The sequence below is a fragment of the Schistosoma mansoni genome, chromosome 1 (genome assembly GCF_000237925.1).
Source record: "Schistosoma mansoni strain Puerto Rico chromosome 1, complete genome".
In the NCBI taxonomy this organism is placed as follows: domain Eukaryota; kingdom Metazoa; phylum Platyhelminthes; class Trematoda; order Strigeidida; family Schistosomatidae; genus Schistosoma; species Schistosoma mansoni.
The window spans coordinates 64,664,310-64,808,488 of NC_031495.1; the positions used below are offsets into that span (position 1 = coordinate 64,664,310).

General features: G+C 36.3%; 3 protein-coding genes and 1 non-coding gene across 4 annotated transcripts in view; all 4 read right to left on the reverse strand.

Annotated features, from left to right (window-relative positions):
- Smp_122550 (putative gtp binding protein) overlaps positions 1–19,459 on the reverse strand; it is a gene marked incomplete at its 3' end in the record, with an annotated part of 26,382 nt that extends 6,923 nt beyond the window's left edge. Inside the window, exons 1-6 of the mRNA XM_018795205.1 lie at positions 19,074–19,459; positions 16,798–17,106; positions 8,192–8,496; positions 4,228–4,657; positions 2,073–2,229; positions 1,426–1,919 (exon numbers count right to left, since the gene is read on the reverse strand). Coding sequence (XP_018649541.1) covers positions 1,426–1,919; positions 2,073–2,229; positions 4,228–4,657; positions 8,192–8,496; positions 16,798–17,106; positions 19,074–19,385 — 2,007 coding nt within the window. The 5' untranslated portion in view covers positions 19,386–19,459. The remainder of the gene's footprint in view (positions 1–1,425; positions 1,920–2,072; positions 2,230–4,227; positions 4,658–8,191; positions 8,497–16,797; positions 17,107–19,073) is intronic.
- Positions 19,460–24,566: 5,107 nt separating this feature from the next.
- Smp_000910 (similar to cancer susceptibility candidate 1) lies at positions 24,567–83,965 on the reverse strand (the record flags this gene model as incomplete). The annotated part of the gene is made up of 12 exons (XM_018795206.1): positions 24,567–24,704; positions 25,176–25,277; positions 26,649–26,804; positions 28,753–29,235; positions 33,171–33,368; positions 35,706–35,895; positions 40,625–40,709; positions 43,844–44,047; positions 45,462–45,555; positions 49,998–50,078; positions 50,119–50,188; positions 83,904–83,965. 12 exons carry the CDS (start codon positions 83,963–83,965, stop codon positions 24,567–24,569), a joined length of 1,863 nt encoding a protein of 620 aa, XP_018649542.1.
- Positions 28,195–28,266, reverse strand: Smp_tRNA_00868_Pseudo_TTG.1.1. The gene has a single exon. It is a non-coding gene (tRNA).
- A 40,967-nt stretch (positions 83,966–124,932) lies between the features above and the next one.
- Smp_000900 (putative g-protein coupled receptor fragment) lies at positions 124,933–127,789 on the reverse strand (the record flags this gene model as incomplete). The annotated part of the gene is made up of 2 exons (XM_018795207.1): positions 124,933–124,982; positions 127,036–127,789. 2 exons carry the CDS (start codon positions 127,787–127,789, stop codon positions 124,933–124,935), a joined length of 804 nt encoding a protein of 267 aa, XP_018649543.1.
- Positions 127,790–144,179: the final 16,390 nt, after the last annotated feature.

Here is a 144,179-nt window from a genome sequence, read left to right on the forward strand (position 1 = left end):
GGAAACACTGGACGGCCGTTTCGTCCTATTATGGGACTCCTCAGCAGTGCGCATCCACGATCCCACACCCATGAGATTCGAACCCAGGACCTACCAGTCTCGCGACAGAGCACTTAACCGATAGACCACTGAGTCGGCATCCAACGGTGTTAACGTCTAACTTCAACCCAGATATAGAGTTTCCTGTCCACTATATGTATTATTTAAAATAAACAGTACATTTGATAAATTTGAATTTATTGACCTGATAGTAGTTATTTATTGTCTGTTTTCGACTTCGTTATGGTTGTATTAAGGTGGTAAGTTGACAGAATATGTACAAAGTTAAGTAGGATCTAAGATAAACTTATGTAAATTACTACAGTTGACAATAATTAATCAGTAGTTTCATGTATGTATACAGTTCAAAAAACTACTTCAACTAAAAATTAAAACTAAATTACTGAGTTGTGCATATCGCTCCTTCCTAACAGTAATCAAAATGGTATGAATTCTGCATGAACTCAAAATACCATATTACACATTAGCGCAGTGAGATGAAGTTAACAAAGTGAGTAGCAAAGTTAGCGGTTGGAGGTAATCGACATGAAACCTTGTATCTACGATTTTATTTACATTTTAATCACACCGGAGGTCTTTTGCGGCATGAATAGCTCAGTGATAACAAAGCTGGGTGACACGGGATCGGATATGCCAGGGAACATCAGTTCCCTCAAGATTACAGGTATACCTTGTTGCCGAGTTTCGAATAGCACAAAACTTAGGTATAGAGTTTCCTGTCCACTACCTAAAAACACATTACATCTCAGCATAGTGCAAGCGGTGTCAAGTTACTTAGATTAGTGACCACATTGCAACACGATCAGTAAAAATTCAATCAGCGCTAAGAACTTGGCATACATGAAATTGGTCATTACTCAGTCATCAATCAGTAGCAAGGTAGTTGAAATAATAGCATCATCAATTATAGTAAAAAAGAATGAACACTGAAGGATACAGATCTAAAAGAAGATATGTATAGGGGAGTAATAAAACTCAATATGTAGAGGAAGATAAAGAGTGATTACTATTGTGTCACTGCTACTAATTCTGGATTATGTCACTCAACATCTAAACAACCACTGATGATGCAAAATCTTCCCAAACAGATGGTACATATTTACCAATACAGATGAGTTCAATGGTTATTGATTTTATTGATGTTATGTCTGTTGACCTATGTGGAACTCAATATTTTAAGCATCCGCCTGCCAATCAGGACAGAGGTTGATAGAGAATCCTGATGGGCGGCCTATGCTCCGCCACGAGGGGTAACAGGGATAAGTAAATGAGTATCAACCAGTTACTTTAGGTTCTATGTTATCTATCTCGAACAAGAAAAACAAAAAACAAATGATTTATCAATCGGAATAATCATTTACAAACCTCATTATTATTCATTATATAATCTTTCAAGTTGTTCTGTTGTATTTCTTCTTCATGTTTACATTGATATATCCTTTCTAGTACAACACCAGTTTGACAAACACATCCAGCATAAATACTTACACGTTGTCCAATTGATGGAATTGGTGTTAAAATTACCGGTGGATTACCTAATTTAAAAGATACTATAGGTAGACGACGAATTAATTTCAATTTAACTGTCCATACTACAGTGAAATTAATATAATGTTTAGATTTTAATTGTTCATTCCAAATAAATTCAAATGATGATGATGATGATAGCGGAGAAGAATCGATGGTACATGGTAATAACCCCGGTGATGGTGTTGTAAACGATGAATATGTAGTTGATAACATTGGATAAGTGAGAAGAATCATTCCACGACGTAATTTTATTGGTGAATAAAATTGATAAATATCTGACGGTGATGATAGACTGTTGACATTCTTCTTATTATTCTGTGGAATATTCTCTTCATTTCCAGTACAGTTATCATTATCATCATTACAAACATTGTCATCATTATCATTATTATTACTACCGAATAATGAAAATGATTTTTTATGATCATTCATTGTTCTGTAAGAAGATGATGTTAATGATAATGAAGTGGATGATGATATACTATGTAAGATGTTTTGACGTTGTTTATCATTCATACTATTCCATGATTTTGGTAAAAAATATACTTCCATTGATGCTGATTGTCCAGCGTATACAATATCATGTACTTGACGATTATGCATTAAACTAACAATTTGAACTGGATAGAAATCACCAAACTACAAAAAATAAACAAAAGGAGACAATTTTACGTCAAAAAGATACAATAAAAGAGCCCTATTTGTCAGTTATAACCAATGTAAAACCTGGTAGCCCCCAAATGCCCTGGTACGGTCGAGAGTGGGGAGAGTCCGCTCTCCCTCTCCAAATGCTCTCACATGGCCACGTACATACAACCATTGCCAGGGAAGTCCTACTCACTGCCTTCTCACAGTGACATTACTGTTGTTTACGAAATTGAGAGGACGGAAAGCGAATGTCCGACACTTTAACCGGGTTGCTGGACACGGAAGGTCCACCTAGGGGAGTAAGAAAACCCTGATTCCAAACCAATGGTGCACATGGACTGGCTCCAGTATCCTGAGGGAACAAATGACATATGAATCAATGGTTGGTCACCGGCCACCATGAAACTGCATCTCCTTACGATGCTCCATTTCCTTGTGGATTAGACCTTTAGGTCAAAGGCTCCTGGTGTGGCCCCCTAAGAAAATCACCTGTTTCAGTTTGGGCATCTGGGCAGTATGACAGCCCTCACACAAATCAAATGAGATTTGTGTGGCACATATGTATCTGGCGCTTCTTTGTACCAATATTTATGTGTTTAAATAAATAAATAAAAAAACCTGGTACATATGTGAATTGGTTCAAGTTAACACACTAAATCAACAAAGAGAGATGAAATTATTAAGATGAGTACTAGAGAAATAGTGTCAGTGATTAAGTACAGAAGATATCATTCTAGAAGAAATAATAAAATAGTTTCGAAATTCTGGACACAAAGGAAGACAAATAGTGAATGAATTTGAGTCATCTCAACCAACTTATCCAACTATGGGTGGCAACTATTGCATGGGGATTAGACTAACATGACTCAGACCGACGTTCAATGATTTCATAGATTGATGATACATTTTAGTTTGAGCATCTTTAGCTTTCTTCCAATCTATTGATACACCAGCCAACATCGCCCGTCGAAATGGACAGTGGTTGGACATAAGTAACATATGCTCCAGCTTCCTCAGTCCATGAAGATTCACCGAATTGGTAGTCTTATTTAATACTTAGAATTTAATTTCAGTACCAATCAATTCGTAGTCTCAGTACACACGACCGATGATTCGAAGGTATCCTATTATTAAATACTGTTAAGTTATGGATATCCTCTATTTTTAAAGGTTATGCTTCACAAGCATTAAGTAGAACACGACAAACTGCTGAGCAGTATACATATCCTTTGATTAATAGACAGATATCTTGCCTATGCTATAGGTGGCAACAAGTTGGTAAAAGTCAATCCACCAGAATTGACGAGACTTCCAAGAAATATTCAACTACTTTAGTCTCTATGATTAATCTGAGGGATAGCGTAGACAAGTCTCTCTGAAGTAAAATTTTGTATTCACAAAGTCATATTATCTCATTAAATTATACAATTTAATAATTATGAATAACAAATTATTATAGCTGAAAGCATGAGTCAATTGAAGCTAGATCACCAGGGAAAACATGGAAACACTGGACGACCATTTCGTCCTATTGTGGGACTCCTCAGTAGTGCGCATCCACGACCTCGCCTCGCGAGCGAGATCCGAACCCAGGACCTACCAGTCTCGCGCCAGAGCACTTAACCGATAGACCACTGAGCCGACATCCCATGGTGTTTATGTCTAACTCCAACCAATCCACGAAGTTGAGCAACCATTCACCAATTGTCTTCAGTGAGTTGATATCTCACAACAGATCTGGTTCGAACTCCACTAGTCACTGCTTCTCACTAGAACTCCTCGATTTACCTCTCGAAGTCAGTCACTAGTGAACATATGATGAGGAGCACTGCTCAGGAGTTCCACAATAGGACGAAACGGTCATCCAGTTTTCCCTAGTGATCTAGCTTCAATTGACTCACGCTTTCAACTATGGAAAATACTAAATCTTCATAATAAAAAAACCCCCTTCTGATAACAAATTAATTCATTATAATTGTATAAGTTTACTTGATCTGGTCCAAGCCATAAAATTTGATTATTTAATAATTGACCAAGTTGTACACGTCCAACTATAACTGGATTAGAAACACCAGGTATTTGTGTATATACTTGATTAATCCAAAATAATGTTCCATTAAAATCACGATATGTTTTAATGATTTTCATTTGTTCATGAATTTTACTAAACATTAATTGAATATGATTTTCATTGGAGAATTTATTGAATTCTATAGATTGTTGTCGTTGTTGTTGTTCTGGACTTCGACTATCAGTTGTCAATGATGATGATGAGGATGATATAGACAATGCTGGCAGTGGTGATTGATTTAAACAACTTAGACGACTTAAAAAATGCATTAAGTTATCAATACCTTGACCAGTAACAGATGAAACAGGAAAAAATGGTGGCATAAAATGATCATCATTGAAATCCCCCCTGTTAAAGAATATAATAAGAATGATAATAATACATTTTTATTATTAGTATAGAGAGTTTATGGAGATTGTAATATTTTCGAAGTTGAAGTCATGAACTGATCTTAGATAAACCACCGTTGAGAATATAGAAGTACTGCACGGCCGTCCCGTCCAAATATGGGACTCCTCAGCAGTGTATAACCACGACCCTGCATGCTGGAATGGGACTCAAGACCTTTAGTCTCGCATGCGAACACCTAACCATACTACAGCCGTTTAGAGGTTGTGTTCTTGGGTCCCATTCCAGCGTGCACGACCGTGAGTGTACGCTGCAGAGGAGTCCCATATTTGGACGGAACGGCCGTGCAGTGTTTTCATGTTTTCAATGGTGGTCTATCTAGGATCAGTTCGCGATTTTAACTATGAAAATACTATATTTGTAAATATCTAAATGAGTAATAAAGATGAGTTTCTGACGTTTCGTGACATGGTGTAAGCTACTTCTTTAGAGAACAAATAACACTAACTTCGACTATTTCTCCTCTGTGAAATCAACTTACACTAAGCAGCTGAATGTCCGAAATTCAATTTTCTATCCATTGGGATATTAGAAGAAAATTATAATTTTGCTAATATAAACAATCAATCCAATATTACATTTGTTTGAAATTTGAAGTACGAAATGACCGTTATCTTAGGATATAAATAACGATAAAGAATGGGTGCGAATACTACGCATCAGTTAATTTCGGGTCTTTTCAACCATTGATTACGATCATTGTGTAAATCTACATTCGAAAGCCTATACATCTATAGAGATGGTTTAGTGTAAAAACTAATCAGTTCATAGATTGATATCATTTCTTTATTTGACTCTTCCTAGCTTTTTAATAAAACTTGAACCATCTTGTTATTCAACATTGGAAATCAGTCAGTCAGCTACAACGTAGGACCAGGCACACATATGCATCGATCCAAGTTGCCATACCTCGTTAGCACAACAAGATGAACACTGGATTTATAGAAGTAGTTCATTTAGTGGTGGTAGTATATAAAGGTTGTATATAAGGATATAGTATAGGAAGGAAAAAAGTTATGAAGCAATTTTAATCTCATGGTTTAAGGGAAGGTAAAGAGTGTATACACCTGCGTCATTGTGATCGATTCTCAGCCATGTCACCCACAGTCTCCAACCATTGGTTATGATAGTCACATGGACCTCAACCAAGTAGTCTGCATCTACCAACATCGCTCAGACTAGAAGTTAGTGACCTCAAGCACTGATGCCACGTTTTGGTTTGGCCACACCTAACTTCTTCCCAACCATCACCAATACTAGTTAGCATAGCGCGTCGTGGTAATCGGTGTTCAGGCATACGTAACACGTGGCCCAACCATCTCAGTCGACGAAGATTCATGACCTCATCAACTGATTTACCATCATTCCCTAATACCCTGCGTCGAACCTCACTATTACTTACCTGGTGATCCCAGAAGATGCGAGCAATATTTCTGAGACATTTGTTATCAAATACTAGTAACTTACGAGTATCTTCTACTCTTAATGACCACGTTTCACAGCCATAAAGTAGAACAGAGCGAACTGCTGCGCAGTATACTCGTCCCTTAATTGATAGACGGATATCTCGTCTTCGCCATAGGTGATGTAAGTTGGCAAAATCCAAACGAGCTTTTTGAATCCGTGCTGAGATTTTATCAGACACCAACCCATTAGGGCTGATTAGACTTTCAAGATACGTGAGGTTGTTGACGCATTCGACTAATTCACTCCCTATCCTTAGTTCAGGTGTTGATGCAGGCCAGTTCTGAAGCAGCAATTCGCATTTCGAGGGTGAGAAATGCATTCCAAACATCCTGGCATTGCTACTCAGTGCTAACAGAAGATTCTACATTTTATCAGCGTCTTCAATACTGTAAATAGTAGTAAGCAATTAGAGTAAGATATATGAAACACTCTTTTATAGAGATGTAACTATTTGTTAATTATTTGACTGATGTACAGTATTCCAACAAGTTTCTTTTAATATGAAAAAAATAAAACCAACTATTCAGTTTGATAAATCATGTCATTTTAAAAAATAACAACAACAACAAACGATCTATTTGTAGTTTCTTTTCTTTGATCCATGTGATTTAGATAAAGTGAAGATTATAATGAGAGAAAAAAAGAAGGTCAAAGAAATAGAGAGTGAAGAAATAGAAATATGAAAAAGTGTATATTTAATGAATAAACTATTATTCTACATAGCTGTGTGTTGTTGTAAGCAGAGATGGATAGTGGCTAGCAGTGGAATCCAGGACACGTCAGCTGGATGTACCTGCATCTCAGAGTTGATGTTCACTGTGGGACTTGAACCCAGTATCTTTCTCTTCAAACGCCATCACGTTATCCACTCAGCTACTGAGTCCTGATAGCCACTTGCTTGTGTGATGGGGTGAAGTTTAAATTCACTTAGTATTGTTTGTTTGAATCTTCCCAAATAAGATGAAACGCGCGTCCTGGATTACATTGCTAGCCACTATCCATCTCTGCTTATAATGCTTGTGAATTAAGGCTATATCGAGGCAACACACATATTATGAATATATGCCAATTAGAGACTGACCAGTTGCAGTCCTAAAACATCAATGGGAAGATTCAAACAAACAATACTAAGTGTGTGTTGTTGTATTTGTAAAAGTAAAAGTGACCAAAGATAAAGAATATAACTTGAGAAGAATTTACAGAATGACCATCAAGTAGTGTACACGTACTTACTGTCCAATAGTCAATGAATTCATGTACTGATATTGTACCTCAATTTGTTCGCCCTTAAGCTTCCTTCTAATCTACTTTTACACCATTATTATAATAAATACGTTGCATGATGTAAAACTACATACAAATTGTATAATCTTTACAATCCTTTCTTTAAACAGAAGGGGGTTTGTGGAAATTTTTATAATTTTATAGATGAGATCATGAGTCAATTGTAGCTAGACCACCATGGAAAACCTGGAAGCACTGGACGGCCGTTTCGTCCTATTATGGGACTCCTTAGCAGTGCGCATCCACGATCCCGCCTCGCGAGCGGGACTCGAACCCACGACCTATCAGTCTCGCGCCAGCGCACTTAACCGATAGACCACTGAGGCGGCCGGCATCCAACGGTGTTAATGTCTAACCTCAACCAATCCACGAAATTGCGCGATCATCTTTCATTGTACTGAAGTAGATACCTGTCTCTACCTGACATGGATTCTTTAACTGATGGTTGTTGTCAAGGTTTTATGGTTTTCCTAACGAAAAAAACAAATCATGAGTGAATACAATTATTTTGAAAACAAAAAGTACTTTATAGGTATTTTACATAGTACAGCTTAAAGTACAAAAACTGACATTTTAACAACGACAAAAAAACACAACTTTTTAAAAATGGCATAGTTGAATTACCTAATTGAATTCAATTGACAATGATTTAAAACGGAATTCGTTCGTGATGTCAATGGTGATGATGATGCTGCTGCTGATGATGATGGTAAACCATAAGACCATGCATTTTGAATTTGTTTAAATTGATATACTAATTGACGATAAATTGTTTGAATACGTTTAATTTGTTCTATTCCATTAGATAATTGATCAATTTTAGTTAATACAATAATCATTGGTAAATTTAATGAATAAATTAATTGTATATGATCTAATCCTATACTACTTAAACCAATAGTTGCAGAGATGACTAAAATCCCTATAATTGGTTGATTACAAGCAATACCAGCTAATGTTGTACGTTGATATTTTGAATGTCCAGCTAAATCAAGTAATGTTAACAAGTTGGATGACATTCGAACAATCTTGAAAAAACAAAACAAAAGATATGAAAAGTTTATGTTTTGTTCACTCAGATAAATGTTTGTCATATGTAGAGGTTTGCTTCTTACTATGCCGCGTACTACTACTGGACTACTTGAACGATCGAACCCGCAATGTCGCAAGAGAGAAGGCAGAAGACTAGTAAGTAGGAACGTTTATTCCCCAAAACAGTGTCAAAGTATAGTACAGAAATCTCATGTATTTATAGTTTTTGACTGAGAGTAAATCATCATTTCGGACAGCCAATAGGCACATAGGGGGTCATTCTTATTCATCCAATGGGGAAGCTACACGTTGACATTCTAGAATACTCCCCCCCTAGCAGTGATTGGATGGAATGTCTTCGGCTCTTTCTGGGCTTCTTAAGGCTTCCTAGAGTTTACCAACGAGCCATCCTTACATGTTAGAAGTTGAATAAGAAACAATTGACAGTTCTAATATCCAACATATCTAGTTAACTCAAATTATGTAGCCTCCCCTCTCTTTTCATCATCTCAAGAAGCATTTAAAACTATCTAACACCAAGGGTTTGATAGTGTAGTGGTTATTGTGTTTACTTTACACACGGAATGTCCACGTGTTGAACCAAGATTTCAACAGTAGTGGGTGAGTGTTCGAAATGTTTGGGATTTAGCCATCAAGGCTCAAACCCCATTCCGCTTACTTTGGTTCGGGTAGCCAGGTAGTTTCATTGGTTCTCACGCTTAGAGTGTGGCTTGAAGATTAGCACACAAAGCTATAACTGGTAAATAAATTGACGAAAAACAAAGTTGGACAAAGTTATGTTATACAGACGTCCAAGTCTGATACTGATTTACATGCTTATTATATGGGTATCAAAACAAGTAACTTGAGTGAAGAAACAAGAGTGAGCATTTATTGGCCAACTGAATCGAAATCGTGTGCGCAACTCAATTAAAAGCGTAAATACATGTCCCCCATAAAGACATATTTTCAACAAATAGCACATGTCTATTCCCTCAGAAAGTTAAGCCATATCTTGATCAATAACGTGCCTGTCAGCGTCTTTCACTTATCATTTGTCCTATGTTTGATTGTCTCGGGGCATCAAGCAATCTGGATACAAAAATCTAACTTATACATTTCCCACTACATTTTTGACTGCTTACAGTTCAAAAAAGAAAATTAGTGAACATAAGGTGGATTTCACGCAAATATTTTGAATCGGTTGATGAGACAGTGAATCTTCATTGAGTGAGGTAGCGGCTAGAAGACGTGTTACGTAAGCCCAAGCAAAGACTACCTGATTGGGGTCTGCACGATAATTGCTATCATCACTGATCGGAGACGTTGATTGATATGGCTGAGAACGGGTTAAAGTGATGCAGATACATTCAGTCTTTGTTATATCTTACATCAAGAGGTTCAAATTTAATGCAAGTCTTTCTTTTTAAATAAAATTATCTATGCCTAGTCTTTTCAATTGCTATTGATACCATTACTACTTTGGTATTTGCCTTAAAGATGTCATTTCATTATGTGGTAACTTAAACTGATGAGAATGTGTATAAGGTTTAATGTTCCTTATAACTAACCAACTGAATAGACTACGAAAATTGTCTGAATTGAAAAATGATTTAGAGACTACAAGAGTCAGTTTGACGTCTTTTTGTAATTGTCACAAAACGAATTCTATCGATGATTACGAGCTAGCATTTTCACTGAATATGCTAAGGCGATATATATATATATATATATATATATATATATATAATTCTTCTTTGCAGAGATAATTAATACTAATTTATTCAAATTAATTAAGATGGACTTTGTAGATGTGTTATTTTTCAAACAGTTCGGTAAGAATGGATATCGTCTGGTCCTATTATGGGACTCTTCAGTAGTGCGCATCCACGATCCCACCTCGCAAGATCCGAACCCAGGACCTACCAGTCTCGCGCCAGAGCACTTAACCGATAGACCACTGAGCCGGCATCCAACGGTGTTTATGTCTAACTTCAACTGATCCACGAAGTAGAGCAAGCGTTCACCAATTGTCTTCAGTGAGTTGATATCTCACAACAGACCTGATTTGAACTCCACTGGTTACTGCTTCTCACTAGAACTCCTGGATTTACCTCTCGAAGTCAATCACTAGTGAGCATATCATTATTATTACTATTATTATCAGACTGGTAGGTCCTGGGTTCGAATCTCGTGAGTGCGGGATCGTGGATGTGCACTGCTGAGGAGTCCCACAATAGGACGAAACGCCGTCCAGTGTTTCCAGGTTTTCCATGGTAGTCTAGCTTCAATTGACTCACGCTTTCAACTATGAAAATACTAAGTCTCCACAAAACCCCTTCTGATAAAAATGGATATCTACACGAAATATTGAGGAATCACAGTTCAAGTACAACTCATGACAATGTGGTAGCAGGGAATAAGTAAAAGATACGAAACATCTCATTTGATGAAGGTTTATAGCTTCATCAATTAATTTTCCAATACACTACATCTAAATTCAGTTTTTGTATTCAGCAAAGATGATCAACTAATCTAAGATATATACGATAAAATGCTTGGAACATACATTTGCTTTCAATATTCGAAGGTAATGTTTTTGATCTATAAAGCAATACAGAGTGAATTGTTGTACACTAGATTTGCTCTATAAAAAGTAAACGACTATTTTTGTATCTGTGCTAAGATTTAGTTAAATTTTGACGCACCAAAGCATATCAAACGCTCAAGATAAGCTTTGTCAGTATATCCGATTAATTTGCTTTATATGAGATGATACTATACAAGAACACGGGCAGCGTCACTGATGAACACGGTGGATCTGATGCAGATGTGAGGGAGAGGATCGGAAAAGCAAAAGCAGCATATTTACAACTAAAGAACATCTGGAACTCAAAACAATTGTCAAACAACACCAAGATCAGAATTTTTAATACAAATGTCAAGACAGTTCTACTGTATAGAGCGGAGACATGGAGAACTACGAAAACCATCATCCAGAAGATATAGGTGTTTATTAACAGTTGTCTACGCAAGATACTTCGAATCCGTTGGTCAGACACTATCACCAACAAGCTACTGTGGGAGAGAACAAAGCAGATTCCAACGGAGGAAGAAATCAGGAAGAAGCGGTGGAAGTGGATAGGACACACTTTGAGGAAATCACCCAACTGCGTCACAAGACAAGCCCTCACACGGAATCCTGAAGGCCAAAGGAAAAGAGGAAGACGAAAGAACACATTACGCCGAGAAATAGAGACAGACATTAGAAGAGTGAACAAAAACTGGATAGAACTAGAAAGGAAGGCGCATGACAGAGTGAGTGGGTTGGAGAATGCTGGTCGTCGGCCCATGCTCCATTGGGAGTAACAGGCTTAAGTAAGTAAGTACGTAAGTATACAAGAACACAAATCAATTTTTAAAGCAACATATTACATTTAGGTGATATATGGATTTTGAAAATTTCCACATTTTCACTTGTGTTTAGAAGATTTACGATTTTGTAGGTATTTATCAAACAGGATTACATCATTTGCACACTTAATGAGAGAGGTGTTTTATAAGTAAAAGATCAAACTCCTAAACATTAACCAAATAAAGTATTATTTGTAGCTGAATATCGATCAGTCAGTCAGTCACAACGTAGAAATCCGTACGTACGTACATAAGTTTGCCATACCACATTAGCACAGAGATCCAGTTGTCGATTCAAATCCTATAGTGCTATCATCTCACGAATTTCAACCAGGTAGTCTACACCTACCAGCATGGCTCAGTCCACTTGTAAGTGACTTCATGGATTTGTGCCATGTTTTGGTCTGGCCGCACCTAGCTTTCTTCCAACCTACTCCTACACTATAAAACATTGCACGTCGGTGGTTGGGCATACGTAATACGAATCCCAGCCATCTCAACTGATGAAGTTTTACTACTTCATCAATCGATTTGCCTTATTTACAGGTTGATAATCGTTTATGAATAAAATAACCGTTACAGATAATCTTGTGACAAGATAAAAACAAATAGCGAGAATAAACAACCATAAACTTATGCGACCAGTTGCAGTGAACTGAACCTGATATCTCATAACCTATGTAATGTACCAATATCATTTGATTCATATTTATTAATCTTATTATGGGGCGTAAAAACTATACATATTGTAAATAACGTATTAGTTTCTGAAGCAATATGTATTGGGTTCGAGTCTGTGTGAATATCAAAACCGAGAATACAATTAAATCTTACTAACAAGTCCCAAAACAGGACATAACATATATCTTGGATTACATCGCTAGTCACAATCTATACAATTTGAAATTCTTCATACAATAACCATATAGCGGTAATCAGCTCAAGATGGTCATATACCAACATAGACTGATCAGTATTCAGTTCTGAATATGAACACTCAGACAACACCTGTGCTGCCTATTGATTTCACTGTTTTCTTGAGAAATAAAAGCGCTCTTGAAAGTCTTGTCTTTTCATGGTTGGGTGTTTTGATGTGCTGGTGAAGTGAATCAAGAACCATCGAATAAGGAAATTATCTTATTCGAGTGAGTGAAATCAGTACTACAACTAATGGTATAGTTGGATTCCAAACATAATCATACATAAAAATAAATGTGAGTCAAAACCTAGTACTTGGTAAATGGGTTACGTAAAACTACAATGAATCCATCAATTTGCAACGAAGGTAGTTAATGAGTTTAAACCACAAATGATGGATTTATTTTTCATTCATTAAAAGATTTTGGCCATTTAGAAATTATTAGCATAGGGGGGGGGATTTGTGGAACTTTCACAGTTTGATTTAGGAACTGATGCCAGTTCTGGAATTCTAGTGTGGTGTGGGTTACTTATATCCACATTAGTAATATATAACGGTGGTCGAGCATTGAATGTATTTCAGTAGAAGATAGATAACGAAAGAACGGGAACGAAACGCAATGGGCATAAAAATGCATGAACAATAATAATCAATGACGATGGACTGATATTCGCAGAAGGAATGGTCAAGAGAGACAATTGATTGATAATTTGCAAATTAACTATTTACTATATAGTTCTCATATTTTACTGAGATATTCTGTAATTTTGTGCCTAAATAAATCCGATTGTCCCCACTCGTTTTCTTGTTCACTATGCTGGTGATAAGCCGTGACCAGTGCAGTTTAACCGTGTCGAGTGTGGGACGGTTATCTCCCGCAGGCAATTAATAAAGATTAAGTGATAATAATAAGATTTCCGACCATATAATTTGTTTTTATGAGTTGAAAAACAGTTAAATATAATTTAAAAATGATCTAATTATGTAGTTTGTTTCAACTTAATATTATTCTCTCAAGGATCTATACCTGTAAGTGTTTAAACACACTGATTTTATTTATTTATTTAAACACATAAATATTGGTACAAGGAAACACCAGATATGTATGCGCCGCACAAATCTCATTCGATTTGTGTGAGGGCTGTGATACTGCCCACGTGCCCAAACCGAAGCAGGTGGTTTTCTTAGGGGGCCACACCCCGAGCCTTTGACCTAAAGGTCTAATCCACAAGGCAGTGGAGCATCGTAAGGAGATGCAGTCCCATGGTAGCTGGTGACCAATAATTGGTTCCTACTCCATTTGTTCTTTCAGGATCCTGGGTTTTCCAACTCCCCTAGGTCGATTCTCTGTATCCACCAATCCGGTTAAAGCGTCGAACATTCACCTTTTGTCCTTTCAATTTCGTAAACAACAGTAATGCCACGAGAAGGCAGTGAGTAGGACTTTCCTGGCAATGGTTGTATGCACGTGGCCACGTGAGAGCATTTCGAGAGGGAGAGCGGACTCTCTCCACTTTCGGCTGTACCAGGGCATTTGGGGGCACACTGATTTTAAGGAGTGGAATATTATATGTGATTTGTGCTTGTGGAAATCACTTAGTGTAGCTATTTGCAGAGAGGTGTGAATAATCGATCCAGACGTTGACACGCTTTCAAACAATAGGCGATAGATTTGAATTCCCACTCCAACTGTCAACGTTTAAGCAGTCAGATAATATTAGTAAACTCCATATAATAGACTCAGTTTATAGTTTAGAGCATAAATTCGACAATGGTTATTAGTTTGGATGGTTAGGACATGTACGACGTTCGCCCATCCACCAGCTACATAGACACGCGATGGTGGCTGGTGTAGTACGTTGAAAGAAAGCTAGGGGGCCCGAACCAAGACATGGCATCAGTCTTTGAATACAATAATTCCTGAACTGAACCATGTAGGTAAGGGTGTAGACTACCTCTCTGGAGTTACATTGATTATCGTAACCAATGATTAAAGACTTTGGGTGATATGGATCTGAATCATTTTTTATGACACAGGTCTTTCCCCAGATTGCCCTCAAATGCCCTGGTACGGCCGAGAGTGAGGAAAGTCAGCTCTCCCTCTCCAAATGCTCTCACATAGCCACGTGCATACAAACACTGCCAGGCAATTCCTACTCACTGCCTTCTCGTGGCATTACTGTTGCTTACGAAATTGAGAGGATGAAAAGCGAATGTTTGACGCTTTAACTGGATTGGTGGATACGGGGAATCGACCTAGGGGAGTTGGAAAACCCTGATTCTAATCCAATGGCGCAAATCAACACGAGATGAAAATATCATGATAAATACGGTAGTAGTAATATCAACGATGGTTAAAGAAAAACATTAGGCAGATAAAAAAGTACATCACGATGAATCCAAAAAAATTCGTAGAATAAGAGATTTAGATATACTCTCTGAGTTCAGGAAAGACAAAGGATGAATGGATCTGAATTGACGTTAGTGATACTATCTAATAAATAAATCTTTCCATAGTGATAGAATCTTAGGGGAATAAAGACTTTAAATAGAATGAATTCAAGTAACAAGTAAGTGAAATCACGTTGCGATCATGGCCGGTTATCATTTGATTATTATTTTTTTCATTACACAAACAATTACCAGGATCTAAAATAGTAAGTTGTAACACAAATAGAAAAAGAATAATCATTCTATTATTCCCCTAATATTTTCACAAATGAATTCATATGTTAATAACTATCAATTGGATTAGTAATTATTATCAGCTGTCACACCATACCATACAAGTCATGTGTTTAATAATAGGGAAGTAAACCATATTCACTAGTTATATAAGTAAATTTACAGAAACATTTAGTGTAATAATCATACAGAATAATGCAATCTGTTTACCAAGTCAGTCAGTCACAACGTAGAACTTCGTACGTACGTAAATCAATCCGAGTTTCTATACCACATCAGCACAAAGATGCAGTTGTCTATTCAAATCCCATAGTGGTAGAAGTAGTAAGAGTATAAGCATTATGTGAAAGATTAGGGTTTACCAAGTAACAAGTCTTTGTACTTGATTTTGTGGAAAACTGTGAAAAAGACCCCTCCTAGCAGAGTAAACTAATGTACATGAAATAGGATTTGAACCTGAAGCCTATTGATTAAGAGTCGATGGTTTTAACTACCACGCCACATAAAAATAATGAAGAGTTTAAAGTGTGTAAAAAGGCAGATAGTTTAGACGAGTCCAAGTTATCGTAGATGAGGAAGAGGGTCAAAGCTGTTGATCACTTTTTATTTCAATCAATATTTTTCACTGTTAATTACCATGATAATTTCGTCCTAGTGTTGTCAAGAAGTGTGGCAGCTTGAATGTGGAACTATAGACACTTTTTATTAAACTTATTCAGAAGAACAGTTTCTTAGTTCTCATTTTAAAGAAATAAGCTATGATAGGTCTGCAAAAAGTGAGTATCGTCCCAAATAGGCAATCTTGAAATTGATGTATTAAGCAAAAAGAGCACAGTAAATGTAATCACATTAACAGTAATAGAGGGGTAAAAGTAGAAATAAAATATAGGAGGCTGGTAAAAAAAACCACTATAAATAGTGGAGAAATAAAATGTCCTAGAGTGCAGGCGCTGTCTAATACCCTGATTTTCTTCAGTTAATATCAATTTGTGGAGATAATTATTTTCAGATTAAAGTTAGTATAGACTTATTAGACTTTGTAAAACGAAACTTCTAGTTGGCCTGAACAAATAGCCTGGTAGCTACAACGCTCTATTTTTGACTATTAGTCAAAGGTTTGAATACTGTCCTACCTACTTTGGTTTAGGCAACCGGTTAGAATTTTATTAGCTCACACACCTAGTGTAGTCTAAAGCCGAGTACACGGATATGTACTCGGTGAGTTACATTACAAGAAAAAAATTTGATAAAATAGTACTAAATATAACATTCGACTTACACCATCATTAGTTGTCGGCGCTAGACGAACAAGCACTTCAATAGCTTTACGGCATTCTTTATCTGATGAAATAGTTGTTGGTTCAATAACACACTCTCTGAGGGGATGAAGAGTAGAGTTTAGACGCTTTGCCATTCGTTCAAGTGTTGTTAACGAACTGATTAATTCAGATGGACGAAGTCCACTGACATGACCATCATCATCTACACCTAATTTATAAATGGCTTTGCCTCCACCTTCATTAAGACGCCATTTCATTTGAGTAACAAGCTGTTCAAAACGATTTGGTGTAGGATCAACCAATTTCCGCTACATAAAAAAGAATCAGTTAAGATTAGTGTAAGGAAAAATTTACGATAACAGAAATAGAAGGGTATAAGAAAATATTCACGATTAAACCACTAGCTACAAATCACTTACACTTAATTGAAGATTAGTGGAGTTGTACGTTATTAACATAAACACGACTGTCAAACATTTAGCTTTTTTAAAATAATTTTTTAGCCCCCTAGAATAGACTTATCTGTCATTTATAGCTACTACGGTGGGTAGTTTTAATGTAGATAGGGTAGGTTGGATCGACAGAGGTTGTGGTGTCCCAACTTAACGGACAGGTAACAACGACTGACTGCAACAAATATGTGCAGACAAAAATTTATTTCGAGAAAACGTTCGCTTTAAGCATGCATGGTGACATGCCACATTGACTCAATGATGCACAGAGATAGGCTTTTATAGCCTTTAATTGATTCCAGTGAATGAGAATGAGTGACAAAATAAAGAACCTCTTTAAATTCACATATTTCGAATGATCTCGTTGGTAGTGACAGGAGATAAGTGAAATAAGAAAGTATTTTAGAAGCGAATATTTTAGATATTTTTTATGCAGGGACCATAAAAGATGCAGTGGTGGTCTTATGGCCAAGCGGTTCGACTTGAAGCCAGTAAATCCGAGATTCGAACGCCGTTGCAACTACCTCGGTTTCGGAAACCGAGTAGTATCGTTAACCCTGACACTTAGAATGTGCTTCACACCCAAGTACCTGGTGAATGGGGTAATTCATGGTTAATTTTTTACTCGCAACGTCTAGGAGTCATATACATGAAAACAGACAAATTATAAATTATAAGTAGATAGAAATACATGCATAGATGTACAAGGTCAAAGAACTTGATCAGATTAAGACATTTAATGGCTAGACAAAGACAGATCAGTAGAAATGTGGTAAGAATTGCTAAAAACCCACTATTAGTCATCATGAAACGGACCAGTGGTTAGTTCTCACCTCATAAGGACACGTTTATCCATCTTACTGAATGTACGGAAATTGCAACAGAAATACGCCTTCGCGTGCAGGTTGAAGACAAAAATGTCAAATATGTATCTAAGGAAGGACTAGTTAAGAACTCAGTCGACCTATGTGGTCAAATAACGTGAAATAACTTTCGACCCATTGTGAAAACAAATATTTGTTAGAAACCTCAAACGAAATGCTTGGAAAAGTCAGTCAATTCCGATAGTTTTAATTTAGCAAAATAGTCTAAAAATTCTAAGTCAACACTTAACAAGGCTTTAAATTCCAATCTAAGCACGTAGACCCTAGCTTCGGAAAGCGGGACTAGTCCATCCGTGAAACGATGCAAACCTGGTATACAGTCTGACTAATTCTTCATTTCAGATTCCTTTATTAAGAAATGGTTTAAACGTATTATTTTTATACAAATTTTGAAAGGAATGCTCGTGCGCTGGAACTTCAAAGTAGCAGGTCGACTCGTATTCAAGCTTCTTTTTTCTTTATATACGTAAGTTCCCACTTACATACATCAGTGATTTACCGCCAGTAAACACAGAAGTTTGTCAAGCCAAAGCTAATCCAGTCAAGTTATACCGGTGAATCAATGAAGACTGAGAAGAGCTACGGTGCAAAAATTAAAATCGAAGTGGGAGTTAGTGCTAGGGATTAGGATTGTGTGTTAGGGTTGGGGTTTTATGGTCATAAACCGTCATTGTTTACACTGCAGAAATCATAAAAACATATCCGACTACTGACTCATGACATAACAGGACATCCAGTTATCACCGTCTTATCATTGGCCAAAACGGTTAACATCTTCGAGTTTTTCGGCAATATAACTCAGGTTTGTCGTTTATACCATACTGTATACAGACAGTCGGATGCCTAGTGATATCATATACACGGGAACGGTTAATCATATACCACTGGCCTAAATACTGAACATATTATTAAGGCAACACATAAAAATAAATTGCTTACTTTATACTCAATATTCCCTTCTTCTATCTCAGGAGGAAGAATATGTGGCATCTTTGTAGAGATGCTTCCACAGCTGTAGCTACCACATATGCGACTATTGGGAGCACAGTTTAAGCTAAGGAACGGGTTGTGGGCATTATCTGAGCTGTTATCCATAGTTTTATTTTTCTTGATATGACCTCTGAAGCTTTTGCGTTGTTGTGGGTCATTACGAAAATTAGTTGGCCGTGTGAATGATTTTGCTGACTTTTCATTCAGCTTGGACTTCGATGTTTCATTACTGGTTGAAAAATACATAGATAGTTCATCCATCCCAACATGTAAAGACGAAGCAGAAACTATTAGCAAAGATAAGATCTATGCCTTTCCGACGTCCGCCTCAAGGTCAAACCGGGATCATTCGACTTTTCCGCTACCAACATCCATTATCCTAGCTTTGACGTTCGAACTTTGTCGGGGGAAACTGATAGTTAATTGTTTTTCAAGGTTCGTGTCTGAATTACAAGCGCTAAAACATAGATTGTATTGATAGCAAGGTAGTTTTGCAAGTAATAGTTACAAATGAGTTGTTTAGTCCCGTAAAGCTACGAAATCTGTTAACATAAACGTAATACGGTGTAGCAGTAAGTAGATCACCAAAATGAACAACTCTGCAAGTCTTTGACATTCACTCTGGCTTCAATAATTTTGTTGAGCATACCCTAGTCAAAAACGTTTGGTCAACAGTCTGCAACAGATCACGACCAGGAATGCCGTGCTACACACTCCTCGTAGCAACAAGTCAACTTCGATCACTCACTTCTAGCAACATTGACTGTCTTCCAAATATATCTTTGGACATACTCATTTCAATCTTGTGGTTCGAGAAGATTTCGCACTCTTTATGCTAGGGGTTTTAAGGACAACTAGAATGTAGCACACTGATTATCGGTAACATCATTAATGGATTTTTCAACAAATGATTCTGTTTGGTTATGCTTAAAGTTGCCATAGGTATTCGGAGTTTGACAACACCTTCAAATGCAACATTTTTGTAATCAAAGTATACCAACCCAGTAAAATCAGAAGTTGAAACTGAGGAGGATTGAAAATATATTTGGAAAGCGATTGATATGTTGAGAAGAGTTTGGTCATAACTGGTTAGTAGTTCAAGGTGAGCGTAGCAGGTCGTATTTATTCATGGTCTGATGAGGATGCATGAGTAAACACTTTCATCTAAGAAACATCCAGTAAAACTAATGCGGTCAGCATCAACGTTGAAGACTTACAGAACTATTAGTTTTGGGGATTTATTTACTTCTACAGACGTGCCCGATGGGTAAATATTGACATGACGTAGTAAGTCAGATGACTATTCCCTCGCATGTAAAAACCAAAACAGATGAAGAACACGTTTCTACCTGACCAACAAATAAGCGACGATAATGAATAAGGTTAGGGAAACATAAAATGTGCACACAGATGTCATTATTCACTTTCAGTTTCAGTTTGGAAAGGACAGGAAGCTTGATGGCCTGTGTTAGTCCTGGCAATGATGGTCCCTTAGCTGATCCAGCCTTCTTTTCAAAGAGTTGACGGATGGAGCCTCAACCACGTGCTGAGGTAATGAATTCCACTCATTGATGATTCGATGGGAAAGTCAGTAGTCAGCTGATAAATAATTCGTTCTGGGCTTGTGAACTTTTTTGGAGTGTCCTCGTAGATTTTCTGTTCTGAAAGACAAGAAGAATGAGGGCATATCAGGTGCATGACTAAAAGCCCTACGTATGGACCATAAAGTTCTAAAACCTTTGGTGGCTATTGCAAGGCAGTGTGCAGTAGTTTTTAAGACTAACGATGACGCCTAAGTCATTGTGTGCCTGGACAATAGGTAACTCAGTGTTATTCATCGTGTATGTATCTGCACCCTGGTGACCAATATGCATCTCAAAAATACACTTGGAAGTATTTATCGGCAGTTGCCAGGTTTGGGACCATTCAGATAATTTCTCCAGGTCATTTTGGAGTTCTAAGCTATTACCCTTACTTTGCATCGCTCTCCATATCTTGACATCGTCAGCATAGGGCAAGACCGATGACGATAGTAGACGAGGGAGGTCAGTTACGTACAAGAGGAATAACACTGACCCCAAAACTGTACCCTGGGGGACTCCACTGAGCACAGTTTCCCAGCTAGACAACTTGGAGTTCAACATTACTCTTTGTTGACGCCCAACTAGGAAATCTTTTATCCACATCAATAGATTGCCTTCAATCTCGACATTCCTTAGCTTATATAACAGCCGGTTATGCGGAACTTTGTCGAAAGCTTCGCTGAAGTCGAAGTTAGTTACGTCTACAGGTAACTTTTGGCCCTTAAGAGCTCACCAGCTTTCACGAGCGACTAACAAATTAGTGAGACAAGAATAATCTATCCTAAAACCATGCTGCTTTTCGGAGAGGATCTGGTTTTCATCTAGATATTTAAATTGCTCCTTCCGAATAATATTTTCTAACATTTTAACAACCACACTAGTTAGGCTAATGGGTTGGTAATTCTCAGGCTTATGTTTTGTACCTGTGTTGAAGACAGGACTCACTATGGCGTTCTCCCAGTCTTTCGGTAGACGACCTTGGGTTAAGGATAGATTAAAACATATACTTAGAGGGTTCGCAACAAAGTTATCTAATTCCTTTAGTAACCTAGGATGCAGTTCATCGGGCCCAGTGGATTTGCCTATGCTTAATTAGCAGACCAAAGACATCGAGTTCTTTAATGGTCACGCTGTCCAGTGTTTGTGTGGGGGGATTTTCATTATTGAGCCGCAACTTGCAACGCCGTGGCAAACACTGCCACCCAACAAATATCTTTTATTGGTTACAGACAGTTCATTTCGATATTATTTGAAGAAAGGTTCTATTCCGTCTATATCCTAATATGAGTTTCTATCACGTATATCGTACGCCAGAAATCCATTGATTGAATGAAATACCCTGACATTTAGTGGCGGATGCGGTTGCGTATACCCCAGTTGCTATTCATTCCTTTTATATCTTCCTCAAACTCCGACGCAACATGTTCTTTGGTCCTTCTCTTTCATTTTCGCCTTCAAGATTCCAAGTTAGGGCTAGCATTGTGCCACAGTTTGATGACCTTCGAAATTTATTTCCTATCCATTGCAAGCGCCTACCCCCAAAGTCTTATTAATTTGGAAGGTGGTCTCTTCTCTGCGGAAATGAATTTTTACTGGCAATGTCCAGCTAACAAATCATTCGGAGTATTATCAGTGGAAAAATTATTTGTAAATACCCAAATGTTTTTGATGGTGTTATGCGAAAATGTACTCTAGAAACTTGAAAAACGCTATGATTATTTCCAGTCAGATCTCTCAGCTAAAGACTTTATTTTCAGCGGATCCATATTTTCACAGACAGACTATCTATTCACATCTATGAATGACCTCCGTGTAACTCATTCCTTTCCATAATAAATATGTTATGCTACTCCTAGTCCATGTGTGTCCATTAGGAGTGCTAGACGTCATGTTGCTGATTGTCATGTAGTACTAGTCAGTATGGACAAGGATGTAATCTTAATGTATGATTTTTGAGACTAGGTAGCCACATTATGCCAAATTTACAATTCTCGGGTTAGGCCTATTATTCTAGTAGCAAAGGTAAATGCGATTAATGCTGAACTGCAGGTCTACTCATTCCCTGAAGATACTCAGTTTGATTCTATAGAAGTTTGCGGATTTAGGCGGCTTTAAAAGTCTTAAGATCTTACTGATTTTGACGGTTACAAACTCTACTATACACGTTCTAACACTGACGAACAAGACAGCATTCTAGAGACGGCACAACAACCGTTTGCTACGGCCTTAAATAATGTGAGTTATTCAGTCTGTACATTCTGATTTTTTCTTTAATATATACAAACTAATGAGTTAAGTTCGTCAAGTGTGGCATCATTCAGCATAGGATTGAAACTAGTATGATTTAACCAGTCAGTCATTTCGAGCTTTAGGGTTTTAACCACCGACTAGCTATTTAGTATGCATCACTTTCATGAGATAGACAACTGGAAGAGTTTGGGAATGTCATATTCTTTTTGGGACTCATCAGTTGGATGTACCCAATGATTAGCTATTTTAGGAGATAAACAAGATAACCCAGTGATATCTGTAATTACAACATTTTTGAGAAAGGTATTTCGAACTTAAGAGGCATTCAAATTATGGTTTTATTTGGTCATTTTGTGAATATAAATAATGATGAGCCATGAAAACCACTTCAGAAATGTTTTAGAAGTTTCGTAGCGCAAGAAGCAGTTTACCATCCACAGCATGAACCAATCACCGTAGGACATTAGTGGACTAGTATTTCTATACTTGTGACGATTTTGTGGCAGTGATACTCAAGTAAGGCGAAAACTTGAAACCCTACGGCATTTGTAAGAATGTGATCGGAAGATTTCACTTGTAGTGGTATTCAAACATGAAAGAATATTTATGACAGACCTGGATTGCCGGTAAATCATGGTAACAGATATGACTGCTTACAGCCAGTTGCAGTTATTTGCTCTAAACATTTGATTGGTATTCAAATAGATTTAATCCCACTAGCTCGAAACAGTATTGAATTTCAGTTAAAGTGAAGATAAGTTCATATAAATCAAGTTCACTTAGCCCTGAATCAGTTTTATTAATAGCATATTAACCTTTTAAATAAAACACCTACACAGGTTTCGAGCCATGACCCATTTTTTACATAATCATTTGGATATCATTGGTACTTTTTTTATCATAAACTTCATCTACTTTGGGTTGTTTTGAGTTGTCGAGGTTGTCACAGAGTTTCATTTGATGTGACTGTTTTTAGTGATTATAATAGTAAATAAAAGTGATTCTCTTCTGATCAGGAATTCAAGCATCTTATAGTGTTTTCATTGAGATTTCATGTTATTCTGTTCACTTCTCCATAACTTGACGCAGCGTACATTGATATAAATCGTGTAATGTCGAACTAAATAATTGAGTACCTTCCATTTTCAAGTTTAATTTAATTTCTCGTCATATCAGTTAAAAGTGTAGCCGTAAATAATTCCTCAAAATCAATAGCTTTGTAAATGTTCAACATTGGATGCTGACCACATTAGTTTTAGTCGACTTGTTTAGCTGAAGGCGTTCGGTTATGCATCCGCACCAGATCACGTGACAACATAGCGTGGGAAACAACTCCTTAGTTCACTAGCCAGATTAAAACAGTCGCTTCTCGATATATTGATAACGCATCAAATATATCTTTCCAATCTCTTGGCTTCTGACTTCTGATTTTAACTGATTGGGGGAACGATTCGATTATAGAAGGTGTTACTGGTTAATAGTTGTCAAACTACAATACTGGTGGTATCTTCAAAAACAATAAGTTTGTTCATGAAAAATTTAACATATTATAATTTAGTCAATACAAATACCACGACTATTATCAGTATTCACTATTGTTTATATATTTTTAAGAGAAAACTAAAAGGCGAGTAGCTTGAAGTAATTTGTGTACAGTTTTAAGATATTTCAGATCTATCTCTTTAACCCATCGTTTACCTTCCTCACATCCGAAATCCATATACATATGGTAAAAATCTGCATGGAACTATAAAACGTAAAGAACAATATGAGAAAAAATACATTTAAAGTAAGTACTATAAAGAATCCAAAAGAAAATTGGTCTGAAAAACGTTTGAGATGAAATAAACACCCAGTTTAGTATCTCCCAATTCATGTGGCGCCAATTAGGTACACCAGTTTACATGACAACTGAGGAACCTCATTTTCATGAACATTCATTTCAGTACACATAATATTCCACTTGAATTTATGAAATATTCTTCCTTGGCCGCTATCAGTCGACTGTTGAGAAATTAAGACACAAAATACGGTTCCTTCCGTTATAAGATCTTCAAGATAATCTGTCTGTGAAAATATGAATCCACTGAAAGATCTTACTGGAAATAATCATAATGTTTTTCAAGTTCTTAGAATACATTTTCTCAAAACACCATGGTAATAAGAAATATAGTTGTTGGGAGGTTCATTTAATGAAATTAGACATATTATTACTTACAGGCTGATTTGGATTGGATATTGGACTAAATTGCTCGTCATATTCTTTCATTTCCAATTGTTGAACTTTTTTTCTGGTTACACTATACACTTTCCATGATTCCTACATAGATAAAATTCGTATTGTATAAGCGCATATTGATATTTAAACAAGGTGTGTGTGTGCGTGCTAAGTAGTATGGTGATGCAAAGTTCAAAGTCGATGGGAGTGGATTATTTATTAGCATCAGAATGTCAAACAATTCTTATTTTCCCAAAAGGTTAGAGGAATAAATAAAACAAATCAAATTCCTTATTCTTTATCTACAGTAATGTGGTGTGGGCTACTTATATCGACATAAGTAGTATATATTGTGAGTGAGGAGTAGAACATCTGGCAGCAGAAGATTGAGGAGATCAAGAAGAGAAGAACAGAAATAGAAAGCAATTGGTGTGGAAATCCAGGAACAATAAAGCCTGAGACAATTAATGAACATATTGCAAATAGAGTATCTGAGTATGGTTTTTGTATTTTATCAAGCAACTTGGAAACTTGTGCTAAATACATAATTGATTGTCCTCACCTATGTTCTTATTCACTACAGTAAACCTTTGAATAATGAATGAAATATAGTTATCAAGTTGAGTTTGAATCTCCGGTTTTTTGAAATAGATCAGATGTAGGGTTTATGTTTAGGCAGGCACTTTACCCGATTGCACAAGCTAGTGTCTATCTGAACTCAGTAGTTAAGTGTATAACGCGATGGTGTTTGAAGCAAACGGTACTGGGTTTGAGTTCCAGAGTGAACATCAATCCTGGGATACAGGATACAGTAAATCTGGCTTAGTGGTCTAGAGATTGGGTATTCGAGCACAAGATGGTAGGTCCTGGGTTCGAATCCTCTCTGCCAAAAGCAATGCCATAGAGGTACATCCAGTTGACGAGTCCTAAATAGGATCATTCGACCATATTGAACCATTCATTTTATGACTTAAACTAATAATATCTATATCTAGAGATAACAAGATAATTTTCTGACTTTAACGAAACTTATAGTGTATTTTTTATATATAGTTGAAATCATGAGTCAATTGAAGCTAGACCACCGTGGAAAACCTGGAGGCACTGGACGGCTGTTTCGTCCTAGACATTAACACCGTTGAATGCGGGCTCACTGGTCTAGTGGTTATGTGCTCTGACGCGAGAGTGGTAGGTCCTAGGCTCGAATCTCGCTCGCGAGGCGGGATCGTGGAATGCGCACTGCTGAGGTGTCCCATAATAGGACGAAGCAGCCGTCCAGTGCTCTCAGGTTTTCCGCGGTGGTCTAGCTTCAATTGATTCATGAATTCAACTATATATAAAAAATTACTAAAAATCTCCACAGAAAACCCCCTTACGGTTTATTAGTTAAGTGAACCATTTAACTAATTTTCTAAAAGATACCTTAAAATATATTAATCAATAGTAATGAAAAAGATAATGAATTAGTATTACCTCATCAACTGAATCTTCATGATCTACATGTTCAACAGCTGTTACAATGATTGTATGATCATCATGACATTCACTATTCCATCTTGACCAACCAAAAGCCATAGATGGACTTAATAAAGCCATATGTTGATATAGATTTTCTTCAACAAGACGATTCTAAACAATCAATAAAAAATATTCAATTATGTTCACAACAAGACTATGAATGAGGGAATATTTTTGGTAAGCAAAATCTCTTTTTTCTTTTTAGGCCTTATTCCAAAATAGTTATGTATACCACGTTCCTGTCAAGTAAATTCAAAATGAAAATCTTCAATACGAACGTCAAGACAGTCCCACTATACGGAGCTGAAACGTGAAGAACTACTACATTCATCGTCAAGAAGGTACAAGTATTTATAAACAGTTATCTACGCGAAATACTCAACATCCATTGGTCGGATACTATCAGCAACAGCGTTTTATGAGAGAGGACAAACCAGCCTCCAGTTGAAGAGAAAATTAGATGTTGGAAGTGGATAGGACATATGTTGAGGAAATCGCCAGACTGCATCACGAGGCAATCCCTAACTTGGAATCCGGAAGCGAAGGGGAAAAGAGGAAGGCCAAAGAATACATTACGCCGGTAAATAGAAGTAGATATGAAAAGAATGAATAACAACTGGAAAGAACTGGAAAGGATTGCTCAGGACAGAGTTGGATGAAGAATGCTGGTGGGCGGCCTATGCTCCTCGACGAGGGCCAGTTCGTCCTATTATGGAATTCCTCAGTAAAGCACATCCACGGTCCCACCTCGCGAGATTCGAATCCAGAACATATCAGTCTCGCGCGCGCACTGCTGAGGAGTCCCACAATAGGACAAAACGGCCATCCAGTGCTTCTAGGTTTTCCATGGTGGTCTAGCTTCAATTGACTCATGATTTCAACTATAGAAAATTACTAAAATCTCCACAAAACCATCCAATTCTAAATATCTTTTATTTTTAGATAATTTCATGTACACACAAGGTATTACTTTTGTAATTCATTATTTGATCTCTATAGTTCGGCTTTCTTGTTACTAGTGTTGACAACATTTTTGTGTTTGGTCTACTGAATGAAAAACATTTAACGATGAAATTTTATTGAATGATTTCTTTTATCCTCGTAAATTTGATGACTTTCATGATGTAACTAATCTATGTATTAGTATATTTGTTAGAATGAAATGCAGAGATTAGTTGCGGATGTGATGCATTTTATTAGGCAAAGACTGATGATACTGTGGTGTATGCTACATATGTCGACGGACATAAGTAATATGTAACAACAATCGGAAATGAAAACTCTAGCAGCTGAAGGCTATGAAGATCGAGTTGAAGAGGATAGAAAAGAAAATAGAAAGGAATTGTGCAGAGAAAGAATGAAGGACAAATGATGAAAATTTTCAATGAAATTATTCAGTATATGTAAGCGAAGATGGATAGTGGCTAGCAGTGGAATCCAGGACGCGTGTTTCGTCCTATCCGGCACTCGTCAGTTGGATGTACCTGCATTTCAGAGTTGATGTTCACCCTGGGACTCGAACCCAGTACCTTTCGCTTCAAACGCCATCGCGTTATCCACTCGGCCACTGCATCCTGATAGCCACTTGCTTGTGTGATGGGGTGAAGTTTAAATTCATTTAGTATTGTTTGTTTGAATGTTCCCATCGATGTGTCAAGACTGCAAATAGGACGAAACGCGCGTCAAACTGGATTCCACTGCTAGCTACTATCCATCTTTGCTTATAATGCTTGTGAACTAAGACTATATCGAGGCAATACGCACAGTATGCACATATGCCAATTAGAGACTGATCAGTTGCAGTCCTAAAACACATCGATGGGAAGAAACAAACAAACAATACTAAATGAATTTATTCAGTATATGGTTTTCATATTTCACCAAGACATTTTATAATTTCGAATTAAAGTACATTGGTTGTCCCCGCACTTGTGTTTTCCTTCACAACACTACTACATGACGGATTTGTACTCATACCTTACAGTATCTTTCTGTTCATTAAATTATATATTTTAAGAAAAAAATCTATAATGAAGACTGAAACAAAAGGGAGACAAACCTTGTTAAGACATTCAATCCTACTGACTGAATCTTCTCTAGGAAATATATTCATACCGGACTGTTGTAATACTGTGATCAATTCATTCAGTGTAAACCATTTACCCCATAAATGATTTAATCCTCGTTTAGTATGTTCTAATAAATCTGTATCATTTTTCTCAGTTACATTTATACCTTTACTTGATCCATTGACCATTATACTATCACTGCCAATTCCTATGGATTTTTCGGTTGCTAAGGTATTTGGAAGTATTGATATTCGATCACCTAAAATATGTAATCGAAGTTCAATACAACCACCTATTATGGTTAATAAACATTGATTCGTTGTTGTTGATGATGATGATTGTAATATTGATTGATATTCATCATTAGATAAACCAAGTGTTGGTACAGGTCCAAGAATGATACATTCTTTCGATTTGTCCGTAATACCATTCTGATTGTGTTCTATTATCATTGATTCAGGTGAACTACCATTCTAGTAAAAGGAATAAATGATAATAATAGTTTTATTGAGTACCATAGTGTTGGGGATGTCAAATCTCCAGAAATGTTTTGGTAAATGACTTAATTTTGTAATTTTATTTTGAAAATTTGAATTTCTTTGTTTTCGCGCCAAAAGCGATCTTTTCACCTTCAAGTGGCATTTCCCACTTGTAAAATATCTTAAACGCTATTGGTCCGTTGTATCTTTGAGTGTGCTATTTTGTAATGCTACCCAAGGACAATTTATTGCTGTATATATATGTTTGATTTTTTTTCCCCTTACGATTGCTGTGCTTCTGGCTGCTACGGAATATATTTTCCCCGCTTCCAAATTGAAATTCCTACTCTAGTTAGCTGAATCTGGGACGCGTCAGAATAGCTAGCTTGTCGGTCTCTGGTCACAAGTCTTTGTTCCATTCGTTAACCAGTGAATTCGAAACGCTTCAGATATAGCACATAGGCATGATTTTAGTATAAAATTCCTAGAGCAATATATTCAGTGTTATGACAAATTCTTATCTTATACCCATTAATATGTATGTAATATACTTACTTACTTACTTACGTCTGTTACCCTCAATGGAGCATAGGCCACCGACCAGCATTCTAGAACCCACTCTGTCCTGGGTCTATGTATGTAATATAGGCTTTTGGGAAGAAATATTTATATAGTTAAGATCATGAGTCAATTGAAGCTAGACCACCGTGGAAGCACTGGAAGCCCATTTCGTCCTATTGTGGGACTCCTCAGCAGTGTGCATCCACGATCCCCCCTCGCGGGATCCGAACCCAGGACCTAACAGCCTCGTGCCAGAGCACTGAACCGATAGACCACTGAGCTGGCCGGCATCCAACGGTGTTAATAGTTACTTACTTACTTATCATTTACCTTAATCTGTAAACTTTTTCAATTACTTATGCTGCCAGTGTATATACCTTTTGTCATAGGATAATATTCAAATAAGTTTCACAGTAAAGGATCTATCTAACTACTTCTATGAATTCGGTGTTCATCTTGTTGTGTTAACGAGGTATGACAACTTGGACCGATGCATATATGTGCCTGATCCTACGTTGTAACTGACTGAAAGGATCTCTAGCTTTTTCAGAGGATTTTAGTGACCCTATATCTGACACCAATTGGATTAGACGAATGATTGGTATTAAAGTATACATGTTGCCAATCCTCGTATATAATCATCGACTTAAATCGCGTTAGTGAATAATGGAACTAAATAAGTCAAATACGAGGATGAAGTTTTGAGTACGTATATTTCGTACAATCGTTGATTGGAAAGTGAAGCAAAACAAAATGATTCTAAATGGAGAAGGTGAGTGAGCCAACTCAGTTTAGCCAAGTATGAATCGATATTTGTAGTCGGACAAAAATAAGTTACAGACACTTGTTGGATAAGGTAAGTAATGAGCACACATAAGATCATATAAAAAACAGTCAGGGTTAATAAGCGAATAAGTGACAAGGTTGGTTTGAGAAGAATGGTTAGATTGGTTTATCCGGAAGCCAGAATAAGCTATTTGGCCTTAACATAGCAACTGACACTACGAGATACACAAAGAAGAGAATGTATACAAAATGCTGTGATGTTTTTTTAGGTGGTAAGCATTATAAAATGTAAGTGTAAGTTTTATACAAAAGCGTATCAATGCATTATCCAGTCTATAAATGTAATTAATTAGTTATATGAAATTCGAAGTAATAGATACGTTTACTGTAATATTTGTATGTGATTAGAAAATAGTTAGTTCAGAAGTTTCAGCCCCCAAATGTTCTGGTACGGCCGAGAGTGGGGAAAGTCAGCCCTCCCTCACGAAATGCTCTCACATGGCCACGCGTATACAGTCACTGCCAGGTAAGTCCTACTCACTGCCTTCTCGTGGAGGGGGTGTTGTTTACGAATTTGAGAGGACGAAAAGCGAATGTTCAACGCTTTAACCGGATTGGTGGATACGGGGAATCGACTCAGGATAGTTGGAAAACCCTGATTCCAAATCAATGGTGCACATGGGCTCCAGTATCCTGAGGGAACAAAAGGCGTATGAACCAATTATCGGTCACCGGCTACCATGAGAATGCATCTCCTCCTGTTTTTTCACTACCTTGTGGATCTGACCTTTATTTCAAAGGCTCCGGGTGTGGCCCCCTAAGAAAACCACCTGCTTTGGTTTGAGCACCTGGGCAATATCACAGCCCTCATACAAATCAAATTTGTGTAGATTTGTGTAGCGCGTATATATCTGATGCCCCTTTGTACCAATATTTATGTATTTAAATAAATAGTTTCAGTAGACTACCACCATAAATTGATTAGGTCATAGAATATTTATTTATACTAACAGTAAATTCTTGACATGATATGTTCAACTACACTAGATTAGTTAACTCACTACCGATTTGCTTTAAGATGTTTCTTAAGTCCTAGTGGAAAGATATGACTGGCAGAGTTTGAACATATCAAGAGTAAAATAGCGGTCATGACTCGGGTTAAATGATCATCACTCTATATTTAAATGGATTAAAATTGAAAATATATGGCACTGCAGTACCATCTAGTAGTTCAATAATTAAGGTGTAGTATCGGTTTATATGTTAAGCCCATATACTTTATTCTAGCTTCTGGCCAAGCCAATTCGCCTGTCCATTATGAGTCATGTTTTCATCTTGTCAATTATTCATTTTTCAACCCTGACCATTTTTATATGGGCATAGTTGTGTGTACTCTTCTTATCTTATTCATTACATGTCTGTCATTTATTCTTGTCTGATTATAAATACTGATTAACGCTTGCTTAAAAAATGAGTTGGCTTCCCCGCCATCTCCAATACACGTCATGCATGCTTCGCTCGCTAACATTTTGCTCTTGTGCTCACAGCTTTCTGACCTACGTTATTTGTCAATAAAAATGTAGTTGCCGCTTCCCTTTGCCTTCTGATATTACGCACTGTTAAAATTGTATTATAACAGTTATCGAGGTGAATGATTAACGAATCACGGCACCACATAATTGGCGATCTCGACTTACGAACGCGAAGCAAAATTGGTAACTTCAACGTGTGAACTCACAACAAAGGGTGGTGAGACTAAACTATACTGCCGACCTTTGAACGAATCCTAAATGACCTTGAGAAATATTAGCCAATCATAAGACAGTTAGTATACAGAAAAAGTATATTATAGAAAACCCAAAAATTAAAAGGGATACTGTTCTTTTACATGACTCAAAAACTTTTCGAGGTCAGATATAGGTTCAGAAGTTCTAAAATCATAGTGCATACGGTACAGGAACACATCCATATGTTTCCATAGTAGTCGACCTCTGAAACCATGATAAGGTCTCAAAAATTCTTTTAGCTTCGGCCACATAGCTTCAATGTTGTTGGTATATTGGTATGGTTTACGGTTTAGGGTTAAGGGTGAGACTGTAATTTATGGACGACCTTTGAGCGACGCTAGATTGACCCTGGGAGTGTCAACATAATAACTAAGACCAAATGAGGGTTATGAACCTGTGTGAAGAATTCAAATTATGATTTACAGTTCATGCTTAAGGCTAGGAATTATACTTAGGGTTTTCATCACGAACTGACATCAGCTATAATACCAAAACTCTGTTTATCCAAATGGTTAATTGAATTTCGCGCCAAAATCTTACGATCACTCCTCTTCTAGACGCTGAATTATCACGTCTTCCCTAAAATCCGCTGTAAATCGATCGTACGTAAGCATCAGGTACCGAACTTAGCGCCGTGACCTTGAAGACCCGCGAAAGCTTCTGATTGGCTCGGCAGTATAGTTTAGTCTCGCTGAGTTCCTCCATTAGGACAAAGTAACTGTCAATACTCTCCTAGTTTTAATGTGTCAAGTACAAACTAACAATTACATAATATTGATTTTTTTTTTTACTTACAATAACTTCTTTACTTGTTGCTTCATTTGATTTCATAATAGGTGTCGTTGATTTAACCATTGGAATTGATTGTTGTTCATTTGTTATGGTAGAGTTTTTAACATTTGTAGTAGTATTTGTTATATCTGAATGAATTGATTGTACTGTTGTATTGTTTAGATCATTTCTTCTTAATGGTAATGGACGTAGCTCCCAATACTAAAATAAAGTTTTCAGTCATTAGATTAGTGTGTTCGAATCCATTTGTTGAGGTATTAATAATAATAATAATAATGTGTAAACATTCGGTATGGATCATAATTTAAGATGTTTAGGAGATAAAATGATTAAAGGAGTAGTGGGTAGGAATTCCGTGGTAGTTGGAATTCGTCAACAATATGTACGTGAAATCTTGAGGAAACTGATACTTTCTGACGAGATTCAATATCGAGTCATCTAATCTGTAATTCAACAACGCTACTACTAAGCTATCAGGGCTACAGATAAGTGTTCCTTACATTTTCTAAACACTATCAAGGAAAATGGAAGCTGTTTAATACTTCTCTGAAATTAAAATAGTAAGCTGGCGCACTAATGTACTATATAACTATGATCACTAGTATAGTACATTGTACTACATTTCTAACGTACATTTCATTTATTTAATCAACTGACCTCACTTTGCATAGAACTCCAATTCAAACCTTACGAAGAGCGCCTCCAATCACTTAACCTTTACCCGTTGGAGTACAGGCGTCTTAGAGGTGACCTTCTTATGACTTATAGTATCCTTAACACTTCTGGTCATCCCCTTAAACATCTTCTTAAGCTTAGTCACAACACTAACCTAAGAGGTAACACCTAGAAACTGGAGACTCAACATAGCAGAACAGACTGCAGACACAGCTTCTACTCCGTAAGAGTTGTCAAATGCTGGAATTCGCTGCCGACGGAGCTATTCCAAGAGTCATTTAAGAGGAAACTTGACTTATTCTTAAGGACTAAGGATAACATATTACTTTGATTTACCAAATTATTTTTTTCCTCTATTATCGTTAATATACCTAGGTTCATGCCTGGAGGTATTGGTGATTCACTGTTACTAGACACGGAAGCCCGTTAAGCGAAAGCTTTTTCTATTCCGTCCTCAACCATTTGAACAATTTGAACCATATGTACGTAACTTCAACATTGACTCTTTGGTTTTTTTGAATGTGAAAAAAGTTTCCATGGTGATCTAGCTTCAATTGACTTATGATGTCAACTATTTAAAAAAACGGTTGCTTAGTGAACGTATCTAAACTATAGATTCCTTATGTATCTTAGTTTCGAGGGTATATTCTACAACTGTATGACAAAAACATCATTCCAGATAATTATCTCAAACCTCTTGACGCTAAATAAAGTTTGAATAGCTAATCCAAGTTAGATATTTAAAAACCTTCGTTTCATATAATCTAACTGTGTAACAAAGTAGAGACTTATCTCTGGTTTTGCACTGGACTTTATATTCAGATAATAGTGATAGTGTAGTGAACGAGAACACAAGTGGAGACAATCGAATGTAACACAAGTGGGGTTTTGAGGAGATTTTATTAATTTTGTATAGTTAAGATCATGACTCCATTGAAGTTGGTCGCGAAATTTCGTGGATTGGTTGAGGTTAGACATTAACATCGCTGGTTGCCGGCTCAGTGGTCTATCGGTTAAGTGCTCTGGCGCGAGACTGGTAGGATCTGGGTTCGAATCTAGCGAGGCGGGATCGTGGATGCGCACTGCTGAGGAGTCTCACAATAAGACGAAGTGGCCGTCCAGTGCTTCCAGGTTTTCCTTGATGGTCTAACTTCAATTGACTCATGATCTTAACTAAATAAAACAATCGAATGTATTTGAACACGAAATTATAGAATATCTTAGTAGAATGTAAGAACCATACAACAAATACTTCATTTGAAAAATATCAATCAATCGTCTCAGACTTCATTGTTCTTTTGTCTCCACACCCCTCTTTCTTTGTTCTTATTCTCTCTTCTTCAATCTTCTTAACCTTCTTCCTTCAGTCATTTCCCTTTCGACCGATGATACATACTACTTATATCTGTCGACATAAGTAGCATATACCACAATACAATATAGCTGGTTAAATCTAATCAAGTGAAATAAGGTGTGGATATACGACTTCCAGATTGAAAGTAAAGTTTTTGAATCACTGATCTCTCTCTATCCATTAGTAAATGTAATGCAAGTAACTAGAGAACATTTACAATATAAATAACAGGATTATTTTTCATAGTTGAAAGCGTGAGTCAATTGAAGTTAGACCACCATGGAAAACCTGGAAGCACTGCTTGACGACCGTTTCGTCCTATTATGGGACTCCTCAGCGGTGCGCATCCACGAACCCAGGACCTACTGGTCACGAGCCAGAGCCCTTAACCGATAGACCACCGAGCTGGCATCCAACGGTGTTAATGTCTAACTTCAACTATGAAAAATACTAAATCTCCACAAAACCCCCTTCTGATAAAAGGATTATTATTCAACTGGTTCACTTACTTGAAATGGCATATTAATGTGATAATCTTGAAATATAGCAATTGTACCAAATACACTCGTAGAAAATACGATAGTATTGTCATCTTCATTAAATTTAATTAATTGAATACCTGTTGTACGCCATTGTAGCTTCTCTGGATCCCATCTAGCTAATAATGGATCTTCTACAATGATTATACATTTTGGTATACTAAAAAGATAGAATAAAAGAAAAGTGAGAATTTCTAGATATCAGATAAATGTTTTTAGTGAGATGGTGGAGAAGATTTGTAGCTCAGGTGGGTGATTTTGATGTGGGTTTGTTCTCTGAGCTGGATGGTTTGGTTGTGGAGCTTTCATCGTCCTTCTGAACGAAATCATCAACACAAACTTCGGGTAGAAGTGAAGTGTTTGAATTTCTCCACATGTGATTCATAGCTTGTTCTGTGCACCTTGATGTTGATTGGATCTTATTGACTTTAAATCTGTCATTGTTTATTTCTTTGTTTTGGTTGTACAACCAATCAACATCGAGGTGCGCAGAACAAGCTATGAATCACATGTGAAGAAATTCAAACAATTCACTTCTACCCGAAGTTTGTGCTGATGATGTCGTTCAGAAGGACAATGAAAGCTCCACGACCAAAACATCCAGGTCAGAGAACAAACCCACATCAAAAACGTTGTTAGTTCTAATAGCAATCATAATAGTAAAATTATTGTTACCTAATCGGAGACAACGTGATTATCGTAATCAATGATTGGAGATGTTGGATGAGAAGGCTGAGAATAGGTAGCAGTGAAGCAATGTTGATTCACTCTAAATTCTTGTGCTCAAAATGATTCACCTACACTTATCTCTCACTTATTGCATAGTCATGAAACAGCATATGATCTGTTCTTCTTTGACCCAGTATATAAATCTGGGATTCGTTTTCATTAAGCGTGTAGAGCCAGTGAAATGTCACTGAACCCTAGCCAAATCATCTGACAGTTGGGTCACTAAATATCAAACAGATCATCGATCCCCGTCAAGGTCAAGGACAATCAGCGCGCATCCGTTAATCATACGCCATGAACTGACCCATGCGGCAGTGGTCTTACTTTAGCTTGTATCTAGTTTAATTAATATATTTCTTTAATAATGTCCTTTGTGTTGTACAGTCTTCAGAGCATCCATGGTCCCTTGATACGTCGATGGGGCAATCCACGTAAGGTGCTAATCGCGAGGTGTGACTTTGAAAGTAGCTTGTTCGTTACACCGTTCCCGTCTAACTCGAGTAGGCCTTCAATCATTCGACATAGATCATCAACGTTGATGGTCTACAAGCGCTAACATCACTCTCGAGTAACCAGAATGGAGTTGGATGACTAGAGTTCAAATGAGAATCTATGATTAATATAGTTCGCATAAATCCTGAAATAAGATGTCACACTGATTGTTATGCACTATAACACGGACTAGGAAGTACTGGACAATTATTTCATCTTAGTATGGAGCTGATTAAGTGTATGCATCATCGATCCAATAACTCCGCCTGTAGCTCCTCTGGGGGTTACTGCCGGTCCCAAGCCCGGGTAAAGGAGGAGGGTTGGGCATGGGGTTAGCGACCCCATCCCGTAGAAAATCAACTCGCTAAAAAACGCTAACCAGAAAAAATCATTCAAACCATTCAAACTCTGCCCTGGGAGTAGAAGGAATAATTATGACGTCTCATGATGAAAGCCAAGTTCCTTCGGAAGTCATGAGGCCGATGCACCTTCTTACAACCAGAGCGACAATTTTTATAGGTACATGGAATGTCCGAACAATGTGAGTGACCGGAAGAGTCTTCCAAATTGCTGCAGAAATGAGAAAATACAACCTGGAGGTTCTTGGAATCAGAGAAACACATTGGACGCAGGTTGGACAACAACGACCGTCTTCAGGAGAACTTCTGTTATACTCCGGTCATGAAGAAGAAAATGCCCCACATACACAAGGAGTTGCATTGATGCTGTCCAGAAAAGCACAAAATGCACTTATTGGATGGGAATCTCATGGACCAAGGATCATCAAAGCCTCCTTCAAAACAAAGAGAGAGGGCATTACAATGAACGTCATCCAATGCTATGCGCCTACCAATGACTACGATGAAGACGCTAAAGACCAATTCTACGATAGGCTGCAGTCGATCGTCGAGAAGTGCCCAACCAAGGACCTGACAATTCTGATGGGAGATTTCAATGATAAGGTTGGAATGGACAACACTGGATACGAAGACGTCATGGGACAACATGGACTGGGAGGAAGGAACGAAAATGGTGAGAAATTTGCAAACCTATGTGCCTTCAATAAACTGGTCATAGGGAGCACCATATTCTCACACAAAAACAAACACAAAGCCACTTGGATTTCACCGGATCACACTACACAAAATCAAATCGACCATGTCTGCATCAACAAAAAGTTCAGGAGGACGATGGAGGATGTGAGAACCAGAAGAGGAGCTGATATAGCATCCGATCATCATTTGCTGGTCGCCAAGATGAAACTAAAACTCAAGAAGCACTGGACAACGGCGCGGACAACATCACAAAAATTTAATACGGCCTTTCTTTGAGATGCTGACAAACTCAACAAATTCAACATAACCCTCAGCAACAGGTTCGAGGCCTTTCATGATCTACTCAATGGAGAGGGGACTACCATGGAGATCAACTGGAAAGGTATCAAGGAGGCAATCGTTTCAACGTGTCAAGAGGTTCTGGGCCAAAAGAAGCACCACCACAAGGAATGGATCACTGTTGGTACACTGGATAAAATTGAAGAAAGGAGGAACAAGAAGGCAGCAATCAATATCAGTCAAACCAGAGCGGAATAAGCCAAGGTACAAGCCGAATACACAGAGGCAAACAAGCAAGTAAAGAGGAGCATCAGAACCGACAAACGTAAATATGTGGAAGATTTAGCAACGACAGCGGAAAAGGCTGCAAGAGAGGGAAACATGAGACAACTGTATGATACAACAAAGAAACTTGCTGGAAATTACCGTAAGCAAGAAAGACCAGTGAAAAGCAAGGAAGGCAAAGTAATCACCGACATTGAAGAACAACGAAACAGGTGGGTAGAACACTTCAAAGAACTCTTGAATCGACCAGCTCCACTGAACCCACCCAACATCGAAGCAGCACCCACGGACCTCCCAATCGATGTTGGCCCACCAACAATTGAAGAGATCAGCATGGCCATTAGACAAGTCAAGAGTGGCAAAGCAGCGGGACCAGACAACATCCCGGCAGAGGCACCGAAAGCAAATGTAACAGCAACTGCCAAGATACTCCACATCCTCTTCAGTAAGATTTGGGACGAAGAACAAGTACCAACAGAATGGAAAAAAGGACTTCTGATCAAGATACCAAAGGAAAGCGATCTCAGCAAGTGCGACAACTACAGGGGCATCACTCTTCTCTTAATACCAGGAAAAGTCTTCAACAGAGTATTGTTAAACAGGATGAAGGATTCCGTGGACGCCCAACTTCGAGATCAACAAGCTGGATTTCGTAAGGATAGATCGTGCACAGATCAAATCGCAACTCTGCGGATCTTTGTGGAACAATCAATCGAATGGAACTCATCACTGTACATCAACTTCATCGACTACGAGAAGGCATTTGATAGCGTGGACAGGACGACACTATGGAAGCTTCTTCGACACTACGGCGTGCCTGAGAAGATAGTCAACATCATACGGAACTCCTATGATGGACTAAACTGCCAAATCGTCCACGGAGGACAACTCACCGACTCGTTCGAGGTAAAGACCGGTGTTAGGCAAGGTTGCCTACTCTCACCCTTTCTCTTTCTCCTGGTGATCGACTGGATTATGAAGACGTCAACATCTGGAGGAATGCACGGGATACAGTGGACAGGCAGGATGCAGCTTGACGATTTAGACTTCGCGGATGATCTGGCTCTTCTATCACAAACGCAACAACAAATGCAGGAGAAAACGACCAGTGTAGCAGCAGCCTCAGCAGCAGTAGGTCTCAATATAAACAAAGAGAAAAGCAAGACTCTCCGATACAATACAATATGCACCAATCCAATTACACTTGACGGAGAAGCTTTGGAGGATGTGGAAATCTTTACATATCTGGGCAGCATCATTGATGAACACGGTGGATCAGATGCAGATGTGAGGGCGCGGATCGGCAAAGCAAGAGCAGCATACCTACAACTGAGGAACATCTGGAACTCAAAACAATTGTCAACCAACACCAAGGTTAGAATTTTCAATACAAATGTCAAGACAGTTCTTCTGTATGGGGCAGAGACGTGGAGAACTGCGAAAGCCATTATCCAGAAGATACAAGTGTTCATCAACAGCTGTCTACGCAAGATACTTCGGATCAGATAGCCAGACACTATCAGCAACAAGTAACTGTGGGAGACAACAAACCAGATTCCAGCAGAGGAAGAAATCAGGAAGAAGCGCTGGAAGTGGATTAGGCACACCTTGAGGAAATCAGCTAATTGCGTCACAAGACAAGCCCTCACATGGAATCCTGAAGGTCAAAGGAGAAGAGAAAGACCGAAGAACACATTACGCCGAGAAATAGAGACAGACATGAGAAGAATGAACAAGAACTGGATAGAACTAGAAAAAAAAGCCCAGGACAGAGTGGATTGGAGAAAGCTGGTCGGCCGCCTATGCTCCATTGGGAGTAACAGGCGTAAGTAAGTAAGTAAGTAAGTAAGTAAGTAAGTCATCGATCCAATCACTGGTCAAGTCAAGTATCTTTATGCATCATGGTGTGTGTGTGTTTACCATTCAATCTCATGAACTACCATTTAATAGTTTACATGTTTAACTTTAATAACACATGTACTTGTAAGTAAATCAGATAAATATCTGACAATTTATCATCCATAGTTGAAGAATAAAACTTTATATTACCGAATTTTAACTTGAATTGGTGGCCTTTCTTCTTTCTTCTCTTGTTTACGTGGAGTTTCTTCCATTACAGATTCATTTTCTGTTTCTTTGATGATAAGAAATAAACAGAGAATGTAAAGGATGAAAGACTTTGACATTATGATAGAAAGCATCATTCCATGATAATGGTGCCTTATTTACCGATAACTCTAGGAGAAGCGTTTCATACTAAACAAGTGAGTGAATTTCTGTTATGCTCCCATAACAATAGTGAATGGTAACTTTGAAATACAAGGATTCATACCGCAGAGGCTGTTATTGATGTTCTGGACTTAACTGGCTGGGCTAGGCAGAAAGCAGGACCGATAAGCACTCTAGAATGCTCGTACGGTTTCCGTGTATCACTGCTGCAATCGATAATTCGCTGTTCTCTGATTGGCGCTTTTATCAACGTCACATGTTAACTGGGCATCCACTCGGCCACAAGATATAACAATTTCTATATCAGTTTTTAAAGTAATATCATGTCATTTGTTTAAATACTCCACATCCTAAAGCAGACTGATCAGTTCTATCTTAAATATTAACAATTAGAATATATTGATTTTGGCCAGGAGTGGAATGGATGATATCTATTTCATTCTTGTCGGAAATCATAAGCTGGATTGACCTCAATCCCAGTGTTGATATTCACATATGAGCTAGAACTGAGTATTATTCTTCTTAACAAGTATTGAAATATGACTCTCTTACCTTAGGAACTCTACAATGGTGTCTTGAAATTGTAAATATTGTATTTGAGTCTTCTTAGAAGATCAGAGGGGGTTTTGTGGAGAATTTAGTATTTTCATAGTTGAAATCATGAATCAATTGAAGCTAGACCACCATGGAAAACCTGGAAGCACTGGACGGCCACTTCGTTCTATTATGGGACTCCTCAGCAGTGCGCATCCACGATCCCGCACTCGCGAGGTATCTCCTTGAGTTCTAGTGGGAAGCAGTGACCAGTGGAATTCTACCAAGTCTATTGTAGAGATATCAACTGACTGAAGACAATTGGTGTACGGTTGCTCAAAATCGTGGATTGGTTGAAGTTGGACATTAACACCGTTGGACGCCGGCTCAGTGGTCTATTGGTTAAGGGCTCTGGCGCGAGGCTGGTAGGTCCTGTGTTCTAATCTCGCGAGGCGGGATCGTGGATGTACACTGCTGAGGAGTCCCACAATAGGACGAAACGGTCGTCCAGTGCTTCCAGGTTTTCCCTGGTGGTCTAGCTTCAATTGACTCATGATTTCTTCTTAGAAGAGCCAAAAATCATTGATGTGTCGGAATATTTACGGAAATAATATGTCAAATACAATAGATCATTCTTTCTTGATGAACAGGAAGAGCTGAATAATATGTTTGCAATGTCTGTTTTACAAAACTTCCCAGGAATTTTAAGAGTTCAATAATAGTGTTTCTTATAAGAAAAGACTGTCCTACTCGAATAGCGACTGAAATGTTTAAGTTCACATAGTATCACCAATAGAAAACAATGATAACCAATAAGTCATATTCTCGATGAACATTTAATGCCCTTTATTCTGACTTCAATGACATCATATTGATGCTATCAACGAAATACACATCCCGGTGACCCTCGTATATAATTATCGATTTAATTTGCATCAGATAAAAATGGGATAAAACAATTTAGAAACGAGAATGAATTTCGAATACGTATGTTTCGTACACTCATTGATCCAGACAGACATTTTGAATGTAAAGCAAAAAGGCAAAGGAAAGCGAAGGAGATGGGTGAGCCAACTCAATTCCATAAAGTGTAACTCCATATTTATAATTATACAGGTACGTAATGAGTAAGGTAAGCAATAAACACACATCATATAAAAACAGTTAAGGTTAATAAGCGAATAACTGACAAGATCAAAATGCGACTCAAGAAGAATGAATAAACTGGTCCGTCCGGAAGCTAGATAACCCATATGGGCTTGAAATGGTACCAACCACTACAATTATGCAGATGATTAGCCGATACACAGCAAACTGGATAACAAAAATATGACATTTTTGGTAATTGAAACAGGAATCGAGTCTTAGTAGGAACAGAAATACTGTAATGTTGGAATATTCAGCTAATGTGTCCAAATTTGTGCTGAACATTCGTCCTAGATTATGCCGTTTTCACAATTCGAAATATAATACTAATTTTCATAAGAGCGAGACTGTAACTTATGGACGAGCCAGTCAGAAGCGAATGAGCAATAATAAGATCATGGCGCCTATTTCAATATCCAATATTCACATTAGACAGCTTTACAGAGGATTTCAAAGGGGACGTTTAGCTGAGCGGCTACAACTGGTGGGATTACTGAGAAGTTCCTTTATTTGTGATTGCGGTATTTGAATGACTGCTAGACATCGTGCAGACTATCGTGATGATGTTGTGTTTCGATGTAATATATGTTGGAGGAAAAGGTCTACTAGAACGGGGACTTTCCCCACTCAATCCCAATTGACGCTAAGATAGGTTATCATAATTGTTGTAAATTGGATAATAAAAGCACCAGTGAAACTGGCTGTAACCTTTGCAGATGTTACTGAAGATTTGATAGTTCAATAGTATGAGTTATGTCGAGATATATGCGCAATGAAAATGAAAAGCTTTACAAGTCATTTGGTGGAATCGAGAGAATCGTAGAAATAGAGGAAACAGTCGTTAGAAAACGTAAATTCATCAGAGGAAGAAGTTCTAAAGAAGGTTGGGTAATTCGCACTTCCCTAAGTATACTTAGCGGGTCTTCGGTACATACGACAGATCATCTCAAAAGGAACACTTCTGGCACATGAAAAACCGATAGGCTACAACGATAATGACCGATTATAAGAGAGTAGGTACAGCGGAGTACCCCAATATAAACGGATGACTGGAGAGCATATGAATGCCTATCTAGACTTGGTTACGTGCATCGTATCATCATTCACAAGAGGCACTTGGGACTGGAATTACAGGTCTTTCAATTCGGATTTCAACTCATTAGGCACTGAGATAATGAGTTCAGATGTTCAGGGTTAAAGGGAAGAGTTGTACGTTTCTGAAGAACATCATGTAAGGGAGAAATAGCTTAACAAAACTTCTTTTTTTAAATCCTTATGGCTTTTCAACTGAATTAAGTTTATAATGTAGATCGCCTTGAAAATATCGTTCATAACTCTAAGATAAAATTAATAACTCACTTATTTCTTCTGATGTATCAACTACATATTCAAATGGATGAAGTTTTGGAGGTTTTACACAAGTTGTAATTGTCCAACCTTTAACTGTCTTAGGCTGTCGAGGTAATAAAACCAGTTCAAAACGAATAACACCACCAATCACATGATAATCACCTAAATCAATTGCATCTTCTTCCATATCAGCTTTTATCCAATTTTCAGGTTCTAAATATAATAAACAAAAGATTAATTTTGGAAATATTTACATTTATAAATATAACTTCGCCTGTAGCTCCTCCGGGGGCTACTGCCAGTCCCAAGCCCGGGTAAAGTAGGAGGGTCGGGCATGGGATTAGCGATTCCGTCCCGTAGAAAACCAACTTGCTAAAAAAATGCTAACCAGAAAAAAAATATTCAAAAAAATGGTTATAAGTAGGCCATCGGTTGAATAGTGTTCAGCTTTAGAAGAGATTAAGATTACTTTAAGAATACCCTACCAGTGAATAAATCTTAGGTTTTGTCAGCGAAAATCGTGTCTGTGGTTCAGCAAATCATGTTCAACAAATTTTTCCATTCAGCTTCTTCACTGGTTATATTGTTATCCAATGTTATTCTGCCTTTGTTATTCCAGGTCAACTGTAATCTTTTGCATAGATCCTTTTTTTATCGTAATCGGATTGCCTTTACTTAAGACAATAAAAAGGTCTTTATGAAGGGTACTCTTCACCCTCTTATTGAATACGATGTCAGACATCGGTTAACATGTAGTAACGTTATATTTCTTTCGGATTTAAATGGCTACTATAGAATCATGCTCAATGTACTGAAAGTACTCAAATTTTATTATCTCAAGTCAGGAAATCGACAATCTTTTTTAAGTTAGTGGTTTATAAAAGTTCAAAATTGCGAATAACTTCAGCGTTGTTTTCTTATGGTTTCCGACTCTCAAGGAGTTCATTATCATAACCCTAACATAGGGTCGAACAGAAGACATTCAAATCTCTTAACAAAAAGCATATACGCAAAGATGGATAGTTGCTGGCAGTGGAAACCAGGACGCGCGTTTCGTCCTATTTGGGACTCGTCAGCTTGATGTACCTATATTTCAGAGTTGACGTTCACTCTGGGACTCGAACCCAGTAACATCCGCTTCAAACACCATCTCATTATCCACTCAGCTACTGAGTCCTGATAGCCACCTGCTTGTTTAATAGGGTGAAGTTTAAATTCACTTGGTATTGTTTGTTTGAATATTCCCATTGATGTTAAGGACCGCAATTGATCAAAGTACTATAGGATCAAATACTTCTAGTTAGATTTGAAAAGCGATAATCTACTAGGAATTCTTCAACAGATCTGAGGTAGGCAGCCTAGAATCTCTTTTCTTCAGCAATTTATGACTCAATAAATCAACCTGTTAAAATTAACTATACTTTAAATACCGTTTCATTCTTTAAGTTGTAGTGTAGCTTTCATTATCCTTCTGGACATTATTGTTAGTGTCTATTTCAAGTAAAAAAAGCGATCCCTATAAAAGCATCTATCTAAGCTACAGGCCTTCTGTATCATATCACAACTAATCATTTACGTCGAAGACTTTCCAACTTGTACAATAAAAAAAAACAATATAAGCAATAACCTGGTGTAGGGATTCGATCTTCTGGAGGGATTTCAAATACTTCTTCTACTTCATTTGTTTGTTGTTTTTCACCATTATCATCATTTAACAAAGTCTACAGGAATATGAACAACAACAATATGAACAAATAAATTAGTAGACCTTAGAATATCTAACTATGGTGTTGGTATTAATACCTTCTAATTCTAAGTGATTATATTCTCTATCTTTCGACCAATCATTTCAAAGATCATTAAAGATCTTGCAAAGATTGTTCTTCTTTCGTCAACAATGTAGATCATTATAAAGTTCATGGAACAACTACTTCACAATACTTCTAAATGAAACTTGATGTAACCTCCCAATATTTGAAGACTGTTTATGCAAATGGTGGATTCAATAAAACCGTCTTTTCAAGGAAATTAAGCGTTTCATCATGTGCTGTTAAAAGAGGCTTTATGAAGAGTCCCTGATTTTTTGACTTTAAGAAGTGTTTCCATGACTATACATTATAGCTCTCCTTTACGAAAACTTCCATTACAATGTGAAATAAGTGAAAATACCTAATTGTTATAGATGGGAAAGTCTGTAATACGGCCATATGATTACAATTATTTTTTTAGACAAATTCGCAATACATTCGAATCCTCAATAGGTTGGAGTGTAACAATGAAAAGAAGAATTAAATGCATGATAGATTTTTTTCGTTTTACTTGTATTTACCTGTGATGATAGACAACCCCCGCCCTCCAGCCATAGGAACATGATGAAGCCCAGTAGGCCCTTCTGGAGAATAGTGCTACATCGAAGCACGGTAAAACTACCTGGGCGGGATAGCTGTTTTTGCACTGCTTACGCAGAACCATTACGTAACACTCACTTTTGGTTTTTTTTAATATTTTTGGGCAGACCATCCTTTTGAACCCTCAATAGTTATGCAATGACTCTTTGTCGCGCTCGTAATCGTTTGCGGGTATAGGTAGAATGGTTGATTAGGCCGATCTCCACCACCCACATTACCGCTCACGTTAGTACATGGGATGGTTGCCATGATCCAGGAGGCACGACGAGGACATGTGAGTCGGATTAGTAGCGTAGTGGGATTCGCTAACTATATGAGCTTAATCGATATGGCTACAACACTCTTCTACATTTACAGCTATTTGATTATTGAGTAGCAACTAAATTTATGTTTGTTTTGTCATCCAGTGCTGATAGAACTTTATCAATCAACGTTATACGTGGCCAGTAGTCTTATGGACTCGAAATCTCATGTACTTATTATGAGATATTAAGTGGTCACCCGTAGAAAATCCTGCTTGACCTAGGTTTTATGCTTGTTGAGATTCTTCAGTTCAATACTGAAATCTCAGGCTTTCGAGATGGATGGTTTGGGTTTGAATAAAACTGGATACATCAGCTATGTTAACATTAAAAGGACATTCTGGTAGCTTGAAACATAGGTCCAGAACTTCTTGCTGATTGTCTCCGACCACTTAAAATTACTCTTCCCTTTTTCATTCCCTGATTTTGTTCTTAATTTTCGAATCATATTCTTAATTTAAAGTCTTTTTTGTATTATTGTTAATGAATATACTTTGTGATTATTTTCGTTGGTATATTACTTGTTTGTTCTAGGTTTTACATTAATCGTGATAAAGTGATTGGAAGGCACCATTTGAAAATCCCATTCGCAACCTGTATTGTCTAATGACAACCTTCTTAAATATCGTGAGAGGTGTGTATTAGTGGTTCTTGTTACGAATTTTATTCAGCTAGTTATTACGTGATTAAATCCCCAATTAGAACACGACTTAAACAATCTTGGCGCTATGCCAAACCAATGACATGTTGACCAGTAGGAGGAGCCTGGATTCAACTTTGAGTACTTATTGATTCTTCTCACCCAGCCCTGCCTGTTAAGTCTAGAACACACTCTCAGCTCCTACTGTATAAATCATGTATTTCAGACATATGCCGTTTATATACAAGTAAATCAGACCACATCATATCATAAAATAGTAAATAACACTTATGTAAAGGTGAAATTAGAAAGTGGCTGTGATTGTGAGATACTGTAACTAACAGATTAAAGATAACTTAAGAATGGTAAATCGTATAATGGTAGTCTATAAGTTAATTGGAAGCTTATAATAATAGGAATATGAATATACATATAATATAGTTCCTGAATTTATTTATTTATTTAAGCACATAAATATTGATACAAAGAGGAACCAGATACATATGGGCCACACAAATCTCACTTCACTTGTGTGAGGGCTATGGTACTGCCCGGGTGCCCAAACTGAAGAATGTGGTTTTCTTAGGGGGCCACACGAGGAGCCTTTGACACAAAGGTCTGATCCACAAGACAGTGGAGCATCGTGAGGAGATACAATCCCATGGTAGCCGGTGACCAACGACTGATTCATACGCCATTTGTTCCCTCAGGATACTGGAGCCAGTCCATGTGCACCATTGGTTTGGAATCAGGGTTTTCTAACTACCCTAGATGAACATTCCGTGTCCACCAACCCGGTTAAAGTGCCGGACATTCGCTTTTCGTCCTCTCAATTTCGTAAACAACAGCAATGTCTTGAGAAGACAGTGAGTAGGACTTCCCTGACAGACGCTATATACGCGTGGCTATGTGAGAGCATTTTGAGAGGGAGAGCGGACTCCCCCCACTCTCAACCGTACCAGGGCATCCAATAAGAATATATGCGATAATAGTCCATAAGTAATTCTCAAAAGTTACCATTCATTTACTGTACGTTAGTATATAACAGCTCTGATCTCTAATGCATTACAAACTGTGCATTATGAATATAACTGACTAATGATTTTCAATTATCTACATACAGATTGAAATGCTCTCTCTTTCTCTCTTTTTTAAACACGTAGCAACAATAAATATTCTCATGGTTGCAAGCATGAGTCAATTGAAGCTAGACCACCAAGGAAAACCTGGAAGCACTAGACCGCCGTTTCGTCTTATTGTGGGACTATTCAGCAGTGGGCATCCACGAACTCGCCTCGCGAGCGAGATTCGAACCTAGAACCCACTAGTCTCGCGCCAGAGCACTTAACCGATAGACCATTGAGCTGGCTCACGCTGACTAACGCTTGCAACTATGGCAATACTGAAATCTCCATAAAACCCCTTCTGATAATAACAATTAAATATGTTAATAAATTAACTCATAACAATGAGATAATGCTAAACATACTTCTTCTGTTTTACATTCATTGAATGGATTCTCTTCATTCAAAGTATCATCTTGTTGAATAACTTCATGAATGACTGATTCAGTATGAACTTCAATTTCATTCAATAAGATATACATATATTGACTTACTTGATTTAGGTAGTTTACATGGATAATATGATTGACATTTGAATGAATAATTATCAAATTTTATAAAATTTATTAAAAATGCACAATCAGATAAAGTTAATACTTTTGGTATATCAAATGTAAGATCAATTTCAGTGAATGTAAATTGTTTAATCCTAAAAGATTTATAGATAGAGCAAAAAAAGAAGATAAGAATATTAATGATAAACAATATATCAGAAGGGGGTTTTTGTGGATATTATAGTAAGCTTAATAGTTGAGATCATGAGTCGATTGAAGCTAGACCACCATGGAAAACCTGGAAGCACTGGACGGCCGTTTCATCCTATTATGGGACTCCTCAGCGGTGCACATCCACGATCCCGACTCTCCAGATTCGAATCCGGGACCTATCAGTTTCGCACGCAAGCGCTTAACCACCAGACCACCGAGCCGGCATCCAACGGTGTTAATGTCTAAATTCAACCAATCCATGAAATTGAGTGACACACCCGCCATTGTTTTCAGTGAGTTACTATCTCACAACAGACCTGATTGAACTCCACTGGTTAGTGCTTCTCATTAGAAATCTAGAAAATACCTCATGGAGCGAGTCACTAGTGAGTATATGATCATTATCAGAAAGGCTTGAAGAGATATTTCCCCGAGTTCTAGTGAGAAGCAGTGACCGGTGGAGTTCAACGAGGTCTGTCGTGAGATATCAACTCACTGAAGACAACGGTGAATGGTTGCTCAATTTATTGGATTAGTTGAAGTTGAAGTTCTCACTAGAACTCTAGGAAATACTTCATGAAGTCAGTCACTAGTGAGTATATGTTAATTATTATCAGGAAGGGTTTTGTGGATATTATTGGAATGCATGGATGCACACTACTGAGGAGTCTCATAATAGGACGAAACAGCCATCCAGTGCTTCCAGGTTTTCCATGATGGACATCTAGCTTCAATTATTTCATGATCTCAACTATCAATTGAAAATGATTATTACCTTGGATTTTTAGATAAATTACCCCATATACATAATACAATCCAATGATTAGACCAAATTTTTTGTAAATTTAATGATTCATGATCTGCATAATAAATAGCTCTTGTTAATGTTTCAATAATAGATCTATCTAATTTATGATAGATTTGTTGCCTTAATTCATGTTTCATCTAGAGATCGCATTAGCATGGATCAAATATACCTTACTTGGTTATATTTCGACAATTTTTTATGATCTTCATCAGTATCCATAAGTTGAGAGATCAAAAGGTTCAGCTCATCAATGATCTATTCAAGACAAAGAATGAAAATTTCAACGGATACTTACTTTAAAACTTTTCATACAATCATCCATTACATCTTCAATGGATAGACGTTGTTCATTTGAATTCCATAAACTAATATATGTATTAATTTCATTTTCAAGAGTTGGATTAGGTAAATCATCACATTGAAAATATCTTTTCCACTATTTATATTACTATTAATTATTTAAGTAGATTATTATTTTACGGTAAATTGATTTCGGTATTGTAATTCAAGTTGTTGTAAACGTTTGTTTTGTTCATTGATCAATGTTCGTGTTTCTTTTAATTCTTCAATTCGTATTTTAAGATCCTAAATCAAAAGTTTATTATAAATTTTATTGTTAGTGAATTAGAAACTTTCATCCACTAAGCAAAGTGGAGCCCTGTTTGAACATCTGGGCTATCTTTTCCTGTCATCTATATATTTCAACAAGTTATCTAATTTCGTTTGTTTTAATACATCATTATGACTATTAATCGCACAACCTATTCAGGTGCGTTTCTGAAAAGTGTAAGACCTTTCGCTGTAAAGGTTACAGAAGGCCTAATCACAGATATCGTGGTTGCTGGCAATATGCAGCGAGAAGAATGTACATTATTTAGATGTCGATTGACTGGGCTGCTAACTTCTAACTGGCGATCACTCAATATTTATTGTCAGGAAGGACGAAGAAGTAAGAAACGAAAACTTGTTGAAGTACTTTGTGCTGAGAATTCTATATTGTACCAAAAATATAATGTTGAATAAAGCTAATAATAATAATATCCATCTTTGATTACAATGCTTGTGAATTAAAGCTATATCGAGGCAATACGCACAGTAGAGACTGACCAGTTACAGTCCTAGACATCAATGGGAAGATTTAAACAAACAATATTAAATGAATTTAAACTTTTATCTTCAGTCTAGAAAATAATTTTTCATTCAATTTAAGATTTTTGAATTTCATTAATAAAAAGGAACTGATTGGTGATCTTTGAAAAATATTACAGTACAACCAAACAGTCATTAGATGGCTATTAGTTTCGGACCTACATTGCCTACAAGATCGGTTTACTTGTTTGTATGATAATGCATGAGTTTGATTATATACACATATCTTGTTTAGGCACTTCTTGTAATACTGTCGAGTATGTGGGAATATGTGACCTAAACGAGTGTACGATAATGTTCGACGCTATAACTTTTTAAAACAGTGGTGGAAGGCTAAAAAAATGACAATTTTATAAGTCAGTGACATCTACTAAAAGGTGGAAATAATCATCAGTTATCAGAGAAATAAGGAGAGACCATACCTTAATTGGACTGCGTTAAAGTTCTCAGCACTAACAATTCAACTCATCTGAACACTTGTCCAGTTATGTGTTTAACTAATAATTATCATTGGCCACATTAGCCCTCACATAATAACAACAATATTAGTTAGCTTATATCGTTATATGATATTTTGCTTTCAGATGAATCAAAAGTCATTTCAATTAGAAGATTAGCAGTTTAAAAGTGTTGTTGCTACTGAAGTGACAATAATTAAGTTGATTTTAATGAGCGTATTTAAAAATGTCCGTCAAGATGCAATGCTGAATCTTGAAATAAAGCCTTCCATACATTCATATTTCTTAACAAATGATAATCGGTTAAAGTTATAAGTGTGAACTGTCGGATACGGACTCAATAGTCTGCCAACTCAAATTTAAATACCTTTCAATTCTGTCAACCACATGATGTCATTAGTACACACATGCAGTTAATTACATGAGTCCTTATTCGGGTAAATGATTTATACTTTATTTACATAAGTCTGTTATTCGTATTAGAGAGTAGGCTACCGGGAAGAAACATCCAAGCAACTCTTTTCTAAGCCCTCCCTTTCAGTTGTCGCCAACTACTATTTCCCATCTTAAAACCTAATTCTGAAACCTAGATTCATATGTTTTCTGGTCCTCCTCTTTTCCTTCAACCTATAAGATTCCAAGTTAGGACTTGCCTTTTTATCCAGTTTGGTGATTTGTGTATGATATATATATATATATATATATATATATTTACTACCCATCTTCAATGTCTTTCCTTCGTCTTTTCCTGATCTGAAAGCTATTGCTTTGCCGATAACCTTCAGTCAATGTATCTGAAGTATCTTGTGTAGACAGCTATCTATAAATCCTTTGACATTTTTTTTATTGCTGTGATAGTGCTTTGTAGTTTCAATGTTTTGAAATTTGTGTTTAAAATTCTGTCATACTATTTGTCCTAATATAGACAAATACTCGTATAAATTCAGATCTAGATTTAAAGCCACAGTTTTTGAGGATTTTGTATACTCTTTAATCGTAGGAAACGTTCCGTTGTTTTTCTAATTCATATATTGACTTGACAAGGGTTTTTCAGTGAGATTCATTTCTAAGTGTTAGGGTAACCTGCCATCCAATTTACAGCTCATCTCCTTTAATCGAAGACTGAAAGTAAACCTATAGGGCTTTCAGCACAATTAAAATCAGTACTAGTCTGTAAAAGCGTCTTGAAATAACAAAATACTTTACTTGTATTCTTTTTTTCTTGCCAAAATTTGCATATTTCTTAGTATTTCAATTTACCTTACTATTTCTTATTAAAAGTCTGTGGCTAAAAGTTCATTTAAAAGTAACACAAAATGTTATCCATCCAGTTTTATACATAGAGGGAGTCTAATTAGGTTGTAAGGACAGTGAAATGTCACTGAGTCCTAACCGAATTGTCCAACAGTTGGGTCACTGAATATCGAACAGATCATCGATCCCTGTCAAGGTTCAGGATAATCGACGCCAATAATTTTAGCTTGTATCTAATTTAACTAATATATTTCTTTAATAATGTCCTTTGTGTTGTACAGTCTTCAGAGCATATATAGTCCCTTGATACGTCGACGGAGCAATCTGCGTAAGGTTATGACCGCCAGGTGTGACTTAGACGTTAGTTAGTTCGTCAGACCATTTCCGTCTAACTCTAGTAGGCCCCCAATCATCCGACATAGATCATGTACTTTCCCTATTGTATAAGACTGATTCGCCCATTAATGATATTCATTAACTAATGGTGGTTTAAAAGCGCTAACATTCTGACTTATAGATTGTGTCATTAACCTTTATTAGTTCAAGTTCCATCTGATTTCAGAGCCTACTAACATCTAACTATGTGGGAAGGTGTCGTAATAACGGGGTATTAGGTCTTTAAGAACCCCAGAAATTGGATACGATTAAACGTTTACGTTTGGGATATATTAAATCACAGTTCTAATGTAATGTGTAAGAGAGATGAAAACATAAATACAAATCAAGCTGGGTTAAAATTGTAAAAGGTCCTCGTGTTTGCCTTTTGAATTAGAAGAATGAAATGTCGCGGCCTCTTTGAATTTTTTAACTGCCGAGTAAGTAATAATGTTTATATTAGTCCCCGATACATGTTTCTAAGACAAGAAATAATTAGTGAATTCCAAATTCACACATTTGAAGAGTATGGTTTTAATAAGGATTCTAGCTAGTCAATTTTTCAAAAAACTGAAGGTTTCCATCATGCAAATCAGAAGGAACTTACTAACAGGCAGTACCGATTAAATTGATATCACATAACTGAATTTTGCTACTTCTCCAACATAAGATTTCATCCAAGTTGCGATATGTGGTTGGTGTGGTTAGACTTACTTTAGAGCTCCGTTTACCTATCGGGTTGCCCGCACTCAAAACTTTTACCAAAATAAACCACAGTTCAGTCTTAATTATTCAGTGTTAGGAGGAAAAAGCTTTCGGAATGATATTCAATGAATAAAGCAGTACAAATTCAACCTAACAAATATCTCTATTTCAAGAAAATATGGTTACGAAACATCCCGTGAAATTATTATGGTGTAAAGAATGTTATTAACTGCATATACAGTGTCTAACCTCTTTCTCCTGCAGTACTTTGCGCAATTCTAGTTCTTTTTCTTCTCTAAGTCTTTCTCTCTCTTCTTCAAGTTCCTTCAACTTTGTTTCGTCTTTCCAAAATGGAAATAAAAATTTGCCGTACCCACATCATTCACCTTTTTACTGGAATCTCTGTTTTTCTTCGCTGATCGACCCGCCTTTCTATAAAATAAAGAAACGATTTACAAATACCATAATCCGCAAGTTTTCAAAAGTTTGCGTATTTACTGTTATGACACAACAATGTAAAACAAATAAAATACAACGTTCAACTTTGATCATGTTTGAAATTATTGACATTTGTCAATCTGTTTGAGATAGTATAATCTAACGTACTTTAACTGACTATGAGATTGTAGTGACCGGCCAGTCTCGATAAGAACACGATTGGAATAACGGAAACATCTATTATTATTGTAACCAATTGTACCAGAGATTGTTTTACTGTATTTGTTTAACTGTATCAGTTTCACTCCGGCAATAAGGGACTATGCTATCTCAATTGACTGGTCGGTCGATGCTGATGGATCGATTGATGATGCATGGAATAGGTTCAAGTCTACGTTCGAATCCGTAACTCAACCGTTTATCCCATGGTCAGCACGTAAGCTATCATATTGCCCCCCATGGATTAATAAGGAAACCCGGAAGCTGTTGAAGCGTAGGAAACACTTCTGGGACTTATTCTTGTCAACAGGTCAGGCATCATTTAAGTGCGAATATAAAAAAATCCGGAACATATGTAAAAAGACCATAGCTAAATCCCGCACGGCTTACGAACGACAGTTGGCATACGATAGCCGTACCTGTCCGAAGCGACTGTTTTCGTATGTTAAAAGGCGGACGAAACGTAGTGATGGTATCCCCTCATTACTGTTAAGCGAAAATTCAGCTTTATTGGCTGAATCTGATCTAGCGAAAGCGGAGACATTCGCTAACTATTTCAGTGAAGTCTACTCTACGTGTAGTGTTACAACTACTTGTCCCGTTGACAATGAGATACCAGCCATAGGACCTTTGCACGTGACAGAGGATATTGTTCTTCCTTTGATAACTAACCTAAAACCTTGTAAGATACCGGGCCCCGATGGGTTACACCCACGTTTGCTGTCGTCGCTTGCGGACATTATCTCAAGACCGCTCACGATGCTCTTCAACATGTCCCTTTCACAGGCTCAACTACCTAGAGACTGGAAAGACGCCATAGTTAGTCCTATATTTAAGGATGGTCAGAGACGGATCGCATCTAACTACCGGCCTGTTAGCCTGACCAGTATAGTAGTTAAGTTACTTGAAAAATTAATTCGGGCTAAGCTACTGAGCCACATAGATTCGTACAATCTGTTAACTCCCGAGCAACATGGGTTTCGTAACAAGCATTCATGCTTGACTAACTTACTCATTGCGAGAGAGGATTGGACAGCTGTCCTAGACAACGGCCAGTCTGTCGACGTGATATTCATAGATTTTAGCAAAGCGTTTGATAAGGTTTCACACTTAGGTCTTATGCAAAAGCTCTCGAGCTTTGGTATAACAGGTGCTATACAGGAATGGATAGGAAGCTTCTCATGTGACCGCAGACAGAGAGTGAGGGTCAATGGAACTCTGTCCGAATGGAAACCGGTCAAAAGTGGTGTACCTCAAGGCACCATCGTAGGCCCTTTACTTTTCCTTCTGTATATTAATGAACTACCTTTACTACTTAAGTCGTCGACGTTATTGTTTGCGGATGATGTTAAAATCTGGAGAACAGTAAAAAATGAGACTGATCGTTGTTATCTGCAAGCAGATTTAGACGAATTAGTTAGGTGGGCTCATGATTGGGGCCTGGAAGTTAATTCCAGGAAGAGCGTGTTCATGCACATCGGGCACGATATTAGTTACCATTATACCATTAATGGTACATCTCTGCCACGCGTTCATGAGCACAAAGACTTAGGAGTAATTATAAGTCACGACTTGAAAACTACTACGCACTGTAATGCGGTTGCTTCCAAAGGCTATCGTGCGCTATGGTCGCTTCGCAGAGCATTTAAATGCTTTGACGAGGATATGTTTCGAATTTTATATCCCACCTATCTAAGGCCGCACTTAGAATACTGTATCCAAGCAGCTAGCCCTTGTCTGATAAAGGATACTAAATCGCTTGAGCGTGTCCAGCGTGTAGGGAAAAAATTAGTAAAGGGTCTTTCTAAACTCCCTTACGATGAGCGTTTGAGACGTCTAAACCTTTTCCCCTTATCTTATCGTAGGACGCGAGGTGACTTTATACTGGCATTTCGTATCTTTAATTATGATCTGGGTGTTAATATGTCTTATCTTTTTGCTTCCTCCAGCACTAATAATCTCCAGGGTCATAGCAAGAAGGTTCATAAACTGCGATCTAATAAACTAAAGGTGGGGTCCCGTTTTTCTCATCGAGTGGTCAATGACTGGAACGCTTTACCAGAACAAGTGGTATCAGCACCATCAGTGAACATTTTCAAGAAGAAGCTGGACCTTCACTGGAAGGAAATCTGTCAGGATTAACACAGGTTCATCAACCTACTATCCTTATTACTGAAGACTGAAGACTTGTTTCGCTTTCCGCCTTGTTTGGTTAGCACTTGCTCACGCACTGCCCATTTTGCCTGTACTCTTTGGCACGTCTCGGTATTATTTCGATACCACGAGATCGCCAATAAATATACTTGATCTGGATTATTAAGGCCTTCTGATTTACGAGCTATCAAAGGAACCAAGTCGTTTCAGGGCGTGTAATCGAATAGTAGTGGTGATCATAGTCCGTCCTCGACTCGACATCCACTACAAGATAAACAGATAATGGAGACAGTTTAAATGACCAGGTCAACTTCCAGAGCTTGTTGTTGGAATGAGTTATCCATTTAAATACCTTTGTTTGGTCATAATTTTAGTTACAAACAGGTATTTGGATAAGTGTTGTGGATGTGGTGCTCATTAGCACCCTTTTGTCACATACAGAGTTGATAAGATTCTCACTCACAAAGCCCGCCTGTATCAAGGCTCCAGTGATTACACCTTAATAAGCCATGAATAGGAGAGAACTTCGTTTCTATTTTGTTGAACATTACTTAGCTTGGCATAGCGTATTCAGCTCTAAGCCCACGTACCGAAATATATGGGCTTAAAGGTGCCACAATTATTCGGAGTTCGCCAATAAGTTTATTCGCAACACCTTTATAATCGGTGTATGCCAATCCAGTAATATTAGAAGTCAAAAAGAGAGGGGCTCAAAGATATGTCTGGAAGTTTATCGGTGTGCTGAGGAATGTTTGGTCTTAGGTGGTTAACAGTCGAAAGGAATGCATAGCACGGCATACTGACTCATGATCTGGTGAGAATGCGTGACCGAGCGCCTTCAGTTAGGTGAGTTCAATAAAGCCAATGGGATCATCATGAAATGCGGAATAATTGCAGAATTATTTATTTTGGAGATTTATTTAGCGCTACAGGTTTAAAACACAAGTTATGTGTAACACTGGACATTATAAGGCTAGGAGAGTTGATATAAGGACGAGTTATCTGATTGCTTAAAAACTCAGTGTCATCGGAATAAAGCCATATATATTATTTCCCGATAGTTCGTTATTTAAAAAGGATAGGGAATCGTATAACATCAGGATTTAAAGAATCGAGAGGCACGTAATGAACAACTGAAGGAAGATGTGCTAATAATGTATATAATGTATGGTTTTCATATTTCTGGAAAGCACTCTGTATTTTGCATCAGGCAATTAGTTAGTTAACCACACATAGTCTTTCTCACCACATTACAAACCTTGTTGTCTTTGCTCTGTTTGAACTTATCAAGGGGTCTGGTCATATGCGGTTAAGAAATAGTTCACGGGTTCGGTGATATGAAAAGTAAATGAACTGTTTATTCATGATACAGATCAGTGATGATTTATTACAGATAGAGCATACGCATTAATTATTATATTTTACCTCATCAACTCAACATAAGTTACTCTAACTCTGCATTATTAAAATGTTTTAACGACCACTCTTTAATCTCAATATATTACATTTTAGGCTTTCTGAAAAGGGATATTAGTCCATCAAAGAGAACTAAAACCGGACAGACGACCAAAAACTGTTCGTTTTGCATAACTTTGTACAAAATATGACTAAGGCGATTAAACAAACTATTCATTTCCAAAAAAACGGAGTCAATATATACTATTTTAAGACACCATACTGTAAGGATGGCTAGTTGACAAACTCAAGGAAAACTCAAGAAGCATAGAAAGAGCCGAAGACATTCCATTTAATCACCATTAGAGTGTAGTGGATGTCGAGTCGAGGACGGACTATGATCACCACTACTATTCGATTACACGCCCACGAAACGACTTGGTTCCTTTGATAGCTCGTAAATCAGAAGGCCTTAATAATCCAGATCAAGTATATTTATTGGCGATCTCGTGGTATCGAAATAATACCGAGACGTGCCAAAGGGTACAGGCGAAATGGGCAGTGCGTGAGCAAGTGCTAACCAAACAAGGCGGATAGTGAAACAAGAAGTGAAACTGATACAGTTAAACAAATACAGTAAAACAATCTCTGGTACAATTGGTTACAATAATAATAGATGTTTCCGTTATTCCAATCGTGTTCTTATCGAGATCGGCCGGTCACTACAGGAGCCCCTCGCTAGAAAGGGTTTACACTTTCGATACGTAGTGGTTTCGTTCGTGGGACTGATCGCGAAACGTGCAATTGTAGGACGAAGGCGTTGGCCGAACAGGAAGTGATCGTTGATCCTTGAGTTGCCACCAGAGGTCTATGACATAGAACGGTACCAGAAGGAACGTACTGTATTGATTGCTTGGATTAGCATGCTACACTGGAATGGTTTGTATCCAGAATCTGAAGGTTGCGTTCGTAGAGGTCCGGACCAGAAACGCTGCAGACGTAGGACGAAACCAGATTGAGCCAAGGAACCAGATGCGACCAGAATAATCAAGTTCGGGACCAAATGTATACCATACGTATTTAGAGCCAGAGAGATCGACTGAGTGCGTTGACTAGAGCGTGGGTGATCAGGCCAGCTTTCGCTAAGATTGACTGAAGTCGACGATACCAGAACAGCGATGGTCGGAGGTGTAGGCTCGGGGTAAACAAAAAAAATGAAAGAAAAAGAGAAAAGTGTAGCACTCGTGTAGTATAGGGGTAGGGTCCTATACTGTATCCGTAGTTGGTTATGAGGTTGGTCGAGAAAGCGTACGGGTAAGCGTACTCGGTGACCGGAACGTGAGACGGTAGTCTCGTTCGAAACTCGTGAGCCTTCAATCTCATCGACAGTCAAGGGCGGTATGGTCTGCTGGTCTGGACGTGAGACGGAAGTCTCGTCCGTAGACGGAGCAGATGACACGTGCTGTTGACTGGGACGTGAGAATGAGGTCTCCGGTGCATCTAGCGTGGGATCCGAAGTAGATGTAGAGATCTCGCTAGAAGCTCTGATGGGTCTAACATTGGGTCTCGGCTTATCAGGCAGGTCACTGTCATCGACGTGTGCTGGCATGAGACGATCAATGCTGACTACTTTGACGCAGCCATGTCGATCAACCTTGAATGTCTTTTCGTGACGGAAAATCACATGAAAAGGTCTTTCGTAAGGCTGTTTGCTCAGATTGACCGTAAGTTGTCGTGTACCATATTTAGGAATGACTGAGTCATCCGCAGCGCGTAGTCGAAGCATCGTAGCTTGAGACTTACTGTTACTGATAGGTACGACAGAAACTTGGGTACTTGTATCCACTAGGTACCTAGCGTTGGTGCGATAATCGTGCACGTAAAATAAACGGCCAACCTGAGGTGAAGGTCCGGTGAGTACTGCTGTATTTACTCACCGGCTCGGGAAGTTCTCGCCTTGTATGAGCAGGGAGCTCGACAATGACAGGCACCGGCCCCGAAGGCACGGTGGAACCAGCACCAACTCGGACTCCCTTCCGAAACCGCCTTCTGGCGTGGCTTGGAAGATGCCCGCTTGGGGCGAGTCGTTACGGCTTTTCGAGATTGTGACCTGGGTCGGGGGACGTAGGGGGCTGGCACATTTGCGCGGTCTCGGAAACAGACGAGTATGGATACATCTGTCCCTATCCCCATGAGCCGGAGGTCGTCTAGCATCGAAATGCATGTTTGAACGGGAAGTAGAGGCAACAATATAGTCGTCTTTGGCGCTAGCTCGTGCTAGAATTTTGTTTGCTATGAGAGCCACCTTGTTGAGCGGGGTGTCCTCGAGCAGAGCCGTAAGGGTTGGCTGGATACTGACTGGTAAGGCTTCGAGCCACAACTCTTTGACTATCTCAGAGTCGGCTGTCGTGTTTCCTGCAAGGGATTGCAGGCGCGTGAGGTGGTGGCTCGGCTTAGCATCACCCATAGGGTGACGTGCTAATAGAGTCCTCAATCGTTCCTCTCTTGATGGGAGGAAATGTCGAAGGATGGCATCCTTAAGACGGTCATAAACGTTCGGAACGTTGGGATTGAGGACAACCTCACGGACAGAGGTTAGGTGATCCCCGGGCAATGATTCCAAAGCGTAGGCGTACTTCTGCCTTTGATTGGTTATGCGGCGGACCTCAAATTGAGATTCCAGTGCCGCGAACCAGACTTCTGGATCATGAGGGATGAAAGGAACCGGTCGAAAACTGATAGCCTGTACCTCGGAGTCTATTATATTTATAGTATTCTTATCGTTATCTACCATAGTAAGTTGCCAAAATATTATATATTGAAAAATATCAATACGAATATATGCAACAGATGTGGATAGATAAACAGACTCACCGGATTGATCTGGTTTGGAGAATTGGCCAAGTTTGACTTGTGCTCGATGGATTGGGTTACCAGCTGTATTGCGTGTTCCAAATACGGCTCACCAGTTTGTAGTGGATGTCGAGTCGAGGACGGACTATGATCACCACTACAATTCGTTTACGCGCCCTGAAACGACTTGGTTCCTTTGATAGCTCGTAAATCAGAAGGCCTTAATAATCCAGATCAAGTATATTTATTGGCGATCTCGTGGTATCGAAATAATACCGAGACGTGCCAAAGAGTACAGGCAAAATGGGCAGTGCGTGAGCAAGTGCTAACCAAACAAGGCGGATAGTGAAACAAGAAGTGAAACTGATACAGTTAAACAAATGCAGTAAAACAATCTCTGGTACAATTGGTTACAATAATAATAGATGTTTCCGTTATTCCAATCGTGTTCTTATCGAGACTGGCCGGTCACTACAAGAGGAACATTCAAGAATGTTGACGTGTAGCTTCCCTATCGGATGAATAAGAAGGACCCCCTATGTGCCTATTGGCTGTCCTAAATGATGATTTACTTTCAGCCAAAACAATATATACATGAGATTTTTGTACTATATTTAACACTGTATTGGGAATAACATTCCTACTTACTAGTCTTCTGTCTTCTCATTTTGTGACCGTGAAGGGTTTTAGTGTTCAAGTGCTCAAGTATTACGCGACATACTAAGAATCTAAATTTGATATATAAAACATACAGTAAGAGAATGACCTGACATTTTTAAAATAATGGTATGAATACTAATTTTTTATCGAGTTTACCATCCTTTTGTGTTCAACAGTTTGTTAGAGCTATTAAGCATCAAATCGATAAATCAAATATTAATAATAAATTCCTGTTTCTCAAAATATAATTCATTTAGATTGTATAGTTTCGTGATGTTAACATAAAATTTATATTTGTTAGACCATAATCGTTTGTTATAAAACATTGATATAAAGAAAACTATTGAAAAATTCATTATGTCAATTCAAGAAGAATTACTTGACTAAACTGGTATCATTTAACAAGATAAAATTATGAAGCTATCTGTTAAAAAACTGTATCACAAACGTTTACGCCTATAAAAGTCTAATTATGCATAGTAACATCTGTTCCCCTTTTTAAACAGATTATCTATAATAAAAGTTATACGTTTGTAGTTAAATACAACAATATAGAGTCTTGCTTAGTTATTTCATTTAATTGTTGTTGTGAATTTAAATTTTCAAAACAGCTGTCTGTATTTTGATTTCATTAAAATTCCTTTTGATCAAAGAAATTATTGTTCATAATAGGGAATATTATTAAAGCTCAGTTTCTTTAAGAATCATTATTAAGTGAGGTCGTCACCAATTTGTTGTGATTTTATGTCCGGCTTTTTATTACGTGAATTATCTACCAATTGAAATACGACTTTTTCGATCTTAACACTGTGACAAATCAATGACATCCGACCGGTATGAGCAGTCTAGCGTCCTTATTGGTCCCTTATCCGCTTAGCACTTCCATTGGAGTCCAGAACACCGATAGCAGCTTCTGTTATGCGAATCGTTTATTTCGAGTATACTTGGTTTATATACCAGACAGACAGACTACATCACACTATAAAATAAAAAATAATATTTGTACAAGATCAAGCCAAATGTGTCTGTTAACGTGGGAGACAGTAATCAATAAAGTGAACATAATTTGGAAACAATAAATCGTATAATAATAGTCCATAGGTCAAAATGAAGCTTATGTTAAGAGGGATATAGATAAATATAATCTAGTAACTGAATAGTTATACCATAAGAGTGTATATAGAATAATCGTCCATTAATAGGTCCAGGAAGTTACCCATACTTATGTCTTCATTATGCTATAACATTAAGTATTCTATTTGTTATCACTTTTGAAGATATCTTACCTACCTTGGAGTATTCTATAAGAAATTAATAAAGTGACAAATATACCCAATATAAAATATAAAGGTATTTAGGAAGAATTGAATGGATATTAGATATATTTACTTTAGTTGAAGACCTACAACTATTTGTATATAATCAACTTTGTATAGATGATATTTCTCAAGTCTATTTGCATAATCTTTCAGGTCACAGGAAATAACATCAGTATTCATTGAATTAGTTTGTTATTTGTACTTATTCACCGAATTCATTCAATAATATGCATGTAGCTATAACACTGATTTGTTTCTGTTTTACCTTATTTCGAGATTCAATTGTAAGGATTTTAAACGAAGAGTCTATATGTTTTGTAGGGGCATTGAAATGTCACTGAGTCCTAGACAAATCATCTGACAGTTGTGTCACTGAATATCGAACAGATCATTGATCCCTCGTAAAGTAAAGGACAACAAATGAGGATCAGTTTATCATACGCTATGGACTGGCTCATGTAGTGACGGTCTCACTAACATACCTGTACTTATTCTTACTAATATATTTACGTAATCACGCCCTTTATGTTATACAGTATTCAAAGCAGCTAAACTACTTTGATATGCCGAAGGGGTAATCCATGTTAGATGCTGACTACGAGGTGTGACTTCAAAGTTAGCTGGTTTGTCACACGGTCTTTGACTAACTCGAGTGGGCCCCCAATCATTCGAAAGAGATCATCAATGTTGATGATCTACAGTTTATTATAAAAATATGTTTCATCTTGGATATTGAAGATGAAAACCGAAAAATTCGTTGAAGTCTCAAGACATAAGACGAGTAAATGGATTACTCAGTTATCTTTGTTTGTGTTCATCTGTGTAGCTGTAAAAACACTTGAGATATGCTGTTTTCATTCATGAATTAAAGATGAATTGTTTCAAACAGTCTTTGTTTTTCCTGTTACTAGTTGAACTTATCAAGATCCAAATATTCAAGAAATGATTACAAATTAAGTTAATCATTTAGTATTTGTTTTGTAGTGTAGTTTTTATCTATTAAAAATAAATGTCATATTAGCTTGAAATATTATAGTCAGTGTTGACTGAGCTCACAGAATATGTAACAGTTCTGTATTACCTTTTTCAGCGAGTTAGTTTTCTATGGGATGGGGTCGATAACACACCCTCAATCCATCTGCTTTGTCCGGGCCTGAGATCAGCAGTAACCCCAGAGGGGCTCCAGGCGGAGTTCGTCTAAGATAAATACTTGAAATATAATTTAAACTTTGCGCTGAAAAAATAGATGATCAATTTATATACGTATACTTCCGTCTGGCTAAAAATGCTTTATATTTGAACTTTAATTGAATCCATTACTCCACCAGATATTATTCCACCAGGTTAATAAAATTTCTCAAACCTTCTTGAATACGATGCCCATATTACGGATTATGATTATGAAGAAGGATATAGTCAACAAAATTATTAGTGTCCAATTAAACAAGTGAACGAGAACACAAGTGGGACAATCAAATGTATTTTGAACATTAAATTACAGTAAAATCTGAGATCCATACAACAAATACTTCATTTGCAAAATATCAATCAATCGTCTCAGACTTCATTGTTCTTTCGTTACCACAGCAATTATCTTTTGTTTTCGTTCTGTTTTTCTTGATCTTCTTAGACTACTGCCTCTAGGTATTTCACTTTCGATTGACGATATATACTACTTTTATCTATCGACATTAGTAGCACACACCTCAAAATGAGTATCTAAAGTTATTTTTATTTTGTGAATATAGAAGAAAATCACTCTCAACTTAGAAATAAAAACACAAATTTCATCACCTTCATCGTCGTCATCATCATCTTAATAAATATTAAATATCAGGTGTTTTATGGATATTATAGTAATTTTAATAGTTGAGATCATGAATCAATTGAAAGTAGACCACGATGGAAAACCTGGAAGCACTGGAAAGACGTTTTTTCCTATTGTGGGACTCCGTAGCAGTCTCGCGCGCGAGCGCCTTACTTCTAGACCACTGAGCCGGTCGGCATCCAACGGTGTTAATGTCTAACTTCAACCAACCCACGATATTGAGCGACACATCCACCAATATCTTCAGTGAGTTACTATCTCACGACTGACCTGTTCGAACTCCACCGGTCACTGTTTCTCATTGGAACCCCAGGAAATACCTCATGGAGTCAGTCACTAGTGAGCATATGTTGTTTATTATTAGAAGGAGTTTTGTAGATATTATAACAATTTTAATAGTTGAAATCATGAATCAATTGAAGCTAGACTACCATGGAAAACCTGTAAGCACTGAACGGTCGTTTCGTCTTAGTATTGGACTCTTCAACAGTTCACGGTCACTATCCAGAATCTGGAATCTCACGAGCAGGATCATGTACGTACGTGAATGTAAAATGAAAACAAAACAAAACACAACTTCTTTAAAAATCAATAATCAATAACAAGTTTCCTTATGAACTATAATATATAATGTAAAATAACATATGTAATATATTATGTAATAATTTATTGATAGGTAATCAATTAAAATGAAACAAATGGTTATAATATGGTTAGGTTGAAATGATGCATTTTAATTAATTAATTAATTTCTATGGATTATATTTTAGTTACCATTCATTATGAAGTAATGTGTATCCTACTTTCCATCACTTAGTTCAGTCAGTCAGTTACAATGTAGAACATTGTACGTTCGTACATCATTTCGAGTTGTCATACCACAATAATACAAAGATGCAGTTGTCGATTCAAATCCCATAGTGGTAGAGGTAGTAAGAGTATAAGCATTATGCGAAAGATTAGGGTTTGATGATGTTATTCAAGGATGTAAATATGTTATAAAATTGATTGATTATAACAATGAAATAGATTTAAACCCTTGAAATAAACGTCATAATAACATATTGGGTATCTTTACTCATTAGTATTATGTTAGGCCCATATAGGTTATACTAGCTTCTTGACAGATCAATTTATTTATTCTTCTCAAGCCACATTTTCACCTTGTCACTTATTCGATTTATAATCCTCAGTAGTTTTATATTATCGTATGTGAGTTGATTGTTTACTCTATTCATCACATATCTGCACCTTATTTTTGGTCTGAAAAACATCTGGAACTTAAAACAATTGTCAACCGACACTCAAGTCAGAATTTTCAGTACAAATGTCAAGATAGTTCTACTGTATGGAGCGGAAACCTGGAGAACAACAAATACCGCCATCCAGAAGATACAGATGTTTATTAACAGTTGTCTACGCAAAATACTTCGGATACGTTGGCCAGACACTATCAGCAACATTCTACTGTGGTAGAGAACAAACCAGATTGTAGTGGAGAAAGAAAACAGGAAGAAGCACCGGAAGTGGATAGGACACATATTGAGGATAGCAGCCAACTGCATCAAAAAATAAGCCATCACTTGAAATCGCCAATGTGAAAGAAGAAGACGAAAACCAAAAAACACAATATGCCAAGAAATGGCGATAGACATGAGAAGAATGAACAACAATTGGATAGAATTAGAAGGGAAGGCTCAGGACAAAGTGAGATGGAGAATGCTTGTTGGTGGCCTATGCTCCATTGGAAGTAACAGGCATAAGTAAGTAAGCACAAATATTGAGTAGTGATTGATTAAATCTCGTTGTCGCCTTCTTCACTGCATGTCATTTCATTTTGCCTCACTCTCTCCTCTTTATTTCCTTTGCTTCGTTTCTTTGATTATCTGTCTGAATCAACGATTATATCAAATAAACACATTCAAAACTTCATTCTAGTTGTTGACTTTTCTTTTCATTCCGTTATTCACTAACATGATTTAAGTCAACAATTACATACAAGGATTGGTAACATGTATATTTCAATGACAATCAAAACATGATCTAATTGAAGTCAGGCTACTTTGGAACTTTGGAATAAGACTTGATGAAGAGTGGTCTTGAATAAGTATGAAAACTGTAGCTCACATAAACAACTTCAAAAGTTTATCCAAAATCAATAAAATCAATATAGAAAAAAAGATAAAGAAATAAAGACAACAAGCCGATTTGATAATGATTGATAACGATATCAAAAAAACAAATAAAATGAAAGAAAGAACTAATCGATAAAACAAACAGTAAACTAAAAATAGTTATATAGTTGAGATCATGAGTCAATTGAAGCTAGGCCACTATGGAAAATCTGGAAGCACTGGACGTCCGTTTCGTACTATTGTCAGACTCCTCAGCAGTGCGCATCCACGATCCCGCCTTCAGAGATTCGAACACAGGACCTATCAGTCACGAGAACGAGCACCTAACCTCTAGACCACTGAGCCGGCCGGCATTCAATAGTGTTAATGTCTAACTTCAATCAATCCACGAAATTGAAAAACCATTCACCAATGTCTTCAGTGAGTTGATATCTTCCAACAGACCTAGTTGAAATCCACTGGTTACTGCTTCTCACTAGAACTCCAGGAAATATCTCATAGAGCCAGTCATTAGTGAGCATATGATCATTATCAGAAGGGGGTTTTGTGGAGATTTTAGACTGTTAGGTCGTGGTCCCGCGAGGCGGGATCGTGGATGCGCACTGCTAACGAGTCCAACAATAGGACGAAACGGCTGTTCAGTACTTCCAGGTTTTCCATGGTGGTCTATTTTCAATTAATTGATGATCTCAACTATATAAAATTACTAAAATCTTCACAAAACCCCCTTCTGATAATAAAAATATTTATGTCAAACTGTCAAACATTTTTAAATAATCAATAACTATTGACATCAATTACAATTTGCATATTATCATTATAATTTCAAACTGTCAATGTTTTCTTTTTTCTTTTCTTTTTTCCTTTTTTGTCTTTTCTTTTATAAGGCACATGTTATCTAGCTAACAATATCTCTCTATATAAAACAACAAAAAAGACAAGAAAAAAAAGAAAAAAAAGAGAAAAGCATTTTATCGAATAGAAATAAAATCCAATAGATAAATAGAAGGGGGTGGGGTTAAACAAAATAAATTTTTTTATTATTTATTTTATCCAACTAGTTTTTTTTGGGGGAGAGGGGGGTTTTCTTATTTTTCAGTAAAAAAAGAAAAAAGAAAAAAAAACAGAAAACAAAAATTCTAATGAACTTTAAAGTTATCTATTATGAATCAAACCAGATGTTTTTATTTTGCTTAAAATATAATCATAGATAGATCTATATATTTCTTTATAAAAGAAAAAAAAAGAGAATAAAACATGACCTTAATAGAGTTGAGTTTTTCATTGAAAAGATAAATTAGTTACAATGAATAAAGCTGAAGATTTATGTAATTTAGTTAATTTAAAATGTAGCCATCTCTGCTTACCATGCTTGTGAATTAAGGCTATATCGAGGCAATACGCACAGTATGCACATATGCCAATTAGAGACTGACCAGTTGCAGTCCTAACACATAGATGGGAAGATTCAAACAAACAATACTAAATGAATTTAAACTTCACCCTATTGTACAAGGAAGTGGCTATCAGGACTCAGTCGCCGAGTGGATAACGCGATGGCGTTTGAAGCGAGGGCACTGGGTTCGAGTGCCAGAGTGAACATCAACTCTGAGATGCAGGTACATCCATCTGACGAGTCCCAAATAGGACGAAACGCACGTCCTGGATTCCACTGCTAGCCACTATCAATCTCTGCTTACAATGAATTGTTTATTTTAAATGGTCTAGAGATTAAGAGTTCATGGGCGAGATCGAAAGTCCTAGGTTCGAATCCCAAGTATGGGATCGTGGATGTACACTGTTGAGGGGTCCTATACTAGGACAGAACAGTTGTCCAATGTGTTATGCCCCGATAAGAATAATGAATGATAACTTTGGAATCTATTTATGAACCAATACTGTGCGTATATTTTTAATCGTATAATCACTAAAAATAACTAAGCTATTCATATTCGTGTCCAGCTTATTATAAGCTTTATTTTGAACTAAAAACTATTGTTATATGATTTGCCATTCCTGAATTATGACCTGTCTATTATTCACTTTCTCCCCTATTCACAGCCACATTTGGCTAAATCTTGTACATATGTTATTTTCTATTTTATGGTACGATGTGGTTGGTATATAAACTCAGTATGTTTGAGAATAATGATTCATACCACAGAGGCTGAGATTGGTATTCTGAACTTAACTGGTTGAGCTAAGCAGAAAGCGAGACCAACAAGTACTCTAGACTGCTCGTACGGTTTCGTGTGTCATAGGTCCGATCGATAATTCACTGCTCTCTGATTGGCAGTCTTATTACGTTATACATTAATAGAGCATTCACTCGGCCACAAGTTATAACACAATGCTTCCAGGTTTTCAGTGGTGTTCTAACATTAATCGATTCATGATTTCAATCAAAAACTAAACAACCTCATAGTTTTATTTTTAGATTCATGAAATGGATCCTCATGGAGCTGTGTGTTGATGTTCATACTGAAACTTTAATTCAGTGGCTCTCATTTCCAATATGAAATTGTTATTCATTAAGACAATGACTTCATATAACCACTAATTTATTTTGCGCGTGTAATATTCGTTCACAAGGGTTTATACTGTCTCACTGTTGGAGCCCTAGATCGACTTTGATTAGCAAATATATCAAAATGGATGCCGGCCGGCCCAGTGGTCCAGAGGTTTAGTGCTCTGGCTCGAGACTGGTACGTCCTGGGTTCGAATCTCTGGAGACGGGATCGTGGATGCGCACTGTTTAGGAGTCCCCTAAAAGGACGAAATGGCCGTCCAGTACTTTCAGGTTTTCCTTGGTGGTCTAGCTTCAATTGACTCATCATTTCAAATATTAAAATACTGAAATATCCACAAAACTCTTTCTGATAATCTGAATTAATTACTGCTAAACGAGACATTCGAATATCTTTTTTCTACTATCCGTTCTTTAAAGTATTATATTAGACTGTATAATACAATAAGATACTATATTTACTTATTTGAACATATAAATATTGATACAAGGTGACACCAAATAGGTATGCTACACATAAATCATTCGATTTGAGTAAGGGATGTGATACTAACCGATTGTTTAGACTGAAGCAATCGGTTTTATTAGGGGGTTACACCTGGAGCCTTCGAGCTAAAGATCTGATTCACAAGGCAGTGGAGTAACGTGAAGAGATGTAGTCCCATGGTAGCCGGTTACTAACAATAGATTCATACGCCATTTGTTTCTTCAAGATGCTAAAACCTATGTGCACTACTGGTTTAGAATCAGCGTTTTCTGACACCTCTAGGTGAACCCTCTGTGCCAACCAACGCAGTTAAAGCGTAGGATATTTTTTCTTTAGTCTTCTCAATTTCGTAAACAACAGTTATGCTACGAGAATGAGTAATGAGTACGACTTTCCTGGAAGTGGTTGTATACGCATGGCTATGTGAGAGTATTTTGAGAGGGAGATTTGACTCTCCCCATCCTCAGCCATTTTAAGGCTTTTCGAAGAGGACAATAAAATACAATCATGAAAAAGGATAGTGAACATATTTTTAAAAGGTTTTTTAAAAATAAAATAAAAAAAATATTAATTTACTACTGATTTTCGTTAGATACAATCAAGTAAATGGTAAATTGACTTAAAGATAAAATCTGATCCATTTGAATAAACTACTGTCGGTGTTTTTTAAAAAGTTAAATATGTTTATTCCAAATGAATTTGTTTAATTATGGGTGTTAGTAATTTACAATTAACGTAAATTGTAGTTATTACTGTTAAACGCATGTTAAACTGATGTAATTTATGTAAAATGATCTATAATGGTAAATTATGGATTTAAATAGATTAAGACTATTAGCCATGATAGAATTCATCCAAAGTGATAATTTCACATTCATTAAATATAGATTGTTCAAATGTGAATATTATTCATTTTAAGTTGGATTATGTTGTAAAAATAAAGTATTTGTTTCCTCTTCAGTTGGAAGCTGGTTCGTTCTATCACACAGTTGGTTGTTGCTGATGATATCCGGCCAACAATGGATCTGGAATATTTTGAGTAGATAACTATTTATAAATACCTGTACCTTTGTGATGATAGTTGTTGTAATTCACCAAATTTAAGCTCCATACGGTAGATCTGCCTTGATGTTTGTATTAAAAATTGTGAATTTGATGCTGACTGACAGTTACTTCGAGTTCCATATGATCTCCAATGATAAAAATTCTGTCCTTTCTCTGAAAATCTGTACATACACAAATCTATACACATCTGTAAATACATCTACATCAGATCCGCCTTGGTTATAAATGGTGCTGTCCAAGTATGTGAAACTTTCAGCTCTCCCAGAGCTACACCATCAAGTATAATCTGGTTGGTGCTAGCTGTGTTGCATTTGTGGATTTTGGTTTTCCCTTGTGTATATTGAGGCTCATTGTTGTAAAGTCTGCTGCTACACTGAATGTCCTCAACTGAATTTGTTAATGCATATGGGATAGAGAAGCTAGGTCATCTACGAAGTCTGAATCGTCTAGCCGCGTACAAACTGCCAATTGTACTTTGTGCTTCCCCTCAGATATGGAGGTCTTGATAATCCAGTCAACCACCAGAAGAACGAGGAAGAAGAAGAGTAGACAGCCTTGTCTGACACTGGCCATTACTTGGAATACATCTGTCAGCTATCCTCCATGCATGACTTTGTACTGTAGTCCGTCGTATGAATTCCGGATGATGTTGACGGTCTTCTTAGGTACACCATAGGGTCGAAGAAGTTTCCATAATGTTCTCTTTTCCACAATGCCAAATACTTTCTCATAATCAAGAAAGTTGATGTATAGTAACGAATTCCATTCAATTGGTTGCTCAACAATGATCCATAGCGTCGTGGTTTGATCTGTGCACGACCGATCCTTATGGAATCCGGTCTGTTGATCTCGAAGTTGGGCGTGTACTCATTCTTTTGTCCGGTTCGACAACATTCTGTTGAAAACCTTTTCTAGCACTTATAGTAGTGTGATTCCAACAGAAGATTGACAAAATTGATTTTAAGAGAACAGGAAGGGAAACAGAGAGCAGATGTAATAACTAAAGTTTTAGAAGAAATATGAAGCATGAAAAGAAAAACTGGAGGAAGATATGCAAATAAAGTTTCTAATGTATGGTTTTCAAATTTAGTGAGCACAGTCTGTAGTGTTCCGTTAAAAAGTAATTTGATCTTTCTACTTGTTGTTCACTACCATATAATTGATTCGGTTTTGTATAGTATTGTTCAACGAGACCTATATAGTCTTGTTAGTGCATTTATGCTAAATTTTGTTGAATGAACACAAATTTGCAAGTCTTTCGCCATTCTCGTTCCTTTCTCCTAGTCCATATTGACCCATGATATCTTCATACCCGGTTTTGTTAATTCCGACTTTGGAGTTCAGGTCTCCCATCAGAATGGTCAGGTTCTTTCCTGAGCACTTTGTCATGATTAATTGTAGCCTCCCATAAAACTGATCTTTATCGTTGTCGTTGCTATTATTGGTGGGTGCATAACATTGAATAACATTCAATGTGATCCACTCCTTCCTTGCTCTGAAGATTGGTTTATGATGTCGGATCCATGAGATTCTCATCCTACAAGTGTTTTTCGTACGTTTTCGGGCAATATATGTGAAAACCTTTGCGTGTGCGAAGTATTTTTTTCTTCATGATCAGAGTACAACAGCATCTTTCCCGAAGACAACCTTTGCTGTCCAACTTCAGTCCAATGGTTTTCTCTGATCTCGAGAACCGTCAAGTTGTATCTGCTCATTTTCGTGGCTATTTTGATTAGCCATCCTTGTCACCCACATTGTCCGAACATTCCATATACTTATAAAAATTGTTATTCTGGTTGTTAGGATGGGCATCGCTCTCGTGACTTCCAAAGAATCTCGGTTTTCATCATAAGTAATCACAACTCTTTCGAATGAAGATCCTTCAACTTTCGAGGTAGAGTCTAAGTAATGTAAACTTTTTTCTGGTTAGAATACTATTCGGCAAGGTTGTTTCCTACGGAGTAGAGGTTGTTGGCTCCATGCCCAACCTTTCTCTTTTTCTCGGGCTTAAGATCGGCAGTGACCATATAAGGACTATAGACAGAGTTCTCAAGACTACATATCATCTATAAATTTATATAGTAGTATGACTTAAGCCAAACGGTTGCTCAAACATTGTGGATTGGTTGAAGTTAAACATTAACACCGTTGGATGCCGGCCGGCTCAGTGTTCCATCGGTTAAGTGCTCTGGCACAAAACTGGTAGGTTCTGGGTTCGAGTCTCGCGAGCGCGGGATCGTGGATGCTCACTGCTGAGGAGTCGCACAACAGGACGAAACGGTCGTCCAGTGCTTCCAGGTTTTCTGTGGTCGTCTAGCTTCAATTGACTCATGATTTCAACTATGAAAATACTGAAATCTTCTCAAAACCCCTTCTAATCTAAAGCCAAACTGTTTCTATTACTTAAGAAATGATAAAAATGAAATGAATAGTTTGTATACAGATCAATGAAAACAAAAAAACAGATATTTTGTTATCAGGCTTAAGAATCAACCTTTTTAATGTAATGAAATCACTTTAGTTAATTGCTTTTTAAGTCTTACCAAAGGTGAAATTTATGATTAGAGATTTTATCATCAATAAAATGAAATTATTAGAAAGGGGTTTTGTGGAGATTTTAGTAATTTAGAAATAATAATCATATGCTCACTAGTGACTGGCTTCATGAGGTATTTTCTGGAGTTTTAGTGAGAAGCAGTGACTAGTGGAGTTCAACCAGGTCAGTCGTGAGATAGTAACTCATTGAAGAAAATGGTGAACGGTTGCTCAATTTCGTGGATTGATTGAAGTTAGACATTAATACTGTTGGATGCCGGCTCGATGGTCTAGTGGTTAAGCCCTCACGCCCGAAACCGATAGGTCGTGGATTCGAATCTGGCGAGTCGGGATCGTGGATGCACACTGCTGAGGAGTTCCACAACAGAACGAAACAGCTGTCCAGTGCTTCCAGGTTTTGCATGGTGGTCTAGCTTCAATGGAATCATGATTTCAACTATATAGTATGAAATTACTTATTATTTTTTTCGATTGTCCGATGTTACTATTATGAATTTTTGGCTACTGAATTACTAGTATGGTGTGGGTTACTTATATCGACGTAAGTAGTATATAACGATGGTCAGGCATTAGATGTATTTCAGTAGAAGATTGATAAGGAATGAACCGAAACGGAACGCAATCGGTATGAAAATGCATGAACAATGAAATCTAAGTAGATGGACCGATATTTGCAAAAGGAATGTTCAAGAATGAGACAAATGATTGATAGTTTGCAAATTAACTGTTTACTGTATGGTTATCAGATTTTATTCAGATGTTCTGTATTGTTGTGCTGAAATACATTCGATCGTCTCCACTTGTGTTCTTGTTCACTACACTAATATTCCCGGTAATCGTTCAAAAAGTGAAAATTTTGTATTGAAACCATTGTTTTTACTTCAAAAATTTGGTTGTAAGTAAATATCAAAGCTGATTTATGTAGTTCAAGGTAACTCCAACAGATACTTCTCAGTAACTGCTCAATGATTAAATTTATTGATAAAAATTTCAGGTCCAAACAACCATATCAAGGAGCGAAATTCGCTTCCTATTGTTTGGTTGAATCTTCCATTGATGTTTAGGAGTGCAATTGATCAGTCTCTTATTGACATATGAGCATACTGTACAGATTACCTCGATGTTACCTTAATTTAAATTTCACTCCATTGCACAGGTAAGTGGCCATTAGGACTCAGTAGCTAAGTGGATAATGCTATGGCGTTTGAAGCGAAAGGTACTGGATTCGAGTCCTAGAGTGAACATCAACTCTGAGATGCAGATACATCCAGTTGATGAGTCCCAAATAGGACGAAACACGTTTCCTTGATTCCACTGCTAGCCACTATCCATCTTTGCTTATAAAACATCTTTATACTGTTTATTACTTGAAATGACATTCTCTCTACATTTCTTTATTTTCTTGTGACTATCTTTAATTATTTTCTGTCATATTCTTTTCTTAAAGAAAAAAAAACTTTTCACATTTTTCCAAGTTACCAACAGGAATTTTCAAAAAACAAGAAAATAAACATCATTCTTAGTTGACATGACTATCCTTGTTTCTACCTAGTCACATGAGTCTCCAAGATACCTATGTGATATATTGATAATAATAATAATTAAGGTATGTACTTGTGATCTAAAATTGTTATAATAAAGGAATAAAATATATATATTGAGATGGTGGAGAAGATTTGTAGCTGACGTGAATGACTTGGATGGAGTGTTGTTCCTTGAGTTGGACGAAACCATCCAGCTTAGAGAACAAAACTCCATCAGAATGATTGTTTATTGATTGTTATGTGTCATTGATTAGTGTCGTTGAATAATGATTATTTAAATAAAAAAAAATGATGAAAGTAAGTTCTCGAATAGATAGATTTGTAGTGTTGGTTGCCATGTTAAGCCCACATAACGTATTCTAGCTTTAGGATAAGCCAATTTAATAATTCTTCGCAAGCTACATTTTGACCTGGTTGGATTATTCACTTATCAACCTTGACTGTTTTTATATGAGAGTATGTGTGTGCACTTCTTCGAATCCCGTGAGGCGGGGTCGTGGATGCGCACTGTTGAGGAGTTCCACAATAGGACGAAACGGCCGTCCAGTGATTCCAAGTTTTCCATGGTGGTCTAACTTCAAATGACTCATGATCTCAACTATATAAAACTTCTTATCCTATTCATCACATGTCTGTAAATTATTTCTATCCGACTACAAATACAGATTAACACTTGATTAAATGGAGGTGTCTCACACGCCTTCTCCATTGTGTACCATATCGCTTCGCTTTCTTTTCTTCGCTTTGTTTCTATGATCGTTTGTCTGGATAAACGGTTGTATGAAATACACGTATTCGTAATTCATTCTGGTATTTGACTTAATAAATTCCATTGTTCAACTACTCGGTTTACGTCGATCATAATATACAAGGATTGGCAACATGTATATTTCGATAACAATCATACATACAATCAAATTGGAGTCAGATTTAGAGCCATTAAAGGTTTTTAAGGTATTGAACCATTGTAGTGAATGAATACTCAGGTGAAGAAGACCAATTTATTGTTTAGTGAGAAATTACAGAGTATCTTTGTAAATTGTGAAAATCATACATTAAATACTTCATTTGCACACCCTCCATCAGTTGTCCTTTACATCCTTTATGGTTTTTGCAATTCTCGATCCCTTCATGTTTACCTTTCTGTTTTCTTTTTTAGTCCAATCTTCTCAACCTTCTTCAAACAGGTATTCCACTTCTGATCGGTGTTACATACTACTTATATCAGAACTATAATACAGTTAAATATAAAAACGAGGATGCTCCAGGAGTTGGTGAACAAGCTTTGCTAAACATGTAGTCTTGTAACCAGAAATACAATGACAAAAATGACATAAAATACAATTATGGAACCTCTTGTTTGTGTTATCTACTGAACACAATGAATCTAAAAACATCTGATAAGTAATGGAAGCAAATGATACCATTATGATGAAAAGTTCTCATGGTAATAATGACAACTTATCAAACACGACTGTCGAAGTTTATTGTATTAGGAAAAGTAAAAAAAAATCAATGGGAAGTATACGGGTTCATATGGTATTTAAGTCTTATGAAACTTAGACAATAATTATAAGGGAAGAAAAGGTGATAGAAATTTGGTTAGGAAAACTGAAGTTCAATGGTGGGGGGGCACCGAATACATATGCACCACACAAGTCACTTCATTTGTGTGAGGGCTGTGATATTGATCTAGTGCCCAAACCGAACCAGATGGTTTTTTTAGGAGGCTACACCCGGACGGAGCCTTCGATTTAAAGGTCTGATCCACAAGGCAGTGGAGCAACGTGAGGCGATACAGTCTCATGGTAGTCGGTGACCAATAATTGGTTCATGCACCATTTGTTCCCTCAAAATTATGGATCTCATGTGCACCATTGAATTGGAATCAGAGTTTTCTAACTCCTCTAGATGGACTCTCCGTGTCCACCAAACCGGTTGAAGCGCTGGACATTCACTTTTCGTCCTCTCAATTTCATAAACACCCCTTTGCGAGAAGGTAGTGAGTAGGACTTCCCTGACAGTAGTTGTATGCACATGGCCATGTGAGAGCATTTCAAGAAGGAGAGCTGACTCCTCCCACCCTCGACTGTACCATAATATTTGAAGTCAATAATGGTCTAACATTGATCAATTCATAAATTCACTATACCTCCATAATCTCCCCATCCCTATATTGACATTTCCTATTTATTCCAATTAATTTATCATACTATTTCTTTTCTTAATTATCAATATGGTAATGAATCTATTCATATTTAATTCATTTAATCATTATTAGAATACGGTAAAGATTTATGTATAACTGATAACTGATTCCTTTCTATTATGATCTATGATGATAATGTAAATAACAATCTACCATTGATAATGATTAAGGCATATTCTCCCTTAAAGTACATCTATCAAGATAACAATAATCTAATAAACCATTTAGATGAAGCCAAAACAACAACATTCACTATTCTCTATTAGGTATATATAACGTTCAAACAACCACCACCACAACCACCATAACAACAACCAACAAACAAACAATCTCTCTCTTATTGAAAAGGTCAATGAAGTCAATGAAGAAACAAAAAAAAGATGATAAACAAATAATGATGAAGATGACGATACTTTATTTAAAGAAGACTAGACATAAATAATCTTCTAGTTATATAATATACCCTTATGAGCCTAGGTAATTTTGTATTGGTTTTCAAAAGAACCAAACACCATCCAGACTTTTACGTGACAACACAAACGGGACAGCTCAATCCTGTTTAACAGGAGAGCCAGGTGAAAAATCTTCAAGTTCATATTTAAATCATACAGAATAATATAATAAATCTCTAAGATGAATATCTGGGGTACCTATTCTTGTCATCTAGATATTTCAACAAGTTATCTGTCTCCTTGTTTGTTGGAATGTATCTTCATTATGTCAATTAATTGCATACCTTATTTAGGTACGTTTGTGAAAACTTTACGGCCTTTCGCTGTACAAGTTACTAAAATGTACAGTCGGAGACACAGTGATGAATATTATTCAGATTTCGACTTCTGAAATGATAATATATAACTGGCTAACACTCAATATTTATCGTTAATATCAATCAAGAAATAAGAAATGGAAACTCCTTGAAATACATTATGCTGAGAATCTTATTCAGTATCAAAAATATGATATTGAATAATTTGTTTACTTACTTACGCCTGTCACTCCCAATGGAGCATAGGCCGCCGACCAGCTTTCTCCAACACACTCTGTTCTGGGCCATCTTTTCTAGTTCTATCCAGTTCTTGTTCATTCTTCTCATATCTGTCTCTATTTCTCGGCGAAATGTGTTCTTTTCTATTCCTCTTCTCCTTTGACCTTCAGGATTCCATGTGAGGGCTTGCCTTGTGACACAATTGGGTGACTTCCTCAAAGTGTGCCCAATCCACTTCCAGCGCTTCTTCCTGATTTCTTCCTTCATTGGAATCTGGTTTGTTGTCTACCACAGTAACTTGTTGCTGATAGTGTCTGGCCATCGGATCCGAAGTATCTTGCGTAGACAGCTGTTAATAAACACTTGTATCTTCTGGATGATGGCTTTCGTAGTTTTCCACGTCTCCGCCCCATACAGTGGAACTGTTTTGACATTTGTATTGAAAATTCTAACCTTGGTGTTGGTTGACAATTATTTTGAGCTCCAGATGTTCTTCAGTTGTAAGTATGCTGCTCTTGCTTTACCGATCCGCCTGTAGCTCCTCTGGGGGTTACTGCCGGTCCCGAGCCCGGGTAAAGGAGGAGGGTTGGGCATGGGGTTAGCGACCCCATCCCGTAGAAAATCAACTCGCTAAAAAAACGCTTACCAGACCATATTACTAGATATATATATCTTCATTCCATTTGTGGAATTGTTATCAAGACATTAAATGTTTGCTCGTCAAACTTATTTTCCTCCGAATATTATAAACTTACATTGTTCCTGGTAAATTAAACCAATTTAAATAATATCTATGACAATTAATAGATTCTAAAAGAGCCTAGAAATTGCATCGCCTCAATCTTATTATAGAAGTACTTGTTACGCTTGTTCTGTGCTATGTTTCGTCTCTTTTCTGATTTTCATAGTTGAAATCATAAGTCAATTAAAGCTAGACCACCATTGAAAAGTTGGAAGCAATAGACGGTTGTTTCATCCTATTATGGGACTCCTCAGCCGTGCTCATTCACGATCCCGCACTTGCGAGATTCGAACCTAGGACCTACCAGTCTCTCAACAATAACCCTTTCTGATCTCTTCTGATTATCAATCACTACAATTATTTTGTATTACGACTGTAAATAACCTTGAATACACTAATCATACATCATCAGGATAATTCAGTCCCCCTACGAATAATGAATAATTCTCAACTGTCGCTTTACATTGTTGTAATCTACGTGACAAATTGTACTGCCAAAATGACTTTTTTCTTTAACCTTACCATTTCAAACAATGTAAACTCATATATCTGTTCTTTGTATGTAACACTGATTTCTATAATAATTTGATCATGCCTATAAACTTGTATGAATTCTGTAGTTATTTCCAGAATATATTTATTCTACCAGGGAAGTCTTACTTACTGCCTTCTCAAGGAAGCGGTGTTGTTTACGAAATTGAGAGGTCGAAAAGCGAATGTCCAGTGCTTTAACCAGGTTGGTGGACACGGAAAGTCCACCTAGGGGAGTTGGAAAACCCTGATTCCAAAAAAATGGTGCACATGGACTGGCTCCAGTATCCTGAGGGAACAAATGGCGTATGAATCAATCGTTGGTCACCGGCTACCATGGGACTGCATCTCCTCATGATGCTCCTGCACTGCCTTGTGGATCAGATCTTTAGGTCATAGACTCCTGGTGTGGCCCCCTAATGAAACCACGTTATTCGGTTTGGGCACCTGGGCAGTATCATAGCCCTCACACAAATCAAATCAAATGACGATATCTACTGAAAATACTATTCACGATAGCAATTAATAAGATTTATGCATACATATTTATGCAGACATGTTAGTGATCGTAATAATACCAAAAACATAGAAAAATCGTTGCTGTGTAAGTAATACTGTCTGTTAAATAAATTAATTGAAGGGTTTACAAAAATTAAGCGTAAGCAAAATTCATTGTAGGAGGGTTGCTATAGTATTATCAGAGTGAATAGGCCATTTGGTAAACTTTTTCATTAATTAACATTGTAGCCGATTGTTAATAAAATAAAGAAAGCAAATGACTAAGGGGGGATATAACTGATCTTAAGAGTGACAGTTCTATTACTTCTGGTTTGTTTAATACTAAAGCTGTTTTCAGTATGGGAATTTGCGAACTTACTTACTTACATACGCGTGTTACCCCTCTTCGAGGAGCATACGCCACTCACCAGCATTCTTCAACCAACTCTGTCCTCTGCAATTATTTCCAGTTTTTCCACTTGCTATTCATTCTCTTCATGTCCACTTACAATTCCAACTTGGTTTAATCTTTGGTCTTCCACTTTTCCGTTTCCCTTCAACATTCCAAGTTTGGGCTTGCCTTTTGATGCAGTTTGGTGGTTTCCACAATGTATGTCCTATCCAATCCCAACGTCGTTTTCTAATTTCCTCTTCAACTAGAAGCCTGTTTGTTTTTTCCCACAGTAGACTGTTACTGATGGTATCAAGTTAACGGGCATTCAGTATCTTGTGTAGACAATTGTTTATAAATACTTGCATGTTTGTGATAATGGCTGTAGTAGTTCTCCATGTTTCAGCTTCATACAGCGGAATGTCTTAGTGTTCATATTGAAGATTGTGATTTTGATATTGGTTGGCAGACGGTTATTTTGAGTTCCATATGTTCTTCGACCGTAGGAATGCGAACCTTGGTTTGCCAGTCCTTCACGTTCATCGATGATGCTGTCCTGGTACATGGAAAATTCCACATCTTCCAGAGTTTCTCCATCCAATGATATTGTGTTGGTATTCTCTGTGTTGAATTTGAGGATGTTGCGTTTTTCTCGTGTGTATGGTGACGCTTACTGATTAACAGGTTGCTGCTAAACTGTTTGTCTTGACCTGTATTTGTTAGTGTGTTGGACTCTAACTCAGTGGTCTAAAGATTTAGCGTTCGCACTCATGACTGAAAGGCCCGGATTCAAGTTCAGCGTGTGGGATCGTGGATGTGGGCTTCTGAGGAGTCCCATATTATGACGAAACGGCCATTCAGTGTTTTTGGATTTCTAATGCTTATCTAGCTTAAAATGACTCGTGATTAAAATCATAATGAAAGCTGTTTTCTCAATGAGTTTATCGAAAAATCCCAGATAATGTATTATGCAAGAAACCAAGATTATTTGGAGAAAACAATGAACTCATTGTATTTCATTGTTTCTTATTCAGTGAAAGTGAATCTATGAAGCCAACTCACAAAATTATAAGTTGAGACGTATGGTGGTCAGCTGGAGAATCCACGAAGCTCGTTTCTTTCTATATGGAACTTGTCAGCCGGATGTACTTGGATGTGCCTTCAAAATTATGGTTATACTTATTTGGAAAATAGGGTTCGAAAGATTATCAATACAGTAGAAAATAAATGATTACTGTTTTTGAAATATGAACTCAGGTTGTTATGACTTTTTTTCACTTTAATAACATGGAATTGGAATAATAAATATATATTTATTATATCCTATTGAGTAGAAAAGTTGTATTCCTGATGTTTCGTAACCCTTATGTAAGCCACTTTTTCAGAGTAAATAAATGAACACAATTTTAAACATAACAAAAGAAACTTGTGTTAATTTAATGTCGGCTATTCATTAACTCTGAAGAAGTGGCTTACATTAAGTTACGAAATATCAGAAATACAATGTTTCTGCTCAATGGTATATAACAAGAAATATATTTATTACTAACTTTCTAATCAATACTCAATTTATTTGAAACTATCAAGTTTAATCTTGGCATTGATACCTGTGAAATTGGAATGTTTGTTAGTAACATTGAAATTATTCACTAGATCCACATTATATCTAGTGTCTAGCAGGTGGTCGTCTATTGAATTCCGTAAACAACTTTATCTTCACATGAGTAGGGTTTTTTGGGATATATATTTAGTAAAACCAAAAGATACCTATCTTTCTATTCTCTCAATGTACTCACCTTTTCATATACATACAAATTGATATATGGATTTAAAAGTAATATAAGATGGATATTAATCTAAGTTTGTTTGTTTAATTAAAAGTAGTATTATGTATATTACTATCAACTTCACAGTAGTATATATGGATTTTAGAGATGTCTTCATTTTTTGATTGATTTTTATTGATTATTAGATCCCATTTACTTGACTATTGAATCTAAATGTTTTCCTTATCAAGTTTTCATTCTTCCACAATAGGACGAAACGGCCATCCAGTGCTTCCAGGCTTTCCATGGTGGTCTAGCTTCAATTGACTTATGATCTCAACTATATAGAAAAAAAATATTATAGTATACTCATCTTCAAGCCTTTCTGGTGAAGATAACTTTCCGGCTCTTTGATGGAGCGTTTTTACTACTCATCATTCACAACCAATAGGAAAAAAGCTGTAGAAGTTTAGGTATTGTTCACTTCGGATTTCTTTACGACGTACAAACAACTTCCATTCTTTCTTCTGGAAGTATCTTAATGAGGAAGGGGGAATGTATCATTTTATTCATGTTCCATTACTTACGCCTGTTACTTCTAATGGAGCATAGGCCGCTGACCAGTATTCTCTATCCCACTCTGGCTTGAGCATTCCTTTCTAGTTCGATCCAATTTTTGTTCATTTTTCTCCTGTCTGTCTCCATTTGTCGGCATCATGTGTTCTTTGGTCTTCCCCTTTTCCTTTGACCTTCAGGATTTCAAGTGAGGGCTTGTCTTGTGACTCAGTTGGGTGATTTCCTCAATGTGTGCCCTATCCAATCCCAGAGCTTCTTCTTGATTTCTTCCTCCGCTGAATGAAATCTGGTTTGTACTCTCCCACAGTAGGTTGTTGCTGATAGTGTCTGGCCAACGGATCCGAAGTACCTTGTGTAGACAACTGTCAATAAACACTTGTATCTTCTGGATGATGATGGTTTTCGTAGTTCTTCACCTCTTCGCCCCATATAGTAGAACTGTCTTGACATTTGTATTGAAAATTCTTATCTTGTTGTTGATTGATAATTGTTTTGAGTTTCAGATGTTTTTCAGTCGTAAATATGCTGCAGTTGTTTTGCCGATCCTCGCCCTCACATCTGCATCAGATCCACCGTATTTATCAATGATGCTGCCCAGATATCTGGAAGTGTTTTTACATCCTCCAGCGCTTCCTCGTCAAGTGAAATTCGATTGGTGCATGTTGTATTGTATCGGAGAATCTTGCTTTTTCCTTTGTTTATATTGAAACCTACTCGTGCTGAGGCTGCTGCTACACTGGTCGTATCCTGCATTTATTATTGCGTGTGTGATTGAAGAGTCAGATCATCTGCGAAGTCTAAATCATCCAGCTGCATCCCAGCCGTCCACTGTAACCCGTGTTTCCCTCCAGATGTTGACGTCTTCATGATCTAATCGATCATCAGGAGAAAGAGAAAGGGTGAGAGTAAGAAACCTTGCCTAACACCTATCTTTACTCCGAATGAGTCGGTGAGTTGTCCTCCATGGACGATTTGGCAATTTAATCCATCATATGAATCCCGTATGATATCGACTATCTACTCAGGCACGCCGTAGTGTAGAAGAAGCCTCCATAGTGTTGTCCTGTCAACTCTATTCAATGCTTTCTCGTCGTCATTGAAGTTGATGTAGATTGATAAATTCTATTCAATTCATGTTCCATTGTTAATTTTAATAGTGAGATAGAAAATAATTAAAAGACTCATGTATTTTCGTTTGCATGATATTTATCGTGGCATAGAACAAAGATATCGTTACCATAGTTTCAATAAAGTTTACTTTCGTTCATGACAGTTCCCAATAAATTTGTCGGCAAGGAAATGCCCTAAAAGATTATTCATAGTTACACCATCTGGATGACAGTATAACTTTCTGTTAAATTGAAATTGAACATTCTTAGTCTATAGTCTCAATAATGGTTTGAACTGTGTTTCTGATATGGAACAAAGATACAAGTAATAGCCAGTGGTATCAATAATTTATCTCAAAGTGATAGTATATAAAACGCTAACTTTATTCGATACACTTGATTGCTCCTTTACTTCTTCGAATTTGAAATTGTTCAGAATACTGTATACGACTAGTTCTATACTGATTGATTCTATTAAGTATATAGTCAAAGTGAAAGAGGCGCATTACGATGAATTCATCATGCTTTGAGAATATCGTTGTTCTTGTTTTGATTTGCTGTTCTTTCATCTGACTGTTTACAAGTTTCGCCAGATACTGTGGCGTATACTACTGATGTCGATAGATATAAGTAGTAGGTATCGTCAATCAAAAGTGGAATGCTTGGAGGCAAAAAGTTAAGAAAATCAAAGAGAAAAGGAGTAAAAGAAGTAAATTCATACATCACTTCTTCAATAAACTGATGTTTTTACGATTATATAGTTTACATATTGTTAAGATGCTTTGTACATCATTGCACAACTTCCTTGTGGGAAGTATTGTCAAGGAATTAATAAATTTGAAAAGGACGATAAAAAAGAGATGTGTCAAAGGATTCAACTTCATCACAGTAAAATCTATTTCAAGTGCTTGGATCATTGAAGTGAAATTACTGAGTTTGATATCATTTTAGAAGAAACTTGATTATAAGAGTTGTATATTTGAATCTCGCGAGTGCGGATTCGTGGATGAGCACTGCTGAGGAGTCCCATAACAGAACGAAACGGCCGTCCAGTGCTCCCAGGTTTTCAATGGTAGTCTAGCTTCAATTAACTCATGATCTTAACTTTATTAAAAAAAGAGTTGTATATTTGTCAAGTTTTATAACAAGATGTTTTTCTATTACTGAACTTACGTGGTAAATGTAAAAAACGTACCAGTATGTTGGTATACACGTCTGAATACTCACCCATCACCAATTGAATAGTATAGCAGTAAACTAGGACGCAAGTGGGGGACAATAGAATGTTTTTGACACAAAATTACAGAACATCTTAGTCAAATCTGAGGACCATACAGCATATACTTCATTTACGAAATTTCAATCAATCGTCTATGACTTCATCGTTCTTTCGTTTCCAAACCAATGATTCGTTGTTCTCGTTTTCTTCTCTTTGATCTTTTTAACCTTCTACCGCCAGATACTTCACTTTGTATAAATGATACATACTACTTATATCTATTGACATCAGTAGCATACACCACAGTATTGATCCTTTTGTGGTGTAAAGACAGAATGATAACATGAAAGCAATTTACAAGAAATATTACTTTTCTTTAGTTCAATTCTGATGTTATAAAGAGGCAGGATCGTGGATTCGCACTTCTTAGGAGGCCCACAACAAGACGAAACGGCTATCCAGTGATTCCAGGTTTTCCATGGTGGTCTAGCTTCAATTGACTTATGATTTCAACTATATAAAATTACTAAAATCTCCAAAAAACCCCTTCAAATATGTAATTATTTTTGACAGTCTTTGATATACTAGTTTTTTGAGTCACTAATGTTAATTGGTTCATAGTATATCATATCTCAACTGATAAGAAACTAGGAAATAAAATGAATTCATATTATGAAAAAGGGGTTTCGTGAAAATTTTAGTACTTTAATCGTTGAATTCGTGAGTCGATTAAAGCTATACCACCATTGAAGTCTTAGAAGAACTGGACGGCCACTTTGTCCTTGCATGGGACTCTTCAGTAGGCCACATCCAAGATTCCGCTCGCAGGATTCGAACTTAGGACCCAACTTCAATTTACTTGTGAACTCAACCATTGAATTCATATTAATCTTCCTCAATTATTTAGCCTTATACAAGTTTTGTAAACGATATTATCGTGAAATAAGTAGTTTATTCTTTTCTATGTTCACGGATAGATAATTTAAATATTATTATTATTATTATCAGTATAGGGTTGTAGAGATTGTTGAGTTTTAATTGGGATTATGAACCGATCACTGTAAGACCATGGTTGAATACCTGGAATGGATTTATTAAAGGTAGGCGGGATTATTGCTGTATTGTAATGACTAGTTGTACGTACAGTATAATTACGTGAATGTAATCTCCTTTTATATAACCTTAGTGTTCAAGAAAACCTTGTAGCTTGTTTTGTTAGGCATTTTAATATGACGTAACAAGAATTAAGCCTGATAGTTAGGCACTTAATCGATTAGGAAGTGAGTGGCTTACAGTTAAAATACACTCTAGTCGTTAATCTGTTAAATAAATTCTGAGTATACTTATTCTTGTATTCAACATTTTATATATAAGCCTTCAATCTTATTACGACGAAATGTCTCTTCTACTAAACAGTCATCTTGTCTCCAGATATCAGTTCAACTGAGGCTTAAGTCAATAATTCGTTCTTGGGAGTGGCCACATCTTATCACTCTATGTTACTCATTATTACAAGGGGGTTTTGTGGAGATCTCAGTAATTTTATATAGTTAAGATCATGAGTCAGTTGAAGCTAGACCACCATGGAAAACCTGGAAGCATTGAATGGCCGTTTCGTTCCATTGTGGTACTCCTGAGCAGTGCGTATCCATGGTCCCGCCTCGCAGGATTCGAACCCAAGACCTACCAGTCTCGCGCCAGAGCACTTAACCGATGGACTACTGAGTCGGCATCCGGCGGTGTTAATGACTCATGATCTTAACTATATAAAATATATTACTCATTTTTCATCATTCTAACCTAATTTCTAACACATCTCATATCAATTCACTTGGTGTTGTTTCCTTGTATCTTCCAGCTGACGAGTCACAAATAAGACGAAACGCGAGTCCTAGATTCCACTACTAGTGACTATCCATCTTTGCTTATAAAACATCTTTTATAAAGTTCCATATAATAACTAATTTGTATTCTCTTTAGTTATACTACTGATTTCTAGTACATCACTATGTCACTGTTTCTATGGATAGTTATATTTCATATCTATCGGAATACGTCATTAAACTAAAGTTGATTATTTACGCAAGTGTTGATTAGATTAAGTCGGTAAATATGTAAAAAAAAACAAAAGAACATATACGTTTATTGATTTTGGAAAATTATTTCCTGTGTGGTTAGATGAAACTAAGAAAAAAAATGTATTTGTAGATTGTATACATTACAGATTGATTAAAGTTGGGGGTAGATTTAGAAAGCGTATAGGACGTGATAGATTGTTGTCTTAAAATAGGACTCTTCAGCACGGCCCATCCAATGACCAAATAAGGAGCTTTGAACCTCTAGGTAGAAGGCTTAACATCAAAACCATTGGGTCGGGGTAGAAAACCGATATTCTTGAAATTTTAATGATAAGTAATGAATAGTTGATTTCAGTTATTTTGATGTTGGTTTGTTCACTTCTACCCGAATTTCGTACTGATGATGTCGTTCAGAAGGACGATGAAAGCTCCACGACCAAACCATCCAACTCAGAGAACAAAACTCCATCCAAATCATCCACCTGAGCTAGAAATCTTCTCCACCATCTCAATTAGGTACTTCATTTAATAGATATAATATATTGATAATATTTCTTGTCTATATTGTTTTTACTTGAATTGTTATTTTCCTTTCATAACTCCATTTTCATTTCGAGAAAAACATGAAAATTGGCTAGTGATTTCTTTTCTTTTCTTTACTTCCCCTTTTATTATATACTACATAGGGATAAACATACAGATTTGAAGTGTGTTTCTATCATCTCAACTCTGTCGAAACAATTACTGATTTTCGGAAGGGGTTTTGTGGAGATTTTAGTAATTTTGTAGTTGAATTCATGGGTAAATTGAAGCTAGGCCACCATTGAAAATCTGGAAGCACTGGACGGCCGTTTCGTTCTATTATGGGACTCCTCAGAAGTGCGCATCCACGATCCCGCACTCGCGAGATTCGAACCCATAATTCTATAATTCATTGAATGCCTGAAAACTCTTTAGAAAACATCACGCTAAAATTAATTTATGTTCAACTACTAAATGAACTAAGATGAATTTTATTTATTTATTTTATTTGAACACATAAATATTAGTACAAAAGGGCACCAGATATATATGCGCCATACAAATCTCATTTGATTTGTGTGAGGGATGAAATACTCTCCGGGTTCCTAAACCGAATAACGTGGTTTCCTTAAGGGGCTTTAGGAGCCTTCAACCTAAAGGTCTGATTCACAAGGCAGGAAAGCATCGTAAGGAGATGCAGTCTCATTGTATCCGGTAATCAACGATTGATTCATACGTCATTTATTGCCTCAGGATCCTGGAGCCCATTGGTTTGGAATCAGGGTTTTCTTACTCCTCTAGGTCGATTCTCCGTATCCACCAACCTGGTTAAAGCACTAGACATTCGTTTTCGTCCTCTCACTTTCGTAAACAACAGTAATGCCACTGTGAGAAGTCAGTGAGTAGGACTTCCCTGGTAGAGGCTATATTAGCGTGGCCATATGAGAGCATTTCGAGAGGGAGAGCGTACTCTCCTCACTCTCGGCCGTACTAGGGCACTTGGGGGCAAGATGAATTTACGTTATTCTGTTAAATTCTTTATTCATATCCCATTCAAGATAACAAAGGGAACCAAATATATTAGGCATCTTGAATTTATCTACTGTCTAATGTCTAATTAGTAGTCAGCTGAAGCATTCAGAGGTATGTAACATAATACTGGTCGTCAACATGCAAAAATATAAAAAAAAAAACTTCAAAACGTCAATCTTTCTTAAATGATAAAAACAGAAATGAAAACTTAAGCTAAATGTAGTTAATTAGTGCATTCAATGAAAGTATTAGGAATTTACAGGCTGTTAATATAAATGGATATTATGGGAAGATATAAGTAAACAACACCAAGTTAGTAATTGGATAGAATGTTGTCCTGAGTTCGAATCTCACGAGGCAGGATCGTGGATGCTTACTGCTGAAGAGCTCCAGAACAGGACGAAACAGCTGTCTAGTGCTTCCAGGTTTTTCATAATGGTCTAGCTTCAAGTGATTCATGATTTCAACTCTAATGTTGTTTGTTGTGCTTTTTCATGCAAAATGGTCAAATAAGATAATCTTATTCATCACTTCTATATTTGTTGAGATGATCCTGGAAATTTCTCGCAATAAACCTGACAAGCTCAGGAAACATTAAGAAGTGTTCTATCCAATCAGCGTTTGATTGGAAGTTTCGCTAGAAACATCATGAAAGTGAAAAGTCACATTGAGAGTTTCTGATTGTCTGATTACTACACTACCACTATGTTTAGTAGTATTTTAGAATTCTCAGGAAAACCCAAGGACTTCTAAAATACTATAGAAACCCTATATTTTTTGTACATAGATGAACCTTTGGAGTAAAGTGCTTCTCGTATATTTTGCGCTTTTTCTCTTGTGTTCAAGTCGCTGTTTAGTTCTAGCTTGAGGGTTAAAAGACTGGCTTAGGATTCAAGTATAGCGTTCAATCAGCAAGGCGTCTTTTGATAATTATATGGTTAACATTTAGAAACCCCCAGAAAGAAGGATTTCATAAGTCCCGATAAGGGTCTTTAGTCGACAGATGGATTCTGATCACTTTGATGAATACACTTTCCTTTATGAATTATCAGTAGTTATGTAAACCATTGAATAGAAAATTAAACTATCTATTTATATCTCATTGATAAATACCGCTACCGAGATGATTTATGGATAGTGGTTACCAGTTACGTAATCAATTCATAAAATATTATTATTACAATGACTATTGCAAAAATAGGCGGATTATAGATGGAATATGTCATAGATTACTTGACAACTAATATATTGCTAAGCACTAAATCATACTTTCACATAATAAGACCAAAAAATCGACATTCAACAAGTTTTCCCACTGACGTCAGTAACCATGTGACTTATTTAATTAAAAAAGTAATCATTGTGGTTTGTTGATAAAAAGGAGATATTTTATACTTGGAATCTATTACCTACACTTCAGTCGGTTTTTATTACGAAATGACCAGACAGTTAACTTGTTGATTTTAGTTTATCTAAATAACAATATTGAAGAAATGAGCTTAGAAGAATAAAATTGTTAAGTTCATTGATAAATGCCCCCAAATACCCTGGTACGTCCGAGAGTGTGGAGAGTCTGCTCTCCCTCTCGAAATGCTCTCATATGGCCACGCGAATATATAGCCTCTACCAGGGAAGTCCTACTCACTGCCTTCTCGTGGTGGGGGTGTTGTTCAAAAAAGTGAGAGGACGAAAAGCGAATGTCTGGCACTTTAACCGGGTTGGTGGACACGGCGAGTCCACCTAGGGGAGTTGGAAAACCCTGATTCCAAACCAATGGTGCACATGGACTGACTCCAGTATCCTGCTGAGGGAACAAATGGCGTATGAACCTGTTGTTGGTCACCGGCTACCATGGGACTGCATCTCCTTACGATGCTTTCCTGCCTTGTGGACTAGACCTTTAGGTCAAAGGCTCCGGGTGTGGCCTCCTAAGAAAACCACCTGCTTCAGTCTGGGCACCTGGGCAGTATGATAGCCCTCACACAAATCGAATGAGATTTGTGTGGCACATATGTATCTGGCGCTTCTTTGTACCAATATTTATGTGTTTAAATAAATAAATAAATAAATAATCATTGATAAATACTTTCAGTTTAGGGTTGTGGAGATTATTGTGTTTTTGATTGAGATCGTGAATCTATTGGTATTAGAACAACATTGAAAACCTGGAAGCGCTGGACGGACGTTTCTTCCTGTTGTGGGACTCTTTAGTAGTGCGCGTCTGTGAGCGGGATCGTGGTCTAGAGATGAAGCGTTCATGCGCTTCGTGGTTTGGATCCTACGAACGAGATCGTGAATACGCAATGTTGAGGAGCTTCAGAATAGGAAGAAATGGCCATCCAGTGCTTCCAGGTTTTCCGTGGTGGTCTAACTCAAATCGGTTATTGATCTCAATCAAAAAAGTATTTTTCATAGTTGAAATCATGAGTCAATTGAAGCTGGACCACCATGGAAAACCCGGAAGCACTGGACGGCCGTTTCGTCCCATTATGAGACTCCTCAGCAATGCGCATACGCGATCCCACCTCGTGGAGCGAGTTTCGAACCCAGGACCTACCAGTCTCGCGCCAGAGCACTTAACCGATAGACTTTATGTTGATTTCACAAGTCCTTTATATCATTAAAAAGTTTTACTTTAACCGATCATTAAGTAAATGAATTGGATAGATCAAATAAATTTGTGTCACATTTCCCATCGTATATATACAAAATTATTACATAAAAGATGACGATGAGTTGCTTGAACATCTAGGCTACCTGTTCTTGTCATCTGGATATTTCATCAAGTTATTTGTTTCCTTGTTTGGTTTAATACATAATTATAGCCATTAATCGCATAACCTATTCAGATACGTTCCTGAAAAGTGTAAAACCTTTCGTTATTCAAGTAAGAAAAGGGCCCAATCAGAGATATCATGGTTATTGGCAACATACAGCTAAAAAATGTACACTATTTAGATGTCCATTGACTGAACTGCTAACTTGTAACTGATGATCACTCAATATACGTCGGCAGGATCGACCAAGATGTGAGAAACCGAAACTTATTGAAATACATTGTTGAAATACACTTAGGAATATATACAGAATAAAATTAGTTATCTGCCCAATAAATTTGTTATATACAAGCAAATTCCTTTATATCAAGAGGTGTTGACTTTAAACAGATTTGAAATTTCAAGTTAGATGGTAAAATGTGGAATCGATGCCTCCAGTGGGATTGGAGCCAGTATCTCTGAACTGTTCTAACCATTGTCTTCCACTCATAGAACTGAAGTGTTTAAGCTTTATCACAAGTAAAGTTATGTTTGTTTAATCTATTGTGATGACTGCATTATACCAACCAATTAGTAATGTAGCTACTGATCTCATAACTTAATATCGTGAAGACATTATTTAGAAGCTTTTTAAAAATTATTATTCACTTTTAAGTTATCTGTTTAGTCATGGAATACGGTTATAATTTCTCTTGTAGTGTACCATATACATGCATCACGTTCATACTTCTATAAGCATTTTGGTTAATTAATTACAACTGACACACGTTCGAGCTCAAATTATAGTTCCTTCAATATATACCATACGTTATGGTATTTATTATTTATTTATTTGAACACATAAATATTGATACAAATGGACACCGAATACATATGCACCACACAAATCATTCCATTTGTGTGTGGGTTGTGATACTGCCCGGGTGCCCAGACCGATGCAGGTGATTTTCTTAGAGGGCCACTACCCGAGTCTTTGACCTAAATGTCTAATCTATAAGGCAGTGGAGCAACGTGATGAAATTCAGTCCCATGGTAACCGGTTACCTACAATTGGTTCATACGCCATTTGTCTTGTGATCCTGGATCCCATGTGCAGTATTAGATTGGAATAAGAGTTTTCCAACTCCCTTATGTAGATCTTCCATATTCATCAACTTGGTTAAAGTGTCGGATATTTGCTTTCGTCCTCTTAATTTCGTAAACATCCCTGCCACGAGAAGGTGATGAGTAGGACGTCTCTGACAGTGATTGTATGCACGTAGCCATATGAGAGCAATTGGAGAAGGAGAGCTGAATCTCCTGATTTTCCAACGTGAAGCTGAGACAATTGGTTGTTATTTTGCAAATTAACTGTTTGCTGTATGGTTATCAGAATTTAGTGAGATAGTCTGTAATTTGTGCTTAAATACATTAGACTGTCCCCATCAGTGTTTTGTTCACTACAGTACTAGGGCATTTGAGGGTCATACATTGTTGTACATTATTGTGAAAGGTTTAATGCTCCTAATAATGATCTCATGTAGAGATGTTTTAACGGGGAATTATTGTTACATTTTATGTGCCCATGAAAGGTAATTATCCTAGAAATTATTTCATTGTAACTGTTATGTTCATCGATTTGAAATTATCCATAAATTGTTGATGGTGTTATGTATGCCCAACCACCGAATACTACGACGTGCAATGTTTTATGGTATAGGAGTAGGTTGGAAGAAAGCTAGGGGCAGCCAGACCAAAACGTGGCACAAATCCATGAAGTCACTGGCAAGTGGACTGTGCCATGTTGGTAGGTGTAGACTATTTGGTTGGGATTCGCGAGATGATAGCAATCGATGGTTAGAGATCTTGAATGACATGGCTCAAAATCATTTGCAATGGTGAAGGTGCACCACTCCCTATGTTCTCCAAAATTCTAATCTTCTGAATTCTTTATGTCCCTATCTTTTTCTTCTTTTTACAAATTTATTACACTGGATTATACCCCTTGAATAACATCTTCAAACCTTAATCTTTCGGATTACTGCTTATACTCTACTACTTCTACCACTATGGGATTTGAATCGACAACTTCAACTCTGTGCTTAAGTGATATGACAACTCGAAATGATGTAGGTACGTACGAAGTTCTTCCTTATGACTGATTGACTGACTGATAGTGTCTCTGTAATTATTATACAGTCGTAAGGTTATAAAAAGTCTATTTATCTTTGTTGACAAGCGCTTACATGCGCATAGTTACAGAGAACAAGCTCAAATCAAGATTATGTTTTACATTATTCATTCAATAAGTAGTCTGTAATAATATTTTGAATGTTTCACTGCATTTAACCATACTCAACCACAAATTGGTAAATAGCTAATAAGTCAAGCGATTTGATACTGTGATCCATTTTGTTTGACATGGATGAAGTTGTGATAAAAGTACAAATAATACAAAATACAAGTATATATTAATAAATTGATGAGGGAATTTATGGTAAACAATGTTGTTGATTAAGATCGTGAACTGATTAATGTTAGACCATCATTGAAAACCTGAGAGCACTAGACGGCCGTCTTGTCCTAGTATGAGACTCATCAGCGGTGAGTATCTTCAATCCCGTACATGGGATTCGAACCCCAAACTTTAGGTCTTGCGCGTGAACTCTGACCCTCTGAACCACTGAGCCTGGATCTAATGGTGTTATTGTCTAACTTCAACCAATCCACGAAATTGCACGACTATCTTCCATTGTCTTCGGTAGGTAAATGACTCACACCCACTAGTCATGGTTTTTTTACGAGAATTACTTCTCGATGCTCGTCACTAGTGTTAGTATAGGATGTCATTCACTTTATGATAGATATTTTTGTAATTTATTGAATTATTCGTTTTTCTGCACGAGAATCGTTGATCGTTCTATCATCATAGCTCATCTGATACTTGTATCCAACTCATCTAATTGACATTTATTGTATATTATCATGAGAAGAAGTAATAGATTTATTATTCATTCGTTCTGTTGACTTTATTTATGAGATCTAACGAAGCTTTATGTGCTTTCGAGAACTTCTTCACAAATTTAAACAAACCAATAAAGACAATATTCGTGGTAACTTACTTACTTACTTACTTACGCCTGTTACTCCCAATGGAGTATAGGCCGCCGACCAGCATTCTCCAACCCACTCTGTCCTGAGCCTTCCTTTCTAGTTCTATCCAACTCCGCCTGTAGCTCCTCCGGAGGCTACTGCCGGTCACTAGCCTGGGTATAGGAGGAGGGTTGGGCATGGAGTTAGCGACCTCATCCCGTAGAAAACCAACTCGCTAAAAAAACGCCAAGCATATTTGTGGTAAACAATGAAGTAATTGTACTTTATAGCATATTAGTCAATTCATTTACATATAAGCGTGGGAGTTTAATTAATCTTAATTATTAGAATAATTATCATCAATTTTGGTAATTTATGGGATTGTTTTATATTCTAATTTGAATTTATGAGTTAATCTAAGTTAGACAACCATTGAAAACCTGAATGTTCTGGACGGCTGTTTTTTCTTCTATTTAGTTTATTCATTTAAACACATATATATTGGTACGAAGAGGCACCAGATATATATATGCGCAACACAAATCTCATTTGATTTGTGTGAAAGCTGTGATACTGACCGAGTGCCCAGACAGAAGTAGGTGCTTTTATAAGGGGGGCCACACTCACGGCCTTTGACCTAAAGGTCTGATCCATATGGCAGTGGAGCAGCTTAAGGAGATGCAGTCCCATGGTAACCGGTGAACAACGATTGATTTATACGTCATTTGTTCCTCCAGGATACTTGAGCCCATGTGAACCATTAGTTCGGAATCACGGTTTTTCAACTCCCCTAGGTGGACTTTCCATGTTCACTAACTGAGTTAAAGCACCGGACATTCGCTTTTCGTCCTCTCAATTTCATAGCCAACACCTATGCTATGAGAAGGTAATCAGTAGGACTTCTCTGGAATTGGTTGTATGCACGTTGCTATGTGAGAGCATTTGGAGTGGGAGAGTGAACTCTACCCACTCTCTGCCGTACCAGGGCATGTTGAATTTGTCTAATAATGACAACAGCCTACTTAAAGTTATAACTTTGTTGAACTTTAATAAGGTTTAATTAGATTATTTATTGGTTAGTTCAAATGGATTCATTGCCTACCATTTGTGTCCCATGTCAAAAAGATATCATGCTATGGAACTATACACTTTATTTTATCGTCTAAGGCATTGGTTTGTTAGGAGTTTGGCCATTGGGACGTGTAAAGATCCATGTTTCTGTCTTTCCATTGTACGTACTCATACATGTTGACACAAATGAAAGTATCAGAAGGGGTTTTTGTAGATGTTATAGTAATTTTAATCGTTGAGATCATCAGTCAATTGAAGCCAGATCACCGTAGAAAACTTGGATGCACTGAACGGCCATTTCGTCCTATTATGGGACTCCTCAGCAATGCGCATCTACGATCCCGCCTTGCGAGATTTGAAACCAGGACCTATCGGGCTCATGAGCGAAAGGTTTAACCTCCAGAGGAGTCCCATACTAAGACGAAACGGCCGTCCAGTGCTTTCAGGTTTCCCATGGTAGTTTTGCTTCAATTGACTGATGATCTCAACTATTAAAATTACAAATGAAAGTAAAGTTAAACGGATATTTACCCGCTTCAGTTTGTGTTATTGGGCATAGTGCTATGTATAATGGAAACAGTTTTCCTACGGAGAATGTTCTCTATATTTTATTCATTGTTTGATGATTACTTTTGAATGACAATTGAATGGAAGAATACATCTCTGATCGTTTTTCTTTTTCTTCAGTAAAGTCCAAAAAGAAATATAGTACTAAACACGAAAGTAAGACAGAAGCCCATAAATCCAAAAACATAATGGATATCACTCTTAACCATGTTTATCAGTTTAAATCTATATAGAAAAGATTGACATTCAATAAACATGAAGTTTAACCTCTACTTATTTTAATCACAATGTTTCAAACAATCTATATATTGAAGGATAATAAGGCCTTCCAGTCACAGAATACAAACTGGATCCGATGGATCTATTTAAACGGATCAATAAACCAAGTCTATTGAAGTTAGACATTAACACCGTTGAATACCGGTTCAGTAGTTTAGGGGTTAAGCGCTAGTACACGAAACTGATAGGTCCTGTGTTCGAACTTCGCTAGACGGAGTCGTGGATGCGCACTGCTGAGTAGTCCCACAATAGGATGAAACGGCCATCCAATGATTCCAGGTTTTCCATATTGGTCTAGCTTCAATTGATCCATGATTGCAGCTATCCAAAACAAGTCCGTTTTCTTCTTTTTTTTCTGTATTCAATGAAATCTAATTTCAAACATAATAAAATTTAAACTTTTAACCTCAAAATAAGAGTTACATTTATTCATTAAAACGAATATATAAGGAGGTTGTCATGGTAATTAATACGTCAATACTAATAAATTATTCGGCAATTATTATTATACTACTGAAATTGAACTAACCTGAAATCAGAATACACTTAACTATTATGTAATGTATGAACTTTATAAGTAGTATAGAATATATATGCATTAATTTTCTTTTGATTTTCCTATTGACCTCCTATGAAAAGTAGAAAGTGAAGAAGCCTTTATTTTTTTGTAGGACCTAATAAGTTATTCATTAACATTGAAATGTTATTACCCTAGTCTTATAAATGATCAGATTACATTTGTATTATCAATGGCTTATGAGATCATTAAAATAAATAGAAAAGTAAATATTGTTGGTATTGTAATATAGTTTTACAGATATCATAAATTCATTGGTCCCCGAATGTCCTGATACGAACGAGGGCGAGGAGAGTCAGCTCTCCTTCTCCAAATGCTTTCACATGTCAACGTACATACAACCACTGTCAAAGAAATCCTACTCACTGACTTCTCGTTACATTACTGTCGTTTACCAAATCGAGAAGACCGGGTTGGTGGACACGGAGAGTGCACCCAGGTCAATTAGAAAACCCTGATTCCAAGTTCATGGTGCGAATAGGCTCCAGTATCCTGGGAGAACAAATGGCGTATGAATCAATCGTTGGTCACCAGATACCACTGGGCTGCATCTCCTGACGTCGCTCCACTGCACTGTGGATCAGATCTTAAGGTCGAAGGCTCTAGGTGTGGCCCCCTAAGGAAACCACCTACTTTTTTCTGGGTATCCGATCAGTATCACAGACCTCACACAAATCAAATAAGATTTGTGTGGCGTATATATATCTGGTGCCCGTTTTTACCAATCTTTATGTTTTCAAATAAATAAATAAACTGTATGTTTGTTGGCTTTTATAAAAGAAGCTACACAAAATTCATCTCTGAACATTAATTAGTGTAACTCTACAGAGAAGAACAGCAATTACCAACCAGCTCAATATAATAGCATCTTTTCAGTTTTGATCATACTGCTCAACTGAACACACTTCGCTAAATCATTTACACTGTTAAATGATTAAGCTTGAAAGAAGTATAAATAGAAAAAATTTGTGCACCTCAAAGGATTTAGCAAGTTAGTAGTTCCTAACTTAACTCTGTGTATGAAAGTATGAAGTGTTATCTCGTATTCTCGACTAATTCTGACACTTTGAACACTTCACATTAGCTGACACTACCTGTATGCTTATGAATGGTTTGTCATTATAGGATACATGTTCTTTCTCAATTTCTTTCGCGCTTGAATAATACTCGTTATTTAAACAACTATCTTTCATGCATTTATTATCATACTGTTATTTTTACCTAATGATTCAGTCGTTCTACAACCCTTTGACGAAACTAGACAATTCTTGAATACTTTACTATGTAGTAACGTTCTCCCACATTCCTACAACTGAAGAATATATGAAGTTCAAAACAACTGTCTGTCAACCAATAACAAAGTCTCAATCTTCAATACTAACATCAAGACAGTTAATTGTATTGTATGGAGTTGTAACGTGGAGAACTATTTTAACCATCATCGAAAATGTACAAGTATTTATACACAATTGTCTACACAAGATACTGAATATGTGTTATTGGTTGGATACCATCAGGAACAGCCTAACGTGCGAGAAAACAAAACATCTTCCATCTGAAGAGGAAATCGGAGAACGACGTTGGAAGTGGATAGGACATACGTTAAGGAAATCACCAAACTGCATCACGAGGGAACCTCTGACTTGGAATCGTGAAGAGAAGCGAAAAAAAGAGGAAAGCCAAAGAACTCAGTACATCAGGAAATAGAAGCAGATATGAATATGATGAATGTTAACTGCATAGAACTGGAAAGGATTGCCCAGGACATGGTTGGATGGAGAATGCTGGTGCATGGTTTATTCTCCTCCATGAGGGGGTAACAGGCGTAAGTAAGTAAGTAACGTTCTTCATTTCAATCAACTAATATATCTTGGTAATTATCATAAATAAAACTATAAAGGTTTCATCAATACAACCATCATCAGGTAAAGTTAACCTGGTTGAATTGTTCAATGATTAGGGTTATACACATTCATATTATTCATTTGACATTCAATATTAACTTGATTTTCCCACTTTGCATATTATTCATCCTTTTCCTTTAAGTTTCATATTCATTAAAGATGATGTAATGAAGTACATCTACATAGGAAACCTTCTTTTAATGTATATTATAAATGTTATATACATTAATATGCATTACACTATTTGACCTAAAATGGTATTTGCATATTTATCATTGATTGTTCCCATTTATGAATGATTTGTTTGTTATTCTAACCGATTGAATAACTACAATAAGTAATATGATGAAATTACAAAATCTCGTGGGGCAGCATAATGAATGCGCAGTGCTGAAGAGTCCTACAATGGGACGAAACGATCGTCCAGTGCTTCCAGGTTTTCCATAGTGACCTAACTTTAATTGACTCACGCTTTCAACTATTGAAAAAAACAGCAACAAAAACTGTTCATCAATCTGAAACAGATTGGTTATTACATACTGACTGAGTATTGTGTGCTGGTGCCTCAGGAAGTAAGATAGAATTGAAGTATCTCTGTGTTTGTAGATCTTCATGAAATAAATATCAAATAGATTATATCTTTTTAACTGCAAATGATTAGTATGTTCAATATACAATGAGTGTTCAATTGCCTTGAAGTAGTTTGATGCTAAACATACGTTCGAGAACGGAAGTGATAGGCGAACAATTCAAATAATTAATATCCTCCTAGAAACAACACGTTTTTCATATAACGTTTGAAAGATTGGATCCTATAATAAGGTTTGCTTGTCAACGTTGAAGAGGTAGACGATAAAGTCCCATTTGGTGAAGATATTTTAAAAATTAAGAATCTTATGAACTTGTTGAGCAACAGGATAGGCATGATTGGAATGCAGTTTCCAACAAATAGATGCAAAGTGCTACTTCAAAGCTAGTCTGCATTGACGCCTAAACTGATGGTAGAAATTGAAGTAGTTGAGTGTTCTGACTTCTTTTCTTGTTTTTGGTCGTCTCATCAGCCTCGGCAGCTTGGTGTTTGAAGAAGTCTCGGGACGGTATGGAAAAGGTCTGCTGGCATTAGCTAAAATTCGCACCTCCCATTGTAGGTGGGACGCCGGTCTTCCATATAGGAGTATATACATTGAACACCGGACCTCTCCACACTACTTAATCGTTGTCCAACATGGTTTTCTAAAACAAAGAACATGGGTAGGCTGCCGGTTTTTGATTATAGAAGAATTGAAAATGTTGTTTGTGTTTCGCGTTGGTAATTTCAAGTGAGGGTTTACTTTGTAATGTTAAACAAATTTGGGTAATTTTATATATTTGAGATCATAAGTCAACTGAAGCTAGACCACCGTCGAAAACCTGGAAGCACTAGACGGCCGTTTCGTCTTATTATGGGACTCCTCAGCATTGCGTATCCACGATCCTGCCTTACGAGATTCGAACCCAGGATCTATAAGTTTAAAATCTCCTCAAAACCCCTTTCCGATATCGATCATATGCTATTTATTGACTGGCTCCATGAGGTACATTCATCTAAATTAGAGCGAATAGTTTTACAGTATTTGGGCGTCGTGAGGTATTTTCTGGAGTTCTAGTGAGAAGCAGTAACCAGTGGAGTTCAAGCAGGTCTGTTGAGAGATATCAACTCACTGATGACAATTGGTGAACCGTTGCTCGATTTCGTGTATTGGTTGAAGTTAGACGTTAACACTGTTGGATGCCGGCCGGCTCAGTGGTCTATCGGTTGAGTGCGCTATCGCAAAACTGATAGGTTCTGGGTTCGAATCTCGCTCGTGGGGCGGGATTGTGGATGTGCACTGCTGAGGAGTCCCACATTAAGATGAAACGGCCATCCAGTGCTTCCAGGTTTTTCATGGTCGTCCACCTTCAATTGCCGCATGATCTCAACTACATAAAATATAGTTAAACCATAAAACACTAATGTATATTTCATTAATTTGATTCTCATTTACATTCACTGATACATATGTACTTCATTATAATCGTATCATTTGACCTTGTTTTTCATCTTACTGATTGACATTAACAACAAAATATAAACAAATTGAACATTATACAACTGACACTTTTACCATATATTTATAAGATAGAAAACAAAATAAACATTCGGAGGTAGGATGAATATATATGAAATCATTAAAGTGTTAAACATCTGTGAAATGATCTATGTTTATATAAATGAATGAATGTAATAATAAGATTATTTTGATAATCTAAACTGTTAGGATGTATAGGCTCATTGATTGGAAAGTTAAAAAGGGCATCTTCAAAAGATTGGAGTTTATGAAAGTAGTTTTGTATGTTTTGACATTGTTATGATATGAAACAGTAAAGATTCTATAACTTACTTTATGACCTTTATTATGATTAGTTGAAATAGTAGACATTAACACTGTTGGATACCTAATAATAAATGGTTAGAAGGTTAGATATTCGCACGCGAGAGATCAAAGGTCCTAGGTTTGATTACCGTGTGTGGGTTTGTAGGTGTGCACTACTGAAGAATACCATATTAAAATGAAACGGTCGTCTAGTGTTCTAAAGGTTTCTAATGGTGGTTTATTATATTATCTATTCATGATATCAATGTGAGCTTAACAATCTCCACAACCTTTTACTGATATAGATAAATATATATGGATAGGAGTTTGTAAATATTTTCATTTTAAAAATAAGATGATGGTATTGCAACTCTGTGAATTGATATCTTTTTGTAATAATAAGCATTAAGTCTCAGCCGATTGTGAGCATTATCGTAAGAATTTATTGCCCCTAAATGCCCTGGTACGGCCGAGAGTGAGGAGAGTTCGCCATCCTTTTCGAAATACTCTCACATGGCCACGAGTATATAGCTCCTGCCAGGGAAGTCTTGCTCACTGCCTTCTCATAGTGGCATTACTGTTATTTACGAAATAGGGAGGAGGAAAAGAGAATGTCCGGTGCTTTAACCCGGTTGGTGGACACTGAAAGTGCGCCTAGGGGAGTTGGAAAACCCTGATTCCAAACTAATGGTGCACATGGGCTGGCTCCAGTATCCTGAAGGAACAAATGGCGTATGAACCCATCGTTGGTCACCGGCAACCATGGGACTGCATCTCCTTACGATGCTCCACTGCCTTGTGGATCAGATCTTTAGGTCAAAGGCTTCTGGTGTGGCATCTTAAGTAAACCACCTGCTTCGGTCTGGGCATCCGATCAGTATAACATTGAGCAGATAGTCGATGATATCTATTCTTGAATAGTTCGATAGTAGTAAACATATGTAGGTTTTTTTTCATTTTATTCTTAATCACTTATTCTTAAAGTAAACTAAGAGATGTAATTCTTTTTTATTTTTCCTCTTTAGTAAACATCACCTTTCCGAACATCAAAGTAAGTGTCAACTTTGTGTAGAGATAGAATCTACTATATGTCACCTTTTTTTCCGTGAAAAACTTCAAAGAACAGAACAGTTTAATCTTCTGAAAGAAAATCATAACAAGACTTTAGCTTAAAGAAATAGAAAACTGATTTTTTTGCTTTACGCTTCAAAGGAAATGACAAGTTTAAATATGTGAATTAGCCAGCATCTATGTGAATTACATTCTGTCATAAGATTATTGTAATATAAGGTAAGACATTACGGACTGATATAAGATATTTTTATAGTTGAAAGCGTCAGTCAATTGAATCTAGACCACCATGGAAAACCTGGAAACACTGGACGGCCGTTTCGTTCTAATATGGGACTCCGCAGCAGTGCGCATCCACCATCCCGCACTCGCGAGATTCGAACTCAGGACCTACCAGTCTCGGGCCAGAGCCCTTAACCGATAGACCACTGATCCGGCATCCTACGTTGTTAATGTCTAACTTCAACTGATCCACGAAGTTGAGCAACCATTCACCAATTGTCTTCAGTGAGTTCCTATCTCACGACAGACGTGGTCTGAACTCCACTGGTCACTGCTTCTCACTATAGCTCCTGGATGTACTTCACGAAGTCACTAGTGAGCATATGATTATATTTATTATCGGAAGGGGTTTTGTGGAGATTTAGTATTTTTCATAGTTGAAAACGTGAGTCAACGGATATAAGATACATTCAAGTATTGAATGTATCGTTTTGTAACAATAATAACCATACTACTTAGAATGTGATTGTAAATTTTGAATTATTAGGACCATTTTTATAATTATTTAATAACTCACGCCTGTTACCCCTCATGGAGCAGAATAGGCCGCTCATCAGCATCCTCCATCCAACTTTGTCCTGAGCATTCCTCCTTCTTTTTGTGGGTTCGGGACCGGCAATAGCCTTAGAAGAGATACAGGCGGAGTTATTTCTACAATTGTTTTGTTCTTAAAATTATTTATATAAGAAATGAAAATGATTCATCTTAAAATTTGTTGAGTATCGACGTGTAACCGGATACGATTCTTCATAAAGCCAAGTTGCCATACTATATCCCTATAATAAAATGAAATTTACAAAGGAATATCATGGGAGTTGAAATAATAGATGCAAAAATGATCGTCAATAGAACCAAATATTGATAAATCTTATTAGTATGGAGATTGTTGAATTTAATAAAGATCACGAATCAGTCTATGTTAGATAGAAAGGTACTGACCGAAGACGGTGGAAGACTATCATGAAGTGTCACGGATTAACTTAAATTAGATTTACACCTATTAGATATCGACCCAGTGGTCAAGAGGTTAAACGTTTGAACGCTAAACTGAAGATAATGGGTGTGATGCTCTGTGGCTCAATTGCAGATGAGTGCTACTGAATGCAGCAGTTATTCATCGCTTCCAGGTTTTCAATAGCTATTTAACTTAAGCACTGGTGGAATAAAAGTATTATACAAAGTAGAAACATTGGATTTATGCAAAGATATTGAGCAAATACTTCGACACCAAAGTTGGTCAGAAATTATTATTACTTCTTTGTTTAATCTCCTTAGATTTTTCCCCTGCCTACTTTTAATTGAGTCAGCAGTACTTGTTTAGATAGGCTATTTTTAAACAAAACTTACTTACGACTGTTACTTCCAATGGAGCATAGGCCGCCGACTATGTCCTGGGCCTTCTTTTCTAGTACTATCCAACTTTTGTTCATTCTTCTCATGTCTGTCTCCATTACTCAGTGTAATGGATTCGTTGGTCTTCCTCTCTACCTTTGGCCTTCAAAGTTCCGTGTGAGGGCTTGTCTTATAAAGCATTTAGCTGCTTACCTCAATGTGAGTCCTATGCACTACCGGTGCTTCTTCCTGAGTTCTTCTTCCACTAAAATCTGGTTTGTTCTCCTCCACAGTAAAATATTGCTGATAGTGTCTGGCCATCAGATCCGAAGTATTTTGTGTAGACAACTGTTAATAAACACTTGTATCTTCTGGATGATGGCTTTCGTAGTTCTCCAATATTTCGTCCCATACAGTAGAACTGTCTTGACATTCGTCTTGGTCACTCGTTAGAATCTAGTTTATCATTTACTTGCATGTAAATGTATAAATTATCTTTATTTGGATAAATAACTGTTCAGGATTGTAATTTGAATGAAAACTCAGTACATACACATTACATATTAATCAATATATTACGAATGCACCAGCGGAAATGTGAATAGTTCGACCTAGAGAGTTCAACTCTTCAGTGTTTACGATAAGATTTGAAGAACATAGCTTCGATCTTGCATGAAATTACGCATACACACTGTTGCGATGGTCAGATCTAAGAAGAAACCGCTCTAGTGATCCTATAATATTTGCTGTATACCTAAATAATTTCAATTCATGGTTAGAGCTGCCAGTCAGTTATGAGACGGCGATCATCCTAAATAGTTTATTATTGATTAGACAAATTAAATCAATACTAAGTATCATAACTTCATAACTTTCTTCCTCCCTATACTATATACTTATATACAACTTTTCTTTTATATATTACCACCACTAAATTAACTACTTCTATGAATCTGGTGTTCATCTTGTTGTGCTAACGAGGTATGACAACTTGAACCATATATGTGCCTGGTCCTACGTTGTAGCTGATTGACTGACTGAAGTATCATGAGAAAACTGTTTAATAAAAACCATGACAATATGGCGAAATATTCACATTTCATTCTATTTAACTTTTCAATCACTACGGAATTAAAATTGTCTTATTACCAATGGTATCTAAGGGAATAAATCAAACATCGTTTATTATTGTTATTAGCTTTATTCAATATTAGATTTTTGATACAGAATAGGATACTCAGCACAGTGTATTTCAAGGAGTTTCTGTTTCTTGTTTCTTGATCGATATTGACGATAAATATTGAGTGACTATCAGTTAGATAATCGCATTCCAGAAGACGACATCAGTATATTATTCATTGTTTTCAATATATATTGCCAGTTATCACGATGTCTCTGGTTGGGCTCCTTTTTAACTTGTACATCGAAAGGTTGTAAACGTTTCACAAACTCACCTGAATAGGTTCTGCAATCAATTGATATAATAATGATACATTCGAACAAACAAGGAGACAGATAACTTGCTGAATTATCTAAATGACAGGAATAGGTAGCCCAACTATTTAAATAGGCCGCCTTAGATTTAAAATAAACTATTAGTCTATACCAACTTAATTCTTAACTACTAAAATTAACATTGTCAATACAAATAATAAACTATGTATTCGCCCTAATTCTTAACATTTTTATTATGTCAGTAAATACACGCTTGAATGTCAACATAAGGACAAATTCAAGTTAATAATACTGATTCAAAGAGTGATTCTGAGAATCATGAATAGATAGGATGCTTCAGTTAGAACGAGGTCGAAAACATTTAGTTAATCCGATAGTTGAACACGATACACAATAATAAGATGTTATTCAAACTGTCAGGGTTTAAAGAGATCTCAGTAGATTCAATTAATCAATTGACAAACCTCAGAACCCTAGGAACTAGCTAATATACATGTATATATGTATATAATCCGGCTTTTAAATTCACCGACAGAGTAAAGTTGAAAATGATGACTATTTGATGTCAGCCTACTAGGCTTGAAAGTTTATAATTTGACGGTGGTTTTGTACTTTATTGAGTTCAAAACAGCACTCCAGTACTCTTTATTAATGTCTATCTAGGGTGTAAATTCACTTAAAACTGAATCGTAGTAATAAATATTGTGTCCTTAACAGTTAATTTGTATACTTCTATTATTAAGTTGACTAACATATTAGCAAACATGACGACCATATTTATTAATGAACGAATTTCAATACAAACAATATACTATGCAATCACAATTGACTGATCACTAGGTGGTGATCAGTGTCATGCGTGTCAGATCCTTCTTAGTGCTGATCGAATGCTATCGATCAAGTTGCAATGTGGCCACTAGTCTAGATGACTTGACACTGCGTGCACTATATTGAGATAAGATTGAGGTTGGAGGTGGTCAACAGGGAACACTGGACCTAGGTTTCGTGCTACTTGGCACTCATCAGCAAGGTGTACCTATAATCTTGAGGGAACTGGTGCTCCCTGACGGATTCGATCCCGTGTCACTCAGCTTCACAGTCAAAGATGTTACCACTAAGATATTCGGGCCGCGACCGACCTCCTGTAGGACTGAGATGCAATCACAATTGATTGATCACTGGGTGGTGATCAATGTCATGTGCGTCAAGTCCTTCTACGTCCTTATCAACATTAATTGTATTTACCTTGAAATGAATCAAGAATACTATCTCATAGGGAATTATGAATGGTGACATTTGAAAACTATTTATGAACCAATACGTACCTATATTTTTTATTGTATACTTATTATGCAACTAAAGTATGCATATTCATGTTCCTTTTATGATAAGCTTTATTTTAACCCATACACTATTATTAAGCGATTTACCGTTCTTCAGTTATGCCCAGTGTGTTAATTACAGTTTTCCGTATTCACAGACACTTTTGGCATGATCTTTTATAAATGTTATTTTCTACTTGATGGTGTGATATGATCTGTTTGGTTTGTATATTAACCCAGAATGTTTGAATTACATGATTCATATCACGGAGGCTGAGATTAGTGTTCCGTACTTAAAAAGCAGAGCTAGACAAGAAGTAGGACCGATAAGAACCGTAGAGTGATCGTACAGGTTCATGCATCATTGATCCAGTCAATATAGGATACAAGGCTACAAGTTATAATAAATACAGAAAGAGATTTCTTCATTTTTGAACAAAATGAATGTTCAAATTTGGAGCGAAAGGAACTGGGTTCGAATCCTAGTGTGAACATCAACTGTGAGATGCAGGTACATCCAGCTGACGAAACCCGAATAAGACGAAACGCGCATCCTACATTTCACTACTAGCCACTATTCATCTTTGCTTACAATTGTCAAATTTGTTACAAGAACATTCTAAATATGCATAGGTAAAACTTTAAACTCTATAAGTAGTTTTCATGATGATAATGAAGTATGTTAATTGTTTCATTTACTTTCCTTTTTAGTACAATTACTTTTTGTTGTTATAAAGAAAAGAACAAAAAAGAAAAGACTCTCTAATAGTGTGATATTCCCCCCCTTGTCTCTGTATCCTTGTCAGTATGATATTAATGAAAGAATTAGTGTAAGTGTAAATTCACATTAGGGAGATAACTAATTAGCAACAGATGTTTCATTGTTCACAATGTATTGAATGTATAAACAGATTATGAAAAGACAAACAAACAAACAAACAAGAATCAATTTGTTTGAACGATAGTACGTTTTCAATTAATCAGTATTAAACGAAATGACTTTTTAGTTGTTGACTGTATCAGGGTTTTTTTTAGTGAGGTAGTTTTCCACGGGATGGGGTCGCTAACGCCAATGTCCAACATTCCTGATTCATCCGGGCTTGGGGCCGGCAGTAGTCCCCAGGAGGTGTTACAGGTGGAGTTAATGACATATTTACTTGAATGAATTCTGAGTACTTCTATGGTTTGAAAAGAGTCTTCATTAGGAAACAACATTAAATTAAAATCAAATGGGAAATTGAGAACTACTGTAGTGTGGTCTACTTATATCCACATAAGTAGTATATGGTGATGGTCAGACATAGAATTTATTTTGGCAGAAGATCGATAAGGAAAGAAAATGAATGAAGCGCAATCAGTGCGAAAATGAATGAACAATAAAATTAGAGATGATGGACTGATATTTACAAAAGGAACAGTTAAGACTGAGAAAATTGATTGTTTCTTTGCAAATTAACTGTTGACTGTATGAATTCATTTAGTATTGCTTGTTTGAATCTTCCCATAGATGTGTTAGGACTACAATTGGTCAGTCTCTAATTGGCATATGTGCATACTGTGCGTATTGCCTCAATATAGCCTTAATTCACAAGCATTGTAAGCAAAGAGTGAAGATCAACTCTGAGATGCAGGTACATCCAGCTGATGAGTCTCAAATAGGAAGAAACGCGCGTCAAACTGGATTCCACTGATAGCCACTATCCAACTTTGCTTACAAGGTTGACTGTATGGTTCATCAGAATTCATTGAGATAGTCTGTAATTTGTGCTTAAATACATTCGGTTGTTCTCATTCGTGTTCTTGTTCACTACATCAACTTTACTGCACATTCATGATCAGACACAAGCACATATTAGAAAAAAAATCAGAACCCTCTGGGTTTTGAGTTGCGCAATAAAATTTTAGATAAGTCGGTTAAAAAAACATTGATTCACATTTCCAACTTTATTAATGAAAGAGTGTCATCATCGTCCGATGAGTTGTTAGATAACTCTCTTAATTTCTAAGTGATTGACAGTAACTTGTCATGTCGTCATTCAGTTTATTTTGGAGTAATCATTATGTTGCACAAATGTAATTCAAATGCAAGATTTGTATAGGTGGATATTTATGTAGTCTTACGATTTTGAGATAGTGAAGGGAGATTTAAAGGTCAGGTGGATGATTTTTATGGAGTTTTGTTTTCTGAGCTGGATGATTTGGCCATGTAGCTTTCGTCGTTATTCTGAACGGCATCATCAGCACAAACTTCAGGTAGAATTGAAGTGTTTCGACTTCTTCACATATTTAGATGTTGAATTCATGAGTCATCAAGGAAAACCTGGAAACATTGGATGGCTGTTCCCCCCCCTCAAGTATAGGACTGAGCAGAGTGTGTCCACGATCCCACTAACGAGATTCAAACACAGGACCCATCGATCTCGCGTGCTAATGCTTAACCTGTAGACCAATGAGTCGGCATACCAGGATGTTAGTATCTAACTTCAACCAATCCACGAAATCGCTCCACCGTCCACCACTTTCTTTAGTAAGTTACTATCTTACAACAGACCTGGTTGAACTCCATTGGTCACTGCTTCTCACTAGAAGAGGAACAATTAGGTCTTCTAAGTTCTATACTAGGTATAATACCGATATGGAAATGTAAGTACTTCGATATGGATTTTACAATAAATCTGATTGGTATTTCTCTTTTTTTGTTTTTGTACAAGAGATCTATGTTTCACTTTAATCTCTAATGAATTCAACTTAAAATGATACAGATGGATTGATTTCTATTATAACTTGTGAACGCTAATTGTTATATCTTGTGGCCGAGTTGATGCCTTGTTGGGGTATGACGTGACAAAACCGCCAATAAAAGAGAGCAGTGAATTATCGATTGGAACAGTGACACACGAAAAACCGTATAAGCAGTCTTGAGTACTTGTCGGTCCTGCTTTCTGCCTAGCCCAGTCAGTTGAGTCTAGAATAGCCTCTGCTGTATGAATCATTGTATTTCAAATATAATGAGTTTATATACCGATCAAACTGACCACATCATACCACAAAATAGGAAATAGCATTTGTACAAGATTCAGCCAAATGTAGCTGTAAATAAGGGAGAACAGTAATTAGTAGATTAGGTGTAATTCATGAATGATAAATCGTATAATAACAGTCTATGGGTCAGAATACAGCTTGTAATAAGGGGGACGCAAATATGAGTGCTTTAGTTATTTAAGGGTTATACGATAAATCTTCATCGACTGAGATGGTTGGGCTACGTGTTACGTATACCACGACGCGCTATGCTGACTAGTATTGGTGATGGTTGGAAGGAAGTTAGAGGTGGCTAAACCAAAACGTGGCATCATAGCTTGAAGTCACTAACTTTTAGTCTAAGCCATGTTGGCAGATGCAGACTACCTGGTTGGGGTCCACCTGACTATCGTAACCAATGGTTGGAGACTCTGTGTGACATGGCTCAGAATCGATCACAATGGCGTAGGTGTATACACTCTTTATCTTCCATTAAACCTTGAGATTAAAATTGCTTCATATCTGTCTTCCTTCCTATACTATATGCTTATATACAACTTTTCTTTTATATATTACCACCACTAAATTAACTACTTCAATGAATACGGTGTTGATCTTGTTGTGCTCACAAGGTATGACAACTTGTACCGATGCATATATGTGCTTGGTCCTACGTTGTTGCTGACTGACTGACGATAAAAAAATATATGCATAACATTAGTTCATAAATAGATCCCATAGTTACCATTCATCATCCTTATTGGGACATAACAATTTCAAAATTATAAAATTGTACAAATGAAAATGAATGTCTTTGATATTTTCTTTACTTTCCAAATCTAATCGATTTAAATGATCTGAAGTATGAAAAAAAGAGGAATAAAACAGTTGGATTCAAAATCTCATTGCCAATAAATTTTAATTTAAAAAATTACTTCTGTAGAACATATACTTATGATACAACCTTTCGCTGTCATGGTTACGAAAGGCTTGATCAGAGATATCGTGCTTGCTGGTAATATGTAGCGAAAAGAACGGACATCATTCAGATGTCGATTTGCTGGACTGCTAATATCTAATTGATGATCACTCATTACTTATTGTCAGAATCGATCAAGAAGTAGGAAACGGATACTTATTGAAATACATTGTGCTGAGTTCTATATTGTACCAAAAACATAATATTGACTATAGCTAACAATAATAATAATTGTAATTTTATATAGTTGATATCATGAATCAATTGAAGCTAGATCACCATGAAAAACCTGGAAGCACTGGACGGCTGTTTTGTCCTATTGTGGAACTCCTCAGCAGTGCGCATCCACGGTCGCGCCTTGCGAGATTCAAACCACGGACCTATCAGTTTTGCACCAGAGCATTTAACCACTAGACCACCGAGTCGACATCTAACGGTGTTAATGTCTAACTTCAATCAACACACTAAATTGAGCAACCATTCACCAATGTCTTCAGTGAGTTACTATCTCACAACAGACCTGGTTGTACTCCACTGGTCACTGCTTGATTGGACCTAAGAAAGAGTAAGAAGGACGATAAGATCAGAAGAATCCTAACCTAACATTCATCAGAGAGAACAAGTAGGAAGCTTCAGAATATATTAATTGAAAACTCTTGTAATTAAGCTGACTATCTTCTCTAAAATATTCATGTTCATTCACACTGTGATGAATGAGAACACAAGTGAGAACAATTGAATGTATTTGAATACAAAATTACAGAATTCCTTAGTAAAATTTGAGAACTATACAGTAAGTACTTCATTGGCAAAGTGTCAATCAACCGTCTCAGACTTTATTGTTGTTTCATTTCCATACCAATTATTCTTTGTTCTCATTCTCTTTTCTTTGATCTTCTTAACGTTCTGCATCCAGGCATTTCACTTTCGATTGATGATACGTGCTACTTATATCTATCGACATCAGTAGCATACACCATAATATATGTGAAGAAATATTGTCGCCACTTCCTTAACAATCGTGTATACAAATTTTTACGTATCTGTCAAGGTAATTTCTTTATTGAAATAGAAATAAAAAGCTACTTCGTATTTAACAGAATAGTTTACAAATTATCTTCATTCAATAGACTTCAAACTGTTCCATAGTGAACATTTTTAAATGAGATCATAAACAAATGATGTGGCTTTAATTTTCGACAACTTGTTAATGATCCAGCTGTTAATCTATCATTTTCTTAGTACCATTGTAATTGATACCATCGTGGAGATTCAATAATGTGTTCTTTCTTAAAATTACAATACAGCTAAATAATGTATTAAGGAATTGGTGCATGATAAATAATTTTAATAGCTGAGATCATGATTTGATTGAAGCGAGAGCACCATGAAAAACCTGGAAACACTGGATCGCCGTTTTCGTCCTAGTATGAGACTTCTCAGCAGTGCGCATCCACGATCCCGCCTCGCAACATTAGAACCTGAGTTCGAACTGAATGTTAGTAAAGTGATTTGATATTGAACACAACAAAATCAAACTGCATGACTCTTATTCAATGTAAAGTTAACTTTAAAGGCATAATTTAACTATGATACAGTTAAAGAGGTATTTTCTAGAGTTCTAGTGAGAAGCAGTGATCAATGGATTTCAACCACGTCTGTTGTGAGATAGGAACACACTGAAAACAATTAGTGAACGGTTTCTTAGCTTCGCAGATTGGTTGAATTTGGACATTAACACCGTTGGATGCCGGCCGGCCTTAGTGGTCTATCGGTTGAGTGCTCGCGCGCGAGGCTGATAGGTCCTGGGTTCAGATCTCACGGATGTGCATTGCTGAGGAGTCCCACAATAGGATGAAATGGCCGTCCAGTGTTTCCAGGTATTCCTTGGTGGTCTAGCTTCAACCGAACCATGATTTCAAATATTAAATACTATAATCAAGTTTTATACGAATGAAATAAGTCAATCAATTCAAATCGAAAAAAGTACATTGATGATCACCAAGGGAAAAAATTGGTTCCTGGATTCAAGAAAATTACTGTTATTTGATTCTTTTGTTGTTGTTGCTACTTTGCAAGGATACTTTAACCATACAAAAATAAAGTTGATATATTTTGGGGGTTGTTTTTATTAAGTAAACAAGATGAGTATACTTATCTCATCTAACAAAAGCTTAACTAATGTCATAGAAACATAAGTACTGGTAAACATTGAGTTGATTTTATATGATATTCAACATCTATACATTAGTAAAGGGTTCATCTGTTTTCATGAATCAATATTATTGTTAAAGATGATTGAAATTAATCAACAGCATCTTGCTTGTACATCTGGGCTACCTGTTCTTGTCATCTACATATTTCAACAAGTTATCTAATTTTGTACGTTTGTGAAAAGTGTACAACCTTTGGTTGTACAAGTTACAAAAGGCGTGAAAAGCGATATCGTGGTTGCTGGCAATATGCATCGAAAAGAATAAATATGTTGACTTTTGAACTGATAACACTTAACTGGTGATCACTCCATATTTACCGTCAGGATCAACAAAGACGTAAGAAACGGAAACTTGTTGAAACACTTTGTGCTGAGAGTTCTATATTTTCATAGTTGAAATCATGAATTAATTGAAGCTAGACCACTATAGAAAACCTGAAAGCACTGGATGGCCGTTTCTTCCTATGATGGGACTCCTCAGCAGTGCACATCCACGATCTCGCCTCGCGAGATTCGAACCCAGGATCTATCAGTCTGGCGCCAGAGTCTTTTCTTTGCAAACATACATTCATTCTCATGAACTTTAACGTTTTATAATCTTCATTATTAACTAACTGTTTGTACTTTGATGAATTTACAAAGTATTTATAATCTAGTCCTCATTGAATGATTGATAAGCTCATAAAGTACCATTATAATGTTTCGTATATATTCCTCCTTTTTCTCATAAAGAAACAAAATGAGATCAAAATATAACAGGTGAATATATCACTTAATTAAGATCAGGATTTAGTATTTTCATTAGTCGTTGGTATAGTATTAATTATTGTTAAGTTTACCAGTTTTCATTGATTATCGAATGAAAATGACACCGAATTTCGACGGTTCCGTTCACGAGAAAAGCAACAGTTTTTAAAAATCTTGGATTAACATGAATAGCTCCATATTTAATTAGTTACTTAAGTTTGTTACCCCTCTTCGAGGGAACATAAGCCCCTTACTAGCATCCTCAATCCAACCCAGTCGTTAGCAATCTATTACAATTTTTTCCACTTCCTATCCACATTTTTACATATGTGCTTACAATTTCAAACACAGTGTATTCTTTGTTCTTCCTCTTTTTCATTTCCCTTCAGCACTCTAAGTTAGAACATGCTTTGTCACATAGTTTGAGGACCTCCTCAATATATGTCATATCCACTTACAACGTTCTTTCCTAATTTCTTTCTCAAATGGAGGTTGGCTTGTTCTCACCTACATTAAGCTCTTCCTGATGGTATCCAACAAACAACACACATTCAGTATCTTGTGAAGACAATTGTTTATAAATACATGTATTCTCTTGATGATGGTTGTTATAGTTTCCACGTTCAGCTCTATACAATCGAAACAACTGTTTCGACGTTCGTATTAAAGATTCTCATTTCTATATTGGTTGACAAACAATTGTTTTGAATTCCATATATTGTTCAATTGTAGAAATGCTACCCTTGCCTTGCCAATCCTCACATTCACATTCTGTATCATATCCACCTTGTTCATCAATGATGCTGTCCAGGTACGTGAATATTTTCACATCTTTCAAAGTTTCACCATCAAGTGAGATTGTGTTGATGTTTTACGTGTCGTATTTGAAGATCTATTTTTTTTTCTCTTTTTCTTCTTACAGAAAAGTTTTAATAAAACGTACACTATCCATCTCTGCTTACCATGCTTGTGAATTAAGGCTATATTGAGGCAATACGCACAGTATGCACATATGCCAATTAGAGACTGACCAATTGTAGTCCTAACACATCTATGGGAAGATTCAAACAAGCAATACTCAATGAGTTTAAACTTCATCCCATCGCACAAGCAAGTGGCTATCAGGACTCAGTGGCCGAGTGGATAACGCAATGGTGTTTGAAGCGAGGGAACTGGGTTCGAGTCCCAGAGTGAACATCAACTCTGAGATGCAGGTACATCCAGCTGACGAGTCCCAAATAGGACGAAACGCGCGTCAAACTGGATTCCATTGCTAGCCACTATCCATCTCTGCTTAAAATGTGAAATGGTTTTCTTTTCTTTCTTTTTCTCTTTTTTACCAGAAAAAAAAAGAATAAAACATATTTGTATCATAGGGAATATTCAACTTTTACATTATTGGTGTTAGTACCCTGTGGTGTAACTTAATTGTCTTTTTGTTTTTTTCCTCTTCTCATAGATACATAATGTCTAATCTACTTTGTATCTAACGTCATCATAGTAACGAAATTATTTTCCATTTTTTTGTTTACATCATTCAATATGTATAAATGTTAGTTGGTTTCTATATGAAAATGTTAAATTAGAATTTTCAATGGTGGGTGAAGGGGGTGGGGTGGGATGATTTAGAATTTTTACTTTTTTTTTAATAAATTTTGACATGATTTATGCATTCTTTCATATAACAATGTAATTATAAGAACGATAATAATAATATGTCCAATGTATAAAAATGTAAGCAAAGATGGATACTGGCTAGCAGTGGAATCCAGTTTGATGCGCGTTTCGTCCTATTTGGGACTCATCAATTGGATGTACCTGCATCTCAGAGTTGATGTTCACTTTGGAGCTCAAACTCAGTACTTTTCGTTTCAAACATCATCGCGTTATCCACTTAGTTACTGAGTCCTCGTAGTAACTTGCTTGTACAATGTGATGAAGTTTGAAATTCACTTGGTTTTGTTTACTTGTATTAAGCTTGTGACTCCAGGCAATATCGAGGTAGTCCGCACAGGATGGTTCAAATAATAATATTCCTCAAAATACCTGTTTTGATAAGTTATATACTATATATAAAAAACTTTCTTCATGTTAAATGTAATTGAGCAGAATATAGCCGATAGTAAGTAACCTATGACCTGGAAGTCAGTTGCTAGGTATTACTGGTTTATTCTTTAAGCACAGATTCATTTCCTTTACTAAGAATTATCTAAGTTCCTTCTTGTTTTTCAAGAAAATGTTTTGTCAGATAAATTTAAGATTTGAAGTATTCATACACTCAGAAATTATTATTCAATCGAGCCTGATATATTATTATATAAAGTTTGTTACGTCGTACATTTTTGTATAACACAGGATAAAGTACATTGCTTACTTACTTACTTACGCCTGTTACTCCCAATGGAGCATAGGATGCCGACCAACATTCTTCAACCCACTCTGTTCTGGGCATTCCTTTCTAGTTCTATCCACCTTTTGTTCATTCTTCTCATGTCTGTCTCCATTTCTCGACTTAATGTGTTCTTTGATCTTCCTCTTCTCCTTCAACCTTCAGGATTCCATGTGAGGGCTTGTCTTGTAATGCAGTTAACTGTTTTCCTCAATCTATGTTCTATACACTTCCAGCGCTTCTTCCTGATTTCTTCCCTCATTGGAATCTGGTTTGTTGACTCCCACAGTAGGTTGTTCCCGATAGTCTCTGGCCAACGGATCCGGAGTATTTTGCGTAGACAACTGTTAATAAACACCTTTATCTTCTTCATGATGGCTTTCGTAGTTCTTCAGGTTTCCACACCATACTGTAGAAATGTTTTGACATTTGTATTAAAGATTCTGATCTTGGTGTTGGTTGACAACTGTTTGGGTTCCAGATATTCTTCAGTTGTAAATATACTACTCTTGCTTTACCGATCCGCACCTTCAAAACTCTGCCTGTAGCCCTTCCGAGGGCTAATGCTGGTCCAAAGCCTGGATAAAGAAGAAGGGTTGGACATGTGATCAACGACTCCATCCCGTAGAAAATTAACTCGCTGAAAAAACGCTTACCAGGATAAAGCATATACTACTTATTTAAACCTTCATACGTTTTCGCTTTTTGTAAAACGTCTTTAAAATCTATCCTTAAAAAAGAGTGTTTGATCGTTAATGAAGAAAATGACACCAAATTCACAGATGATCAATGATGAAATGTGCATAAATTCCGATCTATGACAAAAAAATTAATTATAAAGAATAACATCATAGTAACATGTGATCTCTATGTAAAAATTAAAAAAAAGTGAAGAATAAGGGAATGTAACAAGAAAATGTAATAAGAACGAAAAAACCAAAAAAAAATATTTTTGTACTGCAGAATAGAAATTTTTTTGTAAATTCAACAAACAAAAAATGAATAGAAAGGGTAGGATTGAATGTTAAAGAATCTCGCCTACAAATCAATAACCATGATCTTAAATGAACAGAGAAATCTCGATGTTTAATCCTGCGCGGTGAGATCGTGGATGTGCGCTGTTGAAGAGTCCTACAATAGAATGAAAAGGTAATCTAGTGCTTCCAGGTTTTTTATGGTGTTCTAGATTCAATCGACTCATGATTTCAACTATATATAAAAAATTTTTGTGTATTCAAAATTGTATTAATTATTAAATCATTAATATTGAATGAGTCAATGAATGTTCACTATGGTTACAGAATTTTTTTGGAATCTTCAGTCATGAGATCGATTTTTCATTGTTAGAAAGAAAAAGAAATTGTCTGTTTGGTTTATTGGTACTGGTTTATGGAGTCCTCATTATCTGAGAGGACAGAATTGAATAAAATGGACAGGTCGGAATCAATTAAAAGATTTAGACTTCGCAGATTACCTAGCTCTTCTATCTCATACACACGAACAAATACAGTTCAAGACAACTAGTATAGCAGCAGCCTCTACAGCAGTAGGCCTCATCATACAATACGGAAAACACCAACACAATCTCACATCATGGAGAAACTCGTTTAAAATTTCAAACTCAATTTAAATAACTAACATATATTGTAAGCAAAGATGGATAGTGTCTAGCAGTGGAATTCAGGACCCACGTTTCGCCCTATTTGGGACTCATCAGCTGGATGTACCCTGGGACTTGAACATAGTACCGTTTGCTTCAAACATATAATATTGCTGATAATATTACTACTTCTTTTACTTTTGGATATTTGTAGCTAATGAGAAGCGTTGTAATAGAGTGATGAATTACTTCTGGTTGACGAAATTCCATTTTAACTGATTTGTTCAAATACGGACATATAAAAACTTTCATTAAATGCCTAAAAATAGGCTACACGCATCGAATATATGTTAAGAGAGATTCAACGAAAGTTCCCCTTACAACGATGATATGTTTCCGAAAATGCAATAATGATAAAATCAGTTCATTATCAGGTTGGGGGTTTGTGGAGATTGTAGTAATTTTAATAGATGAATTCATGAGTCGATGTAAGCTAGAAAACCATTGAAAACCTGGAGGCGCTAGTCAACCGATTCGTCCTAATTGGAAACTTCATTACAATTAAAAACAGTTATCTACCTCAGACAATGAGTGAATGGTTGCGCAGCTATTCATGAATTGATGAATATTAGACAATAATACCAATACTAGAACGAAGTAGCTGTCCAGTGCTTCCACGTTTTCCATGGTGGTCTAGCTTATATCGAATAATGAATTCAACTAATCAAATAAGTTAAAACCAAATGAATTTATTGACATTAACCAAATAACTTCACATATATGAATGACATTCAAAATTAAAGTTTAAACCTTTAAATTACCTGATCATTTTATAAAGTTTTAATGTTTAAAAGATATTTCAATATCAGAAAAACCTTTTGTGGAGATTTCAGTAATTTTATAGTTGAAATCATGAGTCAATTGAAGCTAGATCATCATGGAAAACTTGGAAGCGCTGAACAGTCGCTTCGTCCTATTGTGGAACTCCTCAGCAGTGCCCATCTACGATCCCACCTCGCGAGATTCGAACTCAGGACCTATCAGTCTCGCGAGCAAGCGCTTAACCAGTAGATGTTTCAATACACTGATCATTAGAATCTATACATTATACATAAAAACATAAAGAATTTAACAAAGTCTTTCCTCAATTTTTTTAACCGTAGACATGATTGTTTTAAATCATTTATGAAATTTGTAAAACAAAAAACAAAAAAAATTTGCATAGCAACTAGAACAATCAGAAGAAAAGTGTTTTAAAAGACAGAAATTTAATAAACATGAATTACTTTTTAGTAAGCAAAAAAATTGATTTAAATAAAATAAAAATGTAAATTTACCAAGATCAAAATTATTCAATAAGATTGACAGGTTGATAAGAATAGTTTCCATGACAAAAGTCACCCCCCCCTTTCCCACCGAAAAAAGGGGAAAAGGGATCATATAATAGAAGATTCCGTTGTCTTCATGATTGATAGAAAACAAAAAACGATTATTGAATTTATTGTTAGACTAAACAAAAATGAAATGTGATTATTATCATCATGGTCAAAGTGTAAATGACTTCCATTGCAGGTATAAAAAAAAAGCAAATGAGGGATGAATTTTTCTTTTCTTTTTTTTCAAAGAAAAGATTCAATCATCTAATGAGCTTTTCTTTTCATTTGTACTTTCTATATTTTATGATCATAAAATTGTTTCAATACGGAGAACTTTCTTCATGGTAACAGAGCGATTTCACTTTTTTTTCTATCAGAATCGGAAGGTATGAATTTTTATTGACATCTCTGTGTATTAATATGAATATTGGTACAAAGGGGCACCAAGTATATATGCAAGACTCAAATAAAATGAGATTTGTGTGAGGGCTGCGATACTGATCAGGTGTCTAAACTGAAGCAGGTGGTTTTCTTAGGGGGTCACAGTCGGAGCCTTTTACATAAAGGTCTTATCCACAAGGCAGTGCAGGAGCATCGTGAGGAGATGTATTCCCATGTTAGCCGGTAACCGACGATTGATTCATACGTAATTTGTTCCTTCAGGATACTGGAGCCCATGTGCACCATTGGTTTGTAATCAGGGCTTCCCAAAACCCCCCAGGTGGACATTTCGTGTCCACCAACCCGGTTAAAGGGTCGGTAATTCACTTTTCGTCCTCTTAATTTCGTAAACAACAATAATGTCTTGAGAAGGCAGTGAGTAGGACTTCCCTAGCAGAGGTTATATACACGTGCCAATGTGAGAGCATTTGGAGATGGAGAGCATACTCTTTCCTTTCTCGGCCGTACGAAAGCATTTGGGGGTATGATGCAATAAAAATAAAAAAAGCAACAGAAAACAAAAAAACACTAAATGACTCAAAACTTACATTAATTGGCTTGAACACAAGGATACTACATTTCTTTTTTTTAAACTACAAATTTACCCGAAAACATTATCAAATGCCATTTGTTGATAAACGGTGAATATCTATAAAGAATTCAAGTATTTGCTAGTGTTGAGAAAGAGATTATATTCCTAAAGTTCTACTGAGAAGCTATAACTGGTGAAATTCCATTCATTCGTTGTTAGAATTTATTGATTTATTTAAGCACATAAATGTTGGTACTGGTACAAAAGGGCACTAGATATATATGCGCCGCACAAATCTCATTTAATTTGTGTGAGGACTGTGAGACTGCCCAGGTGCCCAAACCGAAGCAAGTGGTTTACTTAGGGGGCCACATCCGGAGCATTTGACCTAAAGGTTTAATCCACAAAACCATCGAACAACGTCAGGAGATGCACTCCCATGGTAGCCGGTAACCAACGATTGATTCATAAGCCATTTGTTCCCTCAGGATACTGTAGCCATTTGTTGAAGTCTTAAGAAAATAAAAATCAATTGCTTTCATCTTCATGATGTGAAAACATTGTTTTGGAACAAAGTTTGAAAGCTTTAGATATAATTATATGGAATGTCGACGTTTGTACACTGTTACACAATCAAGAACTTGGATGTTACAGTTGTTCAACCAATAATAGTTTCCACGACTTCATCAACAGATATCCATCAATGTTGTATACATTTTTCTAAATAATTGATTGACTATTACTGGCTTCAACATCATCTGGTTAAATATACCTAACCATGTATTCAAATTGTTTGTTTTGCAGCAATCAAATTCTTGCCACTTGTATGGAGCAATGTTTCGAATGTTCTAATAATTAACAATAATACCCATTTAAACAGCTTTTTTTACCAGCTAATATTCGGACATTTTTAATGTTTATACAAATCTATTAAATATCAGAAGAGGTTTTGTGGAGATTTGAGTAATTTTATAGAGTTGAGATCATGAGTCAGTTGAAGCTAGACCACAATGGAAAACCTGGAAGCACTGGACAGCCGTTTCGTCCTACTATGGGACTCCTCAGCAATGCGTATCCACGATCCCGCCTCACGAGTTTCGAACGCAGCTCTTAACCACTAGACCACTGAGCCGGCATCTGATGGTTTTAATGTCTAACTTCAACCAATCCTTGAAATTGAGCAACCATTCACCTAGTCATCAGTGAGTTGATATGTCGCAACAGACCTGTTTGAACTCCACTGGTTACTGATTCTAACTAGAACTCCAGGAAGTACTTCATGGAGCCGGTCACTAGTGAGCACATGATGACATTGGAGATTTCAGTATTTTCATAGTTGAAATCATGAGTCATGAGACATTAACAACGTTGGATGCCGACTCAGTGGTATATCAGTTAAGTGCTTAGGCGCGAGAGTGGTAGGTCCTGGGTTTCAATCTCGCGAGGCGGGATCGTGGATACTCACTGCTGAAGAGTCTCATGCTGGGACGAAACGACCGTTCAATGCTTCCAGGTTTATCCATGGTGGTCTAGCTTCAATTGACTCATGATCACAACTGTATAAAGTCTATTAACCACTGATTGTCTTTAGTCCTACTAAACTAGTGAGAAAAAATGTCTATCTTATAAAATGTGTTTCCATAAAGTTTTAACTAAGCTTAATCAGGTGTAAAGGAAATGATCATTACCAATCTGTAGTAAGAAAAGATAAGACTCAGTAACATTCAATGAGGAGATAAATAAACAGACAGCTTTATTGACTCAAGTTTTTTAACTAAGATTTATTTGAATAATCAGTATATTTGTTGTTATGTCTAAATGGGTAGAAAAATTGTATTTCTGATGTTTCGTGACTTCATGCAAGCTACTTCCTCAGAATGAATTCGGCTATTTATTTACTTTGAAAAAGTCCCTTATTATTATTAACTTTTAAACTAATGTTCAATTTATCTGAAACCATCAAGTCCAATATTGGCATTGATACCTATAAGATTTATCTTGTTTAAAATTATTATAGATGTTTTCTGATAAGGGCTTAAACACTGAAAATAATGTTAACTACATCAATGAGTAAGGTTACATTACAAGGCGACCTTTTGTTGGAGTTTTGTTCTCTTAGCTGGATGGTTTGGTCGTGGAGCTTTCATCGTCCTTCTGAACGACCTGCTTGAATATCTGGACTACCTGTTCCCGCCATCTAGATATTTCAACAAGTTATCTATTTCCTTATCTGTTTTAACATATCATTATATCAATAAATTGAAGAACCTATTCAGGTGAGTTTGTGAAAAGTTAACGTCCTTTCGCTGTACAAGTTACAGAAATGTACAACCGGAGACATCGTTATGGCTAGCTTGCAATATGCATCGAAAAGAATGAATATTATTCAGATGTCGACTTCTGAAATGACAATATTCAACTGGCGGTCACTCAGTATTTATCGTCAATATCGATCAAGATGTGAGAAACTGAAACTCGCTGAAATACTTTGTTTTGAGGATTCTATATTTTACGAAAAATATAATATTGAATAAAGCTTATAATAATAATAATCATGTACATAGGAACAGTTAATCATATACCACTTTTTTAAAAACGGAACATGCTGGGATAAGACGGTGGTTGAGGGTGGTCAACAGGAAACCCTGGGCCTAAATTCCATGCTACTTCGCACTTCTCAGTAAGGTGTACCTGTAATCTTAAGGGAATCGGTGCTCCCTGACGGACTCGATCCCGTGTTACCCATGTTCGCATTCAGAGACGTTACCACCGAGCTATCCGGGTTGCAAGTGACCCCCTGTAGGACTGAGATGTAATCACAATTGGTTGATCACTGGATGGTGACCAATGTCATGTGCGTCAAGTCCTTCTTAGTACAGATCAAATGCTATTTTTATTATAGTTTTAGTTTAAGCTAAGAATAATTGTAATCTCTAGTATGTTATACTACCATATAGTAGTATATGCTTAAACCAATGCTTATACAAGATAGACTGACTCAGTATATATTTCATTCATTCTATTTAGTTCTACAAGGAGTAACTTACCATGTCGGTTCCTATTACTGATATACATGACCTACATGTTGAAAAATAATTTAACCATTTTTTTTTAGAACAAAACTATTTTGTTTGATCTTTTAACAATGTTTGAAACAATAAATTTTCTGAAAGGATTGTTTTAATTCACCCGCGAAATCATGTTTCAAAACTTAAAAAAAACAAGATTGTGGTGTGCTAGAAATTTCGTAATTCATTAACATATATGTTAATTAACCGTAAATACTTTTCTGGATATTTTGCATACTGGTTTTTTCTACTCATTAAACTATTAAATATGCAATGTAACTAAATGTAATGACTGTTTAATGTGAAAGTTAATTAAGGAATGTTTAAACTAGAGATCTAATTTTTGAAACTCCGATTTACACAACTATCAATGTAGGCATATAACATTTTCATAGTTGAAATCATAAGTCAATTGATGTTAGACCATTATGGAAAACCTGGAAGCATTGGACGGTCACTTCATCCTATTATGGGACTCCTCAGCTCTGACTTCTAGGTTTTCCATGGTGGTCTAGCTTGAATTGACTCATGATTTCAACTATGAAAATACTGAAATTTCCACAAAACCGCTTCTCATATAACATTTCTTCAATTAAGATACTATGATCTTATATCATTTTTATTGTGTTCTCCTTGTTTTCTACGCATCAATGAACATATGAAAAAAAGTGGAAGTGTTTCAGTATATTATTGAAAAAGAGGTTGTTAATATCAGGGTTTTTTGTTAGATTACCTTACGTTTTCTCGATCATTGCTGCTACCTTGACGTGGTGGTCGAGCTTGCCTATCGTAATGAACCACTCGAGTTATACTGGCTGGAACAATCGTTCTTGTAGTTCTACTATATCGGGCATGTTGGTTGGAGAGCGGTAAGACTAAAAGCAGCAAACCCAAGATTCAAGAGCGAAGTTGTACTTCTGACTGTACAGAAGTGTGACGACAGTAAGGTGTTTTCTCCAGACAACCAGCATAACAGCGAAGCTGTCTTCAGAAAACCAAGGGTGAGTTTTGAGAATGTTGACTCTAAAAATGTACACCTCACCTTATCCCACAGATATCCGTCTCCGACGGTAAGGTCCTATCAAGTACGGAGCTAACAAGAAAACTACTCGCAAAAGGGTTGTATATGACGGACCTCTATCAGTTATCCCTTAGGCACTGTGGTCACGCTCTCAGGTTACTAAGATCACCTGAAATCCAATTTCCTTTTCAGTTACCTCTAGAAGAACCATTTTACGGTGTGAGAAACCGCCTTACCTCTAACACCATTCAAGATCACTGTATTCATAATCAATCTCAAGTTTTACATTATGTAAATTAGGTTTATGATTTATTGAATGGTGCTGTATAAGAACTCACTTATTAGATTTACAGAAACTTGTTAAGCGTTTTCTTCATTTTAACAATAAAATTCCTTAAATTCAAAGAAGTTGCCTTCTCTTTTCATATTTAGTTTAAACAATATTCATAGTAAATTCAAATTAAGATTCAGTGAATATGAAACATTATATAAACGAGGTATTCAAAACACGGCAACTTACGAAATGTGCCTAAATCTAGTCACAACCTATCTTAAACACTTCATTAGAAGTACTCAAGAAAAATAAGAATATATTTGTAAAATCTCAGCGAATGAATTGGATGTAAATCCAACATTTCGTCTGGTAATCTGGTCCTTGAAAAAGCTTGGATCAGATTACCAGATTACAAATATATTCTTCCTCATTTAATGTCTCACATCAACTCGGCACCCAAATTTTGTGAAACTATTCGTTCTAATTTCGACGAAAGTTCTTATAATCAAGTAAAAGTTTTTGTTCTATGGCTATCATTAATGTCAATAGTATTTACGAAATTTCATTGTTTACGGTCAAGTTCAATTTCACGTCCATAGATTACATATTGAACTGCACAATTTAAAAGGACAATTTAATAGATTACATATGTCTTATGTACAACTCCACCTGTAGCCCTTCCGGGGATTGCTGCCGGTCCCAAGCCCGGATAAAGAAGGAGTGTGGGGCATGAAGTGATCATCCCCATCCTGTAGAAAACTAAATCACTACAGAAACGTTAACCAAGAAAGTATGTCTTATGTATGTTAAAAACTAAACAGATTATATTCATTTCATCTTTATATTAATAATGTTCAATTCAATGTTTTCTGTTTACTGTAAAAAAATTAAGTCAAATGACTTCAAAGTGAGAATGTTCAATACGAACGTCAAGACAGTTCTACTGTATGGAGCTCAAACGTGGAGAACTACTACATCCATTGTCAAGAAGGTACAAGTATTTATAAACAGTTGTCTACGCAAAATACTCAACATTCACTGGTCGGATGCTATCAGCAACAGCGTTTTATGGGGGAGGATGAACTACATTCCAGCTGAAAAGGAAATTAAGACGTTGGAAGTGGATAGGACATACATTAAGGAAATCACCAATGTGCATTACAAGGCAATCCCTAACTTGGAATGGTGAAGGGAAGCGGAAAAGAGGAAGGCCTAAGAACACACTACGCCGGGAAATAGAAGCAGATATGAAAAGGATGAATAACAACTTGAACGAACTGGAAATTATTTCCCCGAACAATGTTGGATGGAGAATACTGGTGAGCGGCCTATGCTCCTCGACGGGGGATAACAGGCGTAAATAAATAAGTAAATAAAAAAAACAAAATAGCTTACTTATCAACTGTTTAATGGTATCCAAGTGTAAAATTCAACATATATATACATATAATGACATGAAGTTTATTCATTATTTATATATACACACACACACACACATACACACATATATACAAATTACACTGTTTAAAACAAAATGTATCTAAGCAAAAATTCAATTTCTCACTGCACAAAATCTTTAATTGTCCACAGTTACATATCAAGAATAAGGAGAAAGTCATCGTGAGATATTGATCATTGAACCGAATCAAGTTGAACTGGGATTGTTTGTTATGTTATTACTATCATTATTACTATTACTAATATTATTGATTAGTTCTCTTGCTTTTAAATGTTATTGTTTACGACGTTGATATCGTTGACGACGATGAGGATGTTGAAAATGTTAATGCTGACGAGGATGTGGAAGATGATGATGATGATGTGGATGTTGATGATGAAATAGTTTAGTATTCTTATTCTGAATTGGGACTACTTGTTTTGTTAATAATATCATTATTATTATCATCATTATTATTACTAATATTATTGATTAATTCTCTTGCTCTTAAATGTTGTTGTTTACGACGTTGATATCGTTGATGACGATGAGGATGTTGAAGATGATGAGGATGCTGACGATGATGTAGATGATGTGGATGAAGTACTTTAGTATTATTCTTATTATGATAACATTTACATGATCTAATACTATTAAAAAATAAAATTTTTAATTTTTTTCTAAATGCATTACTCATAAAACAATAAATTAATGGATTTGACATATTATTTAAATAATAAGTATTATATGCAAGTAAATTAAATTTTATTAATTTATTAGCTGTTAATAATGCCGGGGTAAATACAATAATATATACAACAGCTACAACAAATAATACACTAGCTGAACGTATCTCTCTCCATAATGTACTTTCTGTTATATTTTTAATAGATATATTCATTTTAATTCGATTAGTTATACTTTTACGATGATCCCGATGATGCTGGGGAGGAGCTGAAGGAGGAGGATCTGTTGAGTGTTCAATGTTATTGTTATTATAAGTAGTATTATCAGTAGTATCTTGATTGTTATTGTTTAAATCATTTGATGACATGATAGATTTCTGATTCATGTTTGAATGATTCATTATTACTGTTTTATATGGGATATTGTTACTGACCATCGGGGAATAACGTTGAGCTCGGTGGGTTTTAATCACAACACGTAATATTAATGAATATAATATAATAACTGATAAAATAGATAAAATAAAACTAGCTGTATTACCTTTTTGTAATATATCATAAGTTAATATTTCTAGATAAGTAACATTAGATATTTCTGGTGTATCACAACATTGTTGAATATCTGGTTCATCTTTAGTTACACCTAAACTATGATGTAATGCACCAAGTATACCATATACAATACAAAAAATTGCTAAACTTAAAGTTAAATATTTTGCACGTTTCATTGTTAATATACGACGTAATGGATGACATATAGTTAGGTAACGTTCTAATGCAATAGCTATAATTAATAATGAACTAAACATGATGTTACATATATTTAAAAATGCATGCGCTTTACACCATATATCTGTTGATGGTTGTAAATGTATATATTCCATATAGAATGTTAATGGTACAACAAAACAACATACCATTAAATCAACACATGCTAAGACAAGAATAAAAAATGTTGGTGTACCTGTTGTTTTAGTAAATAATTGTTCATTGGATTCATGAATTTGTATAATATGATCATTATGATTGTTACCATTATCTTCATGAAGGTATGATGTATTACATAATTCATTGGTATTTATTAAACTTAATTTTTGATGATGATAATAAATATGTCTATATTTTAAATGTAAATGTGGCCAAAAATGTTGTTGTATATAAACACCTAATACAAGTAAATTACCAATTGTACCTAATAATGATACAGAACCAAGTAGAATTAATGTAGATAACCAGATTGGATCAATGGATTCATTAAATTCAAATAATTGAATAGTTAAATTTGAAAAATTCATGAATAAAAATTATGGGTGGTTTTTAAATTTTATTATTAGAATAAATTAAGACATTTTAATTTAGAAGTATTCAATAGCGTAGAGAAAACACTTATATAAGTGTGTAATAAATTTATTGACCAATCAAAATGCAAATTTTAATTCTAATATTCTGATTGGTTAACTAATTGCATTAGACGATTTTGATTGGTTAAAATCGTTGATCATTTAAACCAATAGAATTTGTATGAACTAATGTAAAATAAATTGTATTTTAATATGCAACTAAAATGTTTACAGAAGTGATTGTATATAGCCAGTGGCAATAAGAAAATGAAAATTATATTTGTGAAGTTTTGTAATTTAATGTAAATCACTTCTTTTGTGTAAATAATGTTGAGATGTAGTTTTTTTATTGGTATGCTCCTCAACGAGGGTTAACAGGCGTAAGTAAGTCAGTAAGTAAATACAAACCTGGAAAAATGGATTCACTGTCATGAAAACACTATGGTCTTCTAAGAAGATTTAATATAATAATACAAGAATGTAGTTGCGAAATTCTAACGAAATCATACTCATAAAGCTTTATATTAAAGGAAAGTTTGAGTATTAACTATAAATTGTATTTAATATTTTGTACAATCCAAATGTCCATAGACAAAATAAATGTATAGGGATGATTTAGTTGTGGTCTATCGGTTAAGTGCTCTGGCGCGAGACTGATAGGTCCTAGGTTCGAATCACGTGAGGTGGGACCGTGGATACGCACTATCGGGGAGTCCCATGATAGGACGAAACGGCCGTCTAGTGCTTCCAGGTATTCTATGATGGTCTAGCTTCAATTGACTCACGATCTCAACTATATAAAAATTACTATAATCTTGACGAAACCCCCTTCTAAGAATCATTAGTAAAGTTCAGAGAATGAATAGACATCTTAAATTCGATTGTATAAGCATCACTTTTCATTGTAAATGAAGACACAATATAGGATAAGAAGGAACTACTTTCTTTCCAATCTGATAGATACAGAACATCAAAATTGACTACAATACAGACGTTTGAGAGAATAATCTTAATTCATTCAGTTTGTCCCAAGTTTCAGACACCTTACCATACAGAATAATTCCGTCTGACAGAAATCAGTACAATGCTTCTCATAATTTAACCGTCAATACACACTATACCTTCGTTTATTAACAAATCGAATAAATTTGATCATTTTACGGATGATCTGGTATTTGATGCCTCTACTTTTGAAATAGTCATACACAGCAACTGTTAATATTCATGACCATTTAAATTGTTTGGCTCGATAAAGAACACTCTACTTAGGCGGTTTTCTGCAGATTTATGTTTTATGTGTAAGTTGTTTCCACCACAGACTGTTATCATTTAGAGTATCATCGGGAACCAGAAAGCAATAGACGAATGTTTTGTATCTAAATGGGACCTAACAGTAGTGATCACACATGATCTCTTCATATTTTCGAATAAATAAGTTAATAAAGAACAACTTCAGTTGTTAGTTCAACTTGATGATCAAAAAGAATAACAAAGAGATTTTTTTAAGTAAGTCAGAATAATGCTAATAAATGTTAAGATAACTGGTACATAATGTATGCTTGAATTAAGTTGTACATAGAATGAAATTACTAGACAAACTTTCAGTGTAAATAAATAGTAACAAGAATAGTAGCGATTCAATTGGACAGAATAAGAGGTCGTTCATAAACAATGCATGGAGGCGATGAACTACGTGACTGAGAACCAGTCACATTGACATAGATGAATTTATTCTTAAGATCCACTCAAATCTTGCTGTTCGAAACCATATTAGACTTTAAATTCTTTTCACGGATTACATTCTCTACGTACAGCATTTTCTACTACTACTAGCATTTCTACAGTTCTGGTATTTTCCTTAAGAATTTCATCATACTGTACCGATATGATGTGACAACTTTAACAAATCCGTATATATGACTGACGTATTCACAGAATACGTAAGTTTTCAAATGACAATAAGATAGAGCAAACTTTAAATAATCGCAATTAAATCAAACATATTAAAGGTACTAAAGTATAAAGGGTTTGATTGTGAGATGATTATTGGGTCATTGGACTTGAGGTCGGATAAAGATGTAGTAAAAAAAGTAAGATTCTCTTGAATACAAAAACTTCAGTTTTGAGTCTTCATGGATCATATTTCTTGCATTGTTATTTCTTCCATAACTTCCATACTACAAACGTATATAGTTCTCATGTCTAATAGTATAATTTATGCTTTCCAGTCTACTGGATACTAAAACCACGGTAAGTAATATAAAGTCTATATTAAAGTATCAGCCAAATATAAAGGTTATTTCTGCTCTGCATGTCCATCAGACCATAGATATGATAAAACGGCTTTACGAATAATCTAGCTTCTTTGTAATCAGAAGGGGGTTTGTGGAGATTTTAGTAGTTTTATAGAATTGAGATCATGAGTGATTTGAAGCTAGACCACCATGGAAAACCTGAAAGCATTGGACGGCTGTTTCTTCCCATTATGGGACCCCTTCTGATAATGATCATGTGCTCACTAGTGACTGGCTTCATGAGGTATTTCCTGGAGTTCTAATGAGAAGCAGTAACCAGTGGATTTTAACCAGGCCTGTTGGGAGATATCAACTCATTGATGACATTGGTCAATGGTTCCTCAATTTCGTGGATTGGTTGAAGTTAGACATTAACACTGTAGGATGCTGGCTCAGTGGTCTATTGGTTATTTTTAATCGTTTAAAAAAGTTCCAATCAGTTTAACAACAAAAATCCAAATATTAAACATGAAGTAGACCAACTGCGTGCATTAACACCAAGTTGTAATCGCCCATTCAAAGATATTTCTTATTGTTACTGAAAAGGAATATAAACCACAGTTAACTAACCTTCATTGTCTACCCATCAGTGAAAAAAAAATAAAATATAGAAGATATATCAAAACTTGATCTTAGTCGGAATCATGTTAGTTTCTTTTTTTTTTATTGATAATGGCTTGTTGTGTAGGTGTAGGAATTCTATGTTTCCCCTCCCCCCCCTCAAAAATGTTTTTTTGAAATCATATTTTCATCAATAAAAATAATTTATTTAATTAGATACTTAATTTATCATACCTGCTGTGACTAAAAAGTATGCAGTTAAGAAAAACTACTAGATAAAGAAGGAAAATTGCAAGAACAGATTCCCCCTACCCCGAACATTTTTATTTGATTTTTATGTAGTACATATAACGATTAACATTGGAATATCTATTCGATTAAAATATATAATGGTATACACCATAAATTAACTTCATTGAAGTAGCTAGTGAGAATCAAGAACCACTGATCAACAATATCATTGTATTATATATATGTCTATTTAATAATATACAACAGAAATTAGGGCGAGACTATAATTTATGGACGACCTTTGAACGAATCTTAAGTGACCTCGAGAAATGTTAGCCAATCAATAAACAGTCAGCATAGAGTAAAAACGTATTATACAAAACCATAGAATTAAAGTCGATACACTGCTTTTATATGATCCACAAACTTGTCAAAGTTAGAAAAAGGTTCAAAGGTTTCCAAATCGTAATGCATAAGGTAGAGGAACTCATCCATATGGCTCCATAATAGTTGGTCTCTGGAGCCATGATAAGGTCACGAAAACTCTCTCAGCCTCGACCACATAGTTTCAATATTGTTTGTGTGTAGTACGATTGTGTGCGTTTATCATTTTCATTATGGATATGTCTCTACAATATTCATACCACTGAACAGCCGAAGCTTCAGTAACATCTGTGATTATTGCAACCAATGTTACTGGAGCTTTTATTATACAGTTGGCGACAATTATTATAATATGCCTTGGTCTCAATCTGGATCCAGCAATAAAGGTTCTTTTTCTAGTAAACGTCTTCCTTCAACATATATTACATCAAAGGACAATGTCACGGTAGTCTGCACAAGGTCTACGAGTCATTTAATACCCACAATTACAAATACAGGAACTTCTTAGTAGTCTCATTTGTTATAGTCGCTTAATTGTCAAGTTGTCCACTATAATTCTCTGTGAACCGATCGTACATGAGTACCATATACTGAAATTAGCGCCGTGACCTTGAAATCCCTCAAACGCTTTTCATTGTCTCGTCCATAATATATAGTCTCGCCGAAATTAGTTATAAAATATCACAAGTCAACTAAAGTTAAAAGTATAAGTAACTTGTTTAGAACATAATGGTTCAAAATGTGATAAGATCTTGAAGATCCTCTCTTTGACCTTCTATATAATTGTTGATAGAAATCGCTAGAGATTCTTGTAACAATGGATATAACTAAAGATGAATAGTGGCTAGCAGTGGAATGCAGGACGCGCGTCTCGTCCCATCTGGGACTAGTTAGCTAGATGTACCTGCATCTAAGAGTTGGTGTTCACTGAGGGATTCGAACCCAGTAACGTTTGCTTCAAATTCCATCGAATTATCCACTCAGCTACTGAGTCCTGATAGCCACTTGGTTGTGCAATGAGGTGAAGTTTAAATTCACTTAGTATTGTTTGTTTGAATCTTCTCATCGATGTTTAGGACTGAAACTGCTCAGTCTCTTATTGGCCATATGTACATACTGTGCGTATTGCCTCGATATTGCCTTAATTCACAAGCATTCTAAGCAAAGATGGATGGTGACTAGTGTTTCGTCCTATTTCGAACTCGTCAGTTTGATGTACCTGCATTCCAGAGTTGATGTTCACTTCAGGACTCGAACCCAGTACCCTTCCGCTTCATACATTTTGTTTATTCAATTGACTATACAAAACAAATAAATAATAGATAATTTAATTTTAAATGTTTCTTTAAAGTACATTCTTTTTCAAAAAAAATATTTTAGTTCCAGTTCACCTATAAAAACAAACAATAAACAGAGCGTAACTTCTATGAATGTGTTATGACTAAAGAACTAAGCTGAAATGACTAAAGTAATTTAATGAATTAATTAATTAATCATCTAACTAACCTTCAAAATTTCAAAATAAAGAATTATTAAAAGTAAATGTTTTATTCCAATTTAGAGGGGCAACTTTGTTTCTATCTAATTGTGTCACCTATTGATATTGGAATCCGGAAGGGAAGTGGAAAAGAGGAAGGCCTAAGAACACACTACGCCGGGAAATAGAAGCAGATATGAAAAGGATGAATAACAACTGGAACGAACTGGAAAGGAAGGCTCAGGACAGAGTTGGATGGAGAATGCTGGTGAGTGGCCTATGCTCCTCGACGAGGGGTAACATTCGTAAGTAAATAAGTAAGTAATTGACAAAACTAGATTCTTGTTTGATATTAGAAGTCAGATTATACTATACAATGATCCTATTGGAATTGCTTCATGACTGTGAAACGTAGTCTATGAAAATAAGAAACATGAGTAAACAGGTGGTCAATCATAGAGCTCTTTGAAGTTTTTTCACATATAGATAAGCTTCTTGGTGACCTGAACAGAGTTAAAACATTGTGTATAAAGTAAATCAAAGTAAATGAAACTGTGAGACAGTGTTGAACATTGAACTTATACAAACACCTTCAGGATAATTTTTGTTTGATTCTCCAAATATTCGATGGTGTTTACCGCGTCATTATCCATGAACGCTATGGAATAAAACAAAGTGAATATTCTAGATTATGTTCTTGAGAAATGTTTTTCGTTTCATGAAAGACATGATCGGTTACCTTTATCTAATGGTTAGTACGTAAAGAAGCTTTGATATAAACCCAATTCATTGTTCAGAATTGTTATATGTTCCTTGATAAATATTCCAAGGAATATGCATATAACAGAGACTTTATCCAAATTATATTCAAGGTTAGTGGTTGATGGATTCCTTATAAAATAATATCAACTTTAAAAATAGTGAGAATTTCAAATCTCTGAACAAATAAACTGTTTTTTAATGGATGGTAACAAGTACATTCAGTAGGATTAAATCTATTTTGATGGAGTTTTGTTCTTTGAGATGGATGGTTTGATCGTGGAACTTTCATCGTCCTTTTGAACGATATCATCGGTACAAACGTCGGGTAGAAGTGAAGTGTTTGAATATCTCCGCATGTGGTTCACAGCTTGTCCTGTGGAGAAAAAATCAACCACTTCACTTCTACCCTAAGTTTGTGCTGATGATGTCATTCAGAAGGACGATGAAAGCTCCACGACCAAACCATCCATCTCAGAGAACAAAACTTCATCAAAATCATCCACCTGAGTTACAAATCTTCTCTACCATTTCAAGAATAAATCTATGTTATCATATTGGACAATGATTAAACTAATATTTTATCAATAAAAGTTATTGAGTGTTTGTTCGTGAATTCAAGCAATAGGTAGTTGTTTCACAATCAAACTATTTGACTATGTCAATCAATGTTTCACTGCTAATACTTCTGGAATTCATTTACAAAACCTCAATCAGACTTGGATGAAATTTAAACTGAAAAAATTATCGTATAACTGTAAATAATGAAAGATTGAAATCAAATAAATCAAAAGAAACACAGCCCCAAATGCCCTGATACGGCCAAGAGTGGGGAGAGATAGCTCTCTATCTCTTTCGAAATGTTTCCACATTGCCACGCGTATACAGTCACCTTCAAGGAAGTCCTACTCGTTGCCTTCTCACAAAGGAGGTGTTGTTTACAAAATCGAGAGGATGAAAAGCGAATATCCGACGCTTTATCCGGATTGGTGGGTATGGAGGAATGATATAGGAGACTCGGTAAACCCTGATTCCAAACGGATGGTGCACATTGATTTCAAAATCCTGATGGATCAAATGATTTATGAACGATTTGTTGGTTACCAGTTACCATGGGACTGCATCTCCTCACGTGGTTTCACTGCTTTGTGGATTAGACCTTTAGGTCGAAGGCTCCGGTTGTGGCTCCCTGAATTTGTAACACTTACTAGCATGTGTAAGCTTAGATGCATTTAAAATGTTTTCATATGTAGCGAACAAGAACGTGGGTGGGGACAATCGAATTTATTTAAGCACAAATTACAGACTATCTCACTAAATTCTGATAACTATACAGTAACCAGTTATTTTGCAAAATAACAATCAATTGTCTTAATCTTCACTGTTTTTTCTGTAAATATCAGTCCATCTTCTCTGATTTCATCGTTCATGCATTTTCATACCCATTGCACTTCATTCCTGTTCTTTCCTTATCGACCTTATGCTGAAGTACATTCTATGCCTAACCATCACAATATACTACTTATGTGGATATAAGTAACCTAAACTACACATAAATTATTAACTTAATCTACTGAATAAATGTTTTTTTGTTTACTCAAAATTCAACTCATGCAATAATATAAATTCAAAAACGGTTCGGATTATCCAATTAGACTCGGTATTTAATTAAACAACGAGGTAATATAACATAAACATGTGAATAATAAATGATTGTCCGGTTATTTTTCATTAGCCAACTGTTAATTCTGCATTTTGATTCAGTTCTTCGTTATTTTAGATAACAATTATAATTAAGGTAATATTTAATAGTTGAATTCATGAGTCAATCGAAGCTGGACTACTATGGAAAACCTGGAATCACTGGACGGTCGTTTCGTCCTATTGCGGGACTCCTCAGTAGTGTACATCCACGACCCCGTACTTACTACTCGAAATCAGTACCTTTGGTTTCGCGCGCGAACGCTTAACCTGTGGACCTCTGAGCCGGTATGCAATGGCGTTAATGTCTAACTTTAGCCAATCCACGAAATGTTCCCACCCTCCACTATTGTCTTCAGTGAGTTACTATCTCACAACAGATCTGGTCAAACTCCACTGGTCACTGCTTCTCACTAGAACTCCAGAAAATACTTCTTGAAGCCAGTTACTAGTCAACACATGTTTAATGAACACACTGGTCAGTGATTCTACAATTCCAAATCTACGAACGTGAAATTTGGTAATCTCTTTTGTGTGGAAGTGTTTATTATTTGTAACCCTTGATCATAACAGTATCTCAAAAGTATTGGTTGTACTATTATAACAACATGTAGGTTTAAAGTAAACTTTCTTTAAGTAAACTTTAGTCTTCCGATATGTTTAAGTTTTATAAATATTCATTCTGTAAGATACTTCTGAAACTACGTCGTTGTTTGAGTATAAGAACAAAACGCAATAGATGTAAGCTTTAACAACAGAGAATTTAAGTTCAGTTGCTTGCAAGTTTTCTTAACTATTCACAGTATCATGTGAATTTTATGCACTTTGCAATAACTTAAATCATAATATCATTAATACTAGTAACATTTTCATCTTATTCGCATAAATCACTGTTTCAAAGATGCTTTGCTGAAAGACGTCATAATTGGTTGTGGCTTATTTAGGACAAACTCCGCCTGTAGCTCTTCAAGGGTTGCTGTCGGGTAGAGGAAGAGGGTTGGCTATAGTGTCTGCATCCCGATCCAGTAGAACACAATCCTGCTAAAAAATACGCCGACCAGTACATACAATTTAAGTCATTTAAATTCTGTTCTCCGAGTCGAAGGATCTTCATTCAGAAGAATTATTACGATTCGTGGTGAGAGCCGATGCCACTTCTAGCAACCATAGTGTCCATTGATTTAGGTACATAGAATTCTCAGACAATGTGGGCGACCGGGAGGACCAATCGAATCGCTTTGGAAATGAGGAGATAAAACTTGCCGGTGTTTGAAATCAGGGAAACCCATTGGACCCAATCTGAACAGAAAACGATAGGTTCTAGAGAAATGCTGCTGTACTCATCCAACAGATGAATAGCAACTGGAAACAACTGAGAAGGATTGTCCAGGACAGAGTTCGACGGGAAATGATGTTCGGTGGTCTCTACTTCTCCACAAGGGTAACAGAAGTAAGGAAGTACGTTAGTATTTGGGACAATTCATAGAAAATAAGAATAAAGAATCAGTTTATAAACCTTTTTCTAGTTTGATAGACATCATTTATCCATATTCGGACATTATTCATTTCAATATAAGAATTATGTTTCCTCACTTAACCCATAAAATATTTGATTACCATAGAAATGCATTGCAATGAGAATATACTTATTAGCTATGTTTTATTATCGTGCAAAATACAAAAATAATTTCCCTCGAGTTTTTCTTAAGAACTTAGAGCAAACAGTGTCAGTCACTAACAAAATTAGAATAAATACTCATTATCAAAGAAGCAAGAATCTAAGTTTACGTTTATCTTGTGATTACACCAACCATCTAACATCAAAAAGTATACATTTTATATTATCACAATTGATTGATCACTGGGTGGTGATCAATATCATGCATGTCAAGTCCGTCTTAGTGCTGATCGAATGCTATCGATCAAGTAGCAATGTGGCCACTAGTCTAGGTGGGTCGACACTCTGTGCACTATGTTGAGACTGTGAAGCTGGGTGACACCTCCAACCACCGTCTTAATTTATATTATCCATTGAAGTAACAAATTATTAACATAATCTATTGACGTGCTTCTTGTTACAACTAAATATTATATTGAAAAGTGGATAGTGACTAGCAGCGGAATCCAGTTTGATGCGTGTTTCGTCCGATTTGGGGCTCATCAGCTGGATGTACCTGCATCTCAGAGTTGATGTTCACTCTGGGACTCGAACTCAGTACCATTCGCTTCAAACATTATCGCGTTATCCATTCAGCTAATGAGTCCACTGCTAACCACTATCAATCTTTGCTTGTAATGCTCGTGAATTAAGGCTATATTGAGGCAATATGCACAGTATGCACATATACCAATAAGAGACTGATCAAGTATAGTCTTAAATATCAATGGGAAGATTCAAGTAAACAATATCAAATGAATTTAAATATTATATTGACTTATTAACTATTGTTCAATATCCATATTATTATTATTGTCAGTCATCCTGATATCTATTATTTATTTATTTGAACACATAAATATTGGTACAAAAGGGCACCGAATACATATGCGCCACACAAATCTCATTTGATTTGTGTGAGGAATGTGATACTGCCCAGGTGCCCAAACTGAAACAGGTGGTTTCTTAGGAAACCACACCCGGTGCCTTCAACCTAAAGGTCTGATCGACAAGGCAGTGGAGCATCGTCAGGAGATACAGCTACATGGTAGCCGGTGACCAACGATTGATTCATACGCCATTTGTTCCCTCAGGATACTGAAGCCAGTCCATGTGCACCATTGGTTTGGAATCAGGGTTTTTTAAGTTCCCCAGGTGAAACCTCCGTTTCAACCGACCGGGTAAAGCCCCGGACATTCGTTTTCGTTCTCTCAATTTTGTAAACAACACCCCCGCCAGGAGGAGTCAGTGAGTAGGACTTCCCTGACAGAAGCTATATACGCTTGGCTATATGAGAGTCTTTCGAGCTGGAGAGTAGACTCTCCTCACTCTCGGCAGTACCGGAGTATTTGGGGGCTATCATCCTGATATATTTTGAATAAAAGATGAGCAGAGATTGTGGACTCGCCACATGCTTTTGTGTTATTCAATGCAGTTCATAACTCAAAATCACAGGTGAGCATTTCCGGTGAATGCCAACTAGCACGAAACCTAGGTCCAAGGTTTCATCATAACATCTAACTTCAACCGCATAACAGCTTATGAATTGTATTATCAATAAAAAGTCTTTCTACCGTATGTGTTAACATCTCACCTCAGGTATTTTGTAGACTATTTATAAAGACCACAGCTTTTCATTTATATTCGAAATCCTTAATTACTTGAAAGACTTATAATCTTATCTAATGAATTGTTAACCAATTATACGACTTCCAACGTACTCATTTAGTGCTTAATTTCATGATGGTAAATTTTGTTCACATTATAAGTACTCTACAAAAATACAATCAATTCGCTTGGTGTTGTTTGCTTGTATCTTCCCATTGTTGTTTAGGACTTCAATTGATTAGTCTCTTGTTGGTATATATGCATCCTGTAGGGATTGCCTCGATATTGCCTTATGCCACAAATATTATAAGCAAAGATGGATTTTGGCTAGGAGTGGAATCCAGTTTGACACGTGTTTCGTCCTGTTCAGGACTCGTCAGCTGGATGTACCGCATCTTAGAGTTGTTGTTCACTCTTGTACTCAAACTCAGTACCGTTTGCTTCATAAGTCATCGAGTTATCCACTTAGCTACTGGTCCTGGGCCAAAATCCTCTGGGAACATCAACTCTGAGATGCAGATACATTCAGCTGGCGAGTCTCAAATAGAACGAAACACGCATCAAACTGGATTCCACAACTAGCCACTATCCATCTTTGCTTAAAAAAGTACTGCTGGTTGACATTTAATATGTTCCACTCTTTTCATACTGTGTTTATTTAATACAAAAAAAAGTCGAATTCCTCAATTCGTACATCAGATTTATCAAGTAAAGGGTATTTATATTTATGAATGTGTTTAGCACACCAGTCTGATATATTAAAAAAGTACCTTCCAGTGATTTATCATTCATCCCATTAGTTTTATTCCTTAATTTCTTTTCTATAAAGTAAAAAATGTTAATTTATTGATGTATACTTCCTTTATTCTCTTTCTGTCCATCTACTATAGTGAAGTGAATACTGAAAAAAGAAAACAATTTGTTCAATGTCCAATAAATAGTGAACAACATCCGAGTTCAAATGAAATAGTGATATTTATCTACTTTTTGAATACAAATAGTATTCAGTAATTGAATTCATGAGTCGTTGTAAGCTAGACCACCATATAAAACCTGAAACTAATGGATAACAGTTTCGTATTAGTATGGGGACACCTAAGCAGTACGCGTCCATGATATCGCCTCGCGGGATTCGGACCAAGGACCTTTGATCATGCGCGTGAATGCTTAACCTGTGAATCACTGAGCCAGCCGGCATCCAATGGTATTAATGTCTAACTTTAGCCAATCTACAAAATTGCTCCACCTTCCACCATTGTCTTCAGTGAGTTACCATCTCACAACAAACCCGTTTCTGATTACAAATTTTATTGTTAGTGTTCCAGTGACTTAAAATCTTAACAGAGTTTAATTGGACTATATCAAAAATCTTTATTCAGTTCTCGTATTTAGTATAATCTTTGATTGACTCACTGTTTACTTAGAAATCGAATTAATTTACATTGATCCAAGTAAAACAAACTGATCAGTTAATGTGTTAACGTGGGATGAGTTGCTTTGTTACTTATACTACTTATGTCTATCAAAATAAGCAGTATGTAATTTCGATCGAAATTGGAATGCCTTTTTAAAGAACGTTGAAAAGATTAAACTGTAAAAAGAAACAGAAAAGAGTTGATAGTCGGAAGAATCATGAATGATGTAAAAGGAAATTGATGAAAGATTTACGAGTGAAGTATTTTGATGTATAGTTGTCACATTGTACCAATGAACCCTGTAATTTTTGTGTTAAACAACTAATTGGTTATTCTCACCTGATTTCTCATTCACTTTACTTACTTACTTACGCCTGTTACTCCCAATGGAGCATAGGCCGCCGACCAGCATTCTCCAACCCACTCTGTCCTCAGCCTTCCTTTCTAGTTCTATCCAATTTTTGTTCATTCTTCTCATGTCTGTCTCCATCTCTCGGTGTAATATGTTCTTTCGTCTTCCTTTTCTCCTTTAGCCTTCAGGATTCCATGCCGAGTGCTAATTCACTACAACTTATATATATTCTATGCATGGAAACAAACTACAAATCAAACCAAAATTCAATTATACTCTAGAATTCAAAGTTAGATTATTGTATGTGGAAGAAATCATAATAGCAGAATATGTTTCCGCTTAGAACAAGTCTGAACGTGAATGTATGACAGTTCCCCAAATGTTTCATGGTCAATGTATAGTTCCTTCAAAAATATCCCTGAGTGACAGTAACTACTGTTTAAAACATTTTTTGGTTTATTAGGGGCTTACATAGTCTTGTTGCATTTTTTTCACTAAACAACAATAATAATTAAACGTTATTGAGTGTTGTTATGTTATGAAGTATGGCACTTATTTTCGCTTTATGTAGCACATTCCAGGCACTGAATGCACAACCGTTAAACCAAGTACCTTCCAATTCATAAAACATAATATGAGTGTGTAGTATCGTTTGATGTGTTTAGCCCATATGCCTTATTCTAACTTCTGGGCAAGTCAATTCACCTATCCATTACGAGTCATGTTTTCACCTTGTTAATTATTCACTTATTAACGCCGACTATTTTTTATATGACCGTAGGTGTGTGTACACTTCTTATCCTATTCATCGCATGTCTGTAACTAATTCTTGTCTGACTATAGATATCGATTAACGCTTGATTAAAGTGAGTTGGCTTACCCGTCATCTCCAATGCGTGTCATTTTTGTTTCAATCGTTGATATTTACTCATGTGCTTATAACTTTCTGGCTTGCGTCATTTGACAATAAAACTGTAGCTGCCACATCTCTCTGCCTTCTGATTTTATGCATCGTTAAGATTGGTATTATAACGGTTATCAAAGTGGATGATTAACGAAACACGGAACTACAAGTGAAGGTGTCTCATGAGTTGTTTTCTTTTCACCTTTAAATACCAATATATATCAAATCTCCCTGGGGGTCTTTTCATGATTGTGATCGATTCTATTTGGCTATCAAGTACTTGATGTACAAACTCGTGAACAAATTTATGACATGACTTTACAGGAAAAGACAAGCGATTTATTTTTATAAATGTTATAATATACATAAAGATCAGTGTTACCTGCTAGATACTGTAAAGTTATGTTGATTGATGATATTTTCATCTGTTTAGTGGAGTCTTAACTTCATTCACCTGTATCCATGTGATTAGTGTGACTGAGTAATAATTTCTCAAGAAACTGAGTTATCAAAGTAAATTTCTTTATGAAATATTATTACAATACAGAATAACTGGTACCCCTTTAGCCTCATTAGCAACAAAATAACAAAATATTTCCGTAACCTCCAACCACCATTTTATCTCAACATAGTGCTACCAGTGTCGGGCCACCTAGACTAATGGTCACATTGCAACTTGATCGATGACATTCGATCAGCAGTAAGAAGGACTTGACAAGCATGACAATGATCACCACCCAGTGATCAATCAATTGTGCTAATAAAATATTTCTCTACAAAATGAAATCATGAAAATAAATTATCTGGATTCTCTAGAGCATTTACGAGTCTATAATCTTAAAACCCATTTATCTGGTAATAAAGGTCTTTGACAAAGCAGCCCTCAAAGACCTACACATTATAACGTACATATAAAAAGAAAGATAAAGTATTTTCATTATATGTAATTGATATTCATGATTAACCAGAACGTTACACATACTGTCGTAAGACCGTATAGTTGATGAGTGATCAAAGTGTCAAAAAGCCATATTCAGCAAAACAATCGCTAACTTAATCGAGCTCATTAATAATATAATAACGATTGAATCAGTTTGATAACATACATATACATGCTCAAAAGATTTGTACAGTATTATTCGACATGTGCAAAATAATTTCCACAAAATATTTCCCTTCTTTACGGGGTATAATAAGTTGGGTAAACAATTCGGTTAGTACATCCGTATCTAAAATATAATTTAAGTCCACAACATAAATACCTTTCTGTCACTATTATGAAGAATATATTTTATAAAAATTCTCATTATACATACAAAGTACTTGCCAGTCCCGTACTTTGACAAAATAACTGTTCATTGCATCTAGGCTTTCTATGGTAGTCTTAAAAGGGACAGTTTCTGAATTAAATTATCAAAACTATACAATCCTCATAAATCCTACTATAATAAGATCAATAAATAGTTGAATTTAATAAAATTGAAAGTAGGAATTTTTATCATTTACTAAATTTAATTGTAACTCCGCCTGGATCCCCTCTGGAGCTACTGCCGGTCCCAAGAGCGGATAAAGGAGGGGGGTTAGGCATTAGGTTAGAGACCCTATCCCATAGAAAAATAACACTAAAAACGTTAACCAGAAAAAAATAATTCAGGTAAATAAATTAAATTGTATAAATATGTATTTATTTTAATAGTTGAGATCATGAGTCAACTAAATTTAGACCACCAAGGAAAACCTGGAAGCACTGGACGGTCGTTTTGTCTTAATGTGGGACTCCTCAGCAGTGCGCATCCACGACTCCACCTCGCAAGATTCGAACTCAGGACCTATTAGTGCATGCGCACTGCTGAGGAATCCCACAATAGAACAAAAAGGCCATCCTGTGCTTCCATGTTTTCCAGCTTCTATTGACTGATGATTTCAACGATAAAAAATTACTAAAATCTCCACAAAAAAGCCTTTCTGATATTATTCAAAATATGCTCACTAGTGACTGGCTTCGAGAAGTATTTCCTGGAGTTCTAGTGAGAAGCAGTAACCAGTGGAGTTCAATCGGATCTGTTGGGAGATAGTAACTAACTAGAGACAATAATGGATGTGTCACTCGAATTCGTGGATTGGTTGAAGTTGGACATTAACACCGTTGGATGTCGACTCAGTTGTCTATAGGTTAAGCGCTGACGTGCGAGATCGATAGATCCTGGGTTTGAATCTCGAGAGGTGGGATCTTGGATGCATACTGCCGAGGAGTCCCATAACAGGGCGAAACGACTTTCCAGTGCTTGCAGGTTTTCCATGGTGGTCTAGCTTCAATTGACTCATGATCTCAACTATTAAAATTACTATAAAATCCACAAAAACCCTTCTGATATTTATTTATTTGTCTTTCATCTTAAAGATGTTTGTTTGTGGGAAAAAGTTGCATGTCTAAGCTACTAAAATCTTCAACAACAAAAAAATGATAATCAACATTACACTTCACTGAACTACACTAATATAAAATGTCACCCCTCCATCCCCCCCACACACACCGATACATTCATATGCACAATATTATATCCTATTTTATTATTATTGTTTATTGACCTGTCAATTTGATTTAAATGAAGGATTATTCACCTTGATTACACTTTTAGTAAATCTAATTTTTAGTAAAAACGATTTTTTTTGGGGGGGGGTGAGAAAAATAAATAAATAAAAGTTTTTTCAATAAGGAAGGAAAACTTAAAAAAAAACAATTAATTAAAACGAAATTTTTATCCGAAGGGGTTTTGTAGAGAGTTTAGTAATCTAATCGTTGAATTTATGAGTTGGTCGAAGCTAGAACACCATAGAAAACCTGGAAGCACTATACGGCCGTTTCGTCTTATTGTGAGACTCCTCAGCAGTGCGCATCTACGATCCTGCCTCGCAAGATTTTGTTTCATTCAGATTGTTATTAAAAAAACTCTTCATTTTTTTTAACATATAATGATGTTGATTGTTCAGTTGGCAATAGG